Source organism: Amphibalanus amphitrite, unplaced genomic scaffold (genome assembly GCF_019059575.1).
Source record: "Amphibalanus amphitrite isolate SeventyFive unplaced genomic scaffold, NRLGWU_Aamphi_draft 000027F_arrow, whole genome shotgun sequence".
In the NCBI taxonomy this organism is placed as follows: Eukaryota; Metazoa; Arthropoda; class Thecostraca; order Balanomorpha; family Balanidae; genus Amphibalanus; species Amphibalanus amphitrite.
In genome coordinates this window covers 486-119,026 of record NW_024881523.1, presented here as the reverse complement: position 1 = coordinate 119,026, position 118,541 = coordinate 486, and the positions used below count along the sequence as shown (strand labels likewise).

Genomic DNA, 118,541 nt, shown 5'->3' with positions numbered 1-118,541 from the left:
GCCGCGGCGGCCAGTCTGGTCATTCTTCTGATTGAGTGCCTCTTGTTCAGCTGCGCTTCAAAGCGAATAAAGCAGAAGACGGGATAGTGCTCCAAAATGACCTCTGCACCCGATGAGAATTACGGTCGACCATGTGGGGTCTGACGAACTTCTAGAGCAAGTCGTTTACGTTTATAGTGACCCTTAGGCGCGCGCCCTGACGGGTTACTCTGTGTTAGGTACTCAGCCATTACTTTCCAGCAAGGAGCTCGATAATTTATCGGAGAAAGAGGATTTTTGGGCGTCATTTAGGACACCTCTGTACCGCGATATCTTACGTCGTGAGCCGTGCCAACCGTGCTTCGCTCATTTCAAACGGTCCAAAAATTCGAAGTTTAACGTCAAGACTCTGGAAACGACTCACTGTCAAACATCCGTTCCATCCTGCAATATTGTGATAGTGCTGTCGGGACGGACGCGGCCGGCTCTCACACTCGGCGGGTTGATCGGGTCTTGCACAAGTTTATCTGGCTCCTTCATCACACTTCTGGTCACCCAATGGTCCGGTGATGCTGGTCGCGACCGCTCGGTGCGCCGTCCAGTGAGCGAAAGAGCCTCCGGCCTCGCCCCGGCCGCCGCGGTCGCGCGCCTGACGTCACGAGGTCAATCCTCGGAGCCAGAGCGTCCGATAAATGAGTGTTCGGGTACGGTGCCTGCCCGTCCCGAAAACTAGCATTTACGTCCAGCTGATCTGGTCGAATGCATTTGATTATGAATGTTGCCTAAACGAATGTAGGTATAATTGACTTAGTTATGAATGAAACCAAATGCCGTGAATGCGTATTCACGGCATTTGGTAAGATTGGGCCCAGATGCCAGTTTCACCAACAGAAAAAAGCCGCCTGTCGGAATTTTTTGCCTAAAGACCGCTTCACATACAGAGCGTAAACGCGATGGGCACTTAAGCGGATAGGGCTTTACTGTAGCGGTCTTCAGGCGGCAGGCGGCTATTTTCTGTTGGTAAAACTGACCTCAGATATTTTTTAGTTTTTTTTTTTTAAGAAAATTCTTATTGAAATTTCTCGTTTGATATCGCTTTATTTCCGTGCATCTTGTTTACGAAGCTAAACAAAGGGACGAGCAGCGCCCCCCCCCTCCCTCCCGGCCTCGTGGTCGAGATTACCCCCCGCTCTGCTGAGTTAAACGTTTGCAGTGCACGATTAACTTACCCAAGCTTACACCGACCTAACGGCTGCTTTGAAACTTTCAGCCATTTAGAACAGTTATAGTTTTCTATGTTTGTGAGCTGAACGTCAATTTTGTGACCTCTTTATGAGGTAGCCTGGGGCAAGTCCGGGTAAGATATCTCTTCGCTTTATCTCGGAATTATAGTGTAGGTTTTAGGAAGCATCCTCTGTTCTAGAAAACACGCGCCATGTGCCCTGCAAGTAGGTATAAGGTCATATTGCGAGAATTTTTTATGCATAATATACACATTACACGAGCAGTGTATATTATACGTATAAAGTACCGCAAGGTCCAAGGCCGCAAGGTCTTTCAAAAAGTGCAAAAGCCATTCATATGCCTACAATCTATGTTTGTCTCGCTGAATATCGCGCAGTTCGTGTGATAATGCATTATGCAACATCTGTCGGAATTGTTAACGAGTACACCGTCGCTACAGCCTGCAGCGCATCTATGTGCTGTATTTTTCATTGGTCGTTTATAATGAATGTCTTTCATAATGTCTCGTTTCAGGGTCTTTCATAATGAATGTTATTTTTAAAACGCGAAGTTGAAGGTGTTCGTAAATAATTAACCCATTTATGCCCAGGAATATTGACCATCATGAAAATCGACGAAATCAAAATATGTTATGCTCCTACCAGGGCCTTGTATGGAATCGAAAATAATTTTTGCCTGCAGCAAAAGTTTCTCGAGAAAAACGTAAAAAACATGCGTTGCGAAATCGCAACGAAGGGCACACCGGGCGCCATCAGCGTTGCGAAAACGCAACGACGGGCACATCAGACGGACATAAAGTACACTGAACTGCCGTATATGCTAATATATTTTGACAAAACTTCAATCAACTGTTGACAACTATTGCTTGAAAATGCGGAACCCACATCCGTCATGCTCTATAACCCGCCTAAGAGCCTCAGTGAGGAAGCATAACTGCATGATTCGCGAACGGGGAGATGGCAACACGGTCATTATCAACCATTTACGTTGTCCATTGCTGTTCATTTAAAGTTGTGGTCGACACGTATCCAGGGTGATGCTTTCTTTTTGGAAGCTAGACAGATCCATTACCTCCACCTATCAGACCCTGCACAGTGCACACTGAATACAATTAAACGGAGGATTGGGCCAGTAAACCAGTGCCTCTCGTATGCGCGTATATCCGCAATCATTTTTAACCACCCTCCTAGGAGTAAAGTTAAATTCCATTGCAGGTTAGTCGTACCCACTCTCAGCAAAAAGAAAAAAGGACCGATCCGGCTCTAACAAATTACCCGCGTAAGGCGTAGCGCATCACAACAAATCGACTCCCAGTTTATCATGTTTACACCTAATCCAAAATTTTCATGGCCCCACTCTCAGCGACCTTCACGTGTAACCTCTTTCTCGAGACAATGCCAGGACAGAATGGTGATTCGACGTCAATCCGTCCTTTCCATCTTCAGGATAGTTGAATCCTCCTCCACGCCTCATCCCCCTGTTCCGGGCTGGACCGGCAACGTATATCGCAATCGGGAAGCTCACATAGGAGCGCGCCTGTAGCCGGGTGCAGTGAGTGCTTGGGAGGGGGGAAGGGGGTGGGTCATGGGTGGCGGCTGCCCTCTGGCTGGGCTCAGTCTCCAGTCTACGATTGACCGTGTCCGGTCAGACAAATGTCTCCCCTAATTCCAATAATCCTGCTAGCTATAAAAATGGTCTGATTAGATAAAAAGCCTATCAAAGTAAGAAAACAGGCGTATACTCCACATCAAGCAGCTTATGAATCTATGCGAGTTATGAATCCTAAAAATTATTATTTTCCCATGGGTCCGCCCTCATTACCCCTGCCGAAGGGCTCAGCTACCCTCAGAGGGGGCCTATCCCACTATTTGCCGACCCTCAGTTATCTTTTCTAACGTAAATGCTGGTAGTCAGCAGATTCTATCCAGAGAATGGCGATGCCTATCTGTCGCCTGATACCAGAATACATCCCCGTTATTCATTATTTATGCACAATGTACATAGTAGATCCAATTTCCAAAGGACCTAATTATCTCTCAGCTCCGTTAGCATCGCCGACCGTTTGATGCATGGGTCCTTTTCCTACCATGCGATTTTCAGATGCATGGGAACACATTGCTTAGTGAACGAACAGCCCGAGGCCGAAAATCTGCGAGAGAAAAAGAAGGGAGTGTTTGTGGCTGTTTGAGCCAGCAAATATGAAATGTGTCGCAACATTTTACGTGCGAACGCACCTTGCACTAAATATACCTATATACGTCCCTCATGGCATAGGCGGCGGAGCGGGGGGAGGGGGCACCGGGGCACCGTGCCCCCCCTTGATTTTGCCATTTTAACATTATCCCGATAGGCGTTGCATGGAAATGGATATGGAAAGAATGAGACCAAAAGTCAGCAGTGCTCCCCCCCCTTAATTGAAGATGTTCCGCCGCTACAGCCTCATGGCTACAAAATGAGAGAGAGAAAGAAAGAGAGAGAGAGAAAGAGAGAGAGAGAGAGAGAGAGAGAGGGGGGGGAGAGAGTTGGGGAACGAGGAGGAGAGGGAGGAAGATGGGGGAGAGAAAGAGAGAACCCACAGCGTATCACGAGTGAAGTCTACTGTTGATATTCATACTTCCGCTACCCTGCCAATGTGCCCATCGTTGCGTTTTCGCAACACCGCTGTCTTTCCGATGTGCCCTTCGTTGCGTTCCCGCAACGCGACCGTAGTCATATTTGAAAATAGTCACAAACCCTTTTTGTAGCATTATTTCTTAACAAAATGCATATCTACGCTATTGTAGGGACTCTGCAGAATATGTTTACACAATTTTCATTACGATATTATTAAGCACTTAGCCTACTTATCTTGGTTTTCGTGACGTCATCACTCACAAAACCTTCGACTTCCCTCTGGGAGCTCTAGGCAGTAACTTACCGGCCGCACAGACTTGTAACTGCGTAGTATCATGCGCACAACCATGCTACACACGCTGAAACTTGTCTCATCGGTTAGTCTCTTTTACACACTTCTCAAGCTTCGATCACGTCGACGCTTGCTTGCGTTGCGAAAACGCAACGAAGGGCGTAAATGGGTTAAACCATAAATTTTCTATTCACCTTATTGCAAATTTCTTGGAATTTCTGTTGATGTAATTAAAACTGCCACACTTCACCAAACTTCCCTTTTGTGCGCACATGAAATGCCTCCCCCTATAACACGGGTCAGCTCTTTTTTCACGTAGGCGTTTTGGGTGGTCGTGGGAAACGGCTCACTGAAGCGCACGGCTGTCCACCGTAAGATTGTGCCACCACCACACCACCACGGCACCACATTGTGCCAGCTCTAATGACGAATATCACTCGTTACGAAATGCTTCACTACCAGTGGCGTATCCAGGGGGGAGGCCAAGAGGCCATGGCCTCCCCCTTTGGCATCAAACATGCAAGTGGGCCCTTTGGGTTACTTGAGTGCAGTGACGTACCCAAGGGGGTCATGGGGGCCCTGGGGGGCGCCCTGGTTACCTGAGGGTCCCACTGGTCACCTGAGGGGTCCCTGGTTATCTGAGGGGCCCCTGGTTACCTGAGGGCCCATGGTTATCTGAGGGGCCCTGGTTATCTGAGGGGCCCCTGGTTATCTGAGGGGGCCCTGGCAGTGGCGTATCCAGGATCTTGAAAAGGGGGAGGCCAAACCTGCTCAAGGGGCCCCACCCTTACCTTAGGGGCCCCAGTAGTGGCGTACTTAACCCACGCCCAGGTGCGGTTCTTTACCACTTTCACCATGTGAGGGAGCCTTTTTAGGCACACTCGGCAATCTAAAAAAGAAAAGAAAAGCGAAAAAGCCATCGATATCGATAGCTCTGTACTGTATGTAGTGTAGGTACAATTTATTTCAGCAGTAGGCATACAGTTTTTTTGTTGCAATTTGGTCGTCCCCGGGGCCACTAAAGATTATCAAAAGCAAAATGCAAAAGCAAAAGCAAACGATATTTTTCAAAGGGAAGATGTTCATCTCTTAGTGTCTTGCGCTGGTTGAGGGCTGATACCCTTAACTTTAGAAGGGCCTGACTCGGGTTGAGCTCTGATCTAGACTCTGATGGCTCTATGTCGCCCACATTAGCCTCACTCCGACCTCTGAAGGCTCATTCTGGCCCCTGAAAGCCCTACACCGGCAATAGAGTGAACCACGCTGGCCTCCGGGCCCTATAATGGCCTCAGGAGACCCATGCTATGGCTGACCTCACAGGTCCCCCCCTGCTGGCTATTGGGAGTCTTTGAGTCAGTCTGACGACCCTATGCCGCTCTCGAACCCACGCCGGTCTCTAGAAGCCCATGATGCCCCCTGAGGGTCCCACGCCGGCCTTTAAGGGCCACTCCTACCTCAGGGGGCCCAAACATGCATAAGATCTGAAAAGTAGCTGCCGAGGCCCTCGAGGTGGCCTCTAATGGCCCGACGTCAGCCTATGAAGGCCCGCGCTGGCTTCTGAGGGTCCAGCACCAGCCTCTGAAGTCTGAAGTCCGATGACAGATGGCCCCACGCTGGCCTCAGAGGGTTCACGCTGGTCACAGAGTGTCCCACACTGGCCTAAAAGGGCTCCACATTGTCTTCAGAGGGCCCAAAGCTAGTCTCGGTGGCCAATGGACCTCAATCTGACCAAAGAAGGCCCCATGTCTCTGGGCTTAAAAGACCCCACGCTGGACATAGACGGCCCCATGCTGGACATAGAGGGTCCCACACTGGCCTTACAAGGCCCCACACTGGCCTTAGAAGGCCCCACACTGGCCTTAGAAGGCCCCACACTGGCCTTAGAAAACCCCACAATGGCCTTAGAGGGCCCCACGCTGGCCTTAGAGGGCTGAGCGCTGGCTCCTTAGGGCTCTACACCAGCGTCAAAGGATCCCACGCTCGAGTCTAAGCTTCTTTATGGCCGCCAAAGCGACCTCTGAGGGCCCACGCTAGCCTCTGGGGGCTCGGCCTTGGCCTCTGAGGGCCTATGAGGGTCATCAAATGGCACTTTAAGATAGTTGAACGCGGTTTGACTTTATTTATGCTTGGGCCAGTACTTTGGATGAGGCCCTGGAGGTCGTTTCTCTTGGGACACTCAAGCAGGCACGTACCCAGGATTTCGCCCAGGAGGGGGCCGCCTGCTCGCAAAGGGACCCACGGGTCACCCGGATGCCGCTGTCAACCCAGGCAGGGGCGTATCCAGGGCCTTTCGATGAGGGGATTGGGCACAGTGGGTCCGGTCCCCCCTTGAAGACGGGCCTCTCTGTTCGTCTGTCTGTCTGTCTGTCTAAGCCCTGAGAAAATGTGCAAAATTGGCAGGTAAAAATATCATTTTTTGCTTGAGAAGCATGCATAAAATGCGCGGTATTTTATGAGGAAGTGAAGCGAGCGAGCGCCTCAGAGTCACCTGTGTTAGTCCCTCAGAGGTGTCGGTGAAAGGCCGTCAGATGCGCTGGTGTGGGGTCCTCGCAGGCGCCGTTGTGAGGGCCTTATAGGGCTTAGAGACACTGGTGGGGACCATCACTTAGGCGTTACCATTGAATTCGAGTGATCACGGGCCGTTCAGGTAATCAGAGGCCTCTCAGGTGACCAGGGGCCTTTCAATTGACCAGGGCCTTTCAATTGACAAAGGGTCTTTAAATTGACCAGGAGCCCACCAGGTGAACAGGGGACCTTCTGATAACCAGGGGACGGTTATACCAGGGGCTCTACGGGTAACTAGGGGCCTTTATGTGACTGCAGGGGCCCTTCATATAACCAGGTACTCCCCGGGTAAACATGGGCCCTTCAGGTGACCAGGGTTTCTTCAGATCACTGGCCAGGGGTCACCCAGGGGATCAGGGGCCCCTCAGGTAGCTAGGGGTCCCTTAGATAACTAGGGCCCCTCAGGTGACCAGGGGCCCCTCAGATAACCAGGGGCCCTCATATACCAAGAGGCACCACTGGTAACCAGGGGCCTCTCAGATAATCATGGGCTCTCAGGCAATCACGGGCCCCTTATGTAATCAGGGGCCCTTCAGGTAAGCAGGGGCCCCTCAGGAAACCAGGGGCCCCTCAGGTAAACATGGCCCCTCAGATAACCAGGGCCCTCAGGTAACCAGGGCCCCCGTAGCCAGGGCCCCTCAGGTAACCAGGAGTCCTTCAGATAACCAGGGACCAATCAGGTAACCAGGGCCCCCTCAGATAACCAGGGGCCCCTCAGATAACCAGGGCCCCTCAGATAACCATGGGCCCTCAGGTAACCAGGGGCCCCTCAGATAACCAGGGACCCCTCAGGTGACCAGTGGGACCCTCAGGTAACCAGGGCGCCCCCCAGGGCCCCCATGACCCCCTTGGGTACGTCACTGCACTCAAGTAACCCAAAGGGCCCACTTGCATGTTTGATGCCAAAGGGGGAGGCCATGGCCTCTTGGCCTCCCCCCTGGATACGCCACTGGGCCCTGGTTACCTGATTGGTCCCTGGTTATCTGAAGGACTCCTGGTTACCTGAGGGGCCCTGGCTACGGGGGCCCTGGTTACCTGAGGGCCCTGGTTATCTGAGGGGCCATGTTTACCTGAGGGGCCCCTGGTTTCCTGAGGGGCCCCTGCTTACCTGAAGGGCCCCTGATTACATAAGGGGCCCGTGATTGCCTGAGAGCCCATGATTATCTGAGAGGCCCCTGGTTACCAGTGGTGCCTCTTGGTATATGAGGGCCCCTGGTTATCTGAGGGGCCCCTGGTCACCTGAGGGGCCCTAGTTATCTAAGGGACCCCTAGCTACCTGAGGGGCCCCTGATCCCCTGGGTGACCCCTGGCCAGTGATCTGAAGAAACCCTGGTCACCTGAAGGGCCCATGTTTACCCGGGGAGTACCTGGTTATATGAAGGGCCCCTGCAGTCACATAAAGGCCCCTAGTTACCCGTAGAGCCCCTGGTATAACCGTCCCCTGGTTATCAGAAGGTCCCCTGTTCACCTGGTGGGCTCCTGGTCAATTTAAAGACCCTTTGTCAATTGAAAGGCCCTGGTCAATTGAAAGGCCCCTGGTCACCTGAGAGGCCTCTGATTACCTGAACGGCCCGTGATCACTCGAATTCAATGGTAACGCCTAAGTGATGGTCCCCACCAGTGTCTCTAAGCCCTATAAGGCCCTCACAACGGCGCCTGCGAGGACCCCACACCAGCGCATCTGACGGCCTTTCACCGACACCTCTGAGGGACTAACACAGGTGACTCTGAGGCGCTCGCTCGCTTCACTTCCTCATAAAATACCGCGCATTTTATGCATGCTTCTCAAGCAAAAAATGATATTTTTACCTGCCAATTTTGCACATTTTCTCAGGGCTTAGACAGACAGACAGACAGACGAACAGAGAGGCCCGTCTTCAAGGGGGGACCGGACCCACTGTGCCCAATCCCCTCATCGAAAGGCCCTGGATACGCCCCTGCCTGGGTTGACAGCGGCATCCGGGTGACCCGTGGGTCCCTTTGCGAGCAGGCGGCCCCCTCCTGGGCGAAATCCTGGGTACGTGCCTGCTTGAGTGTCCCAAGAGAAACGACCTCCAGGGCCTCATCCAAAGTACTGGCCCAAGCATAAATAAAGTCAAACCGCGTTCAACTATCTTAAAATGCCATTTGATGACCCTCATAGGCCCTCAGAGGCCAAGGCCGAGCCCCCAGAGGCTAGCGTGGGCCCTCAGAGGTCGCTTTGGCGGCCATAAAGAAGCTTAGACTCGAGCGTGGGATCCTTTGACGCTGGTGTAGAGCCCTAAGGAGCCAGCGCTCAGCCCTCTAAGGCCAGCGTGGGGCCCTCTAAGGCCATTGTGGGGTTTTCTAAGGCCAGTGTGGGGCCTTCTAAGGCCAGTGTGGGGCCTTCTAAGGCCAGTGTGGGGCCTTGTAAGGCCAGTGTGGGACCCTCTATGTCCAGCATGGGGCCGTCTATGTCCAGCGTGGGGTCTTTTAAGCCCAGAGACATGGGGCCTTCTTTGGTCAGATTGAGGTCCATTGGCCACCGAGACTAGCTTTGGGCCCTCTGAAGACAATGTGGAGCCCTTTTAGGCCAGTGTGGGACACTCTGTGACCAGCGTGAACCCTCTGAGGCCAGCGTGGGGCCATCTGTCATCGGACTTCAGACTTCAGAGGCTGGTGCTGGACCCTCAGAAGCCAGCGCGGGCCTTCATAGGCTGACGTCGGGCCATTAGAGGCCACCTCGAGGGCCTCGGCAGCTACTTTTCAGATCTTATGCATGTTTGGGCCCCCTGAGGTAGGAGTGGCCCTTAAAGGCCGGCGTGGGACCCTCAGGGGGCATCATGGGCTTCTAGAGACCGGCGTGGGTTCGAGAGCGGCATAGGGTCGTCAGACTGACTCAAAGACTCCCAATAGCCAGCAGGGGGGGGACCTGTGAGGTCAGCCATAGCATGGGTCTCCTGAGGCCATTATAGGGCCCGGAGGCCAGCGTGGTTCACTCTATTGCCGGTGTAGGGCTTTCAGGGGCCAGAATGAGCCTTCAGAGGTCGGAGTGAGGCTAATGTGGGCGACATAGAGCCATCAGAGTCTAGATCAGAGCTCAACCCGAGTCAGGCCCTTCTAAAGTTAAGGGTATCAGCCCTCAACCAGCGCAAGACACTAAGAGATGAACATCTTCCCTTTGAAAAATATCGTTTGCTTTTGCTTTTGCATTTTGCTTTTGATAATCTTTAGTGGCCCCGGGGACGACCAAATTGCAACAAAAAAACTGTATGCCTACTGCTGAAATAAATTGTACCTACACTACATACAGTACAGAGCTATCGATATCGATGGCTTTTTCGCTTTTCTTTTCTTTTTTAGATTGCCGAGTGTGCCTAAAAAGGCTCCCTCACATGGTGAAAGTGGTAAAGAACCGCACCTGGGCGTGGGTTAAGTACGCCACTACTGGGGCCCCTAAGGTAAGGGTGGGGCCCCTTGAGCAGGTTTGGCCTCCCCCTTTTCAAGATCCTGGATACGCCACTGTTCACTACGCCAATTTTCGCTGCAAAGGGTCTCCGAGTTCGCCATGTTTTCCGGCATTGTTTCCAGTAGTGTACGCTGTTACGTTATCGTTTCTTTCGAATTGTTTTTAGTGCATGCTGGCCGCTGCTTTGCGATGCCGGAACTCCCTCACGACTAATAGCGTCGGTTACTCGCGCGGTGTCCCACTCTTTAGTATGTCTATTATGGATGTCTACCATTCCCCGGAGGCGGCGGCACGATAAGTGTAGCACTCTACACCATTATCCTCGCCCCTCAGTCGGCGCTGAGGAGTCGGCGGCGGGCTCGGCTCAGGCCGGTAGTCGGTGGTGCACGCGCAGTATGGGTTGTTGGTGGGCCGGTGAAGGGCTCAGTGCAGGGCAGTCGGTGTTACGAAGGATACGAGAGTGACACAGCACACAAACCACTGTCCCCAAGGGTAGTGGCAGCTGGCGATGGCCGGTCTTCACTTCGTGGGCGGAAACTGGTCAACGGAGAGCCACGATCTAGCCACGGAGCCAGAGCTGCGAGTCGCGGCTTTTCATGATCCGCCCTACGTCTGGATACACACCGGCCCTGACGGTTCTGTTAGTTATGAGGGCTATCTGTTTGATGTGTGGAAGGCCATAGCCCAGCCGCTGAACCTCAGCTACCGTCTGGTACCCGTAATGAAGAGACAGTTCGGACGGCTGGATGAGAACGGGACATGGACTGGACTGGTGGGAGAGCTGGCCTACGGGAGAGCCGATGTAGCCCTGACCTGGCTCCACAAAAGGGCGGACCGATCGGAGGTGGTCGAATTTTTGGACGCTGCAGCTGTCGAAGAGGGTGTCAGCACCTTTTACGTCAGCAAGAGCCTGGATGCTAATCTCAGCTTCAGCGCTGATGGTTTTAGCCCTTTACTAAAGCCGCTCCACGTGTCAGTCTGGTGGATGCTGCTCGGCGCGTTCTTACTGCTCTCACTGGCGCTGAGGTTCTCCATTCGACTGAGTAGGACCGAGGACAGGCAAACCAGCACAGAGATGACGTGGACGGCCTGCCTGCTGTCTGTGTTCGGGTCGCTGGTCGGCCAGGGCTGGCCCTCGGTGCCCAGCTTTTTGTCCGGCCGTGTTATCACAATGCTCACCTGGCTGTTGTACATCATCATCGTCAACAGCTACACGGCGACAATGGTTTCTTATCTAACAATTGTCAAAATCGAACGACCGATCAACAGTCTGAAGGAATTCTCGGAAAGATCTGACTGGAAGCTGCTGGTAGACCCTGACCATGTTGTTTTAACTGACTGGAAAGCGAGCAAGGATCCATATGTGGAGCAATTATACCAGCAAGTTATTGCAAGAGATCGTCTGGTTCCGTACAGCACCGTAGCCGAAAGAGACCTTCTTTCGCTGAAACCAAAGACACTGAGTTTCTTCAACATCAATCCATTGTTCCGTAGGATCGGCAACAAAGCGTGCAATCTCACCCGCTTGTATGATTTCCCTTTAAAGGGTGTTGCAAATTATATCGGCATCGCCAAAGAGCTTGATGCTCTGAGAAAACCAATGAACCAGGTTTTGCGAAGGATGAACGAAGGTGGCGTCGTTTCGCGACTGAAAAAGAAATGGATTCGGAAGGCTGATTTGTGTCCCCGTCCAACCGAGGCGACACCAATCTCTTTGGTCAACTCGTTCGCGCTGCTACTTATCGTCCCACTCGCCGTCATGGCCAGCTTAACCATACTCTTGATTGAGTGTTTCTTGTCCACATACTCGGCAAAGCGGCTGAGGCTGAGTGCAAACCGGCTAAAATGGCAACGCATGAGCAAATCCGCCATAAATGTCGACAAGGACTTAGCATCGGCATCTGTTGATGTCTGAAATGTAGTGCACCTTTTTTGGCTGTCTGTGTTGCGCTGTACGTGACGTTCCGCGGATGATTCCTCCTCATGCCCCCCCCCCCCCCACTAGGGCGAAGTTGGCTGAGACCGCCCACTGGGGCGCGGGTTAAACATAAGGGAGTCAACAATTGGTTTTACTGTATTCGGCCTCCTATAGTCCCTCCAACCATTTTCTGAATCCGTCACCCCTGCGCAGTAGGTATGCCAGTGTTTGACCGGAAGGGGCGTCGCCTTGCCACATAGGTCAGCCGCTCGGTCGGTCGGCGCTTATCGTCGTCCTTGACCGCGCGCCGCCCGCACTGGGGTAGGTAACTGCACCGTCCACAGACGGGCGGGCAGACCGCCGCGCTGTCGATGCCCGCCTAACACCGCCGGGGTCAGCGGAACTGCAGCTGGGCGCTCGTTAACGATTGTGACCGTTTGGCTATCAATATATCCCTAACAAACATACTCGTAAGCCAAGTGTAAGGCAGTGCATGGCTAGAAGCGATATCACCGTGATGGATATAGGCGCGGGAACCGGGGGGGGGGGGGGTAGTGGGGGCAGATTGCCCCTACAACTCTGGGGCCGTGGGGGCGGTGCCTCCACAACTTTGATACGGAATACCGCACTTTGTATGCATATGTTTTCTTTTTTGTTGAAAAAATCAATGGGTGGTAAATAAGTGGCCTAAAACCGGTGAGAAAACTAGATTTGGGGGTATCCTAGGTTGATCTCTATCGTGGTGTGCCCCCCCCCTCCATCTGAAAGTAGTTCCCGCGCCCTTGCGAATGGATGCCAAGATCGCTCAACGTATTGACATCCGACCATTGTTTTCTTTAGAACAGAATGAGCGAATTACCCTAACCTAACCTAACGATGTTGAATATCTATCGTGAAATTGCAGCGGGTTAATTTGATGCTTTTTTCTAGAACGGCTATTAACTACATAGGCAAAGTCATATCACTCAACACAATCAATCGACATAATCATAAATAAAGTTGCACCTAATCGTTAATAACATATTACCTGCAGCTTCTTTCTTTCACGTACACCATGATCACGCGCCCGCACGCAATGCCGTTGGGGCCTCCTACGTTGGAACAAAAAGAGAGTGATTGACAGACGATATTCTATCGTGTTCCCGGTCCTGGCGAGCGGGGACAGTGGGTGAAAGATATGTAGGTACCAGGGTAGGTACTACACATTAGGTATATATTGGATTCTGACGTTTTTTTTTTTTGTTTCTGCGGGATTTCGGCTCGCGTCGTTAAGTTCGTCCCATAGCAAATGCATTGCGCCAGCTACACTGCCAGTCTGGTCTCCCGTGGAACGAAATCCCGCAAAAACCGAGTCTGAAGAAGAACCGAAAAAGTTATATAGTTTCGATTTTTTTCGGTTTCTGTGGGATCTTGTTTTAGTGATGATCGGCTAGAAATCACTGTGGTCAATTAGGTAGGGGGTCACGATGGAATACATTTTTAATTATATTAAATTAATGAAAACAATGTGAATAATGATAAAAAGTATAGTGAAAAACAATATAAGAATAATAAAACAGCGAAAATGTGATTCTCAGCTTACATTCTTCTAACTTCACGCATGATAGTCGGTTTGTAGCTGACGAATGATTAGGTACTGTCATAAATATATTCATGGTTACATGCAAAATTTCAAAACAATTATTTGTTAATAGTTTTGCAAAAATACGAATACATATAACATAGGCCTACCTATTTTCGTAAATTGATCACTTTATCATCACTATCCTATAGGTAAGCAAAGCCGTCCACGTGGAGGCCGCCGCCCTGTACGAAGAAAAAACGCGGAAACCGAAAAAGCGGGGAAACCGAAATCCCGCAGAAACCGAAAAAAAAAACGCTGCTAGTGTAGCCCAAGGCCGTATAAGTGTAGCCTGAGCGAGGCCTCCAGGCGAGTCCTATTATACCTACATCTGAAGGCGTACCCTGACGTCTGAGGTAGCCAACTGCAGCTCCAATGGTCTCTTAGGAGTCCCACGTGAGTCCAGTTTTGCTAGGAAACGTTTTACTGTTGTTTTTTTTTTTTTGCATTAAACTTACGGTAAAAAAATATCCTCAAAGAATCCCATTGATGAATCGATAAAGACCACTTTGAAATATCGGGTTAACCCTCGCCCTGGCAGGGCATTTTTCATAACACGGCCTGGCAGGGGGGGGGGGTCGATGCGACCCCCCCCCCCTCGCGATTGGCTCCTATGGCACCTAGAAACACCAAATTTGGTAGGTAGGTGGGCCCCCTGGAGTTCTCGCCCCTGTGCAAATTTGGTTGCTCTAGGTCAATATTTAGGGGATTTTGGGGGGTATAAATGTAAAAAATTTCGCTAAAAACAGGTCAAATGTTTTTCGCTTATAACTTTTGATCTAATTAAGATAGAGCAAAAAGAAAAGCACCAGTGAACTCAGGACGTCAAGCCGCGTCAAATTATATACTTTTTAGCTTGCTTAAGTGTACTTAAAGTTTTTCTTAAATTTTAAGTAAACTTAAATTAATGAATTAAGCTCAAGTTAACCAAATTGCATCATATTGCATATCATTCGATTCGACTGATCACCAGGAACACAATGATACCATTTTTAAGCTCTAGCGTCATTATGTGCAAAGTTATTGGCAAAAACGTCATTTGACCTCAGTTGACCTCATTTGACCTGACCCATGGATAAGTACACCAAACAAAGAAGCACCAAGTGACCTGCTGTTAAGTACTGTGGTTTCAAAGCACAAAAGTGATAGAACGAAGCGGATATCTCCAGTATTTTCCGAATTTAGCATTTTCCCATAGGCTTAACATTACGACGTAATGACCTCTAGGCTCTAACTGACCTCAGGTCAGTGACCTAAAAAACGAACTATATGTTATACAACTCGGTGAACTTAGCACATCCTGAAAGTTTGAAGAAAATCAGTCCAAAGCTGTGAGCTGGACAGGTGCAAAAAGAAAATTGAAATTTGACCTTGACCTTGTACCGGTTTTTCTGACCTGGTCAGTGGCGGCGGAGCACCTTCAATTAAAGGGGGGCACTGTCGACTTTTGGTCCCATTCTTTCCATGCAACGCCCATAGGGCTAATGTTAAAATGCCAAAATCAAAGGGGGGCACGGTGCCCCGGTGCCCTCCCGTTCCGCCGCCTATGGACCTGTTGACCTGACCCAAGGTCACTCGGACCTGAAATTTTCGGGTTATATGTAAAAAGGTTGCCCCATAAGCTGTGCCAAATTTGGCGGCGCTGCGCGCCGCCGTTTTTACGCTATCTTCGAAAAACCTTAGGGGGGGTCGCATCAACCCCCCCTGCCAGGGCGAGGGTTAAACACTGCTAACATCCATATATAGGCTTTTCTTTTTTGTCGCCATCGGCCCTACCCCCCCCCCGCAACTTTCGGGATTGGCCATGCGTTGCCTTCCGCCCCCCCCCCCTAAAAACGCAAGTCTGGATCCGCCAGAGGCGCGCTATATAAACAATTTCATCCCAGTTACTAAAACATCAGCCCTGATTTATGGCACTGATTTTAGTCTGTCGTCTGGCGGAGCGACCAGCGACAAACCTAACAAACCAGTCCGGTGTGCCGGTGGCTGGCGAGCGGCTGAGTAGAGCGGTGCTCTCAGCGCTTATAGCGGACCTTAGAGTGAACATGTCTGAGTCTGGGTATCGGATCCGAGTGGCTGTTAGGGACGATTGTCCTGATTCTCAACCTGGTGCAGGTAAACATGCTTAAAACAGGTTTTGTCGCTCACTTTTCTAGACAATTGAAGGCTGAAGCACATGCTTTTTTATTACTTGGGGTGGATAATCGCAGTCCTCATACTCAGGAATAGAATACGGGATAATACTCGTAGAATTAATGAAATTAACCCTCGCCCGTATTGGTGTTTTTCCAGCCGCAAGGGGGGGGGAGGTCCGTTGGACCCCCCCCCCCCCTTGCCGTTTGGCCCCTGATCGAGCTAGAGCTTCGCGGAAAAAAACGAGCGTGTTACCCGTGACGAGAGGAAGCCGATGATTCCCAATTTTAAGGTCCTAGGTCATCGGTTGACCTTCCAGGTCAGGTCAATGACCCAAAAGTCGGGAAAATCGGTACCTGTTCGGAAGTCGTAAAGCGTGGCTGCTATGGGTTTTTTCGGGGTGCTGATCACGAATATCATGGTAGTTTTGATCACAGATGATGTCTTCATGCATGTAGGCCAGGTCGGGTCAGGTCAGGTCAGGTCAACCAGTAAGGGTATTCGTAGTAAGTGGCAACCGCCTCTGACAGCTTCGTAACATGTTACGAAGGCACCAAAACTACTTCGTAAATGTTCATATGGTTGCTAATTTCGAATTCAGCTCCAAAAACTGGCCTAAAAACATGTAAAACTCGAAAAAGTGAACCGAGGTCATCAAAGGTCAATGACCTGACCTTTCGGTGACCTTGACACCCACCCTAATGCATGGGAGCAACATCATATCCCATGGTTGAACGCAACCACGAAAATATTGCAAACGCGCGGCTAATGCGAGCCGACATACGCCGAATCGCGATTCCGGCCAAACATGGTCTCGAAAAGTAGGTCACAGGTCAAAGGTCATTACGGTCAGGGTCATGAAAATTTCAGGGTAGGTGTAAAATTGATTAACGCGAGGGTACTGAAAGTTTCGTCGCGATCGGCCGCTTTTTACGCGAGTTATTCGCGAAAAACCGAGGGGGGTCCGTTCGACCCCCCCCCCCCTATACGGGCGAGGGTTAAGTTACTTAGCTTGAAAGAAACTTCAAGTTGTAATCTTATAATGAATCATAAAAAGCTCGTTTATTTACATTTTTCATTTCGGGCCACATTCATCAACGCGTGCCTCGTACGATTTCCTTCAGGAGTTGCTGACCGAGATAAAGCTCGCCACCCCACTGGTCATGACGGCCGCCCAGTTAGCCGAGGACGGGTTTCCGCGCCACGGGCCGCCGGCGTTCACGTGCCACGTGGCCGAGCGGCGGGACGCGCCCGGTCAGCTGGTCGGCATCTGTCTGCACTACGTGACGTACTCGGCGCACGTGGGCCGTACCGCGTACCTGGAGGATCTGTACGTGGTACCGGCGTGCCGCGGCCACCGGCTCGGCGCCCGGCTGATGGCCGCACTGGCAGACTGGGCCCGCAGCCACCGCTGCAGCCGCATCAACTTCACACTGCCAGACGGGAACGCGATGGTGAGGAGGTTCTACCGGCAGCTGGGAGCTGTGGACCTCACGGCTGACGGCTGGCACCTGCACCGGATCACGGGGGACGCCCTCAGTCGGCTCGGTGACCTGCACCAACCCGAGGGTGACGAGTTGTGACTAAGGTGGTTATAGGTAATAGGAATATTGTCACCGACCAGCCGTACGGTAACTATAGCGGAGAGCACGAGAGTCGGAACCTGCCGCCGCTTCCTGTTTGGCCACTGGCCAGTCTACGAACCGAGGGTACCCAACTTGTCGGGACCTCGCCACAACATTGCTCGTTCGGAACGAGCAATGTTACGGCGAGGATTGAACGATCATTGGGCACGTTTTAAGCTGTGTCACAAAGTGTCACCATTATACATACGCTGGTGTTAACTATTACCGGTACAATTGAGTATGACAATATCTCTTCGACGAAAGCTGAAGTCGAGATTATGCATGACGTTGAAAGACGGACATGGTTTCACGATACGGACGACATATAAAGAGGACCTCCGGTGTAGAGAATGAGACTGTGGAGGATAGGCGAGCACTCGTGCCGTCTTGACGGCGAGGTCACAATAGGCACCAGCGACGGGGCGGAGGAGCAGGGACACCATGGTTAGGTATGTTTTTCCTCAATGCACCGGCATAGGTGAATACTAAAAAGTCGCTTAGTCGGGTCTCGATGGAGCGGGGGTAGGCCGCTAGTGAGTGATTGCTAACAATGCTGTCAAGTCTGTGAAAAAATATGGTTCTCCTAATTTGAAATAGGTATGGTAGGTACTGCAGCGACCAATGGCCATGAAGTGAGCCAATCCCAGCTTATGCATTGCATGCATATGTTGCTCAGGTGTGACCGTCTACATGTGCAGACGGTCAGTAGGCCTAAAATACATTGCTCTAAGCCTCTAAATAATGTGTTCCCATTACCACGTCAGCCAAACGACGGCGAATTGCGCTGTAGAGCAAAGCATGCTTAAAGGGACCCTCCCACCTTAACATTAGATTTGAGTTGAGATAGCCAAAATGGGGTCCCTGGCTCACAATTCAGGTTTCGGCACTCACAACATCGAGAAATGCCTTAAATCGGAAATATTGAATTTCAAAATTGCAGCATTTTGATTCAGAGGGGCTAATGCTTAGGAATACCCGTCTGAATGTGTGACGTCAGCGCAAATATCTAACGATTTTTAAATGTTTGACTAAAACGTTTTGTAGCACGCGGTGGTATATGCTATTTGCGCGCAACATCTGCCGCAAACGCCGCACTTCTAAAACAAAGTCGCTAGAAACAGCGGAGATCCCAAAAAAGTAAACAAAAGTAAAAGTCCAATATCTTGAAAACCGGTGAATATTTTTCGGTGAAATTTGGTAGATATTCGTTTTCGCTCTTTCTGAACCGAGCGACATCACTTTCATGCCAATTCATAAACTTTTTTGAAGGTGGGAGGGTCCCTTTAAAACTTCGTACTAAACGCATGCACACGCACAGAGCACATTACCTTACAAAGTTACACACGCAGCAGCCGGCACGTTCACCTTCCCCGTTTATTTGGCCCCACTGCGCTGGTGTCATTGTTGGGTTTAAAACGCACCGGCTTACGCAGCATCCCTTTGCCGTTCGCTTGTGTTCTGCTCTACCTACATATATTCGATAAAACACATTCCATTCATCCATAAACCTACATCATGCACACCTAGGATGTTTAGTGGAGCAGCTCAAAAGTTGTGATCGAGAATAGGTCTGATCAAGATACGTACATACAATGTAGTTACATGCATAGGCTCTGTGGCAAAATGAAGTGATGCGATGACGCAACGACCAACACATTCAATTAAAGATAATCGCAGTAATCTGAAGTAGTCATACATCGCTAAGCAGCATGCATCATAAGAAGAGCTCGAACTGAAAGCAAAAGCGAAGCACGTCCATAAAACGTAAAACTGCCGATATTCGTTTACCAATGCCCGTTAGGTCACATATACACACTTGTTCGCACGACGAATGCACGGCACCGATCGTGCACTCGCTTATCTCGAAATTTCCCTCGGCCTCGGCCCCGCCTGACCTCAGCCCGCTGACCGAGGTGACCGGGCCGAGTCTGACTCAGGGCGCCAGGACGCAGAGCGGACGCAGCTCGCGCCCGGTCCTACGCCGACCGGCCGGGCGGGGCCGTGTTTGCCATCACCGTGTCCGGCCACAGGCACGAGCAGCGCCGCAGGAAGCCGCCGCCAAGGGCGCCCGCACACTCACTGGGCACACAATGCGCCCGCCTCGGCTCCGGCGCCGCGGCCGCCGCGTCCGGCCGGCGCTCCTTAAAATCGGCGGTGCCGGAGGAGGCGGTCACACCTGGCAGTTGTTCTTGGCAGTTCACAGCCATGTCGTGCCACGCTCCGACAGTGCGAGTGCTGCTGCTGCTCGTGGCGGCCGTCGCCGGCGCTCGGCTGGTGGCTGCCGATGCGGCCCCTGAGCAGAAGTCATCGGCCGTGGCGGCGGCACCACCCCTGACCGACCCTGACGCTGAGGGTATCGCCACAGACGGCGAGACCAGCGCGCGCTTCTTCTTCAAGAAGAACCGCAACCGCTACAACCGGCGGTACCCGAACTACGACTACAACTACTACTACGACTACAACAACTACGACTACAACAATTACGACTACAACTCGCAGTGCCAGTCGTGTGGCTACGGCGCGGTGGACTACACCACCGCCCGCAGCTGCTGCCAGCGGGGCTACCAGCGGTGCTGCTTCAACAACAACGGCTCCGAGAAGCCGGGCACCTGTCCATCACTCGTCTACGGCAGCGGCGTGGTGAGCAGCACCTACTGCCGTCAGGAGTGCTACCGCGACTCCGACTGCTACGGCGCGCAGAAGTGCTGCACGCAGGGCTGCTCGCGCACGTGCCGCTCGCCCAGCACTGGATACGAGAAGCCGGGCACCTGTCCGTACCCGGGTTCGGCGGGTGCCAGCTACCCCAGCTATCCGTACCACTCCGGCGGCAGCCGCGCCTACTGCCGCCGCGATTGCTATAGCGACCAGCAGTGTCCCGGCAGCCAGAAGTGCTGCGAGACCAACTGCTCGGCAACGTGTGTGCAGCCACAGCGCTACTATTGAACAGCACGTGGCACCGCTGGGGTAGCCCCCCTCGAGGCATAACAGCGCCCCCATCATTACACTGTCTTCAGCCGCCGTCCAGAGCGGTGGGAATCATTACGTAAATATGCAACATGCTTCATGTTAAATGTACCGCTCAACATTTATCCAAGTGTGAATGCCTGTCGTGTGCAAATAAACTTAGCATGCCGATGCTGACCAAGCTCATGCAAGCCTCAACTAATGAGTCTGTGATTAAATGACGCGAGACCGCATTATAGCGAGGAATGTTGTGTCTGCGCTGACGGCTGAACCCAGGCCGAGTGAAACAGTTCAATCAAGGTCAGGGCCTCGGGGGGGGGGGGGGGCTGCAAGACAGGAAGGGCGGATCAACCTTTTAACGCTCCACATTTCTCTGCACCGCTAGCAGGCTAGCACAAATCCTAGACCTTCGAATCAAATGTCAAAATCAGATTCGAGGTATTCCGACCACAAATGTGTCTGATACGGGACGTCGGGTCAAACTTGAGTAAATAACGTTGCCAATGCGGGTTTCTGAAAAAATATCAACGCCGAGCCAAATTATTAACTTTCAATGTTCACTCCCCTCTCACGAACGGCACACCGGCCTTGGGTAGTTCAGGTCAAACTTCAAATTAATTGCCGCAGGGAACCTGCAGGTTTTAAATTGCCTGCAAGATTCGTTATCGTAGCTTTTGATCGAAATCTCTTCCCGCCCTCAGTGTGTCTCTCCTCTCACAGCACGATGCACGGTCAGGGTAGGACCAACTCCCAACAAACAATAGACATCTATATTTGACGTATATTGAATGCAATGTTACAGAAATCCGAAAATTATGGCGGACGACGCCCGGTTACAAAACGTAACAGGATGACTAAATTCGGAGGAGGCGGCGTTATGCAGCTACGTAGCAGAACATAACAACCTTCCGGGATCGCAACGCAAGTCACTGATGACGAAACGCGACAGTCCAGTTAGAAGAGGCCAAACCCGTCGGCCTGCCACCGTCCAATAAATAGCTCCGGTCACTCGCCTGCCAGTCGGCGGCACTGTCCGCGGTCACAGGTCCCTGTCCGGAATCCCGGACTGCTGACAGACGGTATCCGGAATCCCGGACCGCTGCCAGACAGCTCCCGGACCCCCGGAACGCTGTCAGGCGAAGTCCGGACTCCTGGCCCGCGTCAGCCGGTATCCGGAATCACGATTCACGAACCACTGTCCGCGGTGCCCGGACTCCCAAACTGCCGTCAGACGATGCCTGAGCCATATCAGTCCGCGCCCAGTCTCCCGGACCCCTGTCAGTCCACTTTCCGGACTGCCGGACCGCGTCCCGGACTCCCATTACGCTAGCGAGTGGCGATGTGTCTGTGCCCCGGGGGGCGTGCGGACGGGCGGGGGCGCGCGCTATTCGACATCCATGTTGGCGTCCGCAGGCTTCTCGGCGGGTTTCTCCTCAGGCTTGTCAGCCGCCGGCGGCTCCTCCACCTTCGGCGGCTTGGGCTTGGGCTTGTTCAGGATCGGGTTCACCAGGTTCTCGAACGCCTGAAACACGAGCGGTACGACGGTTAAGTCCGATGTAAAAAGAGCAAGCACATACCTGGTCACCACACCGTTACCCGTGCCAAAAGACAGCCCTAGACATTCCAATATAGATGTCTTACCCGTAAAAGGGGCCAATGAGGAGTGATGCGGATAAATGATATCGGAAATAAAACTTTCTCCGCAAAATACTGCATATTATGTTCTCTCTATGAATCTACATACACGGAAAGTAGGTGCCGTTTGGGGCACGTGCTACGTACTAACCAGACGGCGCCACCGTCCATGCAACAGTCAACCGATAGAGGCTACAAGTCTGATCAGCTGCCTCTCAGGCAGATACTGAACAACCCGAGCTACTTTCTATTCGGGTCGAACGTATTGATTTCGCTGCGGAAGACCTACCCATCCTCAATCCGGAGCGAAAATCCGAACTTTGAAACTTGTGTTGAATAAATTATACCTAAAACACGTGGTGAGAAAATGAAGCGATACGATTGGTCCGGTTTTCTGAATGAAGCATATGCCGAGCACCCGGAGAAAGGCTGGACCGGCTGTGTCGGACAGGGCGGACGACTGAGCTAACGGCAGGGACGGCGGACGTACGTACCTGTTTCTCTGCCCAGATCTGCTGAGCGCTGGTGGGCGGGTCCTGCGTCTTGGCCAGGTTGCAGAGGGTGCCCAGGTTCTTGTCCAGCCACTGCCTCTTCTCAGTGAGGTGCTTCTCCACCTGCACAAGAAGGCAGAGAGCCGGCTAGTTGAGCAGACACCATAGAGAGCACACGCGGAAAGTGACGAAGCTATCTCGGTACACACGTAACTAACGTATGTATCGTCTGTCAAATTCAACAGAGCATACGGACTTCAAAAACGTAAAGACTCGACGAAATAACATCAACAAAAAATAAATCATCTACGGACATTCATTTGGTCTACACTGATAACCGATAGAAACACACCATCAAAGCACACATTTCTGATGCAGTAGCTCCGCAGATGCAGTTCCGCAGTCACTAATAAAACAGATACCACCGTAGTCCATCGGCCGGGCGACCACGGTGGCCCTAGTCAAACAGGCTGTCTCAGGGTCGAGCGTGCCGTACCTTTTCGATCTCGGCGGTGTCCAGGTGGGCGTAGCGCTGGTCGTCGGCACGGTATGCGTTCACCGCCTTGTCACACTGCTGGATCGAGGCGCTCAGGGCCTCCAAAGCGCCGGGCCGCTCGCCAAACTCACGCAGACGGTTCTTGATCGGCTCGCCCAGTTTCTGTAGGTGGAGACGGCGCGGTTAGGAAAAACGATACGCGCACAAGACAGACTCAAGATGGACAAAGTGATATAATTCACACTCTAGTCGGACTTACATCACCACCCAGACGGATGAAAAATCAACACCTTACCACGCCTTCCGCATCCAAGTCTCTACCACCAACAACACAGCGCGACCGTTCACATCCCCTCGCCCTTCCCGATCGTCAGCGCCCCGGGTTCGACACCAGCGCCACCCTTCCACCACCACAGAACCCACCTTCAGGTCCGCCAGCCGGTCGATGTAGACATGTTTCAGGCACTCCTCTCCCTCCTCGTACAGCCAGTTCTCCGTCGTGTCCAGCTCGGCGTTGATGGAAGTCTTCACCTCGTCGCGCTCAAATTCGGCCAGGTCGTCCTGGAGTCGACTCCGCAGGTCGTACACGTACTCCTCCACGGCGTTCTTCGAGTCCTGTTCGGTACAGATAGCGGTTATATATCCCGGCCACACAGGGCAGGCGCCTGATCACAGCGATAGACCGTAACACAATGTGTCACGAATCACATTAGTTGAAAGGAAGGAATGACTGAACAGAAAAACTGATAGAGGAAGCAAGAATAATTGGTTTTTACATTTTCAAATAAATATCGACGTCAATGTTAAGAAATGTTCCTCTACATTTTAATTTAAAAATAACATCTCTTTTCAGAGCCAGACTTTTCAGCTGCAGTTGTCCTTAGCGGGATTGTACGAAAGCGATCAATATTGGCAACAAGCAATGATAAAACCCACTGCAGCCCGAGACGCCCGTCCACTCGCCTGTCGGTCCTTTTCCTGTTTGTCGGAGGCGATCATCTGGCCCTCCTTCTCGGTGAGGCTGCCGACCTCGCGCGGCGACATGCCGGGCACCACCGTCTCGACGGGCAGCTCCGTCTTCCGCACCTTCACCTTGTCCTTCTTCACGTCGCCCTGCTGCCGGGAAGGGCATCACGCGGTGGGTCAGCAGCGTCACAAGGCGCGTCAGACAACGACGGGTCGTCAAGCTTTTTTTAAGGGCACCGTTAAACATAAATTTTACAAACATAATTAGGTACGTTGGGTCAGGCAGTCTGCAAGCAGCACCACAAGCGCATGAGACATCAGCGGACGAAAAGTCAACCACATAACACCTAAAGGATGGCATAAGCCCTCCGAACACCAGCCGGTAACAACCATCCTAGCATTTGCAGCTCCGGATCAAGTCATAGGTAGTGAGCCGACAATGCCACCAACCCAATAACCCACCCAGCTGCTCGCCCACTCGAATTACTGTCACCCACACAGCCCTCACCTCCTTGCTGTCGGCGGGCGTCTCCGGTTTGGCGGCGTCTGTCTCCATGGCGGCGTCGCTCGGCGGAGACGTGTCCCGGTCACCGTCAGCAGTACCGTCCGCGGCCGGACCGCCCTGCTCGGCGGCCGGCGCCGCGGCCGGGTCCGTCTCCATCGGCGTGGTGGTAGCGTCCCCGGCGGGCGCGGGCGCCTCCTCCACCCGCTCCAGCAGCGTGGCAGACGCCACCGTGAACACGCCGTGGATGTTGATGCGCACCTTCACTTTGACCTTCTGTGACTCGCCGTCGGCGCCGGGCGTGACGTTCTGTACCGTGAACGATCCTGGCGGCGACGCAGCGGTCGTTATGGCAGGGACACACAATGCGATAGAGAAATGATACATGGCACCATGATGGACAGACTCATCATCCAGTAAAAAGAATCCTCAACAATGATGGTCCAATTCGGAGTAAAATGTTGAGATTTTCAGATAATATTAGACAGAAAACTAGCCGTACAGCAATGATGATGATGATGATGATGAATTGGGGTTTTTGGGCGCCCGGACTACAGCGGTAATCGGCGCCCATTCTAACGACATAACATATTTATTTATTGCCTTGTAATCTGAAGACCCTTTTCACCGATGACCCAACCACAACCAATCAAATACACACTAACACATGACCTATTGTACATGTGTTAGTGTACAAATATGTGACTGTAAAATGAGTCACAATATGCAATTGAATACAATACATCACAAGATCTGATCTTTCACGATCTCCATCATTTCATCCTTCGTAATCAAAGCTGAGATCTATCAGTCTCAATGAAGTAAGCACTATCAAATAAACCGTCAAAAGAACAACATAAAAGCGTTATCCCAAGACCCAAAAGCGTTTTGTTGTGACGGCTCCTAAAACACCACGACGCTGACTGACCGGTGTCGCTGCCAGCTACTCACCTATGAAGGGGTCGGGGTATGGAATGTCTCCACTGTATTTACAGGTTATCGTGAATGGCTCTACTTGATGAAACGTCAACATCTTAGAGAAGGGCACCTCATGATTCCTAGGGAAAATCTCCATGTCGCTGAAAACACACAGACAAGGTCTCAGGTCAGAGTTTGGATCAAATAAGTGAAGCATGCACGAGAAAGCATGATAAATAGCACAACTATATAAGCTACTTCGAACAATAGTAAACAAGCATTACCTATTAGCATTCATACCACACTAAAGCAGTCTATAACATATTTACATAGTCTGAGTTTCGTTTAGCTTTTACGATTTTTTTTTTATAAATTTAGTCCGAACCTTTTGATGGGAAGGATTCACAAGGACAGAGCCACCGCTAAGCGAAGCTTGTTGCGATGACCCTGCCCTCTACCCTCCGATCGCGCAATTCCGATTCTATGGCAGAATTTAGAGTCCAAAGTTTAACGTGCGCACAAAGCCGCGCACGGCCGGTCCCCTCGCTGACTTCGCCTGGCTACGGCCTGCCACCAACCGCAGCCATACCTGTCAGGAGGCCCATAAACATCGAGCGCCCGTCGCGCTTCGAACCCGGACTGTCATAACCGGGAACGCGTGCTCTCACCACGCGGAGTCCAACGCTCTAACCAACTGAGAACCGGGACCGGCACGATAATTGAACAATCCGCCACTGACCGCTAAGGCGATCATCATTTTTGTCTCATGGGATTGATTGGCAATTACTCGCATTCTCTTATGTAACACTGAAGCACCATACCTGGAAATGCATTCTGAAGAGTGATGCCATTTGAATGGATACAAATCGATTGAAGTGGTGTGTTACTTTAGACATGAAATATTAAGGCTAAATAACACCACTCGTCCAAACACCCATCCGGCAACCATTCTACAGGAGGTAGGTAGCTGTGACAGTTGTGGGGAAAGGGGTACATATCTTCCCGGCGCAGGTCATCTTCACACTCAGCCGGTATCCCGGATCGTCCCCCAGCCCCCTCCCCCCACACACTCACCCGGTCTCCCAGAGAAGCCGGATCGGGTAGGGCTGCAGGTCGGTCACGGAGAACTCGCGCACTTTGAACGTGGGCGACAGCATGGCGCACTGGAGCGCGCAGCCGCGCGCCACCGCCTCGTCCTGGTTCAGCGTGGTGCTCGGACTGTGGCCGAACACCTGCTCGATGAGACCCTTGATGGCCGGCACGCGACTGCCGCCGCCCACAATCTCCACGGCGTATATGTCGGAGGTGGCCAGGCCGGAGTTCTCCAGACAGCGTCGCAGCGCGGCGCCGACCGCCGTCAGCAGCGGCGCCGCCATCTCCTCGAAGGTGGCCCGCTCCATGTAGCCGGATACGTCCTTGTCCTCCATGAAGCACTCGATGTTGATCGGCAGCCGGGTCGAGTTGGCCGACATCTGCTTCTTCAGCTTGGCGCACTCGGTGGCGAGGCGGAGGCGGGCGCGGGCGTTCTTCTCGGCGTCGACGCGGTACTTTGTGCGGAACTCGGCCACAAAGTGGTCGGTGAGCAGCCGGTCGAACTCGGCACCGCCGGCCGTCGTGTCCCAGGAGGTGGAGAGGACCTGCCCGACAGCACGCAGAACACCGTCAGCGGGGAAGGAGGGCGTTCAAGATACGCTACGTCCGCTGGGCGTGGGTGGCGGCAGTGAAGACATGGGCTATCACAGCCATAAGTGCAAAGGGGTGAAAAGGCAAAGGGAAGGGGTGCAAAGGGGAGTGCAAAGGTGCAAAGGGTAAGAGGGGTTTTACCACTTTGACACATAAGCTACCCTGTAAGCGATCATGGGATTACTAAAATCAATTACAAAGATCAGCAAAACGCGACCACGATATCCCTGAAAGCAAGCATTAATCAGTTCCACCGTTCACTCAACCAGGACGCAAGATAAAATAAATAAAAGCAGATATGTTTAGTAAATTCATCTTTAATGAAAATGAACCATCCATAAACAGACTGGGTTAAGGCAAGTACTGATTTAGGGTCGACAAGCCCTGCTTTTGATCTGCACCCTGCTGTCCTGGCGTCCTTGAAACCCGGGAGACCGTAACCGAAATACTGGCAAACTTATGAGCATAGCAGCAAACGAAATATAAGTAGCCCCTCAGTGGGGTCGGTATAGCAGTTGAAAATATTAATTTATATCCCTTATCAAGAGGATTCCGATAACATTTAGCTCCTGTGCTGCATATCGTGTCCCCATGCAGAGCGCAGAGCCAGCAGAGCTAACGTTTGTTTGCCTTGTTTGTTGCTGGGCGTGCGCCAGCCAGCCGTCTGATAGTTTCAATACACGGGGCCCGGTGGTGAACCCAGCGGAAACACTGGGATCGTCCCAGGTGCCAAACACGACCCAACTCAACACGGTGTCAGAGATCCAGAGCCGCAGCAACCACAGGGCCCGATACCAGACGTGCGGAACGGAAATGATAATAATTTTATCTGTAGCTGTTGCCGGACAGCTCATTCCGTAAACATTCAATGCGAGGGAAAAAGTCCTTTGCCTGACAGACTGGTGAGCCATCCATCGACCATCCCATTTCAGGGATATCCCGAACAGCAGCTGTGTATGCGCTGCGGTTGTGGACCTCCCTGACATGGACCCGCGCGTCCACCCACCTTGAGTTTGCCCTTGTTGAACGCGCAGATGGCCGCCTGGACGGCCGACTGGCCGCAGTCGACGAACACGACGTTACGGGGCGGCTCCTCGGCGGCGGGCAGGTCCTGCTTGTAGATGCCGTACGCCAGAGCGGTGGCCGTGGTCTCGTTCATCAGCCGCAGCACGTTCAGGCCGGCCATCTGGGCGGCGTCCAGCAGAGCGCGCCGCTCGGCGTCCGTGAAGAAACAGGGCACCTGGAGGCAGAAAAGGGACAGGAGATGTCAGGCACCGGACGGAGGCAGGAGCGCCACGAGGCGCACATCAGCACATCAGCGGTCTACGGGAAAATACAAACGCCGGACGCGTGTATAACAAAGAGGGCCATTACAAAGGGGCCAGAGGTGCGGGACAAACGCTGGAGATTCGTTGGAGAAGCACTTGCGGGCCACAAGATGTAGGATAACGATAACTTGTGTCTCGGGACGCCCAGACATTTGAAGTTATCACTCATCGGCTCTCAAAGGAAGGCGGAATCTAAGGAGCGTTACCAAGTTTGCAATGGATAAGGAGCGTTACAAGTTTGTGATGTCCCGTCACCACTTCCTGGGCCTCGTTGGGAAACAATCTATATATAGTGAGGCTCCACAGCTAGTCGCTGGACGCTTCAGCCGCGACCGAGTTGAAGGGGACTCCCGTCTCCCACGTCACATAACGGATGAAGGGGGGCAGGAGGGGGACCGGGGAGGGGGCAAGAGGCCACGATAGGCGATAGAACAGAGTGGATGCACATTGCACGATGTACATTGCACCCACGTATCATCGTAAGCAATACGGCATACAGTAAGTAGCATGAACGTTAGTCAAAATCAACGCCCGGTCGCCCTAGGCATGAAAGGCCACTCTATAAATGTTTGGAAAAATTACGTTAGCGAAAAACACACCAAACAACTGCGGTTGCTGGAGCCAGCGCACACGGTGTCTTTAATTTCGTCTAAGCCTGCTCCATTGTTTCTTATCTTTTATACAAGAAACATGGCGCACTTGTTTTACTTTTCACTAAATCATGTGTGCCGATCTATTCGCGGTCGAATAGTTCTTTGAGTAGCGACGCATAAGGAACAACGAAACTGTTCCGTGAGATAGTGGGTTAGGTTAGGCTAGATTAGGTCCTATCAGAAGCGAGGGGCAGCGCAGTTGCGGCGGAACACCTTCAATTAGGGGGGGGCACTGCCGACGGGGCACTGCCGACTTTTGGTCCCATTCTTTCCATGCAACGCCCATAGGGCTAATGTTAAAATGCCAAAATCAAAGGGGGGCACGGTGCCCCGGTGCCCTCCCCGTTCCGCCGCCTTTGGGGCAGCGTGCATCATGCAGTACCAGTGCCGAGTCATTGTGCAGTTCGCCGGCACTCTACCATCAGCCAGGACGATACATATCAGGACAGTCCACAATCGCCACAGCGGGTATGTCCGTCTGGTAGATGGTGTCCCCTCTATACGAGCCACCGGGCTGGAGCGTTATCGCCCTTACACTAACCACCAAGGGCTCTTGCCTGCCTAACCCATGGTCAGTAGTCACCCAACCGGTGGCGGGCACTTACGTTACGGATAAAAGGGTTGGGGGATTCAAGGTCTTCGGGGCTCATGGCTCATGGAGCAAAGATAACTAGCAGGTACACTCGGGGGCAGATTGATATTCCACCACTCTCTACCCATCGGGCTCCCACGGCTCAGCAACACTGGCAGCAGCCACTGCTGAGCCATGGGAGCCCGATGGGTAGGGAGTGGTGGAACATCAATCTGCCCCCGAGTGTACCTAGCATAACAATGCTGGCCAAAAGGCAGTAACAATAAGAAGCCGAGGGCTTGATTTTAGTGATTTTCATGCTTACTGAGTTCATGCTTACTTACGCTGTGCCAGTGTTCTAAAATTGAATATTGGTTGGGTGTGCCGATGAAGAAAAAAAAATCCTAGGATGAGAAAAAAGAAAGAAAATAACTGCAGTATTTTTGTGAAATGGTGTAATGCCAATTTTTATGCTAACTGATAAACCAGGATTTCATGTCACGATCTTGACAGGCTGTGGAACAAAAGGATGTGGGTGCATCAACTGTCAAGTGACAATTGAACTGGCTGTTGGGAATACATGAAACTCTTTTCAGAGATGAAGTAAAGTCGGTCATTCATATTTTAGGGATGAAAATATTTTCCCCATTAGGTGTGATTTGCCACCAAAAAGGCTGAAAAATGAAACACTGCAGTGTGCCGATTGTGACACAGTTTGTTGGCCGTGCTAAGTTTGTCTTATCGGTGATTTCATCATCACATTTCATTCAGTCACTGCAGTCATAACACGGAATACTGCATCCGCCATCGTAACACCGACGCCTACAATGACTGTGGGCTGTACTCCGAGCCGGAGACGGAGACGGTGTTTGTCTGTGAGATCCAACTCTGCACCTGCAGCCCCGTCCTCCCACGGAGCGCAGGCACCGGCGCAACAGCTCAGCGGGTGCGAGACGCGGCGGTGAACCCGGGTGGAGCGGATAAGGCGCGTGAATCGAGTGGGCAGCCGTGGGACGGGGTAGTGCGTGCAAAAAGTAGGAGCTAACTAGACACGGGCGGCAGTGGGGTTAACAGGTGCGACAGGCCACATAATATGGGTGGGCGAGGGAGTGACACGTTACACGACAGCACGAGTGGGCAGTATGACGGTAATTTACACAATCCGTATAGAGTAAAACACGGTACACAGGTGCTCCAAGCAGGACCTAGGCTGTAACAAGCAATCGTTTGAACCAGTTTGTTTAAGTCGTTTAAGTTGGGACTCCTTTAACTACACTTTACGATGACATAACTAATCAAAATCACTCTTAATAAAACAGTAAAATGAATTGGCGATTTATCAAATAAGCAGCACTCACCGAGATGACGACATCGACGACTTTGATCTTGAGCGCCGCCTCTGCCGTCTCCTTGAGTTTGGTGAAGAGCATGGCGGTGAGCTGCTCGGGCCGGAAGACTGCGTCCTCACCCATGTACTGCACTTTGACACCCACCCCGCCGTCCTCCGTTTCCACAAACGTGTTGGGCAGGTCGGCGAGCACCCGAGTCACGTGCGGGTCGCGGTACTTGCGGCCCATCAGACGCTTGAAGTTGACCACTGTGTTCTTCAGGTTGGTGACTTGCTGGTTCTTGGCGGCGACGCCCAGCAGACGGTTCTTGGGACCGAACGCCACGCATGACCTGCCGAGAACACCGGTAGTTACGGGTCAGTTGACAATCAGTGTGTGAAGCATATATTTGAAGAAGGATAAGAAAAATGCCAGGGAGCGCAACCGATCTTGGCTACCGCCTCTCCCGGCTGAGGTCGCGTTACCTACTAGATCAACGAATCATCAAATCAACTCTAAATGCCTGTAGTACCTAAATACAGATAAATACCTGCATCTAAATACAGCTAAATTATGAATCCATTCAATTGAGTTTCATTTCCAGCGCCGAATTCTACAGACAATGGACTTCACCATCCCGCCTCATTCCCGAGAATCGATATGCTCGCTCGTGTGTTTATGAATGTGTGAGTGGATCGAGGGGACGTCCGATGGACTCGTATTGTAAACAATAGGGTCCATCTACAAAGCGTCATTCGCCCGTGACTATCCGGCGTTAGCACGCGTCAGAGGGACCCGACTGGACAAACGACGCCCTAACGGGACAGAGAAGGGCGCACGGTGGGGCATTTCACCGGTGCATCATGATCATTTTTGATGAGAGGATCAAATAAGCAATGTGTCAATGAAACCGTCACGTTTAGTTCGAGATTTGGAAAGCTGCGTAAATTCCTCGCCATTGTTTCGCAGTCAGACGATAACACCAACGATTGCTGAAGAGTGTAGAGTGTAGACTGAATCTCCGCGAAATGTGAAATACAACGCTACAAAATATATGTTTCTTTCCGTGACCTTGTCATAATCGACTATTTTTGTCCCTAAATGTAAGGTAGCCAATGCCATTAGGAACTCAGCCCATCTATTTATCCAATCGATTATTACCGGAACGATACAAATCGGATGCCACGCTTATGACGTCTATCACCCCCCCCCCCCCCCCCCCCCAGCGGCGCGACTCTTCACTCACCGTGTATGTTGGAATATTGACGCATGTTGGGCAAAGGCACCATTCTATTCAGTCTCCCCAAGTCTCCCTATCTAAAGCGAACGTGATGAATAAGCACCAACAGCCACATGACGCCATTAGAAATAGTAAAATGGAATATCGACTTTTATCGATGTTCTTGGGAACACGAAATAATCCGGAAATCAAACATATATTACCACAAATTACACGAGTGATACTGTCTGTATAAATCACCCTACACACGAGCTGTACCTAATTTGGTATCAGATCCGCCGTACGCTGCCGGTAGAGCCGTTTATGGCCAACCGCCTCGGCAAGGTCGGCGCTGAGCCGACCGTCCAGTCGTGCCCAGCCGGCCGGCGCGGCGGGCCGCCACAGCTGAGGGCTCGTCCCGCGGCCAGCGGTGGTCCCGGGTGACGCATGTGTCCGGCGACCAGCCGAGGCGTTATCACCCGTTATAGCGAGATACGCCAGCGTCGGAAAAATGCCACGCCCATCGGCGAGGCCTGGTGGAGTCGGGCCGCAATACTTTTCAGCCGTGGGAACACCATCCCCATCGACCCGACAAGATAGGATCGTGACCTTCGACCACGGCAACCCTGCACTTCCGACCACCCATGTCTGTCCATACACGTCACAGTCCGCCCTGGGATGACGTCATAGCGCCCCAAACCCCGCCAGCTGAGCGTATGCCCATATAAGCGCCAGGTGGGCAGTTGTGGGGCCGCCGGTGTCGTCACGCCTCGGTGTGTCGTCATAGGTCGGCGGAACGGGTCTCTGTCTGCCCAAGGTGGCCACTCGCCGGCCGGCGGCGCGGCGGCGGCGGCGGCGGCGGCGGCGGCGGCGCCCTCCCACTCGCCGCGAGCGCGCCCCTCCGCCGCGCCGCCTTCCGACCGGGCGGCGATGCGTCATCCAGCGCCGCGCCAACCGGGAAGCGACACCCAAATACCCCGGTACGCCCCTACGGCCTGCACCGGCCGCCCAGTGCCGCCAGTCGGCCAACTTACGCAACTTGACACAACACCTTTGTAGAGTTTATAATGCCCAGAAACGCACATCTCGTCACCGCATAAAGTGCATATACATACAGTATAGGTACACTACCAGTTTAGGACACCATAACCGTGCTGTCTTATTCCATACATAAAGACAAGGCCTCTCGATTGGACACTGGCAATCCAACTTCTTTCGCGTGCAATTATCAGTAGTCCCTGCCCCAAATCTGCAAGACAAATACCTATTGTCTTTGATCTTTGTATGGGGTGGGGAGGGGGCCTTCGCCAGTTGTCGGGCCCGTCAGCGGAGCCGCTGGTATATGCCGTCACCTGTTTGCCGGTCAGCAGCAGAAGCCGGCACGCCGCCAACCGTTCGACACACGCTGGGCCGTCGGCCGGAACAGTGTGTGTACAGTACAGGGACAACAACTCAGCGTAGTTCGCGGCTTACTGAGTAACCGCAGGTTGTTGTTTCATTAGACAAACACTATTCGTTAGAATTGGGTTTTTCTATTTAAAAACAACCGGAGCGGTTATGGGGGGGGAGGGGTAACAAACCACCTGTGTCAATCGTGCTAGGCTAGGAAAGATTGCCGAATGATGCCGAAGCCCGAATACATTCTAATGGAATGAACATATTTCGAGAAATGAAAAATAATAACAACACGACTAACGAGCACAACAAAAATATAATCGGGCAAACATCACAATGCGGAATCCTTTACAACGGTGATTAGTTGGTGGGTAGTAAATCGCATCTGTTAGCGATACTAGCGAGAAATTCCATTCCGAATATCAAAACATGACGGAATTCTGAGCAATTGAAGCAATTTTAAACCGCGCACGTTTGTTTACCAAAATTTGACCGATGAGTTACTTGTTCGCGAACACATTTGTTCGTGAACAGTTTATTGCATCGAGAGTACATGAACCTCCAGGCTCCACGAATCAAACAATTAAAACAGTTACATTAAAGGCGTACCGGTTTCGTCTATTAGACTTCTTCAGCGCCGTTGTATGAAACTGAAGAAGCTGAAGAAGTCTAATAGACGAAACCGGTACGCCTTTAATGTAACTGTTTTAATTGTTTGATTCGTGGAGCCTGGAGGTTCATGTACTCTCGACGCAATACTTGTCCATTTATTACTACTGAACAGTTTATGTTAGTTTATTTGAAAAATTAAGCTAACACCAAACCCTGATAATTTTTACTGAGGTCATTTTCAGGTCAGGTCAAAAATGACGTCACAGGGGTCAAAAAGGTAAATAGCGGCGCTAGCTATGAATTCATTCATTTTGTATTCATTTGTATTCATAGAAAAACATCACAAATACCATTGGTATGTCCTGGTGATGGTCGGCGGATCGTACTAAATGAAGAGATAAATGAAGAGATAAATGAAGAGATAAATGAAGAGATAAATGAAGATCGTACTAAATGAAGACAGTTTTTGTCGAATAGCTTTCGAAGCAGCTAAGCTAGAACCATACTAATAGCATCATCGTGATCCTCTCGTCGATCCACATTCAAACATATATATGCTGACCTCGGAAGGTCAAGATCAAAGGTTGACCTGATGTTACGTGACCTCAAGGTCATCGTGAATATCACTCGATGCGTCTTGAACAACTGAACACAATGAGACCATCTGCGCGACTGTATCTCGTTTCTGTAAGGAGCTATTCGCAAAAAAAAAACTTTGTGACCTTTGATGACGTCACAACTCACATGACCTTACAGCTGCCCAAGAGCAAAAAAAAGGATCGCATATGAAGTAATTCATGGTATATCAGGCTATTCCGACGCGTTTTAGTAAAAAAAAATCAGGCAGTTTATTTTCCCTCACCTGACTTATAATGTCAAGAAGGTCAAGGTCAAGGGGGCCAAGAAATTGACCTGACCTTAGGTCATCGTATCAAAATTCCGAGAGGTACAAATTGTAGATACCAATGACCTCATTATATCCTGCAACTTTCAAAGAACTCCGTAATCTACTGTAGCTCTGACACGGTGACAAAGTTGCAAAAAGTGATTTTGAGGTCGGGTCGTTCGAAGTGACCTGACAACTTGACCTTGAAAGGTAGGAGGTTTAAACTTGCAGTTTGCACAAAATGTGTAAAATTGATGTGGGAATAGTCGTGTCAAATTTCGCGGCTCTACACGCCGCGGTTTTTGCGCTATAAACGAAAACCTCGGGGGGGGGGGATATCCGTCCTCCCCCCTCCGTGCGCGGGTTAGGAGTCTGTCGAATGACCTTCCCGCTTCTTTACATAGTCTTTTTTCCATTTTGAATGATGCCAAGGAACGATTATAGGCCGTAGAAGAGATGGTTTTAACAGATTTTGTCGCTCGGTATCCCTAATTATGTAATCACTGATGACGTCACAAATGACGTCACATGACGATGACGTCCATTACATGACGTCCATTACATGACGTCACAAAGATTAAAAGCGATATAAATGACGTAAGTCTGCTTCTTTTCCAACCGGAGGTTTAACTTTCACGATTCCGACCTTACCCAATAAGTACTGGCGTAGGTTTGAAACTACGTGACTTATAGTTTCTCGCAAACAGGAAAATATCACAACTTTGAGCCACGTAATGTCATGATATTGCCACTGCCGCTCTGACTCGCTCCACAATTATCAATATTTTGGTGAATCAGGCTCTGACTCCGGGCAAACTGTAGACTCCGACCGACTCCAACTCCGCAGCCCTGATCGGCAGTGAATAAAACGGTTCATGTCAAAATGGTTAGGTAGAAGCTTGCGGGCGCTGGTCACGGCCCCGTGTTGTGAGGCGATTATTACTTGATACCCCAGAAGACGATGATGTCTTTCTTTACCATCTGGCGTGACAGCCAACACTGCCTTTTTATGCAAGCGTGGGTGTCGATTGCTATCGAAATACCGTACCTACCCGAGCTCTCCCAATTCAACGCTGGCATGGCTTTTGGAGCCGCAACAGATGGTGTGGGTCACAGTCTGACCAAGGTGACGGTGGATTTGTAATGCTTGGGTATCTCCAACTCAGCAGATATTGCCACCCATGTCTTGCACTCAAAACAGTTAGTATCAATTGCAGGTAGGTACTCACGGCGTCTGTCGCTGACTGAAGTCATTGGCAATTGTTTCGATTCCACCAGCTCTTGCCACAGCTATGTAGCATGACTCATTGCCAAAGTCGAAACCAACCACAGACATTTCTGCCGGATCAGTGCTGGTTCACCTGTTAAGGAACAGAAAAATCAGTGACAAACCTGTCATGCAAACAGAGTTATACAAGTGTAAGCTTAGTTAAGCATATTTGAGCAATCAAACTTCTTATACTTCCAAGTTGAGAAGTAAAAAACAAGCAAAGATCAGAAGACAATACTTAAAATCAACATCTGGATCAAATGTACAAATATTGGTTCTTGAAAAGCACCATCAGATTCTGGACAGGTGAGCAGTACAAATACATTCCTAATGCTCAGTCATACAAATGAGCAAGATTTAACTAGGCAGTAGGCACCAACAAAAATCCCATGGTAGCGTAGGTGGAATTTTGCAACAAACTCGAAAAAACAATGAACCTGGGCCGCTGGCACTTATTGCCAGCCGTATGGCAGAAGCAATTACAGCTGGAGTTGCATTATCCATGTGACCATGCATTGCGCACCCAGAGGGGTGTTCACGGGCACCGCACACTGCTGCATGCGGTGTGCGGTGCGCCCAGCAGGCGTGGGGGCAGGGGATGGGTAGGGGGCTCTGACGTAACGGCTGCGTGAGGTGGACGGTCCACTGTGGCCAGTCCCGACCGGCCACAGCGGGAAGGCTGACATAGGGACGCAGTGGGCGGAGCTTGGAGCCTGTGTGCGGTCCGACCGCACACAGGGCCCGTGAACAGCCCTCGGGTACCATTCGGAGCCCAAATTTATTATCAAATATCAAGTCATGAGACATAGCCATCAATGCGCATATATGTGATAAGAAAAGGCAAAGAATACATAAAAGATTGACGCATAGCTACGAATGAATGCCAGAATAAACGAAAAGGGTGCTTGGCTGACAGCTCCTAACAGCAAGGCGATCATAGCGCACACTCCTTCCTCTTTTTCTTCAATATTGATATTCAACCATTGAGAATTGCTTAGTTTTTCACATAAGCAGCTTATACTTACTTTTAATTCCACCACAGCAACCAATCCAACTATCACACACCACGCGGCCACCGACCACCGGCTTCGCCCATAAACGACTATCGCCTACCAGCGCCGCTCTCGTCGCAGCGGGCATTCGCGTCACTTCGCGTTCGGTATCTTTCCAGAAACTTCGCAAGCCGGAAAAGCCATTCACAAATGACGTCACTTTAATCGATTTAGCGATATTTCTCAGTTGATTGATCAACTTTAAAATATTTGAGTCTATTTTTTGTCAAATTTTGATTTAAACGAAAACAAATTTTGTTTCTGATTGTTTGAATATGAAACCAAAGCGACTTTTTCTCATTTTGAGAAATGATAAATTTTGAACAATATTTCCATGAACATTGCCAACAGTAAAAAAGAACACAATTTGTTTGATTTTGCATTTTTCACGTGCGGGTTATAAAACGGAAAATTTCCGGTATAATTTTGGAACGGTTTTTTCGTTTTGAACCGTTTTATTATAATATTTGCAAGGCCCTATATACCAGGTAAGGACACCAGCCGTTTGACCTTGAACGCCGCCGGCCGGCCGATGACGTCATTGGAGGCAAGCCGGCTCGGCGGACACACAAGGCGAATGCATAACGGAGGGGCGTTGGAACGTTGCGGGAGCCGGGGAGATATTTTAATGTGGTTGCATACCACCATTGTTATGTTGATTGATCTACAGACTGCAATCTTTTAAACCTCGATGCATCCTAGGCCTGGATGGTGCGTACATTCGTGGAACGATCACCCCGTCCGACGTCCGTGGTCGAAGCTGTCATATAGTATTAAAGACACTAAGACGGCCGACGGGTGCAATAACGGCGATCTGATCCCGTCTCTGGCGAATCTAGAGGGGTCGTAAAGGCCGAATCTGACCGTCTATTTTTAGGGAAACGGGGTGGGTGAATTGACAACCGATGGCTTAAGAGATGATGAGAAGGGATCCCGTCGTCGATTGTTGTTTGACAGACAACACATGTTGTACTGGGCGTATGACCATCAGAGGTAATGCCTGAACGTAGGCAAGCATAATTGTTCTGTCATACTGTTTAGGAATATAGAATGGTAATGGAGATTATTGAGGATATGATCTCTACATTACAGGAATTCACTAATTACTACGGCCCATAGGGGCACCGCCGGAGCTGTTGTTTTGCCATCGGTCCCAGGCAACTCCAGGGAGCTGCAGTACCCGGCGGCCAAAGCGGCCACCTCGTCGACTCGCAGGTCCTGTGGGATTCCGTGATGCTTTAGTGCTTCACCCACAGAAGCACGGGCATAGCAGTAGGATGTGGGGCTAGGTGTCTGTCCACCTCTTCTTTGAAAGAACAACGTATACAGCGCCTGGTCCCGCCGAAGCTCGGTATCGACCGTGACTTATTCACAACTGGCGGATCCAGGAAGCGGTCTCCCAGCTAACAATTTGCCGTTGTTACAACGTCGTTTAAACGTTGTCAAATGGTTACCACAACGTTCCGATTTATCGTTGTGACAACGTAATTTTGTAGACTCCAGACAACGGCGCGACAACGTCATCCGACCATGCATTTGAATGTCATCACAACGTTTCTGTAACGTGGCCGTGACGTCCCAAAACTGTTCTTACAACGTCCCGCCAACGTTATGAAATGTTTTCTGTAACGTACCAACAGTGTTTCTGGAACGTTGTCACCACGTTTCCGCAACGTGACTACAAGGAGTATAGAACGCTTTGGCAACGTCTCTGCGACGTTTTTATCACGTGTGCACCACGTTGTCGCTACTTCGTATTGCCGTCCCTGCGACCCTGAGTAAACGTCCTCAACATTTTCGCAACGCCCTCTCAACGTGTTCGCAACATACTCAGAATGTGATTCCGACGCTCTCTTCCCGTTCTCTAGACTTGTAAAAAAGGCATGTAAGAAGTTTATATTTCAATACATCACACAGGTCAATTTACAAAAAAAAAAAAAACGACGGCGGCGGCATCGGTGATGGGGCATGGGGCCCAGGGGCGCCCCCATGGGGGCGTGGGACGGCATTGGGTTCTACCGGCTCTAGCGCTAGCCGCTAGCACGCCAGAACTGGTGGAAGTTCACTTCTTCACTAACCCTCGCTGGGAGGATCACTCGGCGGACCGTTAGGCACCGGCTCATTTGCGGCCTCGATGTCCCTAGGCAGCTGGCAGTACCTGACTAGACGGTCTGCGCACCCCCCGTTCCGGTCGCAGCTTCCGGACAGCCACTTCGCTACCGCATTGCCGACAGTAGGCCTGCCACAAGGCGCGCTGACGAGTTGCAGGACGTCTGCGGGAAGACATGAGGGAAAATCAGACATTCAATTCATGAAGAAAAAAAAATCACAAAAATACCTGCACCACTTTCCGTAACAGTGCGACAGGCTAGATCAAACATGTCAACACCTTAGAGGCTAGAGCTACAATGAACTTTAGCCTAGACCGCACGATATTACAAGGCACAATCTTGCAAATGCTACTCGTAAATGGTATTTTGACTTACCAGTCAAAGCAACAATCGCATCAAACGCAGACAACTGGCGCTATCTTTCATCTTCCAGCTATCTCAGCCGCGCCCGCCGCCGGCCCTCACTGCTCGCTCGCGCCGCGTAGACTGCGGCTCGGCCGGCTGGCTCTGAACGCCGGCCGGTGACACTGACGTCACGGCCCCTCAGGCGAGGTCAGGGCGCGAGCCACCGTTCGCCTGAGTGGCGGCCCGCGTGGCTTGCTGGCAGCCGCGGAAAACAGTAACGTTTAGGTACAGTAGGTCTACTAAAAAAGTCCCCCGCTCCAGAGGCGGCCGGCCGGCCGAACCCCCGGATTCCAGCCCCGATTCTATTGCGCAGGCCGCGGCAGTGACACGGGTCAGGTCGCGGCGCCCGGCGAGTGGGTCAGTTGGCGGCGGCCGGCCGTGGAGTGAGGACGCCGTGTGTGGGGCGCAGCAATGCCGCAGTGCAGAGGAGGGGAAGATAGTGACTGTACGATGCCGGAAATGATGCCTTTGTGATCTAAATTAAACACCTGCACTGCAGTGCATATCCTCCCTTGCCCCATTCCTATTATGCATATCATAATCCTTCAATATAATCCGTAATGACCATTCAACGCAAGCAAGCAAACAAAACAACCCGTTTAGCGGCGCCATCATCTCGGATAAAAAAGCGACAGTGATGATTAGAATTGACTTAGCGCGAGGGCAAATCGAGGGGTATCCGTATATATGTATCATATGCCGAGTATTTTATTCCCATCTAGCAAATTAGGATTGGGGGTCTTGTCCCATAATTCAGCGGGCGTTCTAGACACAGATTAATACTTTGTTTTCGGTCGCATCATTATCTGCAATAATTCGAAGCGAGGTTTAACCCTCGCCGGCCTAGAAAAGGGGGGTGGATGCCGCCACCATGTATTTTTTTGTGGTAGCTCAAAGCACACTGATGATAGAAGGCTGACATTTCATATGCCTTACATTTGATTCAAGCCGGATCATTTGAAATCAACCACGTTTTCATGTCAGGTCACTTAACTATGACGTCTTAAGTAAACCTCTGCAGACTGCACGGTTGTCGGTTATAAAATGATGCAAATCCGTAATGCACTTAGTCTCATATAAGCATAATGGCAAAATATGGAAACTGTTAATTTGGCGTCGGAAATGACCTAAAACTATACCTCAAGCACATGAAATCGTGATTTCATACATTCTTGGCAAGGTTTAATGCTTCACTTTTGCATTGTTCACCTTGCGTGACGGAGTGCTCGTCAATAGGAGTGCTTCGTCAATAACTCCCGATCAAAATGAGCTAGCCGGTCGGGACAGCCTTCAATGGACTTTGCAAGACTTGCCGAATCAAATGTTATGCAACATGTCCTCCTTTCAACAGCTTCGTGACCTGTGTAGAGCACTTCACGGATAAGCTTTTTAGGATCCGGCCCGGCCCATATCCGGCAAGTCATATCCAGATCCGCCCATTATCCGCCTTTCTTTGAATATCAGAATCCGGCCCACCCATGGCTCGTATTGCAGCCAAACTTCCAAAAAATATCCGTAATAATCCGTTTCACCAATAACTGGTTTCACCCAAAACTGGACTAACAAATTCCATCTAAGGGACCAGACAGCCATACAGCTCATAGACCATCATGCTTCCAAAAACCATGCATACATTGCATACATTATCCACTTGAAGACAAGTCTTGTGACAAGTGAGTGTCATAAAATGATGACTATTACTCTAATCAAACCTCTGCTGCCGCTTAACACATTAGGTTAATTTTTAACTTCAATGTTGAATGTTAAAATTTTGATCCGTTTTGATCCGGGTTCAACCTTCAAATCCCAAATCCGGCCCGCCCATATCCGTTCTTTTTTAACAAATTTAGAATCCAATCCTATCCGGTCCGCGGATTTATCCGTGGATAACGGATTTATCCGGCCCATGAAGTGCTCTACGTGTTGCCCTAACATGACATTGACCTAAACATCCTAAATTGCTTCACCTAAGCAAAAAACATATAAATCGACGCGTCTGAGAACAGAAACACGATTGTATCGAAATGACCAATGGATAATGCGACCATTTTTTGCGAAGTTTTTCACCAAAAACCGATCCAATGCCGTAGGGCCCTTGACCTGCCCTAAGAGGTCACTGATATTTTAAAATGGGGTAACAGTCGCTGCGTCACGTAACGACGCAAGCGCTCGTTTTTTCCGCGAGGCTCTAGCAGTTAGCTCAATTATAGGAGCTAAACATGGGGTTGAGGAATCGCTCCCTTCTCACTCACTATTTGGCCGGGATAGTGTTCCCAATTATTGTTAAAATCTAACATTTTAAGCTTTCAAATGACCCATTTGTTTCCGCCCAGGTCTTTCAATTGAAGGTCATAACACTAGGTCACGTCAAGTGACCTTACCTCAAGGAAAGTTCCTGTGCTCATCATATCTAAATGCATCGTCTAACCGATCGCTTTAGAACCTTTAGCGATTTCAATGGGTAACAGTGTATGTATTTGAAACGTTTACTTTGTAAGTTTGACATTGCTGACAGAAAGGTCGGGTTAATTTTGAGATCGCTAAAGTCAATGGGAGAAAGTTGAATTGCGCTTTTTTTGACGGAACGCATAATAAACACTCTGAAGTCTGAAAACATGTGGTGCCTGATGAGATACAATACTGAATGAGAAAATTGTTTGTTTTGTTGGGAGCCATCTTTTTCGGTCTGAGAAGGCCCTTGCAGAGCTATGACATAACTATGCTCTGGTGTAGTAATTTGGTTGTGCGAGCCAGCGACAGTGATCTGCGGAAGAGTGACTGTTCCCGTGGGACGATTGCCCTGTCGGGGCGTTCCAGTCGTCTCCCCAAAGGTCACCCGAAGAGGATTATGTGTCCTGGAATGAAACCGACATTAACTACAGGTTGGCTGGTGGGATGACCTCCAGTCCAGAGAGGGAAGCATGAAGACTAGGGGCGATGCGGATTGGTTTTTCCTGAGGATAGCGAGGACGGAAGAAATCTAGCACCCTTGACCTTTCCTTATAATGAATGTATCTCAGGCTGTTAAATCTCCTAAGCGTTTTCTTTTTCTCGACATCGTCAAGGTGTCATTAATAAAAATATGAAATCCGGGAGGATAAATTAGATATAGAAATTGTGGCCAAAAGAACATTATCGGTTGCGTTCAACATACTCGTAAGCATGATCACACACCCAGCTTACACATGAGCCATGTAGGTAATAAATATTTTTGATAGACATGCTTAAGTTATGAAATCATCTTAACCCTAGAACGCCTAGGGGGGGGGGGGTTGTATCAACCCCCCCCCCCTGAGGTTTTTTCGAAGTGCACGCTAAACGGCTTGTCGTAGCGGGCTGAAATTTTCAATACCCTCTGGGGCAACCTTTGCGCATCTTTTGCCGAAAAAAATTGATCGGGTCATGTCAGGTCACGGAGTTATGACGTCATAAGAGGTACAGCCTCCGGCCGGATTTTCACAAACTGAGTGCCAACGCCCGAGGTTTCCTGCCGGTGGTACGGACATCGGTTGATGGATCGTGATGAAACTTCCCATGCATGTTGGGGCAAGTATTGGCTATCATATGGTATAAGAAATTTGACCGGGTCAGGTCAGGTCACGGAGCTATGACGTCACAAGAGGAACAGCGTCCGGTACTATTTTTTAAAAGCGCCCGAACCACTATTTTGCTAATTCTTGTCACCTCAATGGGAATATGCAGCAATATTAGCTTCTATAGGGAGCAAATGGACCTCCCAAATCCAAAAATACAATCAGATTTCAAAAATTGAAATTTTGATTTTTCGAATTTCTGCCGCCGACTGTGACCTTGCCGACTTCCGGCGCTCCCAACGCGCCATTTTTAGAGCTAGGGAAACGAAATACATACCAAACGATAGAGAATTGATCAAGGAACACGATAGTGAAGATTTCAAGTCGATATCTCCCACCGTTTTGCCGCAATCGCCGCCGAAAGTTGAAAAAAGTCTATTTTTCCGAAAATTTGACCTTTGACCGGTCAAAAGTAGGTCAAATGTTGACCTAGGACCAAAAAATATACCACCAATCGCGAGATCTCGTTGAGAGCAATCCGTTGGTTTTTTCCGCTAAGCTCTACGACCTTCCGTTTCGAAACGCCAGGGGGGGGGGGTCGTAACAACCCCCCCCCCCTGGTCGTTCGTGTTATGAGAAATGGCCTGGTCGTGCGAGGGTTAAGTGTTTGTAAAGTTCCACGATACGGATCTAATATCCTGCTATGCATCATGACCATTTCCGGTCAGGTCATGTCTTTGAACATCGGCCAAATTCTTCAAATGACCTTTAAAGATCAACTTTTGATTCATTCGAAGCGTTTTGATAAGAGGAACACGAGGCCGGTAAAATTAATTTCATGCAAGTTTAGCTTAAAACTTTTAGTGTTTGTGGAAAAGCAATTGGTTTTCTCATAATACCGATGATGGCAGTTACTGTTATTTACGTGCTTAGCCGTTGACCTTAATTAAATCTGACAATATTATTCAGACATAGCGGTAAACGAGCTGCTTGTTGTGTTAGGTTAGGCTCTTTCGGTCAATTTCAGAGTGGGAAGGATGACAGGAATTAGGGGGAGACAGGGGGCCTGGGCGGGAGTCCTGGGCCTCATGCTCCGCTGGGGCCGAGCCCATCACGTGGGTTGGATTGCCCTGACACAAGGATAGCCGTGGGCGGTGTTTAACTGCAATGCATGGCGCTGCAGCACGCTGCGCTGCGCTGCCATGCATTGTTGCGGCGGTTGATATGAATTCGGCTCCACGCTAGCGTTACGAGCTTCCGAGTCTGTTGATGCATCCATGGAAATTGGAAACCCAATGCACCGGTGCGCGCAACGCACCCTGTGCAAGCAAAACTTTATCATCGATGACCTCTGTTGACGTGATCTTTTGCTCTGACCCGATCTAAAATTGGCTGAAGTATCTTTTCTTCTTTTTGCTACTTTTGACGCTACTTCGAATACCATTTAAATGCCCAAAGCTGAGTTATAAGAATGATGTTCAATCCCCATTTCCACTCCAACAGGGCTTGAGAGTCTAGGCATTCCTGTGGGGCACGGGCTAACAATGACTATCTCATAATCATTGTGGCCATGAACATCTACTGCCATTCATTAACACCGGTTTCGCTGCGCTGAGCGGTGGCCGTCCCGTTTGTTGGATTCTACAGCTGGCTGGCGGAAAGCGTTACCGGCCGCCCGTCCACCGCCCGCGGGCCGGACCGAGCGGTCCCGCTGACCCTACCTGACCTGAGCCCGGCGCGATATGGGACGGGCAGACGGGGGTTCGGCTCAGCGAAGGCAGCGCCCACTGGTGCTGGGGACTTTTTTAATAGACCTACTGTACAGTCTGTCTTAAAAGTACCGCGCAAAGTGACGGTGGATCCATCGAGCCTGACTAAGGAAGGGCCTGCTAAATTTGGGTCACCGAAGCAGTTGACATCCTCGTCCATTCCCTAGGTCAGTTGGTCGGTGACTTTCAAATTAAAGCAGGCCCTTTCTCCGTCAGGCTTGATGGATCCACCGTCACTTTGCGCGGTACTTTTAAGACAGACTGTACATAGGGATAGTTGCAAGCCTCGCTCCCCAGCTAACAATTTGCCGTTGTTACAACGTCGTTTAAACGTTGTCAAATGGTTACCACAACGTCCCGATTTATCGTTGTGACAACGTAATTTTGTAGACTCCAGACAACGGCGTGACAACGTCATCCGACCATGCATTTGAATGTCATCACAACGTTTCTGTAACGTGGCCGTGACGTCCCAAAACTGTTCTTACAACGTCCCGCCAACGTTATGAAATGTTTTCTGTAACGTACCAACAGTGTTTCTGGAACGTTGTCACCACGTTTCCGCAACGTGCATACAAGGAGTATAGAACGCTTTGGCAACGTCTCTGCGACGTTTTTATCACGTGCGCACCACGTTGTCGCTACTTCGTATTGCCGTCCCTGCGACCCTGAGTAAACGTCCTAAACATTTTCGCAACGCCCTCTCAACGTGTTCGCAACATACTCAGAATGTGTTTCCGACGCTCTCTTCCCGTTCTCTAGACTTGTAAAAAAAGGCATGTAAGAAGTGTATATTTCAATACATCATACAAGTCAATTTACAAAAAAAAAAAAAAACGACGGCGGCGGCATCGGTGATGGGGCATGGGGCCCAGGGGCGCCCCCATGGGGGCGTGGGACGGAATTGGGTTCTACCGGCTCTGGCGCTAGTCGCTAGCACGCCAGAACTGGTGGAAGTTCACTTCTTCACTAACCCTCGCTGGGAGGATCACTCGGCGGACCGTTAGGCACCGGCTCATTTGCGGCCTCGATGTCCCTAGGCAGCTGACAGTGCCTGACTAGACGGTCTGCGCACCCCCCGTTCCGGTCGCAGCTTCCGGACAGCCACTTCGCTACCGCATTGCCGACAGTAGGCCTGTCACAAGGCGCGCTGACGAGTTGCAGGACGTCTGCGGGAAGACATGAGGGAAAATCAGACATTCAATTCATGAAAAAATCACAAAAATACCTGCACCACTTTCCGTAACAGTGCGGCAGGCTAGATCAAACATGTCAACACCTTTTAGAGGCTAGAGCTACAATGAACTATAGCCTAGACCGCACGATATTACAAGGCACAATCTTGCAAATGCTACTCGTAAATGGTACTTTGACTTACCAGTCAAAGCAACAATCGCATCAAACGCAGACAACTGGCGCTATCTTTCATCTTCCAGCTATCTCAGCCGCGCCCGCCGCCGGCCCCCACTGCTCGCTCGCGCCGCGTAGACTGCGGCTCGGCCGGCTGGCTCTGAACGCCGGCCGGTGACACTGACGTCACGGCCCCTCAGGCGAGGTCAGGGCGCGAGCCACCGTTCGCTTGAGTGGCGGCCCGCGTGGCTTGCTGGCAGCCGCGGATAACAGCCGCGTTTACATAGGGATAGTTGCAAGCCTTTAGCTCCGCCTGTGATGTTGCAAAACATGCCAATGACGCTTTGCAATTTACACATGTTATATATATATATATATATATATATATATATATATATATATATATATATATATATATATATATATATATATATATATATATATATATATATATATATATATATATATAATACCTATATTAGAGAGAGAGATAGAGAGAGAAAGGTATCAGAATTTACTAGTAAAAACACCGCTAATTATTCAGTACCTATAATGTCAAGGTTGTGAAAAACCGTTTTAACAACGTGTTGGCGACCACCAGCTGACAACGTGAACAGTCCAAGTGTTCAAATATGTCAAATTTAACGATGAAAACTGAATATGCGCATTGAAAGTCAAAGAAAATGCATTATATGGCCATATATGTCACCATGCATTATCAAAATATAATGCTGCAAGTGCGCGGTTGCTGCAACGTACCAATAAAACGTTGTCACGACGTTTTACCACGACTTTCGGACCAAACCATGGCTTCACAACGTTCAGAACGTTGCTACAACGTAATTAAAACGTAATTTCGCAACTTACCGAAACACGACGTTGTGACAACGTTGTAGTAACGTTTCCTGTTAGCTGGGTCCGCCTGTGATGTTGCAAAACATGCCAATGACGCTTTGCAATTTACACATGTTATATATATATAAGATATATATATATATATATATATATATATATATATATATATATTAGAGAGAGATAGAGAGAGAAAGGTATCAGAATTTACTTGTAAAAACACCGCTAATTATTCAGAACCTATAATGTCAAGGTTGTGAAAAGCCGTTTTAACAACGTGTTGGCGACCACCAGCTGACAACGTGAACATGTGTTAAAACATGTCAAACTTAACGATGAAAACTGAATATGCGCATTGAAAGTCAAAGGAAATGCATTATATGGCCATATATGTCACCATGCATTATCAAAATATAATGCTGCAAGTGCGTGGTTGCTGCAACGTACCAATAAAACGTTGTCACAACGTTTTACCACGACTTTCGGACCAAACCGTGGCTTCACAACGTTCAGAACGTTGCTACAACGTAATTAAAACGTAATTTCGCAACTTACCGAAACACGACGTTGTGACAACGTTGTAGTAACGTTTCCTGTTAGCTGGGCTTGGACACTGCGGGGGCTTACCCCAAAAAGGTTTCTCGGAATTAATTAAAAAAAAACTCGGATTTCGATTCCTTGCGCACTGCTGTGCAGTGTGATTAACCAACATTTCCTCAGAAAAGTTGTGAAGTTTTCTCTGATTCTCGAAAAGCGATTTCGGGCGCTGCCAATGTGGGGGAAGACATTTGCCCCAAATGCCTTCCCCTGGATCCGCCAGTGGGTTGCCCCACTCCGAGCTTGACTAAAAACGTCTTCAAACCCCACCAGAAACCGATGGTAAGGTGAATTTAAATCCAATAACTCATCTCTGTCTGCCAGCCTAAATATACAACACATGGTACGGCACCCGGCCCTGTCTGAGCTATGAGCCGATCGCGATATTTTCGGCTTTCCCCATCCCAAGCTCGATTAGAAACGTTCTCCTTCCCCACCCGATTGCTGATGTCAATTCAAATTAAATACCTCATCTCTGTCTGCCCGACCATAACCCATTCATTGCACACCGTTCAGCGCCCCGCCCCGCCAGAAGTATCCTAGCGCGCTGAGCACTTGCCTCCAGCCGCGTCATCGCGAGGCCCCGCGCGGCCCATAAATTAATACATTGCGCGAATAGCCGTGTCACCCCCCTGAATATTTGATTTATCTGGGTGAGTTAAGTGGTCGCTGGTGGATGAATCTTTCCTGTTGATTACTTACATCATCAAATTATCTAAATACCGTGCATCATCACTTTTATGTGAATGTCATGAATGATTGCATTGTGATTGAGTTGGAGTGGCCTGTGGCAGTGAGATATCTTAAAAGTAATGGAGAAATTGCTGGTTGTTTCAAAATTGTTGGATCTAGCAGTGTCAAATTGTTCCCACTGCCCAGTTTTCTTTTTGATTCAGTTCAAGTTCTGGGCCATGATCCTGATCCTGATCAATGACAAAAATATGTTGTGGCGACTGTTACGCAGTTCTGGGAGATAACCACCAGCATGGAGGATCGAGAACAGCAGCGTGAGGAGCTGCTGGTCATGGACAGCATTTTTGGACATGATGGTCTCTTCACGTCAGATGACAAGCAAATGAGTGGTATGATCAGCGTGTCACCAGAACTGCAGCGGCCCTTGCTGGTGAAACCACCTGAGCCCGGTCAGTGACTAACGCTGGTGAGGACAGGGGCAGCCAGAACTCACTAGTGCTGTTGACGGAGTGCAGTGGTGCTTCTGATAGATTATAGTAGGCATGTGGTGTCCCATTGCAAATGTTTCAGTCCCAGAACCCAGTTGAACTTGTCAAAGCCTGGTCATTGGTGAGTGGCGACTAGATGGTGATGCTGTCACAGCCTGGTCATTGGTGAATGATGAGAGTACACTGTTATAGTCTGATCAGTGGTGACTGGTGAGCCTGTCATAGCCTGTTCTGTGGTGACTGGTGAGGCTGTCATAGTCTAGTGACTGGTAAAGTGGTGAGCCTGTTATAGCCTGGTCAGTGGTGACTGGTGACTGGTGAGACTGTCATAGTGTCATAGCCTGGTCAGTGCTGACTGGTGAGAGTGTCATAGACTGGTCAGTGGTGACTGGTGACTTGAGGCTGTCAGCCTATTCAGTGGGACTGGTGAGGGTTTCATAGCCTGGTGACTGGTGAGGCTGTCATAGTGTCATAGCCTGGTCAGTGATAATTGGTGAGACTGTCATAGCCTGGTCAGTGGTGACTGGTGACTGGTAAGGCTGTCAGCCTTTCAGTGGGACTGGTGAGAGTTTCATAGCCTGGTGACTAGTGACTGGTGAGGCTGTCATAGCCTGTTCAGTGTTCAGTACTGAATGCTGATTGGTTAGGCTGTCATAGCCTGGTCAGTGGGACTGGTGAGGCTGTCATAGTCTGAATATACATCAAAATGCACAAATATGTGGTAGGTAGTAGATAAATAGGTACTTTATGGAAATGCCTGCAAATGTAATTACGGAGCGAGCGAAGCGAGCGTAGTCTTTCCTTAGATTAACGGAAATTTCTGAGTATGAGCGGCCGGCCGGCCGTGGTCACGCTTTTGCGAGGCTTATATCTCAGCAACCACTTGACCGATTTACACGCGGTAATTTTTGTAGGGTAGCTTCATTCCTTCTACCAAGTATTGGACTATTCCCGATTCATGTGGGTGACCCCTTATGCACGTGCCACGTGCAAAACGAAGAGGTGTCACTTTTGTAATTGTTGCAATATCTCGGTAACTACTTGGCCGATTGCGCTGAAAGTTGGCATGTAGGTAGGCACCCAATAGGCACTGCATATCCATGTGCCAGAGTTGGGGTGCTGCTGCACGTGCGCACGTGCAGGGGTCGTTTCCAGATCTCGGGAACGGCTGGACCGATTGCGCTCAAATTTGGTACATGGATAGGGACCGGTTAGTAGGGTGCCGTGCACAAGTCAGTTGGGACCCATTTTGCACGTGCGCACGTGCAGGGTACCGCTTCCAGATTTCGAGAACGGCTGGGCCGATTGTGCCCAAATTTGGCACAGCGCTAGAGACCAGTTAGTAGGGTGCCGTGCACAAGTCAGTTGGAGGTACCCCCTCGCAATTTCGCACGTGCAAGGCCCACCCTCTCGCTCGCTCCGTTAGTCGCCCCAAAAGGCGTTATACTGGTTATATGAGGTCGTGCTGTGTGCATGTACTATGCCACCATGTCAACAGAACCTGTGCTGATTTTGCCCTTTTTGGGATTGGTACTTGCAACTGCTTTTTCAAGCTGACTGACGTGCTTCCGCGCCTTCAGACAAGGAGCCGCTGTCTGTGAGCGCACTGCCGCCGATATGTATCGAGTTCACGCTGCCGGAACAGTACCCGCTGGAGGCGCCTCCGACCAACCGTGTCACGTGCAGCTGGCTAACGCCCACCCAGGTGTGTACTGAACCCGACCTGCTCTGTACGGAGTATGGGCGCAAACTGACCTTTGAAGTCGGTGCGCCCTGAATTCTCAGTAAACAACAAAAGCACGGACTGCGTATGCGCAGCTGTTGCATTCAGTAATGAACTAACTAGATGAGAGCTGACATGGTTATTTGCACAGGCCCGGGTATATACTCTTGTTTTGTGTTTTTTTTTTTGCATTGGTGGTTTCTTGTAAGTATTGTTATATCCTGTTTGCTTGTTATGGCAGGGTCTATGCTAATCGAGTGCTCCTCTTTCGTTGTGTTCAGATGCTCAAGATCTGGCGACACCTAGTGACGCTCTGGGAGCAGGGCCAAGGCAACACCGTTCTCTACGAGTACACAGAGTTTCTCAGGAACGACAGCATCGCCTTCCTGGGACTGGAACATGAGCTAGACGTGTCGTTTTTCGTGGACCGGGCTCGGACAGCAGCGGCAGCGGCCGCCGCCGGTCCGCCGTCCCCCGCCGCCGGCTCCAGTCCTCCGCGGAGTCTGAACCGGCGCGCCAGCGTGGAGCAGCTGCGAGCGCGCTACCGGCTGACGCTGCCGGCCTCGGCCAGCGTGCACCGCCTGCTGGAGACGCACCAGCGGCAGGCCGAGGCGGCCGAGTTCGGCCGGCGCCGGTTCCCCTGCAAGGTGTGCGGCGAGGAGCGCGCCGGCTCGGACTGTGTGCGTCTGACGCGCTGTGGCCACGTCTACTGCTGCGACTGCCTCACCGCCTACTACACCGTGCTGATCAGGGACGGAGAGGTGCAGAACCTGCGCTGTCCGGAGGACCAGTGTCCTGAACAGGCCACCCCTAAAGAGGTGAGTGGCTGGAGTCCAGCGGAGGAGGGAAGGGGGGGGGGGAGAGAGCAGCGTGCACGTCTTTATAGTGGAGCTGTGCGCTTACAGAAAAGGTCGTAAAATCCTTCGCGGGATATTACTACGAGTTTCAAATCGTCTCATTTCAATTTCAGTCTGTTGAATTTCTTCGAGCTCCCACCGTGGACTGCTTCTCTTCCCGGTTCTATCACTGACCGCTCCCCAGGTGCGGGACCTGGTCGGTGACGACCTGTTTGAGCGCTACGACACGATCCTGTTGCGGACCAGCCTGAGCGCCATGACCGACGTGGTCACCTGTCCGCGGGCTCACTGTCAGGTACGGACGGTCATTTGTTAGCAAGGCTACTGTCAGGTACTGTCTGAAACGTCCTGTAACCCCGACCGCTAGAGATAACGACTTATTCCACTAACCGCAGGTAATTTTTATAAGAAAAAGGTTCATTGCTTCTCAAAGAGCCTTCTTGGTGCCCTATCCCCGTCAGTGTGAGGAAGAAAAATATGTAATCCACCCGAGGCCTGGATTTCCAGAAGTCCTTGGTTCCTTACCGATGTGTGTACCCATGAGCAAAAGTGCTTATGGACTCTCCCCCTCCGTGCATTTTCAGAAGCCCGTGGTACTGGACCCGGGGGACAGCCTGGGACGGTGCGCACACTGCGACCACACCTTCTGCGCCATCTGCCAGAACGCCTACCACGGAAACAACCCGTGCGCAGTCAAGAGCGGTCAGTATGCGAGACACTGGGGGACGAACCTATTGGAGGTCCGCTTAGGGCTAGCCTTATCCGGGTTTTACCAGTCCTTGTGTTTTATCATTTTTAGTCGCACGTTGGGATAATGTCGCCACGATGTCCTCTGGTTCACATGCACTGACGACACTTCCGTTTTGTCACTGGCTGAGGGGGATTAGGAGGTCAAAATTGGGACAGGATCGGTGAGGAAGGCGACAGTCGCTGCCTGATCAGAGATCCTCAGTGGCGAGGGCGCCGTGAGCAGACAGATATACCGATACTTCGACGCCTCGATAGCGAGGTTGGCCGAAGCCGACTGGCCGCACCCCTTGTATTGAAAGAGGTCCCTTTCCCCGGTCTCGATGGCGAAACACGGGAAAAGAGTTCAGTCCTCGGTATTTCGCTGGCGAAACACCGATGGCCGCCAGTGCCTCACACATTCCAATGAGCTGAAAAAGACCTAGGTCCCCGGAAGTAGGGGGGAGGGGCACAGTCACGCGTTTGTGGCCCGCTGTCACTCCTCCACCTTCCGCCACTTCCGTCTCTCACTTCTCGTCACAGCCACTGAGTTAAACCACTGAGGATTTACGGGCACTTCTCACAGCTCACTCCAGAGTTCAGCTCCATTCCGCCCCCCACCAGACAGCATAACACACTAAACCCGCCAATGGCTCACCCGCCCGAGATCAGCTCGCTGGTGCCCTGCGGCGCGGGACACCAGCGACCAATCAGCGCGCTCCCCGCACATGACCTCACCCGTGTAGACACGCCTCGGGCGCCACGTGGCCCTAGCGGCCGGCTCGGCAGCCACGTGGGCGACTCGGCGGCTATCGGTCAGCAGCGGTCGGTGACAATAGGTAACATTGGATCACGCTTTTTTATCTATATTCATTTTCAAATTTCAATTATGACCCATTTTACATTTTAGCCTAGTCCGCCTAGAGCCCTAGACGCACCTACACCCCACACGGTTCTTTCGTGATGCTTCCCGACGGATCAGCTGCTGTCCTTGTATCCAGCCGTCCTTTGTGTATCCATTGCCTACCTTGTGCCCCCGCCCCTGTCTGACGCTCCCCTGTCCTTCAGCTGAGCGCCTGGAGCTGGTGCGCCAGTACCGGGTGGCCGGTGCCGGCGAGCGCGCCGACCTGGAGCGGCGCTACGGCCGCCGGCAGCTGCAGCGTCTGGTCGAGGAGGTCGACTCGGCCGCCTGGATGTCAGACCACAGCGAGCGCTGTCCGCGCTGCCGCACTCCTATCGAGGTGGGTCCACCGACGGGGCACGTAACCGTGGTGGCTCTCACTCCGATCGAGATGAGGTGACGCGGCCAGCACATCTGATTCGTAATCTGAATGTAGCCTGGTAATTTGAAGGCAGGCTGTTGCTTTTGCCGTCGTAGTGTTCTAAGTTTGCTATAACTTTTTAGCTTCTCGTCAGGTGACACAGCACTGGACCCGTCTCGCTAGTTGTAGTCTATGTAACCCACCAATATTAGCTCTATCGCAAAACAACAGAATCAACAGTCAACATCCAAGCTCCACGGAGATGTGGTCTATGTCTCTCACTGGGCTATTTGACCCCACTCGGCTCGTTGCTTTGATCCGGTGACAGAAAAGCGGTGGCTGCAACAACATGTTGTGTATAAAATGCGGTGCACTCTTCCGCTGCGTCTGCAATAGAAGTAACGTAACGGCCGAAATCCATTAGTTTGCAGCACAGTTTTCCTTATTCCGTAATACGAGATATTTGGTGCGTGTGCTATTATTTGATTAAGCATGCACCGATACAGTGAAACCGATTTAAACAAAATCACCCGTCCGTTTAACGTTAGTGTGTCCTGGTTGATGTGATTCTAGGTAGTCGATGCCGTTACTTTTTTACGTTACTTCTAAACTACACATCATTCGCATCACATTACACTTGCTCAAACGGCCAGCGCAGCACTCGTTTGTCACAACAGACACAGCGTTTCACGGCCGCCTGGTACCGCAGCGTCCACGGAAATTCCCGACTGGGGCCCCGCTCGCCCCTCCGCCGGGTCACGTCACGTGACCTGTGGCCTCCAGCCGTCCGGTGCGGGTCGCCGGTCATTGACCAATCAGCGGCCGCCACGAGCACGGCGGGTCACACGGCTTCTGGTGGGACGGCGCGGTGGTGGCACTGGCGATGGCCTTGGCCTTGAATAATTTTTGAATTTGGAAAAGTGGTCACTGGTAATGAACCTAATTATCTGTGAGTGAAAGCTCGCTTAACATTTTTTTTATGAATCACAATTTATCAATCAAATTATTTTTAAAAAAACTATTTTAGATAAGAGGGAGAGCAAAAAACGGTCAATTTAATTTCAGGTGTCCCCACTTCCTTTGAGTCCAATGGAGTTGCGTTCAGCGACACACTGGCTCACATAATCCAGCTTTTTGACCTTTTATTCCGACCGTGCGGCAGAAAATCGACGGCTGCAACAAGATGTCGTGCACAAAATGCGGCACACTGTTCTGCTGGCTCTGCAACGCGCGCCTGCCGCGAGAGAACCCGTACACGCACTTCAACGTGCCGGGTAGCAAGTGCTTCAACCAGTTGTTTGCGGGTGTGGTGGACGGCGCACTGTTGGACGTGGAACTGGGCGCGCTGGCCTTCGACGAGCTGGGTGAGGAGGAAGACTTGCCCATGGGCTTCTTCTTGTGAGCTGGAAACAAACGGCTGCTTGGTGGTGACATGAGCAGCTTCAGTGGATGCAAACCCGCAATATGATTAGAAGTTTATGATCGACAATATCAATTTTTGTTTGCTTATCCAATTGGGTATTGGGTATCTATTTATCGTGTTGTTTTTACTACTAGACCAGGCCATTATTTACTACAGCGAGGCGGCGTTTGGGTTCTGTGTATAGCTTTGTTCGTCTGTATGGCTGTGTGCAGGGAAGCGGGAGTATCTTACCACAGGATGTGGGTCCTATGGCTGCTGTGGATTCGAGTCCACCTCTCAGGCATCGGGTTATCAGGGCAGATGTGTGCCAAGGCCATGACAGAGGACGAAACAAGACTGTCACCATGTGACAGAACGAGCGAGGTCATGCTTTGCACCGAGTGCCTTCCTTCTTCTTTCTTGCAAAGGATGACATGTCCTAATATTATAGCCCATAAGCAGTGAGTCGTGCGGTTTTGCATCGATTAGCGGTATTCACATTGAATATAAAGTAAAAGTGTAAAGTAAAGCGTTGTGAATATGACGAGTTTCGTTCGTTAACGAAGACTTGCGGCTGTGCAGAATGTTTCCGTGGTTAGGCGGACGCGCAAGGTGCGCCATAGTTTCTGTACATAGAGAACTTGTGTGAACAAATGAACAAATGAATCTGATCGTTGCAGTTGGTGTTTCTCAGAGTCTTGAAGTCATACACAGGGAGATCTTAAAATGGCGAGAGGGAGAGACCTTCAATGTAATGGATTATGTTTCTCAGTCCGTTGCAACACTAAAAGTAGCTTCAGCTTGGTCAATGGTCAGTGGTTTATAACTCATACTCATTTCAGAAACGCTAAAACGTAAACACTAGTTCGTGCTTGAACGTGTATTTATTCATGTGCAACGCTTAAGGTTCATTGCAAATGCAATTTGTAACCCATTGCAATTAGCATCAGCGTGCAAGTAGCGTGCATCTATCCCGGCGCTCGTTAGCACATCGCGTCAAACGCTCGCCAATCAACTTACCACTACCTAGTGCTACCACACAACTGGAAACCGGAATGCCAATTAGCAGGGCCGGCTTCATTACAACGTAGCTGAACGCTGATCATCCGACTTACAACTAAATGATACAAGTAGGCAGGTGCGTTTGATAAACAAGTGGTGCATTGGTGCGGAGGTGCATTAGTGCGGAGGTGCGTTGGTGCCAATCACTCACTCGTGCGATAATCGGTGCAGATCATGTGCCGCGTGCAAATTCACACAGTGCAGGGTGCAAAGCAGATAAACTGCCAATAAATACTATACTCGTACGTGCTTTCGCTAGTACCTACGTGTGCTCACACAGTGCAAAACCTAAAAACAGCAAAATTACAGCGTGCTATGCTCATCGACGGAGCATCACGCGGGTCACACCAGGCAAGCAATCGGCGTTATCATATAGACAAAGCTACGTCATCATCATTTTGATGAGGTCGGTGAAGTCGTAGATCTGCGCCCGGCCGGGTGCGTCGGGCACGACGCCGCTGTACTTTGAGAGGTCGCCGTGGGGGGCGCACCAGCAGCGGTACTGGCCGGGGCCCAGCGGCAGCACAGCGACGAACGGCTGCACGCCGGCCGGCTGCATGGCGCACTGCGCGGCGCAGCCGGCCGGGTGCTGCTGCTGCGCGTCCACGGCCGTCCACTGGCCGGGCGGGCCGGCGGCCGCGTCCACCGCCTCGGCCGTGTAACCGCACTTCTGCAGCACTGCCGGCGGCGGAGAACTCAGGTCAACGGGCTGGTGCGACTCCTTCTCTTGGACATCACTCTTGTGGGAGCGCTCATGATATTTGTAAACTCAGATGAGCCTTCGCCAGGCTACGTATTTTCGAATCAACACTCTATTCGATGGTCAATTGCCGCTTTACCAGTGCAGTGTAGCTCGAATTAAGGCGCTCGTATAATAAGTTTGGTAGGTCATTACATTCTTACCATTGCCAACGATGAACCTGAAGTAGTTTGTCTTCGGATTCTGGAAGATCTGCATCAGTTTCGACCCTGCAGAAATATGTGGTTGACATTATTTGACCTTTGAGAGCGTAGGTATTGCATAAGTATAACCCAATATAGCAATGAAAAAACGATCCAGATATGCACACTGTGACCTGGCTTTTACCGTCATGGGTCAAGCGAACTTCTTCAAACCGTCGTGGAAAGGTTATAGAAATATTAAAATAGAACACACACACAAGGCGAAGTTATTTTCCTTTCTTATTTGGTGTCTTTGCAACCACCGGAGGACGGGAAAGCCGCTCAAACACAAAGTGCCGGTAAAACCACTGTTGTGCAATGTACATTTCTTGGGTCTTATAAGAAGGATTTCTGGATTCCTCTGCAGCGTTGGATAGACATCAGTAAATCAGGAAGTTGTACCATCTCGCCAATATATGCAGCGCCGCTCCATTGCGTACTAACCATCCGGCTTAGGCTGGTACTCGGTGGTGTCCATGACGGTCAACACGTCTGCGTCCTCCGTCCAGCGGTCCTCCAGCGCCATGTCCAGGTCCGAGCAGAAGCAGTGCCCCTTGTTCAGCGCCGCCCACTTGAAGAACTGGGACTCACACTCCATGACGCATCGGATAGGATTGTCGCCGGGCGCGCCCAGACTGACAGCCTGCACCTTCTGGAGTGCCGCCACCCGACTGAACTTCACCGGCGCCGGCTCTGCCGGGACGAGCGCGGGTCAGCCGAGCTCGCCGGTTGTCACTCCTGAGTGACTCAGTGAGGTGAAGATGAAATATTATGATGTATCGAGTATCGACAAAACAATCTGACTACATCAAGCGTCAGACAAATCGAAAGAACGCTGTTATGCATTGATTGAGTAATAAAGTTTAGGTTTAATATTGGGGATTAATTCATGCATTTACATATCGTGTTACCATACCGTTATCCATGAGGATCCTGCAGAGAGTGGGTGTCATCCACTCCGCCTGGATTGCCGGGGCGTGGTACCCGCCTGTGAGCACAGAAAGTTACGTCAACGCAAACAATGCTAGGCTATTTTAATTTATCGCACTAATAAGGCTTGAGGCTGTATTGCTTTCTCACTGGTTTTAAGCATCCCTAAAGGGTAACATACAGGTTTATCAGTAGCGGCGGAACACCTTCAATTAAGGGGGGGGGGCACCGCCGACTTTAGGTCCCATTCTTTCCATGCAACTTCCATAGGGCTAATGTTAAAATGCCCAAATCAAAGGGGGGGGGGGGCACGGTGCTCCGGTGACCTCCCCGTTCCGCCGCGAGCTAAATTAGAAACCATTGCATCCATGGTATAAGCACTTCGATGTAAAGAAAGTTGGCCTACCCGTCGGTTTTCATCGTGTCCACCCCGCAGCGCGCCGGGCGGCGTCACTCACCAACGTCACCGCCGCCGATGACGCCGCTGCCGGTCACGGCCGGCGGCGCCGGCAGGCGGACCACCTGCATGCTCCCCGCGCTGGACGGAGGGCTGGTGTCCGTCAGACCGAGATCACCGCCCGCACGCAGGTCGCCACACAGACACAGCCGGTCGCTCGACGAGCGGACCAGCGCCAGCGAGAAGCGCAGGCCGCAGCAGCGGGCCACACACTCGGCCGGGCTGTCCAGGAAGGTGGTGGGCAGCCAGCGCACTGATCCGGGCACCGTGTCGGTAAAGTAGCTGACCAGCGGCGACGGCTGACTGTCTCCTGAAACGGACACGGACACGGGGGCAGCTGATAAGTAGGTATAATATTTTTTAGGAACTTAAGGTGTCGGCTCCGCGGTGACTTTGACTGCTTCATGACTTCAGTTGCTGTTTAAATGTTAAATGCATAAATGAAGATGTGCTCACCTGCCATTGCTATAGAGAACCGTTCATAGCCGTTCGCGAGGCTCTCCGAAATGACATCGACAATTCCGCCGTAGGAGAAGTGACTCTTCTGGCCGACCCGGAGTCCCTCGAGGTTGAACAGCTGGTACATGCCGGCCACGTCCGGAGCGCTGTGCTGCAGGCTGGAGAGATCGGCGGCCGGCGCGCCCCAGCACGCGGTCGTGTCGCCCTGCACGCGCACGGCCATGAAGAGGAGGCTGTGGCGCGCGCAGGCGGCCAGACAGTCGGACACGGGCCGCTGACCCAGGTCCCGCCAGTTGCCGGACGGCAGCGAGCCGCTGAAACCGCTCGGAGCCGGGGCTGACAAAAAGAACATGTGTCAAACGACACTAATGGCTCTAACATCCATTCCATACCACAGTCCACACCCAGAACTATCAGCCATATGGCAAAGCAAATAAATTTGGCAGGAGCCCTGACCATCATCAAGTACTTGCGACAAACAAGAAATCGAAAGCATGCCTGAGAAAAACATTCATAAATAAGTCCAACGAACACAGCCACATTTGAGTACCTACATCTTTCAGAAATTGATTCGTAAGAGTCGATGCTAAAAACGGACGCTTCTTTTCTTTCCTTGATATCGCACATATCTCTTTTAAACTTCACGATAGCAAAATTCACACAAGCGTTGCTCAGGCATGAATATGTTATAGAAATGGCGGCAACAACATGGACCAGAATAGAGCTTAGGTATCCATACTCCTTCATTCGCTTACCGCCGTTGATCAATAAAATGTAATAGTTGTGCTCCCGAACTTGGAAATTTATCGATATGTCTGAAAAGAAACCAAGTCAGCAATGAGTAACAGAGCACTCAATGCTGTCGGTGTAATCCGCATCATATATAAATTCGAGAGGAATTTCGTGCGCACACTCAGATGATGGCTGGTGGATATTGCCTGGATTGAGAAGGGAAAGGCTTTATTCCCGATCCCTGATTTTGACTTGCCTGTGCTGGCTGGACTGTCTACTTGCGACTGAGACGTTGATATGTCCTGAGCAGGCTCAGACCCTGAAAATTAAAAACACTTGTTATGTTGAAGGCAAGCCGTGCTCAAAAATGAAAGATTTTTCACCGGCGACAGTCTCTCGTACACTGTATGTTAACGCTAAATAAAGTTTCATAAAATTTAAAACTTTGACTTTATAACTTTAAACTTTGAACTAAGACGGCCACGGGCCAGATAAAACACCAAAAGGCAGCTTCCTCCCTTATCAACACTCGAGTGCCGTCAGGTGAAGCTCTGCCTTTGCCACCGAGGCACTGACCCCGGGCCTAGCCCCCGCTCATGCAGGGGCGAGTCGAGGGACATTTACTTACGTCAGTCCCTCTTGGATCTGACTTCACATGCCACAGGTTCACCAATTTACGACCCACTGACCGTATGATTTCGGCAAGTATTTCGTGATGTCCAGGACACTGAGGACGTCGCCGCCTTCCATGAGAGTCTCTTCCAGCTCCACGTCTCCAACGCTCAGGCAGAAACAATGGTCCTTGTTCATCGCCGGCATCTTGAGCTCAGACATGCATTTGGATATGCACACGCCCGGGTCGTCGCCGGGTGGTCCAACGTCGACAGCTTTGGAGCGCTGCACCGCGGCAAGCTGCGCAAACTTCACATCAGCGGGCTCTGCCAACACCAGAGAATGTAATTTTATCATTTGAACGCATAGCAACATTGTTAAATCATTGTCTTACCCAAACTTATATTTTTTAATGACCAAGCATCTATGATTACCTATACAGAAATAACCACGGTGACTATAAGTACCTATTACCTATACAGAAATAACAACAAAAAGAGTCGGTGGAAACCATTTTGCTTCCAAAAACAAGACTCTGCTATGTCGGTTGGGTAGCATATCAGTCTAATTATTAATTAAGCGAAATTAAGAATCTTTAATTGGTACGGCTCATCACAATTCACAGGCTACGGATCCCAAACGACATATTACCTATTGCGAGAATACGATTACATAAGTATCCCCACGAGAGATTTTCTTCGTTCCTATTTTTCAGTTTATATGTTACCAGCCTCTTTGTCGCTTTCTTTCTCTCTTTTTCCTCTCTATCTTTATCTCTATCTCTGTCTCTCTGTCTCTCTCTGTCTCTCTCTGTCTCTCTCTGTCTCTCTCTCTGTCTCTCTCTGTCTCTCTCTCTGTCTCTCTCTCTGTCTCTCTCTCTGTCTCTCTCTCTGTCTCTCTCTCTGTCTCTCTCTCTCTCTCTCTCTCTCTCTCTCTCTCTCTCTCTCTCTCTCTCTCTCTCTCTCTCTCTCTCTCTCTCTCTGTCTCTCTCTCTCTCTCTCTCTCTCCCCCCTCTCTCTCTCTCTCTCTCTCTCTGTGTCTCTCTCTGTCTCTCTCTCTCTGTCTCTCTCTCTCTCTCTCTCTCTCTCTCTCACTCTCACTCTCTCTCTCTGTCTGTCTCTCTCTCTCTCTCTCTCTCTCTCTCTCTCTCTCTCTCTCTCTCTCTCTCTCTCTCTCTCTCTCTCTCTCTCTCTCTCTCTCCGGGTGTTTTATGAAATTATTATACCGTTGTTGATGAGAACTCGGCAGAGAGTGGACGTCATCCATTGAGCCATAATTGTCGGTGACTGGTAGACGCCTGTGAATAAGACACCAGTCATTATGAATAGTTATCAACAAAATCTTACCCTAGCACATCAAATGGATTTCAAACTTCAGAATAATAAATCTCTTGACGTTTTACTGTGCCTATTTGTGATAAACGTTGAAGAAAACTGATCGATGAAGGTTCGTTGAATATCCCAAGGAAAACCAATTCAGACATTTAACCCTTTCGCAGATTACTCAGAAACGGCTGCGAATTTCGACTTGGCCAACTTTCAGTACCTCTCTGGACATCAATTTTACACAACTCCTGACAAATCAGGTCGCAGGTCATCTTAGGTCACGAGCTATAGAGGTCAAACTGAGGTCATGTTCGGCGATTTTTCGTCGAAAGAGTTGTTCACGGAGAAAAATCGCAGAAAATCATATTTTCAACTAAGTGACTCAAAAAGTGGACCGTAGGTGTAAAAAAGCATGGTTAAGAAAATGGCCATCTATCTCGAAATTTCCAAACTAGGAAAGTCCTTAGATCTAAGGATTTTCTAACTCAAAATTTAGCTTTATTGAGATATTTTTGAACTTTGGGAAAATTTTCAAAAACTGGAATATATGTCAGAGAACCCCTTACGGGCCTTACACATGCCGAAAATTAATACTTGAATATCTCTTAAACTGCCAGAGATATAGCCATTTGAATGACTGAAAAAGTAGGGACTGTTCTTAATATGACGTCTCAATTTTTTTCGGTATTTGTGCTTGAAATCAGTTTAGAGTATTATTTATGATACTTTTCAACTTCTTCCTGACTGAATATGATCCTTTACGTGAGCAAAGTCACTTTAACGTAAAAAATTGTTTTCGTTGTAAACCGGTACAATTTGACCTTATTTGTGACCTTCCTGTGACGACATAGTTCCAAGAAAAATGGTCAACGAGGTTACTGTGGTTGCATATATATGACATGTCTTCATAAATACTCGAATGTTCACAATTTAACACGCCTTTCCTTACGATTCACCAAAGTGCTTCCTGATTGGTCGAGGCAGACCTCTGTTGTGACGTCACAGGTCATCATCCACTCAGGGGACTATCCACATGTCAGATCTATAATATACCTACATCATATCCAGACTCATTTTGGAAGCTTAGATTTCATTTTTATGACCGACTTCTCGTTATTGTAAATTTGACTAATTTGACCTTGTTTAGCCTCCCTGTGACGTCAGAGGTCAAATAGCAGGGTCATCGATATCCTATCTTGTGCATCTCGACGAGCTCTTTCGAATGCCGTTTAAATTTTCAGATCCGGCTATTGGTTCCGGAGATACGAAGGGGGGGCTTTTGCCCCCCCCCCCCCCAACAGGACGTGGAACCTGCCAGACCTCAACGGGGCGCGGGCTAAGCGAGAATGTGACGCAACTCACCGTCGCCGATGACGGCGGCGCTGCCGGTCGCGGCCGGCGGCGCCGGCAGGCGGACCACCTGCAAGCTCCCCGCGCTGGACGGAGGACTGGTGTCCGTCAGACCGAGATCACCGCCCGCACGCAGGTCGCCACACAGACACAGCCGGTCGCTCGACGAGCGGACCAGCGCCAGCGAGAAGCGCAGGCCGCAGCAGCGGGCCACACACTGGGCCGCGCTGTCCAGGAAGGTGGTGGGCAGCCAGCGCACTGATCCGGGCACCGTGTCGGTAAAGTAGCTGACCAGCGGCGACGGCTGACTGTCTCCTAAAACGGACACGGACACGGGGGCAGCTGATAAGTAACTAGGCAGAATATTTTTAGGAACTTAAGCTGCCATTTGGCTTTGCGGTGACTTTGACTGCTTCATGACTTCAGTTGTTGTTTAAATGTTAAATGCATAAATGAAGATGTGCTCACCTGCCATTGCTATAGAGAACTGTTCGTAGCCGTTCGCGAGGTACTCCGAAATGACATCGACAATTCCGCCGTAGGAGAAGTGACTCTTCTGGCCGACCCGGAGTCCGTCTAGGCTGAACAGCTGGTACATGCCGGCCACGTCCGGAGCGCTGTGCTGCAGGCTGGAGAGGTCGGCGGCCGGCGCGCCCCAGCACGTGGTCGTGTCGCCCTGCACGTGCACGGCCATGAAGAGGAGGCTGTGGCGCGCGCAGGCGGCCAGACAGTCGGACACGGGCCGCTGACCCAGGTCCCGCCAGTCGCCGGACGGCAGCGAGCCGCTGAAACCGCTCGGAGCCGGGGCTGGCAAAAAGTGAAACCATCAGTTATACATTACAACCACCGCTGCTCGAAATTATTTAAAACATTTTTTTCTCATTACTAACAGGCTCATGGCCCTGTTTCACCGCCCGACGCTGCGCGCGCTGCGCTGCAGCGCGCTGGGAGCCTGGGAGCTGAGGCATACCCCTGACGTCATTCGAATGACGTTGCGTGCGATCCGTTAGCTTATGGTAAATCGCGTTTGGAACACAGACCTTCAAGAACCTAGCACCAATTGAACAGAAGTTTGAGTGCAAATACTGCTAGCGTGCAGATGGTGCTGGCGCCGGGGTGCTAGCGTTTTGCGATGACGTCATAGCGTAGCGTCAAAGGGAAGTTTGTTGATATTGCCATGGAAACGTCACTCCACTTTTGATGACATCATAAGGGGGCCTCAGGACAATAATGGTGCGGTGCGCACAATCGCTTCCAAGCTACTTGCCAACAGCTGCCATTTTTGAAAATATTATTTTGAAATAAAGTTACAAATAATAAAAATATTGTAATACAGTTGTTTATTAAATCGATACCTTATCTAAAATCTTAGGTACTGGAAAATGATTTATTCATAGTAAAAATATAAGCTCGATGCGTTTTTACGTTGCTGTCCTGCTACTGCAGAGGGCTTTTAAATCTATATCTTCAAAACCCCGGCCATTTCTTAGCATACCTATTGCTGCTCTTTTTTGTCGCTAGAAAATTAGTTGGGCTTTCCATTGACATCAACGGTTGAGCGGTAGGTGTACAGTGTGTCTAAAAAGAATGTACCGTCGCCACTACGTGGCGCTGGTGTCGCGAGCCGGTAGTTGGCTGAATCCGCACCAGACCACACATTCCCAGGCGCTAGGTGACAGCTGCGCAGCGGCCGGTAGTAGCGTAAGCCCGAACCTTCGTGACACGACCCCGGGGGGGGGGGGGGAGGGAGGGGAGCGGGCGGGGCAGCGCGTGTAGGGAGGGGTGCTCCAGCAAGCTGGCAGTTGTCGCGGCCAAAGGTCAAGGGGTCACACACCAAGCGAACGGACGCTGATGTGGGTTCGTGGGGATCATGAACTTGTGTGTGGTAGGTGCGTCTTGCGATGCACGGGTGAAACACCAGGTCTAAGCCAAAGGATTCAGGGGAGAGCTGAAGAAAACACCTGGTCAACTACGGCGAATAATAGTGCTGAAAAATGGAAAGTATGGGTCAATGCAAGCCTTCATGACTATAAACAACTTTCTGAGGACGCAAAGGCCAGCATTGAATAACGATATCCGGATCGAAATTTGCAATGATTTATAATTAAATGCCGAACTAATAGCGTTGCAAAACCCTCCTAGTAAATTGTCAAGTCGGATTATACCCACTTGAATTAAACTATCCTAAATAAAATCGTTAATTAACTTTCTAACACTGACGTTCTTTATCATACGATAAGTATGGGGTTAACCAAGATTCAGCATCTTCCGCGTTCAAACAATCACCTGTAAGGCTAGAACATTAATGGCCAGGTAAAAACATGGTCGGGATTTGATTAACCGGATTATAAGTCGATTTTTTTAGTCGGGATTTGATAAGTCGGATTTTTTTTTACGCCAACCGCATTTTTAAGTCAAGTCAGGTCACTGATCTATGACGTCATAAATGAGCAGTCCTAAAATGAACTGTGTGAAACTGTCCTAAACTGTCCTCAACATTTTAGGACTGTGTGCACACTCCTAAAATGTTCCAACTTCGCTACACCATCAGTGCAGAGCTTTCAAAGGGAGATGAAACTTACAGGATCTTATAGCATGATCGAGAGTCTCACAACTTGTATAAATGTATATCTCGGATTTTCTGAAGGGTCGCCTGAGATCAGGTCAGTCTCTCACCATTAAAAGTCAGGGGAATATGGAAATTGCTAGTTTGGTCCGGAACTGATACCTATACAACTATCTCAAATTCTCAAGCACACGGAATCGTGATTTCATGCGCTCCTTGCAAGGTCTGATGCTTTAATTTTGCTTTGTTGATCTTGCGTGACGTCATTTATCACGTAACCAAGGGTATCAGTTTTTCGTCAATAACTCCCGATCAACTAAAGCTACCGAGTCGATAAAGCCACTAATGGACATGAAAAGACCTGCCGAATCGATTGATATACAATATGACCTCCTTTGACCAGCTTCGTGACCTGACGGGCTGTGACCTGACCTTGACCCGAGGTTAACACCTTAACTCTCGCCCGTATTGGTGTTTTTCCAGCCGCAAACGTATAAGGGGGGGGTCCGTTGGACCCTCCCTTGCCGTTTCGCCCCTGATCGAGCTAGAGCTTCGCGGAAAAAACGAGCGTGTTGGCCGTGACGAGAGGAAGTCGATGATACCCAATTTTAAGGTCCTAGGTCATCGGTTGACTTTCCAGGTCAGGTCAATAACCCAAAAGTCGGGAAAATCGGGCCTGTTAGAAAGTCGTAAAGCGTGGCTGCTATTGGGTTTTCGGGGTGCTGATCACGAATATCATGTTAGTTTTGATCACAGATGATGTCTTCATGCATTTAGGCCAGGTCGGGTCAGGTCAGGTCAGGTCAACCAGTAAGGGTATTCGTAGTAGGTGGCAACCGCCTCTGACAGCTTCGCAACATGTTACGAGGGCACCAAAACTACTTCGTAAATGTTCATATGGCTGCTAAATTCGAATTCAGCTCCTAAAACTGGCCTAGAAACATGTAAAACTCGAAAAAGTGAACCGAGGTCATCAAAGGTCAATGACCTGACCTGACTTTCCGGTGACCTTGACACCCACCCTAATGCATGGAAGCAACATCATATCCCATGTTTGAACGCTTAAAACCACGAAAAGACTGCAAACGCGCCGCTAATGCGAGCCAACATACGCCGAATCGCGATTCCGGCCAAACATGGTCTCCAAAAAGAGGTCGCAGGTCAAAGGTCATTAAGGTCAGGGTCATAACAATTTCAGGGTGGGTGTAAAATTGATTAACGCGAGGGTAACGAAAGTTTCGTCGCGATCGGCCGCTTTTTACGCGAGTTATTCGCGAAAAACCGAGGGAGGGGGGTCCGTTCGACCCCCCCCCCCCCTCTATACGGGCGAGGGTTAAGTTGATCTCACCCGAAGAAAAAGTATACCATTCGACACGCCTGAGCTAGACAAACACGATGCTGCTAAAATCGCGATCTGCGATCATTTTTAGCGAAGTTATTTACCAAAGACCGAACCTGTGCCTTGGGCCACTTGACCTGACCTCCGAAGTCATCGGCTGACCCTGGTCCTTAAATCGGAGACCAATCGCTGCATTTCGTAACGACGCACACGATCGTTTCTTTCGTGAGGCTCTAGCTCAATTAGGGGCGAATCGGCGAAGGGGGTTGTTTCCTCACTTCCAACCCCCAACGTCCCCTCGGTATTCAGAAAACCTGAAGGTCCGGTGAGGGTTAAAACGTTTCTCATGAACGAGGAAGAAATGTAAAAGTCAAAGCTCTATAGACGTCCTGTTAAAGTGGGCATAATAATAAATTCGTTAGAAATAAGATGCTTTTTAAACGACTTCCTCATATAAAATCGGGTGCTGGGACCAATCTTATAAACGCTTTAGAATGGACAGGGCGTCACTGGCTAAAGTTTGGGTGCAGAAAACGGCTATTACCTAAATGCAAAATGGTTTTCATGCATTTCAGTCAATTGTATATTGTCGGTCTCAGTGGCCGAGCTAAAAAAAAAAAATCGGTAGTGTTTTGCATCTTTTACGCCCTAAGAAACAACACCATCTATCGAAGTGGGCGGGCTTATTTGAATGGGAGGGCGCATTATGCACGAATCGAGTGCTTTCGTTTATTTTGGACTGTATTTTACCACATCCACTGCTGGTATCACTATTAATATTATCTAATGCCGTGAATACGACAGCATTCCATTTATAAGATTGGGCCAATGGAGTCGCGCCCCGCGAGCTCGGTTTTCCGCTGGGCCGCTACAGGCCAGGAAGTCGGTCTTCGCCTGAGGGCAGGACAAAGGTCAGCGAGGGAGCGCGGGGTCAGCCAGGTATCGCCAAGTGCCGAGCTTATGCCGCTCCCTCCCCTCTCTTCCCCTCTTTTCCCCTCCCCACCTCGGTATAGATGGGGAGGGACCGAACTGCCAATGACATGCGAGCGGTCAAGGCCGCTCGCGCGGCAGCGACCCTGGCGGCCGGGTGCCGCAACTGGGATTCAGCCAAGTTACCGATTCGCCTCCTGTGGGAGAGCCCAACCAGGGGACATACTTTTTAGATATACTGTATAATGCCATCAAAAGGTAATTTTCAAATAAAATTAGTCATTTTACGTTGTAAAGGAACGGATTACCCCTTGCGAGCATCAGGGGTGACTTCACTCATGATCTGTCTCTGATTGGTCGGCGGGTGGGCGACTGTACCTACCTTCTATAGATGGCCTTGATAACTAATGTCATGTTTTTAGGTTATCGGAACTTATTTTGTCTTTTCTTTGCTGAAGGTTTACAATCATGTATGCATTTTTTAGTACCTACTTTGAACAGGCTGACGAAGGAAGATGGATGTCTTCCGAAAGCTACCATTATAAATAAATAAAGCTGGTGTTTGAACAATCTTTACAACGCAATAAATTGAGACAGCATTTCTCCAGAGACAAACGCTTTTTCATCCATTTACCGTTTTACTTACCGCCACTAATAAGAAGGATGTAATAGTTGTGCTCTTGGAGTTCAAATGATATCGAAATTCCTGAAAATTTGTGAACTGTTAGAAAGCAGCAACCTTCAGCATAGTTATTCCTGCATAATGCATATATTTCTTAAACTGCGGCGCCTGTCTGACGTGGGATTCCAAAATACTCGTAACATTGATTCGGCAGACGGCAACTACAAAGTAGACTGCCGACTGGTTCACCGCCCCAGGCAAAAGTCGTTCTTGTAATGTGTTATTGAAATTACCAGTAGTCATGCCTATATCATACCTCTCCCACTACGGTTCTTCGATCGGCGACGAGTCCGTGGATGTTTTTTAACGCTTGAAGAGCCTGCAAAGAAATGAACAATCATGCAAGAACAATCATGCTTTAGAACAAACAGCGCACCAGAGGCAGTTCGTCATTTAAAGTGTTTTTTCTGAAAAGTGTTTGTGATAATGCCTGTAATTGCCAATTTATTTAATTCATTTTATTTGGTCGTCTTATGTTATTACTGACTGACATTGACTCCTTTGGTAAGTCATAACATTGATTCGGCAGACGGTAAATGAAAAGTAGACTGCCGACTGGTTCACCGCCCCAGGCAAAAGTCGTTCTTGTAATGTTGTATTGAAATTACCAGTAGTCATGCCTATCTCATACCTCTCCCACTACGGTTCTTCGATCGGCGACGAGTCCGTGGATGTTTTTTAACGCTTGAAGAGCCTGCAAGAAGCAAAGAAATGAAAAATCATGCAAGAACAATCATGCTTTAAAACAAACAGCGCACCAGAGGCAGTTCGTCATTAAAAGTGGTTTTTCTGAAAAGAGTTTGTGGTAATGTCTGTGATTGCCAACTTATTTAATTTATTTTATTTGGTCGTCTTATGTTATTACTGACTGACATTGACTCCTTTGGTAACTGGTAAGTCATAACATTGATTCGGCAGACGGTAATTGAAAAGTAGACTGCCGACTGGTTCACCGCCCCAGGCAAAAGTCGTTCTTGTAATGATGTATTGAAGTTACCAGTAGTCATGCCTATTGCCTATACCATACCTCTCCCACTACGGTTCTTCGATCGGCGACGAGTCCGTGGATGTTTTTTAACGCTTGAAGAGCCTGCAAGAAGCAAAGAAATGAACAATCATGCAACAACAATCATGCTTTAGAACAAACAGCGCACCAGAGGCATTTAGTCATTTAAAGTGTTTTTTGTTCTGAAAAGTGTTTGTGATAATGCCTGTAATTGCCAATTTATTTTATTTGGTCGTCTTGTGTTATTACTGACTGAAACTGACTCCTTTGGTAAGTCATAACATTGATTCGGCAGACGGTAATTGAAAAGTAGACTGCCGACTCGTTCACCGCCCCAGGCAAAAGTCGTTCTTGTAATGTTGTATTTAAATTGCCAGTAGTCATGCCTATGTCATACCTCTCCCACTACGGTTCTTCGATCGGCGACGAGTCCGTGGATGTTTTTTAACGCTTGAAGAGCTTGCAAAGAAATGAACAATCATGCAAGAACAATCATGCTTTAGAACAAACAGCGCACCAGAGGCGGTTCGTCATTTAAAGTGGTTTTTCTGAAAAGTGTTTGTGATAATGCCTGTAATTGCCAATTTATTTAATTTGGTCGTCTTATGTTATTACTGACTGACATTGACTCCTTTGGTAAGTCATAACATTGATTCGGCAGACGGTAAATGAAAAGTAGACTGCCGACTGGTTCACCGCCCCAGGCAAAAGTCGTTCTTGTAGGTAATGTTGTATTACCAGTAGTCATGCCTATATCATACCTCTCCCACTTACGGTTCTTCGATCGGCGACGAGTCCGTGGATGTTTTTTAACTCTTGAAGAGCCTGCAAAGAAATGAACAATCATGCAAGAACAATCATGCTTTAGAACAAACAGCGCACCAGAGGCAGTTCGTCATTTAAAGTGGTTTTTCTGAAAAGTGTTTGTGATAATGCCTGTAATTGCCAATTTATTTAATTCATTTTATTTGGTCGTCTTATGTTATTACTGACTGACATTGACTCCTTTGGTAAGTCATAACATTGATTCGGCAGACGGTAAATGAAAAGTAGACTGCCGACTGGTTCACCGCCCCAGGCAAAAGTCGTTCTTGTAATGTTGTATTGAAATTACCAGTAGTCATGCCTATCTCATACCTCTCCCACTACGGTTCTTCGATCGGCGACGAGTCCGTGGATGTTTTGTAACGCTTGAAGAGCCTGCAAGAAGCAAAGAAATGAAAAATCATGCAAGAACAATCATGCTTTAAAACAAACAGCGCACCAGAGGCAGTTCGTCATTAAAAGTGGTTTTTCTGAAAAGAGTTTGTGGTAATGTCTGTGATTGCCAACTTAATTTATTTTATTTGGTCGTCTTATGTTATTACTGACTGACATTGACTCCTTTGGTAACTGGTAAGTCATAACATTGATTCGGCAGACGGTAAATGAAAAGTAGACTGCCGACTGGTTCACCGCCCCAGGCAAAAGTCGTTCTTGTAATGTTGTATTGAAGTTACCAGTAGTCATGCCTATACCATACCTCTCCCACTACGGTTCTTCGATCGGCGACGAGTCCGTGGATGTTTTTTAACGCTTGAAGAGCCTGCAAGAAGCAAAGAAATGAACAATCATGCAAGAACAATCATGCTTTAGAACAAACAGCGCACCAGAGGCAGTTAGTCATTTAAAGTGTTTTTTGTTCTGAAAAGTATTTGTGGTAATGCCTATCATTGCCAATTTATTTTATTTGGTCTTCTTATGTTATTACTGACTGAAACTGACTCCTTTGGTAAGTCATAACACTCATTCGGCAGACGGAAATTGAAAAGTAGACTGACGACTGGTTCACCGCCCCAGGCAAACAAAGTCGTTCTTGTAATGTTGTATTGAAATTACCAGTTGTCATGCCTATATCATACCTCTCCCACTACGGTTCTTCGATCGGCGACGAGTCCGTGGATGGCTTTTAACGCTTGAAGAGCCTGCAAGAAGCAAAGAAATGAACAATCATGCAACAACAATCATGCTTTAGAACAAACAGCGCACCAGAGGCAGTTCGTCATTTAAAGTGGTTTTTCTGAAAAGTGTTTGTGATAGTGCCTGTAATTGCCAATTTATTTAATTTATTTTATTTGGTCGTCTTATGTTATTACTGACTGACATTGACTCCTTTGGTAAGTCATAATCGCCTTACCTGGCCTCCGCTCCATGGTGACTCTCTTCCTTTTACGTCCAGAACCTAGGGCAAAAGACGCTATCAAAACATTCAGATGTGAGGTGGCGGCCAATTACTTCTTAAGTCTCAAAATGGCCTGTGCGAGCAGCTGTGTAACTGTATACAATTGATAGGAAGTTAGATAAAATGTACCTCTGCGCCTCTAATTATAACATGGAAACAGTGCAATACAGCGTATCTAACGCTTGTCGAAGAGAGCATAATGAAAATAGACCCTAGTCCTCGATTACCGGGTGTTCTTTCAAGGGCAACATGTTCAGCCGGTTTCGGTGTATTAACACCATCATCAGTGAATGAATATAAATAAATTCATACAAATACATCGCAGATATTCAGTCGTTCAGATCGCAAACCGGTCTGACTGACTAGGGGAGACTGGGGATAACTGGGACGCTGGAGAAGTGGGACACCTTCAATATCTTAGTGACCGATTGGACAAACAATTTTTTTTGTGCATATTTTCTCATGAATTTAGTCGGGGCACGTCACAGCCAAGCGGTTTCCTTTTCCGGTTGCCTGTCTCTGAGATATTGAGTTAGGGTCTAAAATGTGATTTTTTGGCATTTTACTCTAATTCAATTTGCCGCTTATTCAGCGATGTGAAATGTTCAGGCCGTTCACCTTTGGATATCAGTGAAGTCATCTTAATGGGGTTGGGAACTCGATTTTTTAAGAATGCATGAAAATGATCAAACTATTTTCACAGAATTTATGGTGCATACCATTGCCTCATAAAATCAATATCCTGAGAGAAATGGGGGAAGAAAGATAGGAAACTTGTTTTGAAAAGTTCTTGAAAAAAGATGCTCTTGATGCTGTTACGTCACATGTCACCTTCTGCGGTTGACAATTAATGGCGCATCTGGCGCACCACAGATTACATGTTATATCAATGGGTGAAAGATGTTGTTTGTTTCACTCTGTCATTCGCGCTGTTTTTAACTGTAAATTATGCTAAAACATTTACGGATGAAATGTTCAGTGTCAAAAATTGATGTGTCTGCCGTGTACTATATTCCCATTAACATTGAGCGCGTGATAAACATTTTATGTACCTCGAATTTTCAAATGATAAAGATGATGAATCGGAGGATGCTGAAAAGCAAAAGCTCATTCCAATATTTGGACTACTTTACGATTAAAATGTTTACATTCCTGTCATCTTATTGATCATTTATTTGTTCTTTTTTATGAAAATAACTTAAGGCGTTGAGAGCCGAGGTAATTTCTATCTACCGTGCCTTAACTTACCAGCAACAGCAATCTATCTACGCCCTACGGTGGCAAGGGAGACTGTGAAAGAAGCGTAAGATGGATTATAAACAATTCTTTTGTGATATACTGAAGGGCAAAGTGCAGAGAAGAGCGTACAAGTCCTGTTTTGTGCCAGGCTGTTGCAGTAGCACTTATGAAACTCCGAAAACGATCTTCGTTCATGTCCCGAACAACATTACCCTGAGGAGATGATCGTCTGCAATAGCAGGAAGAGCTGATGCAAGTACTTTGAAATCCACTATCAAGTCGGTGCTATTGTTGTAATGATCACTGTGAGGTGAGATATTTTGTGTAAGGGCTGAGTGTAATGCCCAGGAGATGACCTCCATTCGCCCCCTGACCGGTCAGGGTTATAAAATTTGAGTGGATGGCGGTCCGTTTGGGGTTCATATGTCAATTGTATTTTGTTTCTGTCAAACAATACATGTTATGCTGGCAGCGAATGTGTGTAACGTCGGTTTTCGAAACAGAAGTTAGAACTGTAACGGCAGAGTGCTTGCTGGTCTCATCGTAAGTATTGTAAGTGTTGTAAGCAAAAGCATTGTCAATATTGTAAGTATTGTGAGCATTGATGTATGGTAGATATCACCTCACATGATCTCGGCTCAGATAACCCTCTCCGGTGTCCCGTTAGGCGGCACGGGCGGACATCGATAGCAGCGCCTCTATCGGTCACTAGGGAAAGCTGGGCTGTAGGCGACGAAATACCGGCTGAGTTGTCACAAGTTAAATAGGTTTATAGACATCCGTCTTGTGAAAAAGTTGAACTTTTGCCTTCAATATTTCTACAGGCAATTTTTAGAAGTGCCTTCACATAGATTACAAAACCGTTTAAATTATTTTATTCACTTCAAGCCTTCCCTATTGTTCTTGATAATGCGGGAACTATTTCTAATTAGTGTTTCTAGCTTAGTAAAAGAACATATTGTGCAAACGATGAAAAAAGCATAAATGGAAGATTTTAAATGCAATTTTCTGTAACAAATAATGGTAAATTCTCTACACATCAAGGAAAAGGTGCATGCTAACTGATAATTTAAAGTTCTTGGGGCCAGTTGGTTTCTTCTTTTCTTACGTCGCCCCAATGGCCGCGAATACACTTGTGATAACGCCTATCGCCTGTCAGTAAATGGCACCTGGATCATTACAGATAAGATAATTTGTCATTATTCTTAAAGAATTGGGTGGTTTTGACTCGTTTACTCGAGGTGCAGGTCGCATTTCAATACTTTTCCATAGGCTTGCAATGTAAAGGTCACGACTCTGACCTAGCCTCAGGTAACAGATCAAAAATTCTGAGATATACGAACGACACATACTGCAGGTACTGTTTTGAAGACTTGATGAGAGGAAATAACTTCGTGAAAAACTCAAGCTCTGACGTGTTTGCAAACTTTTCTGAGGTGGGGTCAACAAACCCGCTCTGGTTACCTGACCTGACCTGACCCGGCATTTTTTTTTTGCTGAGATGTGCGCAATGAGCATTTAGGAAAAGTCACCAAATATGAGCTGAATGTCTCGCGGCGTTTGGCAATTGTACAAGAAAATCCTGAAAGGCCTCCCCGTCCGAAATAGGGTTAATGTGTATATGAAGAGTTGCAGATGCCAAACATACCCAGATCTAAGACTGCAGTTCCCAGCGCCGCTGCAACGTTTTTAAAACAAACATACATAGGACATACAAACATGTTTATTTGCATCTGTTTTGGATAAAAGCAACTCATGGCGCCATCACCCGCGATAACTGTTAGGATTTGAGATATATTTTTATTTAGGCCATTAGTTTGGCTGTAATGTTTATTAATATTAGTTGGGCGGAGTTTGGTAGTTTTTTATTTAACTTGTGGTATGTTGTGCTGATTGCGGGTTGTTCAAACCTTTCAAATGTAAGGACCTTATTGAACTCAACCCTACCCCTACACTACCCTACATACGACTGGACGCTTTCCAAGCCCACAAGCATCACGACGCCGAGATGGAATGTAGCCGGGAAATCACCCTCGCCATCTGCTCTAGAGCTAATCGTGTGGGGCGGCGTGTGGGGCGCCGCTTAGCCTATGGGGGTGCACTTCTAGTGGATGGGGACGGGGGTGCACCTGCACCCCTTTCATATGGAAAGTTACTTCCCTGATTACAGCTCCCCGTATTGCACCTAATCAGGGAACGGCCAGCAAACGGAGGAACTATTTCTGGATGACAGGCGAATAACCGCTCACGCAAGGAGCGGAGCTCCGCCCCGTCCAAACTGGCCAACAAAGCAGAGACAGAGGCAGCATCACATCTTCCATCAAAGAACTGGTTTCTGGCTTGGAAGATGAGCTCCATCTTTGCATCCGAGTCGGTGCTGTCAGGAATCAGCTGGTCTAATGGAGTGAGAGTAGTGAGACGACTAGCTATTGTATCACAGCTGCCTGGTCTTCGTAGCATTTGCACCGATTCTTCTCGATCGGACTCTGAATTCTGTCCCTCCTGCGTATTACTTGAGGCATTGCTATGTAGCTAAGTCTTTGGCAGAGTTTCATTATCCATGCTTTGCAAACAGTGCCATAACAACACAGTTAATTAATCACCAAGCTGTTTTGCAAGTTCCAATACAGTTGAATCGCACGCGATTTGAGTGCAAAAATCAAGAAAAGTGTCAATTTGTTCCAGTAAAATATTTCGAATATTGACCTAAAAAAAATGAGTAATTTCCAGATAAAATAACAGCGAAATCAGTTTTCGCTTGCCAATAAAACTCATAGATATTGAAGCTCCATTATTAAAGGAACATTTTAGTATATGCCATTCTTTATAAAACTTCTTAGCCACGCAATACAAGCGCAAAATAAAGAGACACTGAAAACACGACCGATCACTCCGATTTACCATAGGAAAATACATAGACAATGTATGTCTCAACTGCGCCAAATATACAGACAGTTATATACCTACATGTGACGTCATGATTAGCCCGACCAATCAGAAGCAAGTTGTTTTCAGCCACAAATAATTAATTTCTGAACTAACTAGGCATTTTTTTAACAAAGTGATTTTAAATTAAATCATTAAAAATTCTGAGCTTTTCTATTTTACCAAAACATACAGAGCATGCAGATAGGTCCCAACCCTATTGTGCAGAAACACTTTTTTATGTATCTGTTATACTTTTTGTGTGGGAGAGCAGCTGAAATAAAAATGACGACTTGGGGAGAACTGGGACAACGTGCCTAAACCCTGTCCCAGTTCTCCCGCATGCAAATGCATGGGATTTTTTTCCAGGATACTCAGTGCTGTCAGCGTAATTCAAAAAAGATAATCGAGGTGATTTCTTTAGGTGTCAACTTTAAAAACACCTTCTTCTTCGTGCTGGGTCATCAAATTTTTATTGTATTCCATTTAAATCACATTTCTCGACCAGTCCCAGTTCTCCCCATCATCTGTCCCACTTCTCCTGGACGTGTCCCAGTTCACCCATTGTCAACCTTTCCTAAAATTTAAATTTGAGAAGTAACACGTGAACAAACAATCATAAAAACAGTAAAGAATAAAGAAGAAATGAACCGTTTACCAGTAAATGCAATCAATTTACTTAAATATTCTATTTTTTACGATTTTTTAAAGTTGACGTCAAAATAATGTCCCACTTCTCCCCAGTCTCCCCTACTATGAATTCAATTCAGTGCCTGATCTTACGATTTCAACATGTTTCCTTCTTGCTCCAAAAGCTGGAAAATGCATATTAGAACTTCAGTTGACTGTTATTGTTAATTATCAGTACCTACCACGTCTGTAGAATTAATCCCCAGAACTGTCCGTCAGATTTTGATACCTACACCATTAGTCATTACAAGTCGATACTGAGAGGGCGGAAGTCGAATTCCTTCAAAAGCTCGTCTACAAAAAGGTAAAATCTAGAGAGAAAACATAATGAAAACAATAACTAGGTGTATGGCCTATGGGGATGTTTGTTTAACTGGTTACAACTAATGGGCTGCAAGTGCAGCCACTGATCCATGTGATTGGATAAGACGCTGGCCAATCACAATGAGCCGGACCCCGGCTGGCTCCGCCCACCGGCCGTCAGGTCTGCGGCCTGCGCAGTGCTCCAGGGGAGTGTGAAGGGAGAGTAGGTGCCGTGGGGGCAAGGGGAGGGGTGGAACGGAGATGGCGCCTAACCGCGAGATGGCGTTGGACTCACGGAGATGGTTCCGACAGTTGTGTGTGAAAGGCAAAGAAGAATCAAGCTGGTTGACCCAGTCATTGTAAGCAAGAGCCAACCTCTTGAACACTATAGCAATCGGTTACGTATTGCGTTTCCATAGGTACTCCCCAGAACTGAATATACCTAACTCTCAGCATCATACATTTTCTCACCGCCATAGGCGTAGGAACAGGGGGGGGGGGCAGGTGGGCAAGTGCCCACCCACTTTTCGAGGTGGGGGGGCCAACCATGTGTTTTGGCCCACCCACTTTTTACTCGAGGCCCCTCGTCTCGATTTGAGAGAACGTCGTCACCTTCCAGAATAAACAAACTCGGTAAAAAGAAGTTCCAAGAATCCTCACGCACGGACTCCAAGGGGCCGTGATGGATCCAAGGAGGCCCTCTGTTCATACTTATCAGTCGAAGCCCCTGATACTGATGGCCTGAGAGGCCCTAGTGGATCTGAGGAGGCCCCAATATCCACACTGGTCTGGGAGGCCCTCCATCCACACAAGTCAGAATAGGCCCCTGACACTGGCGGTCTAGCCGAGGCCCCCTACCCTCATTAGTCAGAGGAGGCCCCTCTATCCTCAATAGTCAGAAGAGGCCCCTGAGACTGATGGTCTGGGAGGCCTATCCATCTACACTGTAGTCAGAGGAGGCCCCTGAGACTGATGACCTGAGAGGCCCTTATAATCACACCAGGCAGAAGAGGCCCATGATACTGATGGACTGAGAGGCCCTTCTATTCATACTGGCCACAGGAGACCCCCAAAACTTTCGGTCTGGGAGGTCCCTCAATCCGGCACCAGTCAGAAGAGTCCCCTGAGACTGATGGCCTGGGAAGCCCTTATATTCACACTAGGCAGAGGAGGCCCCTGAGACTGATGGTATGAGAGGCCCTCATATTTACACCAGTCAGAAGAGGCCCCCGAGGCTGATGGCTATGAGGCCCTTCTGTTCATATAACTGGCCACTGGAGGCCCCTGAAACCGGTGGTCTGGGAGGGCCCTCTATCCACACTAGTCAGAAGAGGCCCCTGAGACCGATGGTCTGGGAGGCTTTTATATGCATACTGGCCACAAGAGGCCCCTGAGACTGATAGTCAGAGAGGTCCACTCGTAATGAATCTGAGGGGGCCCTCTATCCACATTTACACTTTCTAGGGAGGCCCCCGGGACTGATGGTCTGAGAGGCCCTTTTATTTATACTGTCCACAGCGCGGGCCCCCTGAGATTAATGGTCTGAGAGGCTCTTCTATTTATACTAACCAGAAGAGGCCCCTAGGATTGATGGTCTAACAGGCCCTTCTATTTATACTAGCCAGAGGAGGCCCATGAGACTGATGGTCTGAGAGGCCCTTCTATTCAAACTAGGCAGATGAGGCCCCTGAGAATGATAGTCTGAAGAGCCATGCGGCGGCAACTGGCCGTGGCCATATTTCGGCTAGGTAGGGCCCCACAGAGCTCATGAGAGCACCTCAAGGGCTTTTAAGTAGACACGCTTATCCCCATAAGGGTGCCACGCCGGCTTCTGAAGGCTCCTTGTAGGCATCTAAGGGCCTGTTGTGAAATGCGGAGCTCCCTCGCATCATCCTCACGCGACCAATACCGATGTTTTGATGGTTAACTGGGGTGTCGAAATACAGGACAGTTGGACCCCAGAACTCAAGTGTTTTATCACAATTAGATTAGATTAGATTTATGAATTGATTCTGATTATGGCTGTTAGACGTTAGATACTATGGACGGTAGATTAGAAAAAGACTTCGATTTATAAACGTTTGAATCCAATCACAACATCTGGCGACCGTGACAGGACTCAGGACTAGCGAAATGGAAGCTTACATTGAAGTCGCAGCTAGACATGGATTGACAGGCGAAGCAGCGTTGACTTTCGCATGCAAACAACTAGAAAGAGAGGAGAGAAGACTGGAAAGAGAGAGGGAAAAGGAAAAGGAAGAGAGAGAAAAGGAAAAGGAAGAGAGAGAAAAGGAAAGAGAGAGAGAAAAGGAAGAGAGAGAAGAAAAAGCCAAGGAAAGAGATAGGGAAGAACGCGAAAAGGAACGAAAACATGAACTGGAGCTAGCAAGATTACGCGCCCCGTCGGAAACCTCGGCGGACACGGAGAGGCCGAGACGAGGCACCGTTACGGGTCCCAAAATGCCCACGTTCGACGAAGAAAAGGACAAAATGGATGCCTACATCAAGAGATTCGAGCGCCACGCCCGGCTCAATGATTGGCCGGAGCACCAATGGGCAGGGCACCTTAGTGCCCTCCTCACAGGAAAGGCTCTAGAAACATATTCCCGGCTTTCAGAAGAACAAGCGGAGCGGTATGAGGATTTAAAGGCAGCCTTGCTCGAGCGGTATGGGCTAACATCAGAGGGTTACCGCCTGAAACTGAGAAATATCTTACCAGAGACAGACGAGAGCCCAAGTCAATTTTTGTCTCGTCTTGAGTCATACTTGGCCAGGTGGATCGAGCTGTCGGGAACTGATGCTTCATACGAAGGTCTCTTCGATCTGATCGTGACTGAACAGTTCCTGGAAAGCTGCCCGGACTCCTTGGAAGTCTATCTCAAGGAGAAAGGATGCAAGGTGTCTGCTGACTTAGTCGAACATGCGGCGCAATATTTAGTCGCGCACGGTAAAACCTTGGAGTCAATGTCAAGACGATCAGTCGGCAAAAATATAGCATCAGCCACCGCCCTTGCGACCAGTTCTGGATCTCTTGGTCAGACATGCCTGTTCTGCGAGTACCAACATGCCACGAGCAAATGTCGGAAAGCTAAGCATATGACCATAACTGACCGGCGAGATCGTCTGATTCGAGCCGGCGCATGTTTTTGGTGCTTAGAACCCCGGCACCGCGCAGCGGAATGCCCGGCCAACAGACCCAGGTGCGAGCGGTGCTCGGGCCCCCACCACTCGTTGTTGTGCGAACGATCCGCATCTCGGACGGTCAACACAGCACAACTCGAGACATCAGCGACAGAGCCGTCCTCGAACCCGACGGTAATAGCCGCAAGCGCTAGCGGAGCGAGCGCTGGAGGCAATGGGGTCATTCTAATGCAGACGGCGAAGGTGTATGCAATGGGCGAAGCGGACCGAAAAGTAGTAAGGGTAATGCTTGACACTGGTAGTAACCAGTCGTTTGTGACATCCGCCGTGGCCGACCAGCTTCACTGCCAGCAGCTGGCCCTCGACGACATGAACGTGCAGTCGTTCGGAGGTGGGCAGACGAAGCAAAAGATGAGGAAGGTGCAGATATCACTAAAAGGCCTCTGTGACGGAACCCCACCTCTGGCGATAACAGCCTATGTCGTGCCGACGATCTGCAGCTCACCACCGAGAGCGGAGCCGGCGATCAGACGTCACGCTCACTTGAAAGGACTGCATCTGGCTGAACCGGTGACACTGGAAGGCGAAGATCACACCATCTCCGTACTGATTGGACAGGACTACATGCGGGAAGTGATCGACGGCCGCATGAAGATCGGAACTGCCGGGCCCATCGCGCTGGGCTCGCGATTCGGCTGGATCATCTCCGGTCCCTCCGGCTCTGGGGAAGCAGCTCAGGCAGCGACTTCCAACTTCATCAGAGCGGAGAAGGCCGAAGACCTCTTACAAGACCTCTGGAGCCTGGAGAAGGTAGGAATTAGTACCGAGGAAGCCGATGGTGGAAAGGACCGCATTCGCTGCGACGATGAAGTTAAACGCTCTTTTGAAGAGACGCTGGAGCGCCTACCAAACGGAAGGTATCAAGTCTGTTGGCCTTGGAAGGAAGGGATGAGAGCCTCCGTCCCGACGAATGAAATACTCGCGAGTACGAGGCTAAAAGCCTGTGAAAGGTCACTTAAGAAGAAAGGACGGCTGAACGAGTATGATAACGCAATCCAAAACTACTTGGATGACGATCACGCGGAGAAGGCGCCAACCGTACCCGACGGGCCAGTGCATATTTTGGCTCATCAAGCTGTCTACAAAAAGAGCAAAGTGCGAGTAGTCTTCGATGCTGCAGCTGGACAACCAAGTGCCCTGAACGATCATATCAATGCTGGACCCAACCTGATAGCCGATCTCACCGGCCTTCTCCTTCGCTTCCGGTTCAGACGAGTGGGTCTCGTAGCTGACCTCGAGAAGGCATTCCTGCAAGTGGCACTGCATCCAGCTGAGCGGGACGTCACGCGCTTCCTATGGAGGGAAAGAGCGACCGATCCTATCCCGACGACTTACCGGATGACAAGAGTTATCTTCGGCGTAAATGCGTCCCCGTTCCTCCTCCAAGCCACCATCAGGCATCACCTGAAGCTCTACGAACAGTCCGACCCCGAGCTGGTGACAATGCTGAAGCGAGACATATACTGTGATGACCTCATCACTAGTGTCGACACGGAAGAGGAGGCGGAGGAGGTCAAAGCTCGGACACAGTATATCTTCCTTGATGCAGGGATGGTCATGACAAAGTGGGACAGGAGTGCCTCGGGTGAAACGACTGAAAGGAATCTCGGTGATTGTGGGGAAACTGACCGGAAGGTACTAGGGGTGACCTGGCAGCCTGCTTCAGACGTTCTGGAGATGTGCACACGCACACTGGCAGAGTATGCTGCGGCGTTGCCGGAGACCAAGCGGACCATCCTGAAGATCGCCGCTGCGTTCTATGACCCGCTTGGCCTGATGGCGGCTTTTTCTGTCAGAGTCAAGATGCTCCTGAGGGCCCTGTGGAGACAAGGTCTGGACTGGGACGAACCAATCACGTCAGAGTCACGATTCCAATGGAGAAAGTGGCTTGCAGAGCTAACGCAGTTCGAAGCCTTCAGGGTTCCACGCTTCTACGGGCGACATGACGAAGTCTTCCAGTTACATGTCTTCTGTGATGCCAGTAAAGACGCTCTCGCCGCAGTAGTGTACATTCGCAGCAGTACTGATGCACCCGTCCAGGAAACGGCATTGGTCATCTGCAAAACACGACTCGCGCCGTCACAAGGCCTTTCAATTCCCAGACTCGAACTTACTGCGGCGCTCATCGGAGCGCGTCTCCTGACCTTCGTGAAGAAGCACCTGCCAATCGCGCCGTCAGCAGAGTTCCTCTGGACGGACTCATCAGTCACCTTGCACTGGATCCGAAGTAATGCACTGAGGTGGGGAACGTACGTTCGGAACAGAGTCCACGAAATCCAAGCACTGACCTCACCTGACGCCTGGAGGCATTGCCCAGGGGTGGACAATCCCGCAGACCTGCCATCTCGAGGAGCATCATCGTCAGCACTGGCAAATGACCTGTGGACACGTGGCCCCGTGTGGCTACGCATGCCTCACGCACAGTGGCCGGCACGGTATGAAGATGAGGAGGTACCAGCTGACTGCACGGTGGAGCAAGAGAAACAAGAAGTGAGCGTCAACGCGTGCTCCACCGCGGAAGATGTCGCTGGAATCGGTCAGCTGGTGCCACTGGAGAACTACAGCTCCCTGAAACGTCTGCATCGCGTCACCGCCTGGGTCATTCGCTGGACGAAGAAGGCACGGCGAGAAGAAGACACAGCGGGAGAACTCACCCAGGAGGAGATCCGGAGAGCTGGCGACCTATGGGTTGCACAAGCTCAGACCGACGCATTTAAAGATGAGAAAGCAAGGCTTCAGAGCGGACAAGATGTTCCCGGGACTTCAGATGTCTTCCATCTGAATCCGCATCTAAACAACGGATTCCTGAGAGTGACCGGCCGTCTCCAAGAATCAGAACTGACTGCACAAGAAAAGTACCCGCTGATACTGCCCAGCAAACACCGCTACACCAAGCTGGTCATTCTAGACCTGCATGAGAATCTCTGTCATGCAGGGATACAGCAGACAATGTTCGCTCTCCGATCCCGGTTCTGGGTACCCCGGAGTCGCCAGACAGTGCGCCAGACCATACATGACTGTGCAAGATGTAGGGTGTTTCGCCTGAAGCCACTGTCACAGGAGAGGGCGCCGCTTCCCAAGGAGAGGGTATGCGGTGGCGCACCCTTCTCGCGCATCGGTGTCGACCTGGGTGGACCCCTGTACTTCAAAGATGGCGAGAAATCTGAACCGGTGAAGGCCTACTTCGTCCTCTTCACCTGCACTGCCGTCCGCGCCGTCCACCTGGAGCTTGTGGAAACGCTTTCGACAGAAGACTTCCTGGCGGCCTTCGAGCGGTTCGTGGCTCGTCGTGGAAAACCCACAGTAGTTTTCAGCGACAACGCCACAAACTTTCAAGGAGCCGCATCCCGCTTGACCCATCTAGGCGTGACCTGGAAGTTTAACGTGCCAAGAGCCCCCTGGTGGGGAGGATTTTTTGAACGAATGGTGCGGACAACAAAAGACGCTCTGAGAAAGACATTGTACAAGAGCCTGATGACGTTCTCCGAGCTGCAAACAGTGTTATGTCGCATTGAGAGTGTCATAAATGCGAGACCACTTTCACCGCTCACTGAGGACATCAACGACGTACGAACTCTTTCGCCTGAAGACTTCCTGCGAGATACGTCACATGAGTCTGCGGAGCGTGCCGCCACGGACCACCCGGAGACGGATGGCGAACCTGGGCGCTCTCTGGGAGCAAGATGGAGGTACCGACGGCAGGTCCTTCAGCACCTATGGCAAAGGTGGGCACGAGAGTACGTGAGGGAGCTGAGAGTACCGCGCCGTGAGCCAAATGATCAGCCCAAGGTGGGGGACATGGTCTTGATCGGCGATAACACGAAGACATCACCAGCACTCTGGCAGATGGGCAAAATCACCCAGCTGCACCAGGGACGGGACGGTTTGACCCGGTCTGCGACAGTGCGAACAGCTGGTGGTGAGCTCGCGCGGCCAGTCCAGAGACTATACCCCCTGGAAGCAACCTGACTTCCAGTGTCACAGAGACCGGAACAACAGAAGCGCGTGCTGGCGCACTTTCGCGGGGGGAGGATGTTGTGAAATGCGGAGCTCCCTCGCATCATCCTCACGCGACCAATACCGATGTTTTGATGGTTAACTGGGGTGTCGAAATACAGGACAGTTGGACCCCAGAACTCAAGTGTTTTATCACAATTAGATTAGATTAGATTTATGAATTGATTCTGATTATGGCTGTTAGACGTTAGATACTATGGACGGTAGATTAGAAAAAGACTTCGATTTATAAACGTTTGAATCCAATCACAACAGGCCCTTTCCGGCCTCTAACGGCTCCACACCAGTGTTTATGAGCGCCACACAGCGGCTCCACACCAGTGTTTATGAGCGCCACACAGCGGCGCCTTTGAGGGTCATACTAGTGACTCTTAGGGCCCTATATCGGTGGCTCTGGGGGCCCCACACCGGCGCCTCTGTGGGCCACCACACCTGTGCATCTCAAGGCTCTATATGTACATCTAAAGGACCCACACCGACACCTCTGAGGGCCCCACACCAGTATCTCGGTGCTCTGAAGGCCCCACACCGGTGACTCTGAGGACTCACCGGCTCCTGAGGAGAGCACCATGTTGATGTCTAACGGCTCCACAAGGCCACTGAAGGCACAACACAAACTCTCACTGGGCTCTAATGCCCATGTACCGGCCTCTGAGGGATTTAAGCCAGCGCATTCGTTGCTCCACACCAGCAATTGTAAGGGCTTCACACTGAAGTATCTGAGGGTTCCACACCGGTGTCTCTAAGGGCCACATTCCGGCATCTCTGAGGGCCCCATACCGGCGTCTCCGAGGGTCCACATTTGGCGGGCACCCATCAGCGACTGAAGGTCCCACACTGTCGACTCCGAGAGTCCCATCTGCGTCTGGGAGCACCATGCCGTCTCTAAGAACCACAGCGGCTCCTCCGTACGAAAGATGGGCGTCTGCATGCCAAAGGAGAGCGGTTCTGAGACAGTAGGGCACCTACGTGCAATAGAGGGGCGCCTATGAAGCCCATAGGGGTGCCTCAATGCGAAAGAGGGGCGCCTCTGAGGCCTACATATATGGGCGTCCACATGCAATAGAGGTCTGCAAATTGCAATTGATCAATGCCATGGGGGTGCATTCATAAGAAACAGGGGCGCCGGCATGGCAAAGAGAGGCGCCTTCAAGTGTCCATAAAAGAGAGACGCCTATGATAAGCGCACATTGTACAGGGTGACACAAAAAAGCTGTCATCACCAAAATTCGAATAACTTCGGAAGTTTTATTCAGATCATCACCAAACTTCGGCCACTTTAGGTCACACCTATGTAGCAGACATCCACAAGTTTCAAGTCTTCACTACGAATACTTTTAGTACAGTGTGTGTTTTACGGACGCTCCACAATGTGCTCCAGGTGAGCGCCCCGGCGCTGCAGGGCGTAGGCACACCTGCATCCGGCGGGCAAAGTTGCCGATAACCCGATAAGAATAACGTTTCAGGGTTTAGCACACCCCTGAGCACTGTCTCCAGAGGCCATTGCACTCTGTAAAGTGCACAGCCATCGAGTTATCGACAACTTTGCCCGCCGGATGCAAGTGTGCCTACGCCCTGCAGCGCCGTGGCGCTCACCTGGAGCACATTGTGGAGCGTCAGTAAAACACACACTGTACTAAAAGTATTCGTAGTGAAGACTTGAAACTTGGTGGATGTATGCTACATAGGTGTGATCTTAAGTGGCCGAAGTTTGGTGATGATCTGAATAAGACTTCCGAGGTTATTCGAAATTTGGTGATGACCGTTTTTTTTTTGTGTCACCCTGTATGCGACAACGGGGCGACTGTGGGACATATAGGGATGTCTCTGATGACTATAGGCACATAGGGCGCTTATATGCCAAAGAGGGCGCCTATGAAGCTAATGGGGGCACCTGGGAAACGAGGAAGACATTTGTGTAAGGGTTTTCAAGGGTCATGCGCCGTTTGCGGCAAATAGATTCTAAAAAAAAAATCGGAGGGGGAAGAAGTTTTAAAAATGGTGCGGACTTTCCGCACTGTTCGCTTTAGCGGTTACGCCCCTGGGTACATCTGCCTGATCTCAGAAGCTAGATTTGGAGGTCATACTTGAAAGCAGCCAGCAGGATGAGGCAAAAGTGGAGGCCCCTGAAAATAGGAGGCCCCCTGGAAAAGGAGGCCCCTTGACAGGGTGGCCCACCCACTTTTCATGACGTTCCTACGCCCGTGCTCACCGCCCACAGTTCAATAAAGTTAATAAAGTTAATAAATAAAGCGAAGTTCAATACAATGTTAAAAGCAACTTCTCATCTAGTTACTGTGATTATGATTACCAAACTGCACTTACCTGGCCTCCTTTCAAAGCTGACTATCTTTCGCCTAGGTGACGAACCTGAAAGGGGGGCCAAGTCACCGTGAACAAATTATGCAATGACAAATGCAGAGAAAGGCGAATACCGTTTGCCATACAGAGATGGGGCATACCTACTCATGATACCTCATCCTACTAAGTATGTACTACATAAATATAATACTTAATACTAAATGCCTAAATGCCTACTAAATAGGGGAGACCTGGGAGGTATGCGCCGGTTTAGTGAATAGGCAATTTTCTTCCAGTGGGCAGTGGCTAGACCTGGTTTTTTCACAGTTCACTCTGTGTACGTGAAATTGATTTTTGATTGTAAAGTGTGCCTCATTAGGCATCTGGGATCAACTATTTTGTCTGGAGATAACTTTAAATAAATCATGCGCTTTTTCGATCAATCAAAATACACCGGGAGGCATGGGCCATGGCCCGGGAGGTGTGGGCCGGTGTCATGTTTCATATTCTTTTCTCGACATTAAGAACAATACTCGTAGCTGGGCTCTACCTTGAGCTCTCTTAGAGCCCATGTACTGCATAGGCGACCAGCAGGTTACCCCGTAGAGGTCACTTGGGCACATATGTATTTCAGTAGTGGCGGAACACCTTCAATTAAGGGGGGAGGCACTGCCGACTTTTGGTCCCATTCTTTCCATGCAACGCCCATAGGGCTAATGTTAAAATGCCAAAATCAAAGGGGGCACGGTGCCGCGGTGCCCTCCCCGTTCCGCCACCTATGATGTAAATATTTTGGTAAACTCTAGTCTCTAATCATGCTCCATGAAATAAGACAAATAATATTTTTATGTTTGAATGCAATTTGTACTTAAATTTTCGACCTTGTGCGACAAAAATAAAACTTATTGAAGAGGTCATTCAATGAAAGCATCATTTCATTGATTTAGAATCATTGGGGGTGGGTGGCCCGAACCTCCCGGTTAGGATGCCAGAATGCGCGTAACATCTTAACTCATAATCTTGCAAGAAAACTTCAAATTGTCTATCCAGTCTTACTTTGCATGTTTTAAACTTTATGGTAGCGATGGGCTGACATAATAAAACGAGCCTGGTTCAAATTTATCACGAATATTCCGTATGTAGGTACCGTATTTTACTCGAAGAGGGCAAAACGCGTTATCACTGCTCATTGTTAAAGAAGACTGAGGAAGATTTTGGAAATCACGTGGGTTGTATAACGGAATGGCTGCTACTAGTTTACGCGGTCAAATGTGTAAAAATACGCAACACTTCTTCAAAACTGCGATGGCCCATACCTCCCGGGGGCCCTATACCTCCCGGGTCTCCCCTATGTAGAAAACCAATATGTAGGTCCGGCGAGGGTTAAAGCCACTTCTCACCTAGCTTCTGTGATTGTACTGCACTTACCTGGCCTCCTTTCAAAGCCGACCATCTTTCGCCTAGGTGAAGAACCTGAAAGGGGGGCCAAGTCACCGTGAACAAATGATGCAATGACAAATGCAGGGAAGGGCGAATACCGTTTGTCATACAGTGAGATGGGGCATACTCATGATGCGTGTTACCAGACGCATGATAAGCTAATCAATGAATTAAAACTCCTGTGATGTCACTGATGTGAACATAATGACTAATTAAAAGATATGTCAGTTGCACACTTGTATTCGCTAAAGCAAATGAGCCATGCTGGCTTATGACAACGCTCTACACGTTCTATTTTGCATAGAGCTTGTCTGACATGTTAATAAATATTTCTTTTTTTTAGAAATCGGTACACACACAGGACTCACTTACCTGGCCTCTTTTCAAAAGTAACCACCTTCTGCCTTGGTCCTGAGTCTGTTTTTTTTTTTTAAATTTAGTCCGAATGGCTGAATGGGAGGATTTGAGGAATCAGAGCCCGCACTAAGCATAGCCTGTTGGGCTGACCCTGACCCCACCACCCGATCGTGCAATTCCAGTTGTATGGCAGAATTTTGTCCGAACGTTTAACGTGCCCTCACGACTGGACACGGTCCCCTCCGCTCACTCACGTTACCCATGGCTTCTGTGCGGCCCCTGCCACAGACACGCACGCCATTACACGTAGGAGCTAAATGTGGCCGCCCGCACCGGGGCTTGAACCGGGCTCTCACTTCCCCCTAAGCGTCGAATTCCGGCGCTTTTATCCACTCGGCCACGGAGAGGACAGAAATGGGCATTGAATCAGTCACTATCATCTTTTATGTAAAGTGAAGATTAGATGTTCATGTCACAACATTAGATTATTGACGGTAGTTTTAGGCGGCCGGTAAGCGAAGCCAAAGTGAAACCAATGAAGGAAACATGTCGTATTCGTCAGAATGTTATGCAACAGTTGTGGCTTTGGTCGTTTAGAATATTAGTTGCACAGGGTGCAGGATTAATGTTGGCTAAGAAGGTAAAATACCTATCATTGTGGAAATATATCTACCTAATTCAAATCATAAATGCCGTAAATTGCACAAATAAGGGTACCTATGCAATATGCATCTACTTATACAGTGTACTTTTAATTACTTTTTTTTAATTACTTTTAATTACTTTTAATTACTTAAGTAGTAGTACTTGTATGGTGTACTTTTATCGGTAGAGCTGAGGGGTAGAACGCCATCAGAATAAAACACGTAAGTACTTATCAGCGCTTTAACAATTTATATCCCACCTTGTTTTCTTCGTACAGTGGTGGTCTTGGTCGGAGTCGTAGCGCCTGGAATGGAATATATGGCAACGGCGGCATGAGTGAAATTTGTATTTCTCATAAGAAGATATTTCTGAAGTTTTCGTCCGACGTTTGATTGTTTATCAGCATCAAGGGATGAAATACCTAGCAGACTGAAAAATGAAACTGCATGTAAGAGATTGCCGCGATACTAGCCGTTCCGAGAGTTATGCAAGCTATACACACTGGCTATCAAAGTATTTAGCGAACTGACAAGAACCTGTTATAGATCATGACAAGAAATGCAGCACTTACCATGCTCCCTGCGCACGAGAGTTTTTCTCGATCGAGTTCCAGTACCTGAAAGGCGATGAACATGTATGATAACACGTCGTGGTATGCAAGACAAGCCAAAACGAACTTACTACATATTAACAGAAAAACCAATGTGCCGTTCTCAAAAACTAAGTCACACTTATCCCTTTGAATGCCGTCTTGTTCTGCATGTTTCATTGACTCCTAATCGAGAGAGTTTTATAGTCCTTTGTACAGTGTTCGACTAAGGTAAGTTTGGGTCTCGCTGCCTACCTGGCTTCCGCTCAAGGGTGACAATCTGTCTTCTGGGCTCGGAATCTGAAAAAACAGCGACATCTGATCCAGCAAGCATCGCTCAATGAAAGGTTATGATGGAAGATTAAGATGTTTTTTAGCCAATCTAAAAGAACCTATCTGTATTTCTATACTGGTGTCTCTCACCCCTCCTTCCTTCTTTCCCTCTACCCCCCCCCCCCTCTCTCCTTCTCGTTTGTTTCTTTTCATGCTCCTGTAGGTATAGTTTCTGGCAGCTACACACTTACCTCGCTCGCTCCGTGAGATGTCTTCGATAGTATGCTGATAAGACGGCTTCCTTGTCAAAGACGTTCCGTGACCTTAAACGGGACATTAAATTGGTTAATGACCACGCTTCAAATAAGTATACAGCAAAGTTTCCCTTAAATTTGACGTGATCTTATGAGTGAGAACAATAAAAGCAGGGAATCGTGTGAAGGTCGCGCTACTGGATTAACTGCATCGCCTTTCACACTTCGTCATTTACACCTAAGAGGATGGCGTTGGTGAGTGTAGTGTCAGCCGGGGCATTCCACGTCAAATCAAACACCGAAATCCGTCATCCCCTTCGATTTTTCTGAAAATTTGTAGGCAGACTGGGCATGGTTCAAAACTGAGTTACGTATAATATTTTCGAAATTTGATAAAGTATCGCTGAGATATAGGTCATCGAATATAGCCAAAAATGCCACACATCAATTTTTTAATTGTCTATAACTCTGGTTCCTTTTCTGGTATCAAAATGATATTAACAGGGTCTTGTAGGCAATTGATAAGGCTTTGATTTTTAATTATAGAATTAAATTGAAGTGACCTTGAAATGCATTTGACCTTGAATTAAAACAGAAAAATTTAAATAGCAAAAAACACGTCACCTTCGATTCGGGTAATTTTTACATATTATGTCCGTCACAATGTTCCTAACCATCTGTGAAAAAATTGGAGTGGGCCATTCATAACTCTCGCGGCAAACGCCGTTTTCATGCATCAATATCACGCAACCGCGCGTGACCTTGAAAGACAGAGTCAAGACATGCTTGCTTGTGTACACTTTCTGAAATGAATGATTGCTGATTAGTGATATCCCAAACTCTGCGAGAATGGAAATACATAGTCATCGTAGTCAAGCATTCAAGTTCCATAGTAAAAGTGTCTCAGGCAAACGGTATTTTGCGGTGAATTTTGAGCCGTGTGGAAATGCATCATGAAGCCAAAAATTCAACGAAAACATTATCACCCAACGATATCTTCACGTCTTTTTATCTTCACTATACGAAAGAATATACATTTTTGAGTATGTATGGGGAATTTCTAGTTAATCCAATAATAAATATGGCAGTTAGAGACCTGCTAAGAGTAACATGTCGCCGGCTGAGGCGGGATCGGCCGACACGGGAAACGCAGCAATCACAATTTTGTGTTTACACGTTCATATTTCAATTGTTTACCAACTGATTTTCAAAATTATTACACCACAAGATTGCCTGTGCATTTCTTAGTCTTCTCACAACATTTGACGCGAATCGAACGTAATCAGCGGCAAGGAGCGCGATGTAAAGACGGAACCGTTCCGTTCCGTCCCGGCACAGTCTACAATTCAGGCGGCGGCTAGCGGTCGGCGCCGGCTGCCGAGTCGCCGCGTCGCCGCGGCGACAGGATGTTCACTTTACACCGCTATTACTAGACCAGTTGTGAACCGATTTTCTTCTTGCTTGCACGATGAGATGTGCAATTCAATTTTGGACAGGTAGCTATAATTAATTTCGCATTAATACTATGAGATATTGGCGAAAAACAGGAGGGGTGGGGCGAAATTCACTCTTCCCCCTCCACTGCGCGTGCTAACATACGTTTGCATATGTGCCATTTTCTTCAAAACTTATGAATGGCCCACTCTAATTTTTTCACAGGTTGTTAAGAATATGGTAGGCAATAAAATATATGAAAATTAGCCAAATCGAAGGTGACGTGTTTTTTGCTATTTCAATTTTTGTGCTTAAGAACAGAGTTAAGCAAATTTCAAGGTCATATATTTAAGTAGGTGCTATTCTAAACAAATGCTTAAGAAATTACCTAAACAGTAAGGCTTATTTCAATCAAATCAAACAAGTACAACCAAAGTTATGGTCGCTCAAAAATATAAAGATGCAACATTTTGTAAAAAATTCGATGCCCTATATTTAGAAGACCTGTGGTCAGAATGTGCAAAAAACATCAATGTATTGTCCGGGGCGTCACAGGAACTCGCTCACAAATTTATAATGAAATCGCTGATGGTAAGGTGCAAAACAGCCGATTTTTGTTCGATTTGACGTGGAATGCCCCAGCCGATTCGTACTAGAAACCTGAACTGTAAGAGAGCATATGCGTGGCAACACGATTCGAGTGCGGGTGGAAACACTGATACCACACGCATGGATTGGAGTGGACGAACGGTAATGGAGGATACGTACCTGGCCTCCTCTTGATAGTCACTCCTTCACATTTAGACACAGAATCTAAAAACAAAGAGATGCAAAACTAGTTAAAGAATGACGTGTTCAAGGCTAAATAATAAACATTTCTCTTATTTGTTCTGAGTTAATATAGAAAGGCAGCCGAAAGTCAAGGACGGTGTTTTTATTACGATTGATTGCTAAAAGTGACCTTTTATTTTGTAATCAACTCAAAACTCTGCATAACCAGCATTAACCCGCGCCCTGGTGGGGTCTGTTTATAACGCGACCTGGTGGGGGGGGGGCTATTTTTTGCCCCCCCCCCTCGTATCTCCGAAACTACTGGACGGATCCGCAAAATTCAAACGGCGTTCGAAAGGTCTGTCAAATCTGTCGAAGGAAACCAAATTTCATTGACCTCGGGGTCACCGATGACGTCACAGGTCAGGTCAAAGATGAAATGTTTCACCGTTCACGGGTCTTCTAGGGAATGCGCTATAACACCGAGGAAAACGCATTTTGTCGAGAATCAGCGATAGGGCGTCAGTTGCCTAGTAGGTATGTTGCTATTAGAGGTCACTGACAATACCAGGTCACGTCACAGGTCAGGTCACCAAGGGTCACAGGTCAGGTCACATGAGCCCAACTTTACTAAGGTTGTGTGATGCATGTTTTATGGCCAATTTTTCATTTCCAACTCAATGGTGTTGGTTATAAGACTATCAGGTACGGCTTAGGTCACTTTCTGGTGAAGTTCAGGTCAAGGTCAGGTCAAGGTCAGGCCAAAAAAGGTCAAATTTTAAAGTTGATAGTTTTGCATAAAATGGGTATTGATTCGATGCAGCTCGTCACGGGGAGTCTAATGGTGGTCTTTGTTTTGCGCTACGGGGTCTAGAATTGCTCAAAATTGAGTTTGAAAATTTGACGTCATCAATTTTGAACAGTTTTTTCGCTATAACTTCGCCAAAAAATAAGGTATCAATCTCAAATTTGGTATGTGGATGGAAGGCGGTAAGGACTATCACATATATTCCGTTTTTTGCGAAATTCAAAAAACTTTTTGGATTTTTCGATCATTATATCCAATTTTTTTTTTATTTTTTGGGGTCAAAATCCAAAAATTTCAAAAATTTAAGATAGAAGTTTCGTAGCCCTGTCAATTTTACAGCTTTTATGTCTATCATTTTTCTATATTTGCAAAGCTATAGGCCTGACAGCTCTTCCCGCGAAACCCTTTTTTGGGTCGAAAACGGCAGAACATGACGTCACTCTGACGTCATTTGCGGCCAACCTATCATAGCCTTTGGAAAAATTTTTGGTTACCATGTGTAAAATTGATGTCCGGGAGGGTACTGAAAGTTTGGTGACGATCGGCGCAGCGGTTCTGGAGATATATCGAAAAGTCTGGAGGGGGGGGGGCAAAAAATAGCCCCCCCCCCCCCACCAGGTCGCGGGTTAAATTACACGAGAAAACGTTTTGAATGCTCATGCCAATTAACATTAACAAAGCGGCATACAATGACCCCCCCCCCTCAGGCGGAGTGTGTTTACTAACCTGTCTGTTTGTTGCTAACAACTTCTCCGGGTTTGTGCTTCAACTCTGTACATAATAAAAGGACGATATTAATCAAAGGTTAATAATGCGCGGAAATTTATAGGTTTAAAATTCTTTTTTATTAGGAACACAAGCTCCTAAATAGAAAACGTTAAACGTCATGAACACATGTTACAAGCATCATTTAGACAAAAAAAAATTAAAGGATAATGAGAGGAAAAACAAAAATATGAGAAAGAACATTTGTGCCACTCAGTTATACCGCAAGGGTCTCATAAACTTTCACATATTAGAACCACGCATCGAAACTCACCTGGCTTTTTCTCGATGATGACTGCTTCCGTTTTAGTCTCAGATTCTAAAAATAAGAATAAGTCATATTAGAGGTGATATTGATAGAATCCTGTCAATTTTTAGCATTGATAATTTATAATATAGATTATTTCCAAGGTTGGGTTAATTCAAGATTTCTTTACTACTCAGGTTGGTTCACTATAGGGAAATAAAGGCGCCGTGTCCCGTGCAGTGACGTCATCAGAGGAAATCTTTCGCGTTCAAATGAAAGGGTCATTTGAATGGCTGATTTTGGCTCGATATAGTCCTATTTATTTAGTTTCAGCTCCATTTATCGTAATGAGGCGAACTTATTGTTACATTGGTACAACTTTTGATGACACATAATCCTTGTTTTTTTTTTCTCCAGCTCGCTCGAATGTAAAAAAATCTTACAAGCCCCTTGTAGAAAAACCGCTGGCGCAAAAATGAGCATGCAGCGACGTGTAAAAATCGCCTCATATTTAGCTAGTAAGAGGGTACAAGCTTGTTTCGTTAGTAATTGACAAGCCCACGCCTCATAAACCGAGCACCCCCGTGTCAGCCCCTCGTTTCGTTATTCGGTACCTCGTTTGAAAACGAGGGCAAAACCAGCAGATCGGTACGCCGATCAGGCTCCTTAGCAGGACTCGCCTGGTAACCCAACCAGCTAGCGCCTGCTATTGCTGCCCAGTAGTAATACTAGCTCAATTGCGTCACCCCCCCCCTTCTCCCCAGCCGCCCCTCCGACAGCCACGACAGCGTGCCAGTCACGTTACAAAAAAAAACATACACAAAAATAACGTTTATTACTTATTAGCATACGATACAAAATATCTAAAATATACATATTACAATATCATAGTGGAGTGGTGCAAAAGCTGATTCGAGTCACCACCAATAACATTCACAAAATAGGTAATACGGTTGCATGAGACACGATCGGGCACTTCCACGGGCTCTGACGCAACGGCACTTACAACAGGCGAGTGAGCAAGTTGATCCTGCCATGTCAGGTACATTGTGCACTGTGCAGTCCATCAAATATTTGCCATACTTCGCAGATTCAAGCAAGTATTTTTTTTTCTGGGCGAGGCTTACCAACAGAAATATCGCTGGCTTCCGGTATACCTGCATGCCTCAGTCTCCCACAACTTTAAGCAGCTCTGCAAACAGAAAAGAAAATTAACTGCTGATTTTAAAATATCAGTGAGGATGGTTTTATTATCTACATCAACTGACTTTTGTATAAGATAAATCAATGTGAGGCAATATGTGTAGCTTACACATTTGGAAAAAAGGCTAGACAGCAACTGAAAGAAAGTCCGTCTTCCAATAGTCGGAATTCAAACCAAACAGTGGCCCACAACGGTCAAGGGATGAATTCTATGACGCAACATGTGTTCAGAATATTACAAAATAAATAAAATGTCGCCCATTGCTACGTAAATATCATACAATATAACGTACCTTCGAAATATCCCAGTCCGAGAACTTCACAACGCACCGTGCCACAACACAACCGCACCAACCGCCGGCAGCCGCAGAACTGAACAATGGCGGCCGGAAATGACGGCCCCGCGCCGGAAGTGAAGGACGCGTTTTAGAAGCAGTCTCAGACTCGTCGCTGCTCACCGTAGCAGGAATTTATGAGGCACTACCGAATCAAAGTCGTTTCGCCTCATTCGGCAACACGAAAACCCTACCAGGACTAGTCCGATGATGAGTTTCCGACTAGGTGGCGTGTGCGCAGGATTATATTTAAAGCACGTGCAGGGCGGTGCCTCATTAGCCGACATAATAATGATATGACACGATAATGAAACACGCATGTAACTAGCATGCAACAAGCTTCTGGCGGATTTACTTATGAGACTATGCGTAGTTTTCCGACACAGCGCGAAATCTGTTGATAAGCAGGAAGGGGTGTTAGGGAAGCATTTAAGTTATTAGGTTACCGTTTGTAACCAATTGTTTCACGAGGCCACTCTTTAACTAACAACTCTCAGGCTGATAATGTCCCTATATATAACAGCAAGGTACAATGGACGACCGTGTAACCCACTCCTTGTCATAGAATTGGCTCGTGACATTTTTTTACAGTGAAAGATGATGAAATTTGCATGCATGCCTATGGGTGAAGGGAGATTCTACCGCCGTGGTGACGTTACGGTAAAGGGATTCTGGAGCTCGTGAACAGGGGCTGGGTTAATTTACATCCACCTTATAAAGTTTCTTGAAAATTTCAGGAAATGGAATATCTGGTTATTTCGGTTAGCCTGTTATTATCCCCCAGCCGGTTTACTTTACATTAAACCGCGAGTAGGTAGGACAAATCTTTTAAACGTCGAGCCGATAGACGAGACGTTAAAAAATATACCTACGAGCGGTTTAAAGATTTTATCCCGTACCGCCGATATGTTTCTGGCGCTTAAAGGTAAAACATACATTTATATAAAAAATACGACATAATTAAGACGAGACGAAATTTCTACTAGACGTTTAATAGTTTGTTAATAGTCTAGACGTTTAACAAATCAGTTAAACGACATCTGGTAATTTTCTCTCTTTGCACGTGAAGCAATTGTAAACACTATCTACCTACGGTGCGGGATAATGTTTCATAAACGTGAAACATTTTATCCAAACATTCATACGATTGGCAAATAAGTGTTCACTTGAGCAGGGTCTCACCTGGCTTTCTTTCGATGGTTACTTTCTCTGGTTTTGGCTTAGAATCTGAAAAAGCAGATTGCATCAGTTCACAAAACCATGAAAATAGTTTACTAAAAATACTAAAAATTTTGAATTTGTTAAAAAATAAATACCTAAAAATTATAAATTTTACTAAAAATAAAGTGAACGTTAGCATGAAAACGCGAAGATATTCAGCTGTGCAATTAGGAAAACTGCGCAAATGACAACAAATACTCAACGACTCTGCTTATTCCAGGCCACATATGGACATTTTGACACATCGTTCACTTTACTGGATGCAATTACAAGGCAATGAGCATGTACTGACCTGGCTTTCTCTTAATAACCTCCTTAGCCTTGGGCTCCGAATCTATAAAACGATGCGTTGTCAATTACAGAATTAAATATATTAGGCGAATTTACAATAACAAGTAAATCAAATGAAACAGAAACAAAAAAAAATCTTACAGCCTTTGTTGCATTTATGATAGCAATAATAATGATCACATTGCAAATCAGTCAGAAAAGTAAGCAAATAAACGGAAAAGACAACAAAGGACATTTCCTTACCTGGCTTTCTCTCAATGGTCACCTCCTCATCTTTGGGCTCAGAATCTATAAAAAGTCATGTTTATATAAAATAGCATACAAACATACAAACCCGTGAAATTAACCAAAAAGTTACATCTCACGTTTATGATTGGAAAGTTTTGAACATGATGCTCAGCAAAGGATCGGAATTTTTTTATCATATATGAACCGCATTTAGCAATCAACGGACACCACCCTACTCAGGCAACATTATCATGTGCACCGTGCATATATTTTACGGTAAACAATGCCATGGCTTATTTGCAGCCTTTTACTGACCTGGCTGCTTATTGTTGACGACTTCTTCGGGGTTTAGCTTAGACTCTATAAGAAAGATAAAAGGACGAAATATTAATCATATGTTCATGCACGGATATTTGGTAGGATTTTTGTTCAGATTTGAATCATTACGGAGCGAGCGAAGTGAGCGGAGTCTTTCCTTAGATTAACGGAAATTTCTGAGTATGAGCGGCCGGCCGGCCCGGCCGGCCGTGCGGACGCTTTTGCGAGGCTTATATCTCAGCAACCACTTGACCGATTTATACGCCGTAATTTTTGTAGGGTAGCTCCATTCCTTCTACCAAGTATTGGACTATTCCCGATGTATGTGGGTGACCCCTTAAGAGGTGTCAGTTTTGTAATTGTTGCAACTTGCAATATCTCGGTAACTACTTGGCCGATTGCGCTGAAAGTTGGCATGTAGGTAGGTACCCACTAGGCACTGCATATCCATGTGCCAGAGTTGGGGTGCTGCTGCACGTGCGCACGTGCAGGGGTCGTTTCCAGATCTCGAGAACGGCTGGACCGATGGCGCTCAAATTTGGTACACGGTTAGGGACCAGTTAGTAGGGTGCCGTGCACGAGTCAGTTCAAGTCAGTTGGGACCCATTTTGCACGTGCGCACGTGCAGGGTGCCGCTTCAAGATCTCGAGAACGGCTGGGCCGATTGTGCTCAAATTTGGCACATCGCTAGAGACCGGTTAGTAAGGTGCCGTGCACAAGTCCGTTGGAGGTACTCCCTCGGAATTTCGCACGTGCAAGGCTCACCCTCTCGCTCGCTCCGTTAGTCGCCCCAAAAGGCGTTATACTGGTAATAATAAGAGCTTCCACAACATAAGAAAAGACAATTGTGCTACCCAAAAATAATTTGTTACTTAAAAGGTGCTACAAACTTTAACGAATAAAAAGAACACATTTAACCCTCGCTCCGTTGGGGAGGGGGGGGGGGGGGGGGGCTGCGCCGCCAAATTTTCAGTCCCATGCATCAATTTGACACCTTCACACCAAATTTCAAGTCTTAGGTCACCTTAGGTCAGGAGTTATTGAGGTCAAACTGAGGTCATGTTCGAGCAAAAATGAGCCAAAAACATGCAATCTTGAAACACTCACCAAATCTACAGTTACCAAGCAATTTCAAAGTTCTTTATATGAGAATGTAGACAAAAAGCGGCGCTACAAAACTGTTATCTCGAGTTTTCAAAATTTTGGGTTTTTGACCCTTAAAAGTTCAAAAAATTGATTTTTTTTTTAGAAAAACTAAAAAAAAAATCTATAAAAAAATCCGAATTCCAGAAAAACGGAAAATATGTGATAGTACCTGCGCTTCTATATACCTACATACCATATTTCAGATCGATATCTCGTTTTTTGGCCAAGTTATAGCGAAAAAAACTGTTCAAAAATGATGACATAAAATTTTTGAACTCAATTTTTAGCAATCCTAGACCACGTAGGGCAAAACAAAAACCACCATTGAACTTCCCGTAACGAGCTGCATCGAATCAATACCTATTTTATACAAAAATATCAGCTTTGAAATTTGACCTCATTTGACCTGACCTTGACCTGACCTTCACCAGAACATAATCTAAACTGACCCCAGAGGCTGCCTGACCCACATAATCGCATTTGACATATAAAATGGACCATAAAACATGCATCACATGATATTTTTTATTTGTGACCCTCAGTGACCTGACCTCTGTGACCTGACCTGGTATCAGTGACCTCAAATAGCAAAATATGTGTTTGAAGAACATTTCCCCATCGATGATTTTCAATGAAATGCATTTTACTCGATTTTACAACGCATTTCTTGAAATGCCTGTAAACGGTGAAATTTCGACCTTTGACCTGACCTGTGACGTCATCGGTTTGACCTAGGTCAATGAAATTGAGTCACAAGGTAGTTCCCTGATGGGGCTATCCAACACCGTTTGCCGCTTGTCGCTAGGTTGCATGGTTCTCGAGATCTTAGGGGGGAGGCCAAATTGCCCCCCCCCCCCAACAGGGCGCGTTGCTCGGCAGAGCCCAACGGGGCGCGGGTCACTTGGCTTTTTCTCGATGACAACTGTTTCTGTTTTAGCCACAGACTCTAAAACAGAAAACTATATCATATTGGAGGTGATATTGATACATTCCTTTTCGTTTTCCACACTAGTTTTTTTTAAAAGATAGGACTTTTAAGATATATCGTCGATATAAAGTTTCCTGAAAATTTCAGGAATTTGTTTCTCATTAAATTGGTTTGCCTGTTACTATCCCAGAGGTTTGCCGTTCCATAAGCGTAAGGCATATTATCCATGCATTCAGTGGACTTGACAAGTATGTGTTCTGTACAGAGTCTCACCTGACTTTCTCTCAATGGCTGCTTTCTCGGGTTTGGGCTCAGAATCTAAAAAACAAATTGCATGGGCTCAAAATCATGAAAATAATTAAACGACTAGACATAATCTTCTGATAAAACAACCCTCATCATAAACATACGCAGACATATAGCTGTGTGATAGAAATGCACACAAGACATTTAAGCCTCAAGGACTGTCCCCACTTCAGGCCACATATGATCATTTGGACATATTATATTTATCTGGATAAAATTACAATGCAATGTGCACTGTGCAGGCACTATCCTGGCTTTTTTCAATACCCTGCTTATGCTTAGACTCCGAATCTATTAATCGATATCAGATATAATATGTGTAAATATACACTTATAGGTGCTGGTCGGGTATGATCAGCAAAGATAAAACATGATGACAAACATGCGTGTATATGTGAAAAACGTAATCATGCTATTCCAATAATATGATTGGTCAGATGCAAAAAATATACATTTTTCATAATTATGTCGAAGTGTTATGATAATATTGTTTGACCTTCTATCGCTGTAGATGGAGATGTTTTATTTTAAGTCGAATCTTTATTCGTATTTTGTAAAAAGAACAAATGCTGACCTCCGTCATATTATCGATACAGATACAAATATATATGGTAAATCAACAATGTTAGATAAATCAAATTAACCTGATCAGATCCAATTTCTAACAGCATTTTGCTGCATTTGAGATAGCATCAATAATAAGCACATTACACACCAGTCAGAAAACCTTGCAAATAAATGGAAAAAGAAGACAACCAAGGTACAGCCCACCGCTAAAGTAATGTAGGGTTTTACCAATCTCAACGGTTGGCTTTGACTGGCGATTGTTTAATGCGGAGTGATCGAAAAGAAAATGTCAATAGCTAAAGTTGCAGCTGCAAGGGAGACGATACATATAAGCTACATTCAAAGTTTCATTGTAGTCTGGCTAATCGTTCCTAAGCTTCAGAAGCAGAACATACCCATGACTGAAACCCCACATTACTTCTGCTGTGGACCGTACATGTCCTTACCTGGCTTTCTCTCGACGGCGCTATCATCAGTTTTTGGCTCAGAATCTGTAAGAAAAAGTCCCATGCATCAGGTCATGAAGTTAAGTAAATATGTTGTCACATCAGACGTCCCTGATTGGAAAGCTTAGGACATGATGTGCTGCAAGGGATCGGAAAATGTTAATCATATACGAAACGCATTTAACACTCAACGAACACCTTCACTGGCCTGGTAATATAATCATGTGCATTGTGAATATATTGCACGTTATTTAATGTCATGAACAATGTGCATTGTGCAGTGCTTTTACTAACCTGGCTGTTTGCTGATGGCGACTTCTTCGGGTCTGGCCTTAGATTCTATAAAAAAGATAACAAGACGCCATATCAATCACAAGCTCATGCATGGACATTGGTAGGGTTAATAATTTTGATTTGGATGCTAATGAGAGAAACATCAACAGCATTTGAAAGGATAATTGTGCCACTGAAAAATACATTATTCATTATGAAGTGCAGCCAATTTTAACGAAACAGAACAACGCATTGAAACTTACCTGGCTTTTTCTCGATGATGGCCGCTTCGGTTTTAGTCTGAGACTCTAAAACAGAAAACAATTAAGTCATATTAAAGTTGAGATAGATAGGTTCCTTTTTTGCATGGATTCTTTGTTAAAGATAAGATTAAAAGGTATCGACGAAGCAAAGTTCTTGAAAATTTCGGGCATTGAAGTTCTCAATACTTTCGTTAGCATCTTCTTATTCCCATATAGGGTTACATTCAAGTCAGAAACTATGCTCAAATATTCAGCACTATTAACAAGGAAGTGTGCATTTTACGTGACTCGTAGGTATGTGAACTGGGTGTGCGGTGATTTTGACTGTTGCGCCTATTCTCTCATTCAATTTTCTTCTAAGGGGTTTTTATTTTTCTTAATGATACCAGGACAACGCGTAATACTAACCCGCCATTTTTTTTCTTCCTAGCGACAACAAATTTAGCGACATTTATTAGCGAGTTTGAGCTGGCCATGTAATAAAACGAATGCTATGAGGAGAAGGGGCAGTCCGAAAAATATTGAGGCGATAAGAAACATGCCTCAACAAGCTATCGCTTGTTTGTTGCTTTATAGTCCTCGGCTACGCCTCGGGCAATAAAGCATGTTTCGGTCTTCACGCTAGGACTACAATGACGTTACATCGGGATAATTTTTACTATTGCCCGCCATCCCATACAGTATTCATATACTATACAGGGTCTCACCTGGCATTTTCTCGATGGTCACTTTCTCAGGCTTGGGCTCAGAATCTAAAAACAGATAGCATCAGTTCAAAATCATGAATATGACTAATAACTGAGGAGGTACTTTTACTAAAATAAGGTTGATCATAAAATCGTGCTGATTTTGAGCTGTGCGACGAAGGAAAATGCACAAAAGGTATTTAACCTTCGCCCGCACATGCCATTTTCCCACCTATAGAACGCACATGGGGGGCTACCACCCCCCGCGCCATTTCGTTCCTGCTGGAGATAGAGCTTCGCGGCAAAGACCAACAGATTTTATGGGAAGAGACGAATCCAATGGTACCCAATTTTACCTCATTATGTCAAACATTGACCTTCCAGGTCAGGTCAAGCTAAAAATGTTGCTGTTTGGGGCCACCGTTGGAATATCACGTGCGGTGCCCATATTACCGATGGCGCTGCCAAGTTGTGATGCCAGGCCAGCTAGAACAGCTCTTTGTCACACTATCTGACTAGGTTTTTACCGGTTGTGGTCATTTCAGCTCAAGCTAGATCAAGGTCAATGATATGCATCTGTATGTCTGTGTGTGTCTGTGTGTATACTGATGTGTGCACCGATTGGTTTGTGTGTCCCTGTTACATGAGATCATGATCTGAGGAGCTTTTACCAAAAATACAGTCAAAAAAACCTCACGAAAAGTAAATTCAGCAAGCCTCAAATGCAATGTTTTTAGATGACCTAGGTTGACCATAACCCTGACCTTGACATCTGCACATCGTCGAATAACATGTTCCATGATAGGTGGGACTAGCAAAAACATACCGAAATCAAGGTGTCAAAAACTCACAAGACCCATAGCTAACGCAAGATATTGAGTTTTGGTCATTTGAGTCATGACATGACCTGAAAAAAACAAGGCCATATCTCCGAAACAAGAAACTACAGAAACTTGAAATTTTTAGTGAACGCTGAGAAAGGATAGAGGAGGGAGCAGCTATACGAAAAATCAGGCTTCTAGCTTTACAAATGTTCAGTGCAGAACAGAAAAGCTACCTGGGGGGTGGCAACCCCCCATGTGCGGGCGAGGGTTAACCCTATTAGTGGCAGGGGGGTTGTTTTCATCCACCCCTCAGGTATTTCGGGAATATCTCCGAAACTGCTGAAGCTACGATGCTGAAATTTTCTGACTTTTCCTAAAACTAAATTGGGCACATTCCCTGAAAATTTCAAGTTCATAACTTTACCAGGGGCGGCTCCAGAGCACTGGGAATTGGGGGTCCTATTCGTGAAGCGAGTCATTTGGGCGAAGATCACGATGCTGCACCAGTTTTACGAACAGTGAATGAAAGGTATCATGTGATAACATATACAAAGTTATTGTGCATCCTCTTTTGACACGTTTTTGCTATAACAGGCGGATCCAGGCGTCCAAAAAGGGGGGTTATGTTTTACCTCCCAACATAGGTGCCCTGACACCGCCTATGCATGACCAATACAGTTGTAGTCGTTCTCTCATAAGAAAATTGTAACATAACAAGACCATTACCACCCTTTTTACAAACAGTACCAACAAAAACCTTATTTACTATACTTTTTGTGTACCCCCAATCTCAATGATCTGTATCCGCCTATGATTTTTGAAAATGCATATTTTTAGGATCAATGTGAATTCCTGGTTCATTCTCTATCGATCGGCAAAAGTTGCGTTAAGATTGGTTCAGAAACCTGGCCGTGATAAACAGTCTAAAATGTATCTGCAATTTGCCCGTTTTTACCCCCCTCTACCCCCCCCCCTATTGACATTTTTTAATTTTTATTTTTTAGAAATGTAGATCACGTTCAGCGAAATCGAACGCCGTTTGAATTTTGAAACTCAGCCCGTTAGATCTCGAGATATCAAGGGGGGTCGTAAACAGCCCCCCCCCCTGCCACTAATAGCCAGGAGCCTGCCACTAATAGGGTTAACCCGCGCGGGGCTGGGGGGGGGTAAATTTTACCCCCCCTCGCGAATTTTTGCGATATCTCAAAAACGGCGGCGCGCAGCGCCGCCAAACTTTCAGTACCTTTTCTTACATCAATTTTACACGTTCCCTGAAAATTTGAGCGAAATCCGTCGGAAATTTTTTGAGAAATTGACGTTTTAGTGACGTCATGTTCGCCATTTACGCCTCAAAAACGGCAAAAGTTCAAACGCCGCTAACATCTTCATTTTTAAAGGAATCAAGACGTAACAAAAAAGGTTATACGTAATTTTACGTTGTCTATCAAATGGCTATCTCGGTTTTTTGAAAATTTTGGATTTTGGCCTAAATTTTTTCAAAAAACTGATTTTTTTGGGAAAATCATTATAAAATCCAAAATTTTGAGTCTATCGAAAAAACCGGAATATATGTCAGAGAAGTGGTCTATGTGCACCTACATACCAAATTTTAGAAGAATCGGTTCAAAAATGTGGGAGTTATTCAAAATTTTATGATGTCACGACACACAAAATTTTTGAAAAATGACTTTTTTGGAAGTTCTAGACCTCGTACGGAAACAAAAATAGCACCATTCGATTCGCCATGAAAAACTGCATCAGATAGACACCTTTTTAGGCCTTAACAACCAACTTCAAAATTTGACCTCACTTGACCTGACCTTGACCTGACCTCGACCTGAAATTCATCCAGAGGTGGTCCATATCACTTATTGAGTGTGCCTATTGAATTCTATAAGTAAAATGACCCATAAAACATGTGTCGCACATGCCCTTTTCTATATTTTGTTTTTTGGTGACCTGACCTGACCTGACCTGACCTTGACCTTGACCTCTGAATGATATTGTATGCAACGAATATTGTCTTGGTAGCCTAAGAACACGTTTTGGGCGATCAGTCTCAGTCCATGACTCCATTCTTCGGCAACTACGGTGCAAGGCCGATACTGTAGAAACTTGCAATTTGTACCCTTGACCTGACCTTGACCTTGACCTCAAACTTTAAATTAAGTACATGTTTTTAGTAGTTCGTGATGAGAGCTTTCGATTGGCGTTTGAATTTTCCAAATCGGACCATTAGTTCGGGAGATAACAGGGGGGGTAAAATTTACCCCCCCCCCCCAGCCCCGCGCGTTCGGCTGGAGACCCCAGCCCCGCGCGGGTTAAGTCTCATCGACTCTCCCTATTTTAGGGGAAATGGTCATTTGGGCACATCCTATACTCCACTATATACAATGCAACGCCATGCAGGTTGTACTAACCTGGCGTTTTCTCGATTGCCACCTCCTTAGGCTTGGTCTCCGAATCTATAAAACGATGCGACATCAATCACAGGCTCGTGGACAGTACCCATGTAGGTATAGGTTAGAAAGACTTATTATGTACTTATGTATGAAGATATAGAGATAGACTTCTACGTGCTGCTGGAGAATGATCATTTAAATTTTAAATAATGATGAAAAGTATGTACTTGCGTAATGTTATAAAACATAATCATGTGCCTCCAATAAAATGGCAGATCATACGAGTATGATAGAAATGTACCATCTTTTTCATTATTTCATCAAAGAATGGTGATTCACAAAGTGTTACATCAATACAAAGAGTTATGGTGTTATATCTTGGCTTTCTATCGATGCAGCTCGAGACTGCTTTATCAATAGCCGGTTGATCATTGCCATTTATGTATTTATGAAGAAAGGACGCCGACGAATACTAACCACTAAAATATTGATATAGTCATGAGTGATGTATTGCCAAATAGTCATAAATCAAATGGAACTGAATCTGATGATTTACTGTTTCATACAATTTCTCACTGTATTTATGGTAAGTAGCAATATAAAACACAAAGTAACTAGATCAGTCGGAGAAGCTAGCAAATAAATGGAAAAGAAGACAACCAAGGACATGTCCTTACCTGGTTTCCTCTCGATGGTGACTTTCTCAGTATTTGGCTCAGAATCTGTAAAAAGTTAAATTTATCAGGCGAAAATCCAGTAAATTGGGTAGCTGCATCTCACACTTCTGATTAGAAAGTTTAGAACAAAATGCACTGAAAGGGATTGAAAAATGTCATAATCGTAAATGTTATTGTGCACATGATTATATGAAACGCATAAACACTCAACAAACACCTTCCCTATTCAGGTGACATAATCACGTGCACTGTGCACATGTTGTACGGAAAACATTGTCATGCTCAATATGCAGTGTTTTTTTTTTTTTACTAACCTGGCTGTTTGTTGATAGCGACTTCTTCTGGTTTGGGCTCAGATTCTATAAAAAGATGAAAATATGTCATATCAATCACATGTTCATGCACGGACACTGGTGGGGTTATGAGTTCTGATTTGGATGATAATGAGAGGAACATCCATATCATGAGAAGGGATAATTGTGCCACTCAAAAAAAAATCACTTGAAAGGTGCTGCAAACTTCAACGAAATAGGGCAACGTATTGGAACTTACCTGGCTTTTTCTCCACGATGGCTGTTTTGGTTTTAGTCTCAGACTCTAGGAAAAGGCAGTTTAGTCACATTAAAGGTGATTTTGATAAGTTTCTTTTATTTTTCAGCATTGCTTCTTTGTTTAGATAAGTTTAAAATACATCAAGGAAATAAAAGTTCTTGAAAATATCAGGCTTTTGAATTTATCATGATTTTGGTCAGCCTGTAATTATCCCCAAAAGTTTACCGTTTCATGAACGTTAGGCATTTTATTCTAACATTCATACCATTGGCAAGAATGTATAACACTTGAACACTGTACAGGGTCTCACCTGGATTTCTCACGATAGTTACTTTCTCAGGTCTGGGCTCAGGACCTTTAAAAAAACATATTCTATGAGTAACCGTGAAAAAACATAAAAAACTAGGCATTAACTTCGATGTAATAAATGTTATCATAAACACACGCAGACAATCAACTGCAGGTATAATAGAAAAATGCACAAAGGGCTTTTTAGACTATACGATTCTCCCTATTTCAGACCACATGCTCACATGCTCATTGGACATATCTTACTCTACTCCATGCAATTATAATGTAATGTGCATCTCACATGTGCTAAACTGGCTTTTTCTTGATAGCCTCCTTAAGCTAAAAGACAACAACCAAGAGACATGTCCTTACCCGGCTTTCTCTCGATGGCGGCGTCCTCAGTTTTGGGATCAGAATCTGTAAAAACAAGTTATATTTATCAGATGGAAATCCATTAAATTTAACACATAGTAACATCTCACCTCTCTAATGGAAAACTTTAGAAGTTAGTGCAATGCAAGGGATCTGAAAGTGTTAAAACCCTATTCCTGGCGGGGGGGCCTCAGGAGCCCCCCCCCTGAGGTTTTTTGGTTATTTCTCCCAAACGCGTTGAGCTAGGAAGCTCAAATTTTCTGACTTTTCCTAAAAGGCTTCTACGCAACATGTCTGAAAATTTTGAGTTGATCTGACCTCAGGTCAGGTCACCAGAGGCGGTTTGGTGACCCTACCTCAGAAAAGTTTGCAATCACGCCAGAGCTAGAGTTTTTGACCGATCAATTTCTTCTCTTCAGGCTTTAGTTAGGGTACCAGTATGTGCAATTTGTATATCTCGGAATTTTGATATCGGTGACCTAAGGTCAGGTCAGTTTCGCGACCTCCCCATTATAAGTCAATGAGGGAAAACTCAACTCCCTGTTTTTACCACTAAAACCGGTCGGAATGGCCCCATATACCATACATGACTTCATATACGATCAACCTTCACTACCTTGAGGTCTGTTTTGCTGTTGGGCAGCTGTGAGGTCATGTGACGTCATCAAAGGTCACCAAAGGTTTTTGGCCAATAACTCCGTACAGGAACAAGATACAGACGCGTGGATCGTCTCATTGTGTTCAGCTCGTCAAGACGCATCGAATGATATACATGATGACCTCGAGGTCACGTGACCTGAGGTCAACCTTTGACCTTGACCTTTCGAGGTCAACATATATATCATTCGATGCGGATTGACGAGAGGATCACGATGATGCCCTTAGTTTGTTCCTATCTTGACTAATTCGAAAGTTATTGGAGAAAAACTCTCTCCATATCTAGCGCCGCCATTTTGACTTTTTCGATCCCTGTGACGTCATCTTTGACCTGACCTGAAAATGACCTTAGTAAAAATTGTAGATCTTGACCGTGCGTATCCGATGCCCTTTACCGTTTGTCGCTGCGATGTGTAGTTTTTGAGATCTGAAGGGGGGCCGAATCGGCCCCCTCCCCCCGCCAGTTTCTTGTCCCGGCGGAGCCCGCCAGGAATAGGGTTAATCATATACGAAATGCATTTATTTGATATTCAGCGAACATCTTCCTTATGCAGGTAGCATTATCATGTGACTTGTGTCTGTGTTGTACGGTATAAAATTTCACGCTCAATGTGCAGTGTTTTTGCTAACCTGGCTGTTTGTTGATAACGACTTCTCCGGGCTTGGGCTCAGATTATATAAAAAAGACATAAAAAGACGTCTTTTGAATCACAAACTTATGCACGGACATTGGTAGGGTTCAAACTGAAAAGTTGTGGATTTGGATGATAATGAGGTTAATCCGCGCCCCGTTGGGCTCTGCCGAGCAACGCGCCCCGTTGGGGGGGGGGGGGGGGCATTTTGCCCCCCCCCTAAGATCTCGAGAACCACGCAACCTAGCGACAAGCGGCAAACGGTGTTTGATAGTCCTATCAGTCCTATCAGTCTTACCTTGTGACCCAATTTTATTGACCTAGGTCAAACCGATGACGTCACAGGTCAGGTCAAAGGTCCAATTTTCACCGTTTACAGGCATTTCAAGAAATGCGTTGTAAAATCGAGTAAAATGCATTTCATTGGAAATCATCGATGGGGCAATGTTCTTCAAACACATATTTTGCTAGTTGAGGTCACTGATACCAGGTCAGGTCACAGAGGTCAGGTCACTGGGGGGTCACAATATGAAAGTGTCGTGTGATACATGTTTTATGGTCCATTTTACATGACAAATGCGATTATGTGGGTCAGGCAGCCTTTGGGGCCAGCTTAGATGACGTTTTGGTCAAGGTCAGGTCAAGGTCAGGTCAAGGTCAGGTCAAGGTCAGGTCAAGGTCAGGTCAAGGTCAGGTCAAATTAGGTCAAATTTCAAAGTTGATATTTTGCATAAAATGGGTATCGAATCGATGCAGCTCGTCACGGGGAGTTCAATGGTGGTCTTTGTTTTGCCGTACAAGGTCTAGAATCGCTAAAAATTGAGTTCAAAAATTTGACGTCATCATTTTTGAACAGTTTTTTCGCTATAACTTGGCCAAAAAACGAGATATCGATCTGAAATTTGGTATGTATATAGAAGAGCGCAGTGACTATCACATATATTCCGGTTTTTCGAAATTCGGAAAAATTTTGGATTTTTTTTAGTTTTTTTCTTAAAAAAAATCAGTTTTTTGAATTTTTTTGGATCAAAAACCCAAAATTTTGAAAATCCGAGATAGCAGTTTTGCAGCGCCGTTTCTTGTCTACTAGATCATATAAAGAACTTTGAAATTGCTTGATAACTGTAGATTTGGTGAGCGTTTCAAGATTGCATGTTTTTTTGCTCATTTTTGCTCGAACATGACCTCAGTTTGACCTCAATAATAGGGCGGGTCGATGAAAAAAGTTTTCAAGTGAAGAGCGATTTTCCTACGGGCTGATCCATAAAACGGTTAAAACATATTTTTTGCGAATTTTTGAAAAGGAACTGGGCGCGCCGTCCACGGTTTTTCGAGACCACTTTTGCTAATTTTTCTCGTTGTTTGCAAAATTAAGTAGGAAAAAATCGAGAAAGATACTATATTTACCACTTTCCTAGTTCTACATGCTTACCCCCACCTCTTCACAAAGTTTGGAAACCCCAGTGGCAGAATCGTGCTCAGAATAGCGATTAGCATCGGCGATCTGAGCGCAACGAAACCAGCGCCATCTATTGAGCGAGTTTGGCATAACATTGGTTTTGACGGCTTTCCGACCGTTAAAAGCTGACGCAGCCGCTGCCAGGGTATATTGCCGCTGCCACGTCGGGTATATGGTGTTCTTTGGTGTTCCTAAGTGTCTGGTGTTCCTTATTTGACACTAGGTGAGTTGTACCCATTCGATCCATATACTAAGTTGCTCCGGAAGCTATGTGATTTCGCCAAGAAAACAGCGAGATGCTTAACTTTGATATATGTTTATCAGTTAAATTAAGTTTTGCAGACAGATAAAATCAGTCCAAACCGTATGATCATTTTTGAATGCAATGTAGCCAGCCACCTTACCGTTCTAGGACAGAAAATCACACTTCGATAATTGATTCAAACGCCGGCATGAGAGCGCTGCATTGCGTCCTGACGGCACACATGATGTAACTGAGACGTGCTCACTGCTCTCTTAATAACAACAGCGTATGCTGCCTAAGTTAGGAGCCGGACGGCTCGCTCCACTGCCTGAGTACTCTACAATGCCCGATTGTCAACTTGCATTAAGTGCCAAACTGCGTCAATTCCTATCCCTACGGGTATAATATTTTGCATTAACAGACATTCCAAGCTCCTGAATGCGAAAAAATTTGATTTGCAAAGCGATACTCTCCTACACGTTAGCTAAAGTTGGTGGGGCAAAGCGCTCATTGGTGGGGAAAAAATGGCAAGTTCGTGGGGCAGCCGCCCCACCAACTGAATAGGAAACTCCGCCCCTGCTCGCCTCAATGTGCAGTGGTTTACTGACCTGGCTGTTTGTTGATAACGACTTCTTCTGGCTTGGACTCAGGCTCTATAAAAAAATAAAGACGTCATCCAAGTCACATGTTCGTGCACGGATATGTATTGGTGTAAACTTCTGGTTAGGATAACAATGAGAGAGACTTTCACAGCATGATGAAGGCTAAGTATACTACCCAAAAATTAGTTTTTTCTTAAAAGTTTTTGAATTTTTAAACGAAATACAACCACCCAATGGAACTCACCTGGCTTTTTCTCGATGATGACTGTTCTGGTTTCAGTCTCAGGTTCTGGAAAGAAAAAAATGTTTTCGTATTTAGTGATATTGATACGTTTGTTTTATTCCTGAATGTTGATTCTTTTTACAACAGAATATGAAATATACACCGACAAGACATTTGCAAACTTCAGGTACTTTAATTTCTCATTCGATTGGTTAGCTTGTTACATCCCATAAGTTTACTGTTCCTAAGACTCAAGGACTGTCCCTATTTCAAGTCACATATGATCTAGGAAGGGTCTCACCTGGCTTTCTCTCGATGGTTACTTTTTCAGGTTTGGGCTCAGAATCTAAAAAAAAAATCATAGCATCAGTTCCAAGCCATGAATATATTCTAAAAACAAGTCATGATTTACTAATTAAATCAATCCAATCACACAAAAAGATGGAAGCCCCCAGCTGTGCGATGAGGAAAATGAAAAACAAATAAGACTTAACCCGCGAGTTGCTGGGGGGGGGGGGGCGTTTAACGCCCCCACTTTTTTTCGCTGGGCCATAGCATAGCCAAAATTTGGGTACCTATAGGGAATTGATCGAAGTTTGTTGTGACAAAGTTTCAAAAAAATCGGTCGGAAAATTTTTGAGATATCGAGGTTTTAGTGACGTCATGATTTCTGAGTTTTCGACCAAAAACGGCATATGTATGTTCAAAAAATCATATAAAATCACAGAATAGATATACAGACATGCCGTAAACGCCATTAGACTGCCAATACCATGAACGATCAAATGGCTATCTTCGATTATTGATTATCGTTCCGCATTTTACAAAATCTTGAACTGAATCTTGGCAATTTCTCGTGACTACTTCACGACCATGATACATGCATTTCTTAAATTGAACTTTTTGGGCCAAACACGTACACATATAATAAAATGGATGTGACCATCGTGTTCTACGCTCCAAATTACCCATAAAACATGTGTCACAGGCTGCGAATATCAGTTTTGATTTTCGGGGATATGTGCCTACCCGGTTGACCTGACCTTGACCCTGACCTATGCTTGACTGACCCCTACATGGAGCTGGCACTCTTGTAGGCCTTATATGATGGATTGTGCACCATTTTGACAGAGTTTATGACGAGAGGCGCCCATTGCGAAGTCCTGAAGTCCATGCTACTGAAAGCCCGATTTCAGGTGTTTGACCTGACCTTGACCCGACCTGTGACCTCAAAATTCAACTTTAAAGTACTCATCTGAAGCGTCTCGTCGCGTTCTTTCGTTTGCCGCCTCGTGCGTTTCGCTGCGCCTATTGGTTCTCGAGCTATCGGCTGGGGGCGTTTAACGCCCCCCCCCCCCCCAGCAAACGGTGGGTGGCGAAATACCCCAGCAACTGCCGGGTTAACAACTCTACCCACGTTAGAGAAAATTAGCATCCGACATATCCTTTTTAACTACATGCAATTACAATATCATGTACAACTTAACATGTATGTACTAACCCGGCGTTTTCTCGATAGCCTCCTGAGGTTTGGGCTCCGAATCTATAAAACGATACGACATCAATCACAGACTCGTGGACACAAGTGTGTTGATGGACACTTCTACGGGCCGGTTGGGTAAAGATAAATTATGACAAACATATCCTTATAGAATGTTTGAAAAAAAATCATGACACTCCAATAAAATGGCGGGTCATATGTGAAAACTATACGACCTTTCCCATCATCATCCTAGGTACCATGATCATTGATCACCCTTTCCATCATGATATTAAACTGTTATAGGGCGGAGCGGGGAGAGTTGTATCATGTCCAAGTTGTATCAGGGCTAATTGTGCCAAACTTATCCAATGGATGGCGCTCGTGACACGACCAGCCGACGAGGTTTTCCGGGCGCCATCTTTCCCTGTTCTGTCGTGTGGCTGGGTGGACGCGTCTCGAGGTGAGAGCCGATTTTATGTTTTTTTAATGTCATTCTAAAAAAAATAAGTTGCAAGAAAATGTGTGTTTTGGGCATTTAGATGTGCACGAATTTGAATGATCTCCGTAGCGGTGGTGAGGGTAGGTTCTAAGGCTGCGTGAGTGAAAATGGATTTCTCCAGCTGTCCGCTGTTTTTGAGCACGAGGATGTTTTTTCCAAGATGGCGGCGAGGTACATGTTGTATCAGAGCCGGGTGGGGTATGTTGTAACATGTACGGTGTGTCTAAAAAGTATGTCCCCTGGTTTGGCTCTCCCACCGTAGGCGAATCGGTAACTTGGCGGAATCCGCCACCGAGGTAGGGAGGGTCGGAGAGGGGAAGGGAGGGGAAGGAGGGGCAACCGCTCAGGACCAGACGATACCTGGCTGACCCCGCGCTCCCTCCATGACCTCCGTCCTGCCCTCAGGCGAGGACCGATTTCCTCGGCCCGTAGCGGCCGAGCGCACCGTCTTGCCGAATACCAGATTAGCGCGAATTTAATCAAAAACCCGACTTTCAATAAACTGTTATTTATACCTATCAATGGGTAGGAAATTGTCCAAAGTTATCGGATAGAACCTTATCTTTAAGTCACTTTATCATTTGAGGACTTGTATCCCTGCCGAAAGTAGACCCACGCTCCGGTTCCTGAAATCGGGCTATGGTACTGAGAAATATGTCCAGTTTTCAATGTAAATTTTACGGAAGCTTCGAGAAGATATATGAGAAAATAGCATATCACCGGATAGCACAATTCATGATGAAGCTGTTTCTCCTATCATGGTAGCTTTTCAATGAATGGTTTCTGAGTTTAATGAGTTAGAACAGGAGCCTTGCATGTGTATCGTTCTCACGATAGTATTTCATAAAGAAGTTGGAAAATGTCAAAATGGATAAAAATGGATATGACGAATAGGGCATGGCTGAACTCTCCGCACATTTCTGAACATAAGCGAGCAAGTTTCAGCTGCCACTTTTTGCCTATTTGCCGTCAATTCAGCTTTGAACATGTCTAGTCGGCCGCCCGGCGTGACCTGACCAAGGTCGGGGGCGGCGCGGCCGAACAGGCTCCAGCCTAATTAACTATCTCAAGCACACGGAATCGTGATTTCATGCACTCTTTGCAAGATCCGATGCTTCACTTTTGCATTATTGGCCTTACGTGACGTCATTTATGACGTCACTAGGTTAATAAGAGTTTTTCGTCAATAACTCCCGATCAAATTGAGCTAGCGAGTCGGGAAAGCCACCAATGGACTCAGGAAGACCTGCCGAATCGAATGATATGCAACATGACCTCCTTCGACCAACTTCGTGATCTGGGGGGCTCTAACCTGACCTTGACCCGAGGTCAACACCTTAAGTTGACTTCAGCCGAAGAAAAAGTATACCATTCGACGCACCTGAGCGAGGCGAACACGATGATGCCAAAATTGCGGCTCTGTGGCATTTTTTCGCGAAGTTATTAATAAAAAACGAATCCGTGCCTTGGGCCACTTGACCTGACCTCAGAGGTCACAGGTTAACCAGAGACCTTAAAATCGGATACCAGTTGCTGCGTCTCGTAACGGCACACACGCTCGTTTTTTTCCGCGAGGCTCTAGTTTCATCAGGGGCGAAACAGCGGCGCGGGTCGTACAGGGACCCGCAGTTGCTACTGTACACATATATTACCAATTTAGAATTGCGCTATTATTTGGTAAGTGCTGGCCATTGGAGAAAGGAAATGTAGCGCAAAGTATGGAGGAATAACACATGTTTGCTCCTAGCACGTATGTTTTGTATAATTCCTCTTACCGCAACAGATATTTTTCCAAAACTACAATCGTGCTATTTTTCCGCGCCGGTTGCCTCCCCAGAGCCCGTCCTTGGTATCGCCTATAGCTTCCATTCCCGCTACGTGAATGAAAGTCACGTGACTACTACAGGTTTGCGCTCAGTACTAACACACCTAGCCCGAGGGCCGGTCCGTAGCGGGGAGGGGTAGAACGCCAGAGCTCCAGCGCAGTGGAGGTGGTGGTGGCCCGTATCATAAAGAGGCAACCGTAAGCAGAACTACAATTGCCGCAGTATAAGATTATGATCAAGTTTTCTTTAAATGTATTGATTGACAAGAAAGTGCAATGTTTATCCGATATAATAAAACGGTGTGCAAAGCCTTGGAAGAACTATAAAACATATTCAGCAACGTATAAATTTCTGATACAGGCCATGACCTTTCACCTTGCCTCCGGGAAGGACCGCTCAGGAAGCCACCTACCGAACGAATCGAGGCCTCGCAGCGCGGCGGCAGAGGAGGTGGATAAACCATCGCCAGATCTTTCGATTACTTATGTTTCCAGAAGAAGGAGGGGGGGGGGGGGTTCAGGGGGGCTATTTTCAACCCACTCACCAATCCTTTCCTTATTAACTTATAGCTTACCGAAAAATGAAACACAATGGTGGCCGTCACGAGATGTAGCGAAGAGTGCCTCAGCCACACCGGTTTTGAGTAAACTTTAAGCATTCGAATTCAGGCCAGTGATCCTGAAGCATTATTTTATTTTTGTCGTGCATAAGCTGGGATGACGTGGTCCAAGTTAATTGTGAAGAAACGGTTTTAGTTTCAGAACGTTTATGAGGCTAGTCGCGCCAAATAGTATACGTTTGTTGTAAAATGTCAAATAGAATGTTGACGTGCTATCCAGATGATGGAATTTATTTGACACAAGAAGTCAAAAAGTGGCATCGTTAGTCATCCTGCATACCTATAAATCGATTCGTCACCTTGGTTCGAGCTCAATAGTTCTTTTCGCGGATGATCGGTTTCGTTTTCTTTTATTTGGGGGGGGGGACAGTTTATGAGCCAGTAACCACCCTCTCCAGCCCCCCCCCCAAACAACCATTGTTGACAAATACTGTGATGGCCTAAAAAAATGCCCTCAATTGTGTAACGTAGGGAAGAATGAGGTAAGTTGAGCCGCTTTTGTTTTTCGTAAGCTACAGGCTAACTTACTGATCATTTTTATGCGTTTACGAGTTGGACGGACAGAGTGGTCATTGCACATGTAATGGTGGCCAGAAATGTTTCATACCGCTTATTTTTGTACTGAAAGGCTACGTCAAAAATCATCTTGCACGTTGCTCATCTTACCCCATGGGCGGGGTAAGTTGAGACACGTCGTGGGGAAAGTTGAGCATGGATGGAAAAAGCGAACCTCTTCTTTTCCCGCGCGCGGCGAAGAGTGGGCTCTTTTATTTACTCCATGGCATACATACTTATGGCAAAGTTTTTTTCCTCCATCAAAAAGTGACTGTTTTAAGCCTTCCAATAACTCGTCAATTTTCTATCACGAAAGAAATCATTTTATCCTTCAGAAAATCTGCAAATCACTTACAACTTGTGTAATCAACAAAGAAAAACAATTTCCTACCATTTTTATTCAGCAGATACAAGCGCAGCTCAGTTTGGTTTTCGACAGCGGAGACAACAATGGCTTATCCGGCTCATCTTCCCCCAGGTGAAAATGGCTCATCTTGCCCGACCCGTGGCCATTTTCGATTAATGACACCCGCTAAGGAAAATAACCATGCACCGCAGATAACAACCATCTCATTTTAAAGGCAAAACATGTCTTAGTTATCAGGGGCGATACCACATGTTACCGGGTGCTGAGCGTGAGAACGTTGCCGTCTCACGTGAAAGACTACAGCATCGTAAGCGAACGGCACATGGAAGCTCGAGTCAATCAGCGCCATAGGAGCTGAGAAACATGGGGTGGCTAAACTTGCCCCTTGGCTCAGGCTCACTTTCCCCTATTTGGGGCTCGCAACCTTGATTCGTTAGAGTTATTTGTCTGTTCATTATAAAAGCTGTCAAATTTGCCGTATCATTAAACTTTTATTGAGTTTGTATTTCACACTTATCTAAAATGAACAATTTTGTCACTGGCTTCTTTTATGAATGGAATTGGATGGTCGCATGAATGAACGAATGAATAGCTCCATTTGAGCATCAGCTGAAATCAATCCTAAAATTTAATCTACAAGTCTGCAACGAAAAGGTTTAAAAACCAGTGCAAGTTAGGTGCAGTTTCTAATCTATGCCGTTTTTGATTAAGTGTCTCATAGTTCAATTAATCTTGTGCCGCTTCTCTCACGATTCATTTTATGTGTTGCTTACATTGTTCAAGAAGTTATATTATTCGAGCTCGTTGGTCTTAAAAACTGCTATCGAAGTAAATTAAAGTGTTTCGGGCTTCGGCACTTAAAAAGCAATCGATATTTAACCCTCACCTATTTAGGCATTTCTTTTCAGCGTCTTACATGTAGCGGAGGGGCGTAGAAACCCTCAGCCATTCGGCCCTTGATAAAAAGAGCCAGAGCTTCGCTGAAAAATAAAAAAGAGCGTGCTGCTCGTGACGAGAGAAATCCGATGATTTGAGGGTTCTGGTCATCGCTGACGAGAAAAAGCCAATTATTTTTATGTCCTGGTCAATGCTGAGATCCTAGGTCACTGGTTGACCTCCCAGATCAGGTTAATAACCCAAAAGCACGGAACATTGGGTCCTGCTAGGATTTCTACAAGTGAAGTTTGCTGGGACTTGGCTTGCTTCTGACTCCGAATTTGCACTTGCATTGATCAAAGATGATGTATCAAAGCATTTGAGGTAGGACGGGTCACGCCAGATCACCCATTAGGCGTTCTGCCGGCTATATCGAATGTTAACCAGCACTTACAGCCTTGCAACATATTGCATAGGCACTATAACTGATACTTAAGTATGCCTAGTTTTCAAATGCTAAAATGGGTGCTAAATTTCAAACCAACACTTCCTAAAAACCGCAGTAAAAAGGTGTAAATTTAAGGAAGTTAACCGAGATCATTTCAAGTAATGACCTTAACCTGAGTTTCACGTGACCTTGGCACCCACAACAATTAATGAGACAAACATTAGATATTATATTTCACATGTTGTCACGTCCCTAATCACGTGAAAAGACTATGGAAACACACAGAAGATGTGCGCTGACTTTCAATTGCTATTCTGGCCTGACATGATCTTGAGAAAAATAATCACAGGTTAAAGGTAATTTGGTTCAGGGATTTAAAATTCTCAGACAAGATGCAAAAATGATAAGGGCTATTTAATTTTCCGGGAAGTTGTAAAATTGATTAACTCCAGGGCACCAAAGACTCGTCGCAATCCTTCGCTTTGCCGCGATTTATTGGTGTAAAACAGCGGGCGCTGTCTACTTACCTCTACTTATATGTGTGGTGAGGGCTAATATTCATTTTATCTGTGTTGATGAATGTGCAACAATTTCTATATGAACTGAGACCAGTCCATATGAGTACGTTTTTCTCACGGACAATGACAATGTAAAAAACAATGCGAATAAAACCAACGTTTCGGCAACAACGTGCC

At 47.6% G+C, this 118,541-nt stretch overlaps 4 protein-coding genes and 1 long non-coding RNA gene across 8 annotated transcripts; 2 read left to right on the top strand and 3 right to left on the bottom strand.

Moving 5' to 3' along the window:
- Window positions 1-15,642: 15,642 nt before the first annotated feature.
- LOC122363997 (thialysine N-epsilon-acetyltransferase-like) lies at window positions 15,643-17,743 on the top strand. The gene is made up of 2 exons (XM_043333928.1): window positions 15,643-15,775; window positions 16,918-17,743. Exon 2 carries the CDS (start codon window positions 16,957-16,959, stop codon window positions 17,374-17,376), a length of 420 nt encoding a protein of 139 aa, XP_043189863.1. The 5' UTR covers window positions 15,643-15,775; window positions 16,918-16,956; the 3' UTR covers window positions 17,377-17,743.
- A 3,406-nt stretch (window positions 17,744-21,149) lies between these two features.
- On the bottom strand, window positions 21,150-37,484 carry LOC122364723 (heat shock 70 kDa protein 4-like). 2 transcript variants are annotated; one of them, XM_043335389.1, is made up of 12 exons: window positions 37,361-37,484; window positions 36,295-36,426; window positions 30,984-31,305; window positions 28,080-28,313; window positions 26,465-27,027; window positions 25,424-25,551; window positions 24,479-24,798; window positions 23,968-24,120; window positions 23,428-23,619; window positions 23,005-23,166; window positions 22,512-22,631; window positions 21,150-21,904 (listed from the first exon to the last, which is right to left on the bottom strand). In XM_043335389.1, the coding sequence occupies exons 2-12, from the start codon at window positions 36,399-36,401 to the stop codon at window positions 21,767-21,769; spliced, it is 2,439 nt and encodes an 812-aa protein (XP_043191324.1). In that variant the 5' UTR covers window positions 36,402-36,426; window positions 37,361-37,484; the 3' UTR covers window positions 21,150-21,766. The 2 variants fall into 2 exon arrangements, with proteins under 2 accessions (XP_043191324.1, XP_043191334.1); XM_043335399.1 differs by having other exon boundaries at window positions 23,968-24,117.
- Window positions 37,485-48,639: 11,155 nt separating this feature from the next.
- On the top strand, window positions 48,640-55,834 carry LOC122364893 (E3 ubiquitin-protein ligase RNF14-like). Of its 3 annotated transcripts, none has more exons than XM_043335707.1 (8): window positions 48,640-48,657; window positions 48,969-49,146; window positions 50,766-50,890; window positions 51,190-51,726; window positions 51,950-52,060; window positions 52,350-52,467; window positions 53,560-53,732; window positions 54,916-55,834. In XM_043335707.1, the coding sequence occupies exons 2-8, from the start codon at window positions 48,990-48,992 to the stop codon at window positions 55,153-55,155; spliced, it is 1,461 nt and encodes a 486-aa protein (XP_043191642.1). In that variant the 5' UTR covers window positions 48,640-48,657; window positions 48,969-48,989; the 3' UTR covers window positions 55,156-55,834. The 3 variants fall into 3 exon arrangements, with proteins under 3 accessions (XP_043191642.1, XP_043191634.1, XP_043191650.1); XM_043335699.1 differs by lacking the exon at window positions 48,640-48,657 and adding an exon at window positions 48,674-48,746; XM_043335715.1 differs by lacking the exon at window positions 48,640-48,657 and having other exon boundaries at window positions 49,035-49,163.
- Window positions 55,835-56,020: 186 nt separating this feature from the next.
- Window positions 56,021-106,734, bottom strand: LOC122364742. Its single transcript, XM_043335434.1, has 41 exons — window positions 106,694-106,734; window positions 106,456-106,500; window positions 106,142-106,186; window positions 105,483-105,527; window positions 102,260-102,304; window positions 101,553-101,597; window positions 101,311-101,355; window positions 101,017-101,061; window positions 99,971-100,015; window positions 97,621-97,665; window positions 97,321-97,365; window positions 97,079-97,120; window positions 96,748-96,792; window positions 94,055-94,099; window positions 93,742-93,786; window positions 92,205-92,249; window positions 90,000-90,071; window positions 89,731-89,775; window positions 89,458-89,502; window positions 89,146-89,190; window positions 87,873-87,917; window positions 86,469-86,513; window positions 71,724-71,768; window positions 71,449-71,511; window positions 71,070-71,132; window positions 69,569-69,631; window positions 69,173-69,235; window positions 68,798-68,860; window positions 68,506-68,565; window positions 63,493-63,831; window positions 63,037-63,339; window positions 61,575-61,646; window positions 60,427-60,675; window positions 59,994-60,056; window positions 59,761-59,820; window positions 59,003-59,341; window positions 58,548-58,856; window positions 58,076-58,147; window positions 57,604-57,852; window positions 57,121-57,186; window positions 56,021-56,895 (listed from the first exon to the last, which is right to left on the bottom strand). The coding sequence occupies exons 5-41, from the start codon at window positions 102,264-102,266 to the stop codon at window positions 56,600-56,602; spliced, it is 3,633 nt and encodes a 1,210-aa protein (XP_043191369.1). The 5' UTR covers window positions 102,267-102,304; window positions 105,483-105,527; window positions 106,142-106,186; window positions 106,456-106,500; window positions 106,694-106,734; the 3' UTR covers window positions 56,021-56,599.
- A 4,222-nt stretch (window positions 106,735-110,956) lies between these two features.
- LOC122364023 lies at window positions 110,957-111,520 on the bottom strand. Its single transcript, XR_006253473.1, has 3 exons — window positions 111,475-111,520; window positions 111,195-111,239; window positions 110,957-111,001 (listed from the first exon to the last, which is right to left on the bottom strand). It is a non-coding gene; the product is annotated as an uncharacterized LOC122364023 (long non-coding RNA).
- Between the last annotated feature and the right edge of the window lie 7,021 nt (window positions 111,521-118,541).

What these genes read in the sequence shown, in the direction of transcription:
- LOC122363997 (XM_043333928.1), top strand. Translation starts at nt 16,957, where the DNA reads ATGACGGCCGCCCAGTTAGCCGAGGACGGGTTTCCGCGCCACGGGCCG.
- LOC122364723 (XM_043335389.1), bottom strand. Translation starts at nt 36,401, where the DNA reads ATGTCTGTGGTTGGTTTCGACTTTGGCAATGAGTCATGCTACATAGCT. An exon ending in TCAACAAGGGCAAACTCAAG is followed by an intron (nt 27,028 to 28,079) that starts GTGGGTGGACGC and finishes GCTGTCGGGCAG; the next exon opens with GTCCTCTCCACCTCCTGGGA. An exon ending in CGCCCGCCGACAGCAAGGAG is followed by an intron (nt 24,121 to 24,478) that starts GTGAGGGCTGTG and finishes CCTTCCCGGCAG; the next exon opens with CAGGGCGACGTGAAGAAGGA.
- LOC122364893 (XM_043335707.1), top strand. Translation starts at nt 48,990, where the DNA reads ATGGAGGATCGAGAACAGCAGCGTGAGGAGCTGCTGGTCATGGACAGC. An exon ending in GGTGAAACCACCTGAGCCCG is followed by an intron (nt 49,147 to 50,765) that starts GTCAGTGACTAA and finishes CCGCGCCTTCAG; the next exon opens with ACAAGGAGCCGCTGTCTGTG. An exon ending in GCTGGCTAACGCCCACCCAG is followed by an intron (nt 50,891 to 51,189) that starts GTGTGTACTGAA and finishes CGTTGTGTTCAG; the next exon opens with ATGCTCAAGATCTGGCGACA.
- LOC122364742 (XM_043335434.1), bottom strand. An exon ending in CATCATCGAGAAAAAGCCAG is followed by an intron (nt 101,356 to 101,552) that starts GTAAGTTTCAAT and finishes TCTTTTTTATAG; the next exon opens with AATCTAAGGCCAGACCCGAA. An exon ending in CCGAGTTCTCATCAACAACG is followed by an intron (nt 60,676 to 61,574) that starts GTATAATAATTT and finishes TGGTGTTGGCAG; the next exon opens with AGCCCGCTGATGTGAAGTTT.